The following is a 114,797-nucleotide window of genomic DNA, read 5'->3' on the forward strand; positions in this document are numbered from 1 at the left end:
AGTTCATTTGATGATGATGATGATGATTATATGAAATGTTTTTGGTCTCCAACAGTGTCGAAATCTGCAATCACAAGGTTCCACAGCTCAAGTGATGGTTGCTGCAAAGACAATAAATATTGCCATTATTTTTTGTTTTGTTTATTGAAGTAACTAAATTTCTCGCACTTCCTCCAACAATTTCTTTGACTTTTAGGCTGCGTCTGCATCAGCCACAGATGCCAAGGACTCAAACATAGCTGAAGAGCATTCAATGAGCAGCCAGTTATATAATATTACACACTACAGTAAGTGTCTTGTTTTTTGATCCATTTGATTCATCCAGCTTACTCCTTTGTAATGCAGCTTGACCGCAGCTTTCAGAGCCCCTTGGCCTTTTAAACAGCCTTGCAGAACTTGCAGTTGTAGCAAAAAAATTGTGAAGTACTCCTTATGTCAGGTACATTTAGTTGAATTAGGACTCCAAACCCTCCCTGACATTGTGCAGTATTTTATGTCAGATGGCAAAACAGCTCTGCATCTCTAATGCTGTGTTGACATAATGTCCGGATTTGCTGTGAGCATAAGAATGTGATGTGAAAGAATTTGCAAATATACCTGAGGAAGCGAAGCCACCACGATAAACACTGGGATAATAGCAAGCTAAATGGTGATCTCACATAGTCAGCTTCATGTAGGAAAGAAGTGACAAATCAGATTTATTTCATTATTGGTTGTTTTTTTTAATCATACTGTATGTAGACTTTTATACAATCTGGCAGGTAACCCTTTCTATTTTAAAATGCAGACATCACGTGAATGTGGCCTAAATTCAAAAGATCATGTGCACTTTAATATTTCAGCTACATTTGCAGTTTAAAAAAATGTTTTACAGTCAGAACTACAATTTAATTTGATGTCTTTTAATACACTTGTGTCATCTGTATATTGGAGACAGGCTCCAATATCCTGCATACAATAATGCTGCATTAGTGGTGGTGCACACTGTGCTTAGGACCAGTAAATTATAAATGAATGTTATATTTAGATATGATAATAAGAGTCAGAGGAAGCACCTGCATTGTTTTTTTTACCAGAGGCTAATTTTTTAAAACAGTTGTTGGTTTTTAGTTACATGTTTTTGTTAATAGTCCTAAAATGTTATTAAATCAGCTTGTCCAGGTCAAATAATTAAAAAGAACATTACAATAAAATCAATACACAGGATGCTTTCAGGTTATAGGAAAATCTCAAAGTGCAACCGAGATTTGTCATAAGAGCAACAAGTCTATGTTTTGGGGTTTCATGCAGTTGTCAGTTAATCAAGAATCACAACTCATCACTTTAATGCTGAATCTGGTAAAGACTGGCCTCGTTTTAATACACTCTGTATGAGCCAAAGGGAGTTTTCTCTGTGCTTCTTCTCCTTCCGTTCTTCTTCTGTAGTGACTGTGTTTTAAAGGGTTCGATACATTCAGAGGTGCGTACCGATGACGTCACATGACGGCTTTTGAAGTTGGCCTAACCAGTTGTCAAGGAAACAATATTTGTTTACAGCTATGGGACTAACGGACATACGTGGACATAGTGGAGTAAGAGCAACAAGGTAGTAGTGGATAGTTGAGTGTGTAGTTGTGGAAGTACAAGGTTTCTTACCGTGTATTGGTCCTTATCTCAACGTTTCTGTGGAAAAGCTTTATCTGCTCGATGTTGGAACGTGGAATTCCATAAATGTTCAAGTGTTTTGTCATACAACGACGTCCGGAGTGGATAATTGTTGGACCACCGGACTCGAGTAAACCTGCCTCTCCACAATGATGATCTTATAATGGGAGGCTAAGCCACAGCTTGTTGGTTTGTCACACTTGGTATTATTGATCCACTCCTGATAATTAACTGACAACATTCATCATATAAAAGTAGGGAACGACATTTTAGCGGAGTAAAAGTAGCTGTCCGAAAATACACACACTAAAAGGAAAGTCAATTACAACACTGTGGAAAATAAAATAAAATAATAAAAAATACTTCAGTACAGCACTTTAGTAGTTACCTTTTAATCACTGACAAGAGCAGTGCATTTTTCATCAAAATGTGCTTTCAATTAAAGCTGTCCAGTGATACGATGTATGTTTTACGGAAGCAACTAATTGATGCTGTTATTTTGCAAGTTATTTCCGGTTTCGGAATTGTAGTTTTTAGTAAATTTGACTTTGGTGAAAAGACAACGGCATAGTTTTATTTGTCGGAATGTTTCATGAAGATGCTCTTTATTTGGCTAACACAATATAACTAACCAGCCTTCAAACTGTTTGAATAACGCTTAATAACGGGAAGTTGCATCACTTACTACATTTCCCACAAATCCAGGCGATACGTATTCGAGATACGTTACGTACGTTCCCAGCTTCCGGTTGGAGTGTAAATGGATACATGACACAGTTGTTTAGGTGGAAAGCTAACCTAGCGTTTGGAAAACCCTTACCGTCCATAGAACTGTCGACGTGGTTTTGACACCCGTACGGCTGACAACGCCGTGTAGAGTCGGCCGTGATGGAAGCGGTCCCCCGGATGCCGATGATCTGGCTGGATCTGAAGGAGGCTGGGGACTTCCAGTTCACCCCGTCCGTCAGGCAGGTGAGCTGGGTGGGGAGACGAGCAACAGGGCTGAGGTTGAAAGTCAGTTTAACCGGGATTATGGACAACTGTCAACAAGCTAACCAACCGTCAGCTGTCACGGCCTGTCAGGGACAGGAGAATATTCCAGAACGTGTTGCTGGCCAGCTAGCTGACGGCTGATTCTGGCAATCCTCCCCCTGACCACCGCCTTGTGTTTGCTAACACTAGCTTCTAGTTAGCTAATAATACGCTAGAGGCTAAAGTTCATAATTAGCCCCGAGCTGGCGCTAAGTCAGTGGCTAACTTATAGAAATGAGCCAGAAGAGGCTCTGTGGTCGAATGAACGCTGCATATTTGTAAAAATTAATGAGCGTGGCTTTTCGGGGCCCAGACAGACTGCCGACATGACAAACGTAAAGGGTGAGCTCATTGTCACATGCACCTGAACGCAGCAGATTCTCCAGAAATGTAGGATGACTGCAGGAAAGAAGACTAGCTTGTTAGTCAAAGCCTGCAGCTAACTTAGGTAAAACATAAAGCATAGACATATTTTGCCTTCAAATCATATAATTATTCACATGAAAATGTAAAGAGCAAGTTACGCTGGTTACAATACTTTTACTTTCTGACCCGAATCAATAAATGCAAGTGGGAGACAGGTTTTCTGTTGGGCAGATAAAACCAAGCATACAAAATACAAACGGCAAAAATAACTTTTGAAATGCTAATCCATACACAGAAGACAAAAAGAGATGTATGTCTTGGGTGATGGACATTGTTCCCATGTAAAGTGTGAATAAATTTTATTTATGGGAGGAAAGTTATCAGTTTACTTGTTTATTGGCACTGCAATTTGGTGGCAGCAGACCCAAGATATACAAAGGGTGTGTCACACTTTTACTGTTAAGTTTCAGAATATGAATCCATCCTCAATTTTAAGGCGCTTCACTGATTTGAAGAACCTGTATCTGGCTGTGTTAATAAAGGCTGACGCTGAAAACCACCACCTGTTTCCAAATTCACATCTGCAAGTTGCACAAAGGAATGCTCATCTAATACTTCGTGCGTTTTACTCAGTCTCATCTTTATCATGTGACAGATTTGTTTTCTAGCAACTTCCTGGTACAAAGGACAGGTGTTCGCCCTGTTGTATTTGCAGTGCACTGCTCACATTAACACTTTCTGTACTGTGTGAAAAGATTCCTAGAACAGCATTAAAAAAAAAAAAAAAGTCCTCAAAAGAATTTATGTCGTTAACATATACCTAATTTTTCATATAGTTCTGATATACATTTTCATCTTAAATCCCAGAACAAGCAAATTACTGCTTTCCCTTTTTAGTAAACTACTGCTGTAGACCCATTTTTATTTAGCCACAGTTTTTGTGTGTTTACCTTGGACAAAAGGCAAAACTTAATTTTTGGCTTGTTGGAGTCAATGTAGGACAATGCCCCATCTTGTTGCTGTTTCCCTGGGAATCTGTTGAGTAGCCTTGTGACTGTTCTGGTTCCACAGTTTCATGAAAAAATGATACAGTGTGAAATGCACAATTATGTGTGGAGGTATTTTTTAACCTGGCATTACATAGTGTGCTGTTCATACCACTGATTCATGGGCCCAGGTAACGTTTTGGTAAAGTATTATGGGAGTACTCCGAAAACTTTGAGAAAGTCCAAACATGGCACTTGCTAAGGAGGCGAAATGTGGCATAAGGTCGAATTAGGCTCACTTTCAAGACATTGGGCATATTTAAAATCATTTTCTAATCAATTATCCTGAACTTTCTTTATTTTAAATGGCATGATTATGTTATGTTGCTAAACCAAAACCTTAAAAAAAAAACACGCAATTACAGTCAGTGTTTCTTGCACCACTATAGTGATTTAGAGACTCTACTTTTTACTTTATACATTCTATGTACGATGTTGTGTTATATTGTCTTTGTCTTTTTGTATTACTGTACTGCTGTGCAGAGAAAAAAAGTTCTGGACAATTAAGTTTTTTCTTCAACTAACCACAACAACTTTTAAGCATAAGAAGGGACTGAGCCAATTTCTAGGAACCACATTTACCCATTTACGATTGCTGTTTGTTTTCCTCTAGTTCATCTTGAAGAACTATGGAGAGAATCCAGATAACTACAATGAACAATTAAAGAAACTGGAGACTTTACGGCAGGTACGCCCTCAGTGACTGACCCCCAGCCAGATCTCTGTGGTTGTGATCAATTTTTCATTTTGTTGGCTCCCTTTAAAAACTGCTGATGAACATAGTGAGACTTATTTTTCTCTCTACCATTAACTCGTCTTTGATAAGATGTACTACTTCAATACAACAATCAAAAAAGGTGTTGCCTTGTTAGGAGCTCAATTTTGTGCGTTTAAAGAAAAGGACAATTTGACAGTTACTGCAACTTACAAATTGATGACCTGAAACTCTGACAGGATCATCCCAAACTCTTTAGTGGTGTGTTTATGACAAAAGTCTCCTACATTAACCATCATTGAGCACATGTAACAAACATTTAACTGTATTCAGTGTTTATTCGACTGGTTTATTCATTAAAAGTACATCATGCAGAAGAAGTCATGAGCCAATCGGAGAGTGAACGTGACTATATTGTAGAGTTAACATTCACGGATCGATTCCAGGAAACAGGACAGTGCTGTTTTCTGACGAGTGGATGTCACTAACCTGCAAAACTGGCATAGAAAAGCACGTGTAGCCATAGGCTTGATTTCAGACATTAGAAATGTCTTGTAAAATGTGTTCAGACACTAACACACTTGTGAGTACAAGTAAATTACTAGGCAGGTTATCTGCATTTTACTTAAGTATAAAGATAACTACTCACTATGACTGTACAAATATGTACAGTAGTCAAAATGAGGGTCAAAAGTAACTGTCGGTAAAGTTGGAGCTGATTTGAACCACTTTACATGTTGACAGGTGGTCAAACCTATAACGATGCATCAATATTTATAAGTTGACAATTTTTTATTTCTCAGAAATAACTGCGCGTTTTTGACTCATCCTCTACCTTCCATCCCATCTACATAAAAAAGAAACCATCCAGTCTATTACAGCTTCAGATTTATTGATGAGGATGTAAGAGTGTGCAGAGAGTTTGGTTGTTGTTTTTTGGACTTTTTAGTTCCTGGTAGACGTGTTATTGGCAAATTAGTAGAGATGAGTAATTATCTCGTTTGGGTGTCAAATGGTGTTTGATTATCGTGTTTTGAGCGATACATTGAGACATTTTAATCATTAAATTAATTTAAAGATAAAACTTTAATAGAAGGCTGAGTCAGGCCACAGTAACGAGTCACAGTCTGTCTGTTCCACAGAGTGCTGTGAATGTGACACGGGATTTTGAGGGCTGCAGCACATTGAGGAAGTACTTTGGCCAGCTGCATTATCTCCAGAGCCGTGTACCCATGGGAGTGAGCCAGGAAGCTTCAGTACCCATCTCATGGTACAGATACACACTGACTGCAGTCTGAACTATTGTGTAAATGTTTGTCTGTACCCCAGAGGTCTGAGGCCTATTTCAGAGTTTTGCTCCCTGCAGTAATTTTGTGGATAAAAAAAAATCTAACTGCCCTGAATTAGGACAAAATAACAGAACAGATTATTGAACAAACATAATCAAGTGAAGTATGAAATGATAGAGTTTATTTGGGTAAAGAGTTATTCCTGTCAATCATGTGGTTAGTTTTGAGCCTGTAATTTATTGTTTGTTGTAATATATTGGATTATGAGATTTCAGTCCTGTTGGTTTCCCCCTTATTGTACTTTTTTTGCTGAATTTAACAATTTATTTTATTTTTAATTTATCATCTTAACATTTACTTTCTTCCTCTTTGGCTGCAGAAGCATAAAAGTGTCTGAAGATGTATTATTTTTTATATTAAGCATCAAATTTGTGTGAGGTTTTTTTTTTTTTTTTTGGCTAAATAGCTAATAACTAATGTCTTTTTGTATCTGTTATTTCTGCAGTTAGTTAGTTTACAGAGTTATGTTAAATAAGGATGTATAGATCAACTGTCTGTATTATGTTTTGTTTCTATACTTTGTAAAATTACTTTTTTAATCCTTGTGGGCAGGACTGAAATTTTCTCGGGAAAAACAGTCACCCATGACGACATCAGCTATGAGCAAGCCTGCATCCTCTACAATCTTGGTAAGTAAAATCCTACAGAGCAGTTAATAGCTTTGTTTTGAGCTAGTTCAGGGGCTCTTCTTACATCCTGTAGAACTAAATGCTTTTGAAAAATACATATATAAGCCAACCGACTAATATGGATCAGCAATGCCACCAATTCTGTTGTGAGAGAAGAGGATGCAGAGGACAGGGTTAGATGGAGGCACATGATTTGCTGTGGAGACCCCTGAAAGGGAACAGCCCAAAGGAAAAGAAGAAGAATGCCATCGGTTCTGTTCCAGTGGAGACTTCATCGACATTTTGCATTATTAGCATCATAAACCATAGTTATTTTTGTGGTCAAATGCCCTTTAGTGCGTTTAGCCTGTAGAGTTTTTTTGTTTATCTGTAGCATAGATTGTGTTCTTCACATTGTCTCTTTTTTAATGTGAAACTCTTCAGTAGTTACGAGGCAAGGCGGCCTTATAAAACACTTCAAACAGAGAAAAGTGTTTTAAATGGGCAATAAAATCTTAGAACACGGAAAACGATAGGGAATAAATCCAAGAATAAAACCCATTAAGACAAAACAAAATGAGATAAAACACATTACATTAAAAAAACAATACAAATGGACAAAGATACAACACAGATTTCGAGTGCAGTAATGGTTATAAATGAATTGAACCTAATATAGCTGAGAAAGTACAAGTGCAGCAGAGAAAACAATCACAGACACTGCAGAGTTTTATTTATTTTGTTTCATTTGAAAGTGGGTAGAGTTGAAGCACGTTTAGCACCATCAGGAAGCCGGTGATCATCGGTCTGAAGCCTCGTGGGCAAAATCAGGGAGAGTTACGTCATGAATGGCATCTAGTGGCATCAACTGAGTCAGTTTAAAACACAGAGTTATCTAATTTGGGTTTTAGTCTTCGTAGCTTTGGAGTCGAGCTGGAAAACTTTCATTCTTCTGTTTGTTTGGTTTTTTTTTGTTTGTTTTTTTGCAAAATAGATTTCTGCTGAATTTGTCAGGCTCACAGATGATTCACTCAAATGTATCGTGACACAAAGCTGTGAAATCTTTTTACTGTACATGTCGGTTTGAAAATTAACGAACCCAATTTTAAAGCTGTCCTCTAACCTTTCGTACGCCAAATGTGATTTTTAAGGAAACTAAGAGCTTGAAAACTGCAGAGAAATGCAAATGATGGTCTGCCTGTGACGTGAACTAATCAGCTTTTTTTTTTTTTTCTGAACGTGAAAGTAAAACCTGCTAAGTCAAATCTGTATTGTGTTTAGGGGCCCTGCACTCCATGTTGGGAGCCATGGACAACAGGGTATCGGAGGAGGTAAGACACACACATTCACCTAAACATGTGCCCATGAATGGACACACAGTCCCACTGACTCTCTGCTCTGTCTCTAGGGGATGAAAGTGTCGTGCACACACTTCCAGTGCTCAGCAGGGGCCTTTTCCTACTTAAGAGACCATTTCAGCCACAACTTTAGTGTGGACATGAGCCACCAGATCCTTAACCTTAACATCAACCTTATGCTGGTAGGTGACACGTGTGAATGCAGATCTATAGAAACACACTCGCAGAAACGTGTCTCATCATCCTGTGTTTGCCGTCCAGGGACAGGCTCAGGAGTGTCTTTTGGAGAAATCTATGTTGGACAATAGGAAGAGTTTCCTGGTTGCCCGTATCAGCGCTCAGGTAAGTTGCATTAAATGATGAAGAAATTTAATATCATATCAATCAATAATTCAGTTATTAGGGGCTGACAAGTGGCTATGGTGCTGCAGGTAGTAGATTACTATAAAGAGGCCTGCAGGGCTTTGGAGAACTCAGAGACTGCCTCCATGCTGGGAAAGATCCAGAAGGACTGGAAGAAACTGGTTCAGATGAAGATCTACTATTTTGCTGCAATTGCACATGTGAGTCTAATAGGGAAAGATGATCAATCGGAGCAGGTATGATCGTGTTCATTACTCCGATACGAACACGCCTTTTCTCTGTTTTACATCAACAGCTTCATATGGGAAAACAAGCTGAGGAGCAACAGAAGTTTGGAGAGCGGGTAGGACCACAGTCTGTTTGCATTTACAAATCCTCCACTGTGAGCCTCATGTACAATCAGTGCGATAGTTGCTGACAGGAAGGAATTCTCCTTAGATAAAGTGAAGAATCCCTTCAAAACTCAATCCCTAAAATTTTTAATCTAGTTGTTCAATAAAATGGTTCAGTTCAGAACTATTTCTAACAGCCATTTGAAGAACCATTTCCAATCCGACCCGTCATGCTGCCCCATAAACATGACTATCCTGAGATCTCATTACCTGCTTTCACTATAATCAATAATCTGTATTTTCTCTGCAGTTTTGATTATTTATTATACTATTTTCTGTTTCCAACAGTTGGCATACCTGCAGAGCTCCTTGGACAAACTGAATGAAGCCATCAAGCTGGCTAAGGTACAATGGAAGTTACTTTCCAGCAACACAATTGAGTCAACACAAGGCTCTGTGTGTGTGTGTGTGTGTGTGTGTGTGTGTGTGTGTGTGTGTGTGTGTGTGTGTGTGCGCGTTCATATAACTCCCCTATCTTTCTTCTTGTCTTGATGCAATCAGGGTCAACCTGACAGCGTGCAAGACGCCTTGAGATTCACCATGGATGTTATCGGTGGAAAGTGAGCAAAGTCTTCAGTCGCAGTTTTGGTGGTGTTGGGTTGTTTTTTTGTTTTTTTTTTATGTAGTTTTACATTGATCAAAACCTAAAGATAAATGTGTCAAACTCTTTAAACTCTATCTACAGGTTTAATTCAGCCAAAAAGGACAATGACTTCATTTATCATGAGACAGTTCCCTCTTTGGAGAGTCTGGCCTCAGTTAAAGGTAACAGGAAACTTCAGTATGTTGTTTCTTACATTCAGTTTCCACTGTTATCACTGTGTACATGCAAAACACGAGTTGCAGGTACATGCATTCTGTCAAATCATATGCAGACCGATATAAATAGCTCGTTGTGTGTCTCCTACTGTTTAGCCTAGTTCATAGTGCCACTATTTACAAAGATATCCTGCATGTAATGTGACTGTGACTCAGCAGCTTTTGCCTTTTACGTGTATTTAGTGGTTACAGTCATTATGATACAGTTATGTTCATCAGGCCATATCTGCTTCTTACTCATATATGTAGTTGAAGCTAACATTAGCAGGTAAAGGTCACATTAGTGGGTTGCTGACATTGGTAGCAGATTTTAAAGTTTGTTTGTTATAGTCTATAATAGCAATTTTTCAGTGCCCATAACTTGATTTGTCTGACTGAGGACCCCTATTCAAATCGATATGAATTGTCTGGGTTCAAAAATTTTTCAACATACCAAAAAAATTACACAGGAATTAAAAAAGCGGAAAATAATTTTGCCAATTCTTCTGAAACATACTAAAGTAAGAGGCTGCAGTCGTTTCTCATGGTTTTCCCCATTCTTTTGATAAAAATCAAGCTTTTTTTTTTATTACCAGGCCACCAAACCCAATCTTCTCTGAACCCTTGTAGGTGCTCCACTGGTCAAGGCTCTACCAGTCAACCCCACTGATCCTAGTGTCACTGGACCAGACCTGTTTGCCAAACTGGTGCCCATGGCTGCCCACGAGGCATCTTCATTATACAGGTATGGGCACCTTCATTAGACTATGTTCAGTCAGCCTTTTATGCACAAACACAGTTTATTAATTTGGTTGGGGGTGTTTCCTTTTTTTTTCAGTGAGGAGAAGGCCAAGCTGCTGAGGGATGTCATGGGCAAGATTGACAGCAAGAATGAAACTCTAGAGTGAGTGCATGAGTGCTTCAGCTGGTTACAATACTGACCTTTCAAACACAGATGATCATATCACGTAATAAGTACAGCTGGGCGATGTGGCCTTTCAATAAAATCATAATATTTTAGGCTGTATCTCTATACAGCAGGATTACATTGATACACTGTATGGGCACTGCTTTAATCCTGTCCCATTGTGAAATACCACCAGAGGACTGCAGACCACTGGTTGAAAGCCACTTTTGCATCAGCCTGACTTTATCCCCCGTGTCTGTCTCCTCCTGCCATCTTTCACTGTCTGGAATATAAAAACTCCTCAGTTTTAAAAACCACTGCACGTTTGAGTGCATCAAGCTGCATTCAGATGTGGAAGCTCAGACGAAACACTGCCAGTCATTTTCCCGTTTACCTTCCAAACACAAGTCTCATCCCTTTGCTTCGCACACTCTTGAAAGCGAAACCCCAAACAGTCTCAGGCCGGCAGCTTAAACTATTAGGTTACGATTCATAATTGATTTTTTTTGATATACGCAGTCATTTAATACATCCCACGAAGAACCAGTTGTAAAAGTATTTTCGAGATTTCGCTCACTCTTAGTAATGTTGTACAGTAGTAACTTTGAGCAATGGACATGATGGTAAACATTTCAAAACAAATTTCAGAATTTCAAAGATCAACGACTTCCCCCACTGAGCCACCAGGTCTTCTTCAGACTTTAATAACACAAGGTTTTGTTAGGATTTGACTGGTCTTGTCTCCTCCTGTAGGCAGTTCATGGACTCTCTGGGCTTGGAGCCTGAGTCTGTGGACAATCTGGACATGTACAGTCACATCCCCCCTGTCTTAATGGAGAAGTGTGCTGCTCTCAGCGTCCGACCTGACACGGTCAAGAGCCTGATCCAATCAATGCAGGGTTAGTGACGTGTCTCAACTATTTCTGCCCAACATTGTTTGATATACACAGTACTTATTCAGAATCTTGGTTTTATTTGAACATATTTTAACCCGTGTGCCTGGTGAACTCCACATAATATCGCACTGTTGTCTGTGCAGTGCTCTCGGGTGTCTTCACCGATGTGGAGTCTTCACTTAAGGAGATCAGAGATGTCCTGGAGGCAGATGAGGCTGGTGAGCGAGCCCTTCAGGATGTTGGTGGCCCTACTGCGGGGGAGATTCACCCGGCATCACAGGGCCAAGCTTTGGCAGAGATTCGAAGGGACTTGGAAAAGTACATGGAAGCCCACGAGAAGGCGAGCTTCACCAACACAGAGCTCCACCGGGCCATGAACCTGCACATCAGCAATCTGCGCCTGCTGGGGGGGCCGCTGGAGAGTCTGAGAGATGCCCTGCCCCGGCCCCAGCTCAGTGAAGGTGAGGACAAGGGTTTGTGTATTTTAAAAGGTTCACTACATTAGTCTCAACCATGGTATGAATTGTAAATGAAACTTTGTGTCTACACATGCAGAGGAAGTGGCAGGGTTGCAGTGTATGAAGCGCATCCTGGGGAAGGTACAGGAGATGAGGGAACAGAGAAGTTCTTTGGAGAAACAGCTTCGTGATCTAATCCACCAAGACGACATCACCTCCACCCTCGTTACCACAGAACGGGCCGACATGAAGGTATGTGGCTGCATGTGGATCAGGGAGATCCAAGCACCATTGTGTTATGTATTACAATCCGAATTCCAAAGAAGTTGGGACGATATGTGAAAGGTAAATAAAAACAGAATGCAATGATTTGCAGATCTCATCAACCCATATTTAATTCACAATAAAACAAACATATCAGATGTTGAAACTGAGACATTTTAACATTTCATGGGAAATATTAGTTCATTGTGAATTTGATGGCAGCAACACATGTCAGTGAAGTTGGAAGAGGGTGATGTTTACCATTGTGTAGCATCCCCTCTTCTTTTAACAAACGTTGGAACTGTGGCGACAAGACTGGAAAAATAATTGCTGAAAACCAAAAACAATTGGAGGAGAATTCATTCATTCATTCATGATCTTCCGCTTATCCTGAGTCAGGTCATGGTGGCAGCAGGTTTAGCCAGGCTTTTCCAGACATCCTTCTCGCCAGCAACGATTTCCAGCTCCCCGGCGGGATTCCGAGGCGTTCCCAGGTCAGATGAGAGATATATAATCCCTCCAATGTGTTCTGGGTCTACCACAGGGTCTCCTACCATTTGGGTGTGCCTACAAGACCCCCAGCAGGAGGAGTCCACGAGACATTCTTATTTAATGCCCAAACCATCTCAACAGAGTCCTTTCAACGCAAAGCAGCAGCGACTCTACTCCAATCTCCCTTCGGATGTCAGATCTCCGCACCAATCTGCCTGTCAACCTCACAATCCATTTTACTCTCAATCGTGATCGAAACCCCAAGATACTTAAACTCCTTCACTTGTAGAAGCGACTCATTCCCAACCCGAAGGGGGCAATCCACCATTTTCTGGGAGTGAACCATGGCCTCAGACTCTGAGGTGAAGACCTGAATCTCAGCCACTTCGCACTCATACTGCAAACCGTGCTGCCGTCAAATTCAAACTGAGCTAATATTTTACGTTTCAACAGCTGATATGTTGTTTATGTTCTATTGTGAATAAAATGTGTGTCGATAAGATTTGCAGATAATTGCATTCTGTTTTTTTATTTACGCTTTACACATTTTCACAACCTTTTTGATTTGGGGTTGTATTTAGAATTTTTCTTTTTTTGCGTGTCAACATGAGCCAAAGCATTATGAATATATATAGGATATCAAATTTGTCTTTTTCAGCATGTATTTGAGGAGCAGCTGAAGAAATACGAGCAGGTGAAGGTTTACATCGACCAGAACCTGGCAGCTCAGGAAAACATCCTGAAGGCCTTGACAGAGGCTAATGTCCAGTATGCCTTAGTTCGCAAGAGTTTGAGCCAGACTGAGCAGCAGTGGAACAGCACCGTCCAGGGTCTGGTTGGCTCGTACGAAGCCTATGAGGATCTGATGAAGAAGTCACAAGAGGGGAAGGAGTTCTATGATGACCTGGAGGCGAAGGCATCGCGGCTACTGGAGAGAGCAAAGGCCCTTTGCCAGACGAGGGGAGAGGAGAGGAGGCCAGTCCTGGAAAAGTAAGAGGGGCATTGAAACGATCCATTTTTGGTTTTCTTAAGTCTTGTGCTAACCTACACTCGCTGGCCACAGTCTAATGCTAAGCTAATAGAGCAGCTCTGCCATGAATTACAATATATTTATTATATATTTTGGCCAACCCGTTTAAAATGAATGAGAGGAACCACCCCTTAATATAATGCCCTCCAGTACGACTCCACCACCCACTATGGCCTCATTAACAAACACAAAGTAGAATTATCACCTTTCTGACAGTTTCATCCTGAAACCCAGTACTGGATTGCATAAGTTTTTAAAGGTTATCGAAGGAAGTTGCCAGTGTGTGTTCATTTCTTTTTAACTTGCAGCTCGAATATTGTCTTCGTGCGCAACTCTCCATTTTACATGTGTCCTCTCCAAAGAAACGCTGTAGAAATAGTGGCTTCGTGAAAGAAACTCATTTGTTTTATTATTTTACCGCTGCTAACTATTTCAATAACTTTATTTAATTAACAACTATTTCTCCTCCTCAGAGAGACCCAGAAAAAGCCTCCAGCTCGACCTACAGCAGCTAAACCCTCCTTGAAGCCCAAGGCTTCAGACGCTGACTCTAGCTTGGAGGACCCAGAGTTGGCCCAACTAAGTGCAGCCATCTTAGCTTTGGGGGGTGACTTGCCTGAGGAGCTCCGCAGCCTCCCCCCTGACATTCCTTCTCTACCCAACACAGCAGCTCGGCTGCCTCATCCTGAAGCCTTCATTCCTCCCGGTGCTAATCTGGGTGGCAGCGGCTCTCTGCCTTGGCCTGGTGCACCAGCTGCTGGTCTTCCTCGCTTTCCTGCCAACCTGCCACCTCCAGAGCTCCTGGCACGGATAGCTCAGTTCCCTACATCAGGGCCTTTAGCTACACAGGGCCCACTGCCACGGGGGCCTCTCCCTCAGATGCCTCCCCAAATGCCAAACCAGGCCGCAGCATCAGCCTATCGGCCACCCCTTCCTCAAGCTCCCCAACCTGGCCCTGTTGTCCCTGTACCAGTTCAGCCCTCAACCACCACAGTGGACAGCATTCAGGCCCCTATCCCCACCTATGCACCTACACCACATCACCCTGTCCCACCTGTAGCCTCAACTGGCTACACCATACCACCACAGATGGGAGCTTATCCCCAGTTTATGCACCACCCCAGGATGCAAGTTCCAAGCCCAGGCCAAACTCCCTTACCCCAGCAGAAACATCCACAGCAATACCCTCAGCCCACAGGGCAAACACTGCCTCAGGGGTACCAGCCTGGACCAAGGGCTGTTCCTGGACCTCCGCCTACTCTCCAGACCCAGCAAGCCTACCCACATGGATTTATGCCCCATCAGCCTGGTGTTCCTCCACATTACCAGCAGGGCTTCCCAGGCCAGCTACAGCCACATCAACAAAACAGCTTTCAGCCCCAGCCCCAGATGCCCCAGGGCTACCAGACTCCACAGGGCTATGTACACCAGCAGCACCCTCAGATGATGCCAAGACCACCTCAAGCTCAGATGCCCTCACAAACTGCACATCCACAAATGCCCCCAACCTCTCAGTCAACACCTCCTACATCTCAGTCCTACTTGCCCGATCCCAACCAACAGGTGCCCCCCGGCGTTCCACACCAACACATATTGCAGCAACAGCAACAAATCTCAATGCCCCCTAATGCCCAGCAGCTTCCACGACAACCCCAAATGCAGATACCAGGTGGTCCCAGAGCACAGATGTCCCCCACAAGTCACCCAATGCCCCAGGTATCTCAAAACTTTATGCCTCCCACTAGCCAGCCCATTCACCCTACCATGCACCCACAGGTGCCTACTGCCTCCCAACCCCATATGATCCCTGGTCCTCACGTCCATATGCCAAGAGTCCCTGTGCCGCAAATGCTTCCTGGTACACTACCTCCCCAACATCACGGCCACCCTGGACAGCCGAATATGGCAAACATGCCACAGCAGCCGGTACGAATGCCCAGTCAACCCCAGGCTCAACCCCCTCATTCAGGGGGTATATGCTACCCTGGAGGGGCTCCAATGATGCCTCAGCAGCCTCTTGCCCCACAGCCTGCAGCTCCTCAGCAGCCTCAGGCTCCTCTTCCCATGACCCATCCTCAGCCTTCAACTATGTACCCTTCAGCTCCAGGACCCAAAATACCTCCAAGTGCCCCACAGCAACCCACTGCTTTGGGGCCACATAGTCCACATGTTCCGCCTGCTCAGCACATGATTCAGCCATCTTCTGGAGGTCCTTCAACGGTTCAGCCACACAGAATGATCCCTCCTTCCCCCTCGCCTTCCCCATCCCCGTCTCCGTCTCCAGGTCCTGCATCGCTTGGTCTGAACCCTCAGCAGAGACCCACACCAACGCTCACCCCCGGAAGCACAGCTCCACCCTCTCTTCCCCCTCCCGCAACTGCTTCTCCCTCAACATCACTGTCACTGTTTCAACTCCAGAACTCAAGCACAGATGACCTCCTCTCCTCGAGCCCAGAGAGCCAACCTGGGGGGACCAAGGCGCCCACCAATGTCCTGCAACCCACCAAAGCTGACCCCCAGGATAGGGAGCGTCGGAAAAAGAGTGCCCAGGGAGTTCTGCTGATTCAGGGTGACCCGTACCAGGCTCCAGAGCGTGTTGCTCATCTTCATAGTGAACTGGAACATTATAGGACCCAAGTGGAGTCCCTGGAGCACCCCTCAGAGACCGAGGGTGGATTGTCAGTGCTGGACGCCCGCTGGAAGGAGCTCCAAGATCAGCAAGAGAAGGACGCCCGCCAACTCTCCATCGCCATTGCCCGCTGCTACACCATGAAAAATCGTCACCAGGACGTCATGCCCTATGACCTCAATCGTGTAGTGCTCCAATCAGGGAAAGACGACTACATCAACGCCAGCTATGTGGAAGACTTGTCGCCATACTGCCCATGTCTTATAGCCACACAGGCTCCGCTCACTGGCACTGCTGCAGACTTCTGGTTGATGGTGTACGAGCAGAAGGTGTCACTGATAGTAATGTTGGTTTCCGAGCAGGAGCTGGAAAAGGTACAGAGTTCACTTTAGTTTGAATAGTGATTTAACGGGAGGAGGGGGATTAAAACAACGAATATTCAGCTGCAAATTATTTCTATTTTTTTAATCCCTTTTTTCATATGATTTTGACCATTTCTTGTTTACACGCCATCTCTAAAGGCATCAAATAATTGCTACAGAAACACTGTTTTTATGATGCAGCTTTATTTCAAAATTGATTATGTTCATTATTTTCCTCAAAGTTCGACAACCAATACTTCATCATGACTATGTGAACGAAGTTTGTTTGAAATCTTTGCAAATTTATTAAAAATAAGAAACGAAATAGATCACATGTACATAAGTATTTATCGATGGCTTTCGACAATCGGGATGGTGGAGTGCTGCAGAGATGGTTGTTCTTCTGGAAGGTTCTGTCTCCACAGAGAAACCCTGGAGCTCTTTCACAGTGACCATCGTGTTCTTGGTCACCTCCCTGACTAAGGCCCTTCTCTCTCGGTCGCTCAGTTTGGCCGACCCCCTCTAGTAAGAGTCCTGGTGGTTCCAAACTTCTTCCATTTACAGATGATGGAGGCCACTGTGCTCATTGGGACCTTCAGTGCTGCAGACATTTTTCTGTACCCTTCCCCAGATCTGTGCCTACAGACGTTTCCTTGGACCTCATGGTTTGGTTTGTGCTCTGACGTGCTCTGTTAACTGTGGGACCGTTTATAAACAGATGAGTGCTTTTCCAAATCATGTCCAATCAACTGAATGTCCCACAGTTAGACTCAAACTTCTTTCAAGTTGTCATTATGTTTGGAGAATTTTGAGGAAAATAATGAATTTGACAACATAACAAAATGTGGAAAATGCTTTCTGGAATCATAATGTAAATTCTCAGTGTTCTTACACTGTTTTCATCTGACTCCCTCCCAGGGAAGGGTTCTGCGCTACTTCCCGATGGAGCGCGGCCAGCAGCTCTCTCAGGGGCCAATCACTCTCAGCCTGACCACGCAGAAGACGACGTCATCGCACGTTGAGCGCATGATCAGCCTGCAGTACCGTGACCAAAGCCTGAAGCGCACTGTCGTCCATCTCCAGTTCACCTCCTGGCCAGAGCTGTAAGTCATTTTTCAACAGAATTATAAAGTACTTTTTGTGCGTATACTTAAACAAAAAAAAATAATAATTGTAATTTTGAAGTGATGTCTTGTTTGTCCCAGTCTCATCATTTGTTTCATATTTGTCATCAGGGGTCTTCCTGACAGCAAGAGCAACCTGCTGAGTTTCATCCAGGAAGTTCATGGTCACTACCTTCACCAGAGGCCCTTGCACCCACCTGTCGTGGTGCACTGCAGGTGAGTGTGCATGCGTTTAAACATTCAGGAAAGGAGAGAACAGTCCAGTCTGCGGGTGAATGATCTCGACCCTCAGACTGTGGCTGGTTGGCAGGTGCCAGGCATGATGTGTGTGCTTTTCGAAAATCATCTACTTCCCTACAAAATAACCCATTAACCTTTCAGTGGGCAACACACGTGTTGTAGTTGGGTTTTTTGATGCCACTAGTAGTTTTACATGGTCTTAATTTTTCTTTAAGCCACAAATATTCACAAAGCCAACGTGAAATTGAAAATTTCTAAAACCGAAATGACCAAGTCTTCCATCAAAATAGAAACACAAATGGACAATTTTAATGAAATGTTCTTTAAAAAAATCAGAAACAACCTAAATAGGGTCTAACACCGAAAAACATTACAGAATAAGACAAATACTTTGTGTACACAGAATAAAAGCTTGACCTTTTGTCGAAGAGAAGTTTTCATAAGAATCAGACCACAACAGACATCTGGGTTCTCACCACAAAAACTCCACGTTCTGTAGCTTTCAAGTTACATTATTTGATCACTGTCAAAACAAAAAAGTAATCTGTGGCTTTTGTTCCGTCTCAGCTCGGGAGTGGGACGTACAGGTGCCTTCTGCCTCCTGTACGCGGCTCTGCAGGAACTGGAGGCAGGAAACGGGATCCCAGACCTCCCACTGCTGGTGAAGAAGATGAGACAACAGAGGAAGAACATGCTGCAAGAGAAAGTGGGGTTTACATTACAGTTTAAATCCTTCTCATAGTGTTGACGATTTCTTAACCCAAAATCATTCAACGTGACGTCAAACTGCAGAATCTTGCATATGTTTGTTTCTTCTCTGTGGCTGATGGTGGATGAATTTTGCACTTTGTATGAACTAAAAAATGTGCTTGTTTGTTTTTTCTTTACTGATTCGCACTTGATCAGAGTAGAATAGGAATAATTATCCTGCAGTGTCTACTGGAGCTTCACTTTGCTATTTGTGCTGATAATACAGCAGCTTTAAAACCGGTTCCCCTCGATATCTCAGGGCCCTTTTTTCTTCTGTAGTTGTCGAAGGTAACATACATATAAAACGTGTGTTACAAATATAGAAATACATACAGTAACAGGAGACGAGCTGTGATCAGGGTACAACGATTTTCAGCTATCTAATAAAAACTGTGTCAGCTGATTGCATCTAATTAAATGTGATAGAGGCTTGATGTTGCCACTCTGCTGTGTCTCCAGCTCCACCTGAAGTTCTGCTACGAAGCAGTGTTGAAGCATGCGGAGCAGGTCCTTCAGCGTCATGGCATCACTACTGCTACCTACAACAAGACCACCAACCCTGCAGCCACAAAGGTTTGAACATTTAACTCCAGTGTGATTCATTTGTCAGATAAACAATTAAAGGAAGCTTGTACATAATATTTAGTGGTGACTGCAGGCGGAAAATCCACAGCTTTCGAAGCGCGTCATTACTCGCGGCAGAGGAAAGTGAACTTTCCCGGCACGTGTCCGTCCCAGAACGCGACATCATTGACGAAATGACGCTTCAGGAAGTTGGCAGGATGCTTGAGATATAAGGGGCAGCAGTGGGATTGTAGTACTACAGCTTTGCACTGATTCATAGGGTTTTCTGAATGGAAAACCCTCAACACTGACCAGATTGTTTTAAACCTTTGACACATGAAGCCTTTTCTGGTTCACGTGGCTGGAATGTTCCTTTCCATCACTGTTTATACCTATGAACTTTTCTATTGTAAAAATTCAGGAGTAAAAATGACCCTGTGAAAACTGTGTCCGTAACCTTTATGATCAACAGCACATGACTATACGTGTTGGTGTTGTTGTTGTTGATTATCACTTTCAATACCGTTAAATTCCAGATAAAACTATATCATGGTTTGACAAACAAATCTTCACTCTGTATCCTCTTAACTTTTTGTACTTTATGTAAAGTGACTCACTGTAAATGTAAGAAAGGCATCTACTCCTTGCTGACAATAACACATGAAAATGAGTCTCATCCCTTCGTAGCTTCAGTCTGAATTGTCGGATTTTCTCCTTTTGCACGTCTGTCATTGCACAGGAAATCTGCGAGTTCTGGTCACAGCCTCCATGGAGTCACAAAAATATGAATAATTTGAATGTTTTTTTCTTCTTCTTTACATCTTTGTGTTTTGTGAACACTCTCTGCAGATTTACTCGAGACAGGAATCCCAGCAGGACATTGTCCTTGGCGGTGACATGCCCATCAGCTCCATCCAAGCCACCATCGCAAAGCTCAGCATCCGGCCTCCAAGTGCAACAGATCCATTCATGGAGGCCTCGTGTGGCCTGGAGGAGCACGTCAGCACCATCTTTCCCGACCTCGACATCCAGACTTTACCAGACCACTGTCCCATGGATTTTCAGCCCCCCTCCTCCTTCAGCCCACCCTTGACCTCCCCTACTCAGTCGCCGCCGCCGCCACCACCACCACCCAATGGTTTGGATGCTGTCGCCACCTCCAGTCTACCAGCAGCCAACCACCAGCCAGTCTCAGAGGCCCCTCTCAGCATCAGCCCACCTACTGCTTCCCCTGCTCCAGTTCCATCATCTCTGGAGCTGCTGGCCTCGCTGACCGCCGAGGCTTTCTCCATGGATGGAGGGGGTCGGGGAAAGCAGCGAGTGACCAAGCAGAGCTTCCTGCAACCGGCCGAGGGTCAGGGTCTCCATGGGACTCGAGCAGACCAAGGAGACGACCCGCTCAGTAGCTTGGATCCACTCTGGAGCCTCAACAAACACTAAGACGAGTCCACAGATCTCTGCCTTTGTCTCACTCTACCACCAGGTGTCAGCAGAGGGATGTCACTCTTTGTAATCCTGCTGATAAGACTGAGAAAAAGCACTGAATCCTGGGAGAACTGGAGACATTTTAAGTGTTGCATACCAAGATGTGCCTGGTGGCAGACGGTAGGGGTTCAGTTTTTGAAGTTGTTTTAGGGGTAATATACCTGAAACCTTTGGCTTTTCCTTCCATCACTGGTGGCTTCTGGGACCAGATCACTATGCACTTGTGTCTGTTCATTCCTTCTGTTGCTCTTTGCCACTTTTTCTTTCTTTTTTTCTTTCCCTGTTTTTGATAAGTCTGAGATGGATGGAACCAGTTCTGCACTTCCACCACCAGATCTGGGCCCAAATAAATCCCAGCACACACACACACACACACACACTCCATTATCATATCCTTGTCAAGGGGACACAAGGGTGTGGCGATGGTTAGCGACTCTCTTCTGTGCTGGCCTGTGATGGTTTTAGTCACTGGAACAATGGATGCATGGACTTGCAAGCAGGCTGGAGCAGTTGGTCAGAGCTGTTTCTAATCCGCACGTCTTAACACGTTGACTTTTCTTCATCTGTAACACTGTAGATATCTTGAAGACATTAGACTAAAAGTATTCTGGAAAGAAAAAAATCATTAACCATTGTGAAAGGAAAAAAAAATCCAATAAATCCAGTAGACAGAAATAATGTGGTATCAAAGCCTCTTTATTTAAAAATTAGTACAAAGTCCTGCACTTCTCCATGTTACAAATAAGTTACCTCCACTACTACAGCCTGTATAAATTGTAGCCAACCAAAGAAGGGAGGTGGGTGGAGGGGGAAAGTTGCAGATTCTTGTTTTCCCTTGGTTTAGACAGCTGTCAGGAAATGACACAGCTGGTGGAAAATCAGCTGGACGCCACAAGAACTTGAATGTGTGTCCTCTGCAGTGATTGCGAGGATGCAGCCACAGGAAGTGTTTCTAGAACAAAATGATGTCTAGGCTGCATGCACAGACTTTTGATATGGTCCACTGACACCTCTGTGATGAAAAGGCACCAATCCTACCTCCCTCCTTCAAAGAAAAAGTTCCAACAATTTTGGGAAGCGTTCTTGGTGTCACCTAGCTGAGCAGGATGATACCAGGTAACAGTCTGTTATAGTGATGTCACAGTTGCTGCTTCATTCTGGCTTTGACGTTTTTAGAAGGAAAAAAAAAAAAGGCCAAGCCAATAGTTAAAAGCTGAATAAGTGACCTTTTTATTAATTTAGTTTGAGTCAATTACTGTGATTCATTCTCAAGCATCAAAGTGCATGTAAACCATCAGGATAAGTCCAAATTTCTGCCAATCAGATGTTGTGTGAACAAAAATATGTAAATGTGGTTAAAAGCTGTGAGCAGGTGTCTAATGCAAAGTTGTAGTACAACTGGCATCAGAAACTTTATGTTGTTGAAAATGTAACGAGTTGCTGGTGAGAAAATATTCCAACAAGTACAGAAAAGGACAAGATTGTTGGTACCTTTCCACAAAAAGCTGACAAATGTTAATTTGACAGCTTTTGAGTTCTTATTCAACTGCAAGTGAGACTTGTGATTTGAGAAAATGCAGGATTCTTATTTCGTGAAGGGCACCAACATTTTCATCCACCTCTGTAAACTCTTGCTAAACGTAACTATTTTCCACTTTTTGTAAAGGCCAACGTGACACAAACTAAACCTAAAGTGTTGGAATAATCTGTGAGCAGCCTTTGTGTTATGCTACGCTAACCAGGTTCTAGCTGTTGCCCCATTACACAGTGAGAAACCTCTCATGTAACCAACACCAGCAGAAAGCAAAACAAAGTTTCCAAAATTGTTGAAGTTTTATCTTTAGGTCTAATTCACATTGCTACAAAAACATTTTAAAATAATCCAAAAACTAAACATTTTCCCACTTCTGAAGCTACTGTTACAACAGGAAACACAAAGCTAATAAATTAGGTTCCGCTGCCTCGGAGGCCACGAAGGCTGGTGTCTGTGGGATGCAGGCATCACACCTACGTCTATAGGCTCAAGTACAAATGTGAATACTGAAGGGCAAAAGTAGACAGACCCCCGACTTGGTCTCTGCATCCCAGTGAAACCAGACCTGCAGCCTGGACACGTGTGCAGCGTCTAATAAAGCTGCAGCTGTGAACTCGCTTCACCAGTGACGTTCGCAAAGTGCCTAGTACGTGTGAGCAGAGAGGGTTAGTGCATTAAAGAAGGAAAAAAAAAAAAAAATCTTGCAATTTGATACTGTAAAGGATTTAGTCTCTTAATGGATTTGTTCGTCGAACCTTCCACAGCACTACATTCAGCAGATGCAGCAGATTTAAAGAAAAATACATTCTGGGTGTTGTTGTCGTGTAACCTGGAGGATTACAGTCTCTCAGCAGGTATCCAGAGTGAAGTGGTGAAGTTCAGGCACTGACTAAAACGCTTCAGATACTTTGAGCTGCATAAATGTTCTTTAAACAAAAGGTTAAGTAGTTATAGAAAATAAATCATTTGATTAATGTTAATTAACAGTTAGCACATTAACACTAAAACAGCGGTGGTTGACCACCTGTCGAAATCCATAATCCATATTTCCACCCTCTCTTTTGAAGTACCGCTTCAAGCCTCGAAGAAATATCGAACGTAGAACTGGATGAGGGTTTAACCCCTCAAACGCAGTCCAACATTACACACAAAGTGGGAAGATCTAACATGATATTACTGTGAGATGATGTGATATATTTTAAATAAATAGTTTGCTGTAAAAATATAAATATTCACATTTTGGAACCTGAACTGAAATTAAACAAATGTTTGTCATTTATGCTTCGCATACACTTGGCAGTTAGTGGGCCGAGCACTGACAGCTCTACTAGGACCCATTGCTTAATTTAGCGATGCAACGTCTCATTCAGCTTGTGGACTGCACAAAGTTTTTCTGTTTGAAAAAGAGCGATGGTGGTTTGTTTTTTTTTTGTTTTCACATCTTCACCGAGTGGCTGCAGAAAGAGGCCGACGGGTTTTCAGACAAAGTCCGCTTAAGTTTGCGTCAAACACAGCGATGACCGAAAGAACGTACTGCCAGGCCCCCGTCAGACACACTACAGTAACATGTGTCAGTGTTTGTGGCCGAAACGGAAACTTTAAATTGGACCAGTTGCAGTTCAGTGATTCAAAAATAAATCTCTAAAAGGGCACAATTTTCTAAAGAAATACAGAAACCAATGTAAAGATATGTCGGCCAGCGCAGTTTGGAAACCGGAGGTAGCCTGATGAAGGTGTAGCTCACAGCATCAGTAACACCACAACCAGAGGCAGAACGTGGAACAAAAGGAAGAAGCTCTTCCCCCAACAAACAAACACACTCAGTGTTTCCAGTTCAATCGCACAAATAATCCTACAACAAACTCCCCAAACCTGCCAAACCAACCGTAATCATCTCACCTTATTCCCACATAATATTCTTGTTTATAAGTAAGGATTAACCATTCATAAACAAAATTATTTAAAAAAATGTATCGCTAATAAATAGATTTACACATATAAAAACAGCCCCCCCCCCCTCGGGAGGTTTACAATATACAGTAATTATCAATTCTCCCTCACACACATTTCACTCATAACTTATTCCGTTTTTTGTTCTCAGCAGTGTTTTTGCCACAAAAAGGGCCACATTCAGTCCCCCCACCCACACCCCCCACCCCCCCACACCCCCCACCCCCCCACACTCACACAGACACATTTATTTACATATAACTGCTTGGCTGATCACATCGTGAATCACGCAAGAGCTTGCTGAAGCTGCGAACAAGGCAGCAGGAATATTAAAAAAGGAGACAGATTCATCTTCCTCTCAGGGCAGGTGGGGGTCATGGCCCCACCCGCATCAGCAGCATAGAGGGCAGAGCCTCAAAACACACACGCCCACAAGAAAAAAAAAAGAAAAGCACAATCTGCTGCCTACTGGTTCCTCTAAGAGAGAAACAAACCTCATGACCTTTAGGCAGGCGACTGATAAAATGCAGCAGGTTGCACAATCATTCTCACAATCGGCTTTTTCCTCCTCATTCAATCCAGGCTGCACTTAAAAACCGCTGGCTGCTATAACAGAGTCTTGCAGGGACCTAGAAACAGGTCTCGTACAGGTGCCAGTAACGTTAAAGAAAAGCAAAGAAAAAAAATGTCAGGAACCTCAAAAGGAAGAGGAAAAAAATGTCCGAACCAAGTGCATCTTCAGGATCAATCAACAGTGTCACCTGCTGCCATCCATCGCTCCTCAGTCTAGTTTCTCCAGGACTGAGGGTACGTAAACCAGGCTGAGCTCACTGCCAAAGTCACAAACGATGGCGGCGTTGTCGAGCACCAGCAGCTGTCGGACACCCTGACCGTCGCTGCTCTGGCCCAGGTAGACCGTCTGCAGCAGGTCGCCAAAGTTCAGGTCCCAGAAGGAGACGCAGCCCTGCCCCCCGGTCACCAGGAGAGACTCTGAGATCACTCCCAGACTGGCCCCACAACCCACCTCCTGTTAAGGAGAAGAAAGTAAGGTTATCTAACCAGGGACAAACTTAGATCACGTTTAAAGGCTCTGACAGAGGGACTCAAACATGCCTGGGTCCAGTCTTTTCACAGAATATCACTGAGCCTAACTTTACAAAACTGTTCCACGGTCGTTAAACTGTTATGAGATGAGAGGTGGGATTATCTGAGCACCTGCTGTATCGAGTAGAGCTTGATGCCAGTGCTGCGGTCCCAGATGCAGATGAGGTCGTCCAGGCCCGAGCTGATGACACAAGAGTTGGTGCAGACGAGCGAGGTGACGTCGCCTCGGTGACCATAAACTAGGCTGACCCGGCTCCCTGTTAGGACATCCCACAAGCAGATGGCGCCGTCCTGCCCCCCGCTCGCAAGAACCATCGTCTGAGAGGAGCGAGACGGAAAAAGATGTTTCACTGGACACAAATTAAATCAAACTAATAGATTTACAGTGTTTTCATACTAGAAAGTGTACATTTACTCAAGAGCTGTAGCAATTTGAGGTGGTTCTACGTCACTTGAATATTTATTTCTTTACTCTCTTTTTTATTACATGTAAATTCTGACTCCTCAGCAACCCGGTTATATCCTCCAGAGTAGGCCTTTGTTCCACCCGGGCCTGAGGAAGCTGCTTGGATAAGTAGCGAAACGTTTCACAGCAAAAAAGAAAGAAAGTCCATTCAGTCAATCACTGAGTACAGTGGCCAAACTCGGACTGCACTGCTGCATTCACTGCCCCGCTGCATTCACTGCCCCGCTCTATTCACTGCCCCGCTGCATTCACTGCCCCGTGACGTTCTGCTTGGACAAGTAGTGCTCTCTCTCCATGGTCACAGCATTGGAGAAGCACCGCGTTGGGGGGCGTGTTTTGAGATCAACGATCTCAAAGATTAGATTTGGAAACGGGACGACTGTGGCGCAGGAAGGTAGAGCGGTTGTCCACCAATCTCACAGTTGTTGGTTCAATCCCCGGCTCCTCCGGTCATATGTCGAAGTGTCCTTGAGCAAGACACTGAACCCCAACTTAGCTGCTCCCGGTGAGTGTTGGCCAGCTGCATAGCAGCTCCCCCATCAGTGTATGAATGTGTGTGTGATTGTGAGTGTGAATGGGTGAATAAGAAGCAGTGTAAAGCGCTTTGAGTGTCAATAGGTAGAAAAGCGCTATATAAGTGCAGAACATTTACCAGACCATTTACTCTACAAATGAGAGCAGCTTTTTCTTCATTTGACATGACTCACTTGGTCTATATAGATGGCTGTGATCCCTCCGGAGTGACCCTGCAGGGTGAAGAGGCAGCAGGAGTCCTCCAGGCGATACACCTGGAAAAATAGAACAGAGAGAGGACTTGAGTGACTTTATACCGTCTATAAAACACACACACACAAATAAAGTCAATTAGTCAGGTCTGATGTGTGACCACCTTACTGAGCGGCAGACTTGGTTTTCTACATTACCCGGACAGTGTGGTCTTGGCTGCCGGTGACGACCCTCCCGGCGGCCGCCCGCAGCACCGTGATTGGCTTCTGATGAGCGCACTGTACAGAGCGCGTGAGCTGGCAGCTGATCACATCCTCGCTGCTGTAACATGGCGAAGGAGGCAGGCTACCTCGTCCAGGCCCACCTGCAGGAGGAGGTGCAGGAGCACGAAAAGGATTAGAAAAAGCTCTGCTACAATTTTCTTGACTGAGCGTAGTTACATGTGTGTTTTAGATTTTAATCTTTAGTTTGCAAGTGCAATTGCAAATACAACAAAGCATTTTTTCCTGAATATGTAGACATTATGGGATATGCTGAATGTTTCAACTAATTCTACCAACCTACCATTAATTCTGTGTGTCATGGCAATTTGTAACATCCAAAAACAAAAAAAAACAAAAAAACACAAGAAAAAGTAAAATGTCTTTTTGTTTGGACTGGCTTTGTTGAGGGTGGTTAGTTCATCTGAACAACTTATCAATGTAGGAGCAGCTGAAACGATATATAGGAAAATTCGCACAAACAAAAACCCAACAACTTCTTTGCAGCAAACGTCACACACAGCATCACATTAATGCATCAGAGCCAAGCGGTTAAGCTTCACCTGTAAACTGCAGCAAACCCAGAGGCTTGTTTATCTCGACAGTGAAGAAATCTAAAGACCCATTCAGCCGAGCTGCTACGATCCTGACGAGCAAGAGGAGAAACATAGAAGATTATGAAGTAGAGTGATGTCAGTCTTACAGCAAAGTTACACATGTGAGACATGTGGTTCTGGTTTGGGTAGAACATGTACATAAATTTAAGTAATGTAGCCCCAAATTCGCTATATTGAAATCTCTCTTCTTCTAGCTGTAAAATGGAGACGTCACTGCAGATGACATCACCAGGAAGAAGCTTCAGTTCAGATTATGGCGTCTTGTACTACTAGGAGTTTGTAACATGGTCAAACTGCTTTTCCAGGGCTCCTCCAGATGACATCAACGGAACTCTTAACGATGAAAAACTCCTCCCGGTGATGTCATGTGGAGGACTTTTTCAGCTAGAAGCAGAGAAATTGTTTAATATAGGGAAGTTTAAAAGCATTAATAAGTTGAAAATTGGTGCAGTTTAAGAAAAATATAATGGAATTTTACTATATAGAAATATAAGAATACAAAAAAACATTAGTACTCTACTGTGTTCATTGGATTTTACCCACAGTAACAAAATGCCTAAGCTCAAAGGCAAATGATCCAAAAGCCACTTAAAATAGACCTGGAACAAATAAGAATGAACGTAGCAAATGTGAGCCAGGTGTGTTTGTGTGGTTAACCTGTTGTTGAGGAAGGCTAGAGCTGTGATCCCAGAGACACCGTCCTCATTACTGCAGCGCAACAACCCTTCCACTGCATCCCACAGCTGTAACCACACGTCAGTGTAAGGTGAGCATTCATTTTACATGTGTGTGTGTGTGTGTGCGTGTGTAGCACTGGATTCGTTTGAGTTGACTGAGTTATTGCGCCTCACAGACGAACAGGTCGTTCGATCTCTCTCCAAAACGTCTTGATGTTCTTGCCACTAAGAAGCTACTCCTCCTTTTGCCTTTCACAACATTTGAGTGACTATGACTTTAGAAGCGTAGACTAAGCACGAAAAGGTAAGAAAAATCTCCTAATGGCTGCCACATTCCCCTAACAGCATGTAATAATTAGTGAGCTATTTCATTAAAAGATGCTTTAATAGTTTACACCAAACTATTAAATGAGGTCATTTTAACCAAAAAAAAGTGCATTTTTACATTTCTATTTGTAAAAACAGATTCATGCATGTGAATACAGAAGAGAAGTACTACCTGTGAGGTAGATCACAGGTAGCACTGTACACACCTCCAGTTTACCGCTGCTCCTCCCGGCAGCTATCAGATTTCCTCTGAGCTCCATGGCCCAGACAGAGCTTTCCCAGTCTGCCGTCGCCTGCGTCCCTACTGCGTAGGGCCTCTCATGTGTTAAGGGGGAGACGGCGTCCCCTAAGCTGAGTGTTCTCTGGAGCGGAGCTCCTGAGGGGGGTGAGGAGGAGGCTGAAGAAGGAGAGGGATAGGCAGAAGGGGAAGGGGGCTCGTGCTCCATGTAGGCACGCTCCACCAGACCTCCAAAGTAAAACCCCCCTCTGGGTGGCGTGGAGAGATGAGAGGGGGGTTGGGAGATGAAGTTTGTATCAATGAGTGGGGTGAGATCGGGCTGGTCCGTGAATAGAGTTGGCCGGGCGGGTGCTGCGCGGCGTCTGAGCGGGTAGCTTTCATCCTCTGATAGGCCGTCACCACTGCCCGAGCCGTCATGACCGTCACAGCCCAAACCCTCCGTCTCCGTAGCTCCGCTCATACTGTCCCAACCATCGCGCTGCTCCCAGCAGCCGCTACTGCTGCTGCTCCGTCTCAGCCTAATATAGACAGAGTACTTATTTAGGACAGTCTGAAATTTTTGCAAATACACCGTCAACAATATGTCAGACAATTAGTTGAAATGCACTTCATAGTGCTGAGCATGTTTAAACTAATTAAAGAGCAGCATCAGCATCACACAGGTTAGGTGGATTCTAGTTAAATGAATATTTTCTCTGATGAACCCTTGACTTTTTTTATGTTATTGGTTCATGTAAGAGAACAAACAGGTCATTATAATACTGAAGAGATCTTACTGTCAAACCAACTATTGCTAAAATGCTTATTGTGAAAGTCTCACCCATGGTTTGGGATGACGGTCAGACAGTCCCCTGTCTGCGCGTCCCAAACCCGGATCTGGCCGGCCAGACAGCAGCTTGCCAGTAGCATCCCATCACTGGCTAAGCACTCGATGTCCTGGAAAACAGAGACGGAACATAAACAATCTTCACCTAAACCGGTGTAAAAACTCCAATCTCTACATTTTCTACTACCGGTTTAACTTTGAAATTAAAAATGTAAAACTGTGTAGTTATTTGAACCACTGTGTTCAGAGAACCATGTCCCCGATGTGCATTATCTGAATGTACTCTCACCATACTGTGGCCCCGCAGCAGCAGCGGCGAGATCTCGCTGACAGGAGGGGAGTAACCATAGTCGTCACACGGCAGATCCCCTCGGCGCCGGCGACCGTGAGCGATGCCGTTCTGGCCGTAGTTGCGTGGGCAGAGAACGCGGTAGAGACAGAAGAGCAACAGAACCAACAACACACCTGCAGCCAGGCCTAAAGCTGCAACCCTGGAGAGAAAGGAGACAAAGGAAGAGTCCGACAAGTTTTTCTTCTATTCAGCTGAGCCCCCTTGTTCTCTGAGTGATCTGAAAAACTGACAAACACAAACCAACCTTCGAGTGCTTACATTAAGTTTATGAAATAACTTTCACTGTAATACAATGGCTTTAACATTCAGTAACAACAGGCACCACTGTTGGACTTCTCCATTCAGGCAGTTGGAGGTACAACAGGACCCCTTTGTAAGCCAACCCATGTCGTCCCATCAAGACGCCATTATAAAGCCCCTTAATAAGCCCGACTCCAATTAATAAAACCAAAGCTTGAGCTGAGCTTTCCAACATTTGCACATGGCTGCGCTCGCATTTCATGTGCAGCCCAGATCCACAATGGATGAGAAACGTATTAGGATTTATGATACATAATCTGGACCAACATGACATAAGCCCCACATTCACACTTGTGTAACCTCGTTACAGCAACAAGCAATGTACATGCAGGAGATGTAGATCCTCATGTATATTCTTCATGTCTATGAACAGGTTTTAAATTGCTGTATGTCTGACTAAACTAAAGTGACATGAGAGAGAACCAAAGAATGTTCTTCTCACTGTCAAAACTAAAACTATTTAAAATTAGGCGGAAAGCAACGCCAAGTTAACTTCTACAGAGCACTGGGTTTAACAGGACTTTGTGTTACAATCTGTCTTTCATGCACCAATTCAGCAACTGTCGTCATACACACACACGCACTCGTCTGAAAAGCAGATTAGAGAAACATATACACACGGATGAGACTCTGGCACTCTAGTAGAAAAACTCCTAACTCCCTAGTTTGATTGGACACTTTCGTGCATGTAAATCGCAGTGAATTTAATCATTTCATCATGGCAGCAATAACAACTGGGAGCTGGGAGCATGACATAGCAAATCTGGCTGCTGTCTGCTTTCTGCTGAGGAATGTGGCATAGCTGTGATGATAAAACCTCCCAGAGGAGCGTGAATTCCTCTGCCCAGCAACAGGTCTTCACATCCCTGCTGCTCAGTTTTTTTTACTGAAGGGGGAGGGAGGGAGGGAGAAGGGAGGTGCGGTTGCATTTATGCCAAATAATATTTATTGAGATGATAAGATTCTCTCCATTACGGCTTGTGTTTATTTGACTCCAGAATGTATCAAATATCTGCTGTTTCAGAGTTGTAACCATATCGAGCTGCGTTGTGCCATTTCCTGTTCACAAAGAACAAGAATCTTTATTGTCATCATTGAGATCATATACTGTATGTTACATTGGAATTATTTCTCTCCCCTTGGTGGGGGGGGGAAGCAATGGGCAGCAGCAGGGGGCGCCCGGGGAGCTAGCTCACGGACAGACCTGGTGGCTGTGATTTGGTCCTGCAGACCTCTGCATCCACTCCTGCTGCTCTACGCATTGAGCTACCAGGCTGCAAAGTGACTTTAAGACATTGCCAGGAAATATTCTGCACTCAATGCATGTGTGTTCTGCTTCAAGTACCTGAATATCACCATCTGTTAGAAACAATATTCTTGGTAGAGATTACACAAAGTATACAGTGTCACTAAACCTAAAAAGATAAGCGGGAAAGTGATCACTAGCTCTTGAAGCCTTAAGGCTGTGTGCTTTGTAGGATTACACAGGTCTATGATGTGCAACCAAGAACACCTAAAGTTGTGGCTGCAAGGAAATTCAATCTGCCCCCTACTATTCTGAAGACTCTTCTGAGTGAAGTTTGACATGGCATTAACATAAGCATAAAAACCAAAGCAAATCTTTCCTTGAAAAGTGGCAGTAAAGTAAATGTGCTTATGGCACATAATTGCAAATCTCCTGCTTCAAGTACGGCTGAAGACCTTTGCTGCTTGTCATAATTCTTTTCTTTTCCCATGTTAACAGTCATCTCTCTATGAAGAGACCCCTCTTTCATCGTAGATCTGAAGCTAGAAATTCGATCGCTGAGCTCACGATTCTCCCGGCAGGACGTCTTACTAAATATGAACACAAACACCGGAACAAATCCAAATGTTGGTACATCACATGAATGAGAGGATGATAATAAACTGGTTGCAACACAGGCAATAATGATGCATTGCTGAGTATTATTTGAGGTAGACACACTGTGCAATACCGAATATTACAGACGGCCTACAGTGCTAGTCATTAGATGAAGGTGGAACGTTGTACTCAAATCCTACACCAAGAGAAAAGATCTCACTGTGTTGTAACCTGCTCTACAGCCAACATAACAACAACTCACTATCATCTAAACAAGCTCTGAAGCTGCCATTTCACTTTGCTGTGACGGTTGTGACCTTGACCCAAACCTCCCTGATAACCTACATACAGTATCTGCTGTTCAAGGACAAAAATCAAGAACCTTCAACCTGTCTGTGTTACACAACAGAGTGCTAGAACCAAGTGTATAGTGATAAAGCAGCCCTGATAAACTGTTATAATGCTAATAAAAAGCCAACAGTCATTTTTGTGACAAGTTAATTTCGCTCAGAGATAAAAAGGATAAAATGCTCTTTCAAATGCAATAATATCTCATCGCACAAATGTTTGAGATTTTAGCAACAATATCAAATGTATATACTAAAATGAAGAATCTCCATGACTGTATTAAATGTGCAGTGATGCCATAGCCACGACTGGGGTCAATAGTTCAGATGTTGATTGTGACATAGTGACACAACACACTATGATTTTTTTGAAAGCTGAAACAACTGTGAGCACAATCACTGGCAAATGCACTGTATGGTGAAATCTTAGCTTAAACCTTTGTCCCACTCCTAAATGACTCATCTGCAGAAAAGAAAACAAAACGAATAGATGCTGCTAACGTTGACATATATACAGATTGAACAGCTAAGATGTACATGGAAATCTATAGTTAATTCACATTTAATAAGAAATATAAATAAGAAAACAGCAAAGGTGAAGAAGAAACCTCCACCACGGCATCTTTACAGTCACTGGTATATTTAAAGCAACAGGTTAACCAGGCTGGTCCAGTCTGTCTGGCACCCTCCCTTTTCTTTGTCTCAGTTTATACCTTAGATCAGGTCGTCAGTTCATTCACAGTTGACACAGAGCAAAAGTCTCTACACTTTTCTCCATAAACAACCCCCCAAAAAAGAGGCTATAACACATTTTTACTCTTTAAATTCTCTGACTTGTTGAACCATTTCGTCGAGAAAGAAAACTGTAATTTGCCCTTACACTCAGATCAGACATAATCTTTAATCAGTGCAAGTAAAAAATGTGAGAGCTCCACATGACCTTGGCCCCAGATCACCAGGGACGCTTTCTACCCCATTGGATCCAGACCAAGGACTTTAAAAGGATGTAGTCCCTGCATGATTGCACACTGGAATTAGGATTATAAATTATGCAAGGTGACCATTTCCATCTTACACCAAATTTGTCAATTGTCAATTTGTGACTCAATGAAGTGACTGCATGCAAATCAAACCGTTCACTGGAGCCTTTGAAACTCAACTGAAGTGTTTTATTTGGGGAATTTAAAACCTGTTAAATTCTAATGCTGTGATCAAATTGTGTGTATTTATGTGCCTGTACTAACTTGTAGAGTGTGAGGTCTGTCTGTAAATCTGCAGAGACTTTGGGGATCGGTGGCGGAGGGTGTCTTGTGTCCTGGGGGTGACGAGTCTCAATTGCCTTCTGGGGGCTCAGGTGAAGGGTGACAGGTATGACTGGTAAAATGCTGATGTACCTGAATGAAGAGACACAACAGCAGAAATGTAACAAAACCCGACAGGAGCCTTTCATGCAAAATCTAAAACTGGCTAAAGCACATTTACAAGTGCATCCTCTTAGCTTTAATTATTGTTGAGATGTGTCTAGAATCTGAGTGAAGTCCACTCGTGGCAAAATGAAATTGTGCAGCATAATTTACAAAAGCAAACACATGTATATTAAGTCCCACAGTTCACACTACATATCAGAAAAAAAGCCATGAAGTTCAAGAGCCTCTAGAGCTCTGTGATGAAATGATATGCAGTTAAAACCTACACTACTTTCTGAAGCTACTGTAAAAATGGTGCAAACCACTAGAAAATGCTACCGTGTCATATTGTTGTCAAATCTAGTAAAAGCGTTGAGCTGGTGTGAAAGGTCTAAAATAATGCAGAAGACATCAGTCACAAAAATGAATATTTTCTACACGCATCAGTAATAACTTGCAAATGAGCTTATGAAATTAATTATTATCCAGTTATAACATCTGCTCAATCATTTGGAAATGGTTTGTAAACCTAAATTCTAACTCACTGAGATAACTCAGTTGTTTGACAGATGGATAAATCTCCTCCAACACTCACCTCTTGGCTAAAGTAATGTTGTAGTAGCTGAACAAAGACGGCCAATGCCTGAATGAGAGCCTCCTCCAGCCTTCCTCATCCTCTGCGCCCCAGGTGATCTGAGGCACAGCATGCGAGGCCTGTGGCAGGGTTCTTGCTCTGCCCGAGCCGTGGTGGCCTTGCGATTGGTTCTCGGGTAAGGGAGTTGGATCTGGCGCAGGATGGATATTGAAGGTGCGTGTAGGATCTCCACTACGGAAGACAGGAGCCACACCTAGGTGAGGTGGCAGGCCGCCTCCTCCAGGGTCCCCTAGAGGGCTTTGCTCAGACACCTGAGCAGCCAGGTAGGTGCGAATCCCAGCTGGGTCAGTATAGACGAGGATGCCGATCCAAATCACTGTGCCAGCCTGAAAATGGAGCAAATAAATAATAATCAGGAAAGTAGTTGAGGTGTGTTACCTGAGATTTCTACTCGAGTTATTTTGAGTTTTGCTCTCCTTGAAAGGATGTGATATATCATATCCCACCGTGAGCATCTTTGGATTCCTGGATTCATACTTGATGCAAGGAGTTAATGGGAGTCTTGCCAAGTGGGCTGACATAATTTCATTGACTTTGTTTACGGTAAAGTTTTCACAGTATTGGGCAGAGATGGTGAGTAAATAACTACATTTAATCAAGTACTGCACTTAAGTACTGTGCAAGTCGGAGGTGCTTCTGCTTTTTTATGTCACGCTTTCTCCACCAGAATTTAAAGGGAAATGTACTTTTTACTCAACTATTTCACAGCTTTAGTTAACTGCTACTTTTTGCAGATGTAGATTCTTAATAAAAATATAATCAATTAATTATTATATAATAAATGATTGGACTTGTGAATGAATTAGTCGAAAAATTAACTTTTAAGTCAAATTTTCACTTTTAAAACGTTCTTGAACAAATCTGGATCAGACCCACTAATTTCTGTTATAAACAGCATCATGATGTAAAAAATATAGTGTTTTTGTAGTGGAGTAACAGGAAAATCTGGAGAATGGACTTAAGTACAGAATGTGAAGTTTGACTTCTAATAAAGTTTTTTTACTTGAGTGTGTGTATTTCCCCACTTCTAAAATTGGAAAGTACGCTGTCAAAGTCCTGACTGAAAAAGGCTAAAAATGTGCGGTGGACATGGTTTTTGCTAGACGTGATTTCCTGACAGCGGTTTAAATACAGAGCCTTGCTTCAAATTCTATGAGGTTGTTTTAACTGTAAATCTGTCAAAAGCTGCTCGTGCTGAACAATTACATTGTATGAATTCTTCACATGGCATTTCTGACATGTAGTTACATGTTGAGAAAATGCACTATGCTCCTCTGGCTATGTGCAGATTGTGTTACTGAAGTACAACCAGCTTTATCTGGCATTTCTTGTTACCCAAAGTGGATGGTTTCCAGTGTGGATGAATCTCTAGCACAGCCACTCATTCTGGACACAAGACATAATCAGATGTAAACTCTTTTTTTCCCTCCTAGTTTATGTGGATGAGCTCCATAATAATGTGGTTTCAACTGAAAAGGGATCTTATCTACTTTAAAGTAATGTTACAAAGTCAAACTGAGGCCTCTGCCACACTGGTGTCTCTCTGGAGCCATAAATATTAGACAGACAATGCTCCCATCAGTCTCTGTAACATCAGTATAATACAAAAAACAATGTAAAAAAAGCACAAGGCCAAGAAACAGTGCATCACAATAATGTAGGACAAATGACATTTGTGCACCATTTGATCTGTTCTCTCACCATGATGATGCGCTGAGCCAGGCGTGTGCGGGCCAAGAAGTACACGACACGCAGCCGCTTCGGAAGCCTGAGGTTCCTGAAAGCCGGGGCCTGCAGGGTGATTGTGTGGGGCGAGGGTCGTGGGGGTGGGGGGACCTCACGTGGACGGAGCACACCCGGTTTGGGTGGAGGAAGCCCTGCTTCGGCTGGCAGACGGCGGTTCAAGTCCGCCAGCTAGAGGTGGGGTGAGCTGGTTTAAACATGGTTTAAAACTCCCAAACATTCACTCCCGTAACTAACACCTGTCATAATTTAAGTCACATATCCAGCAAAAACAATCAATAATCCGTGTTTGCTCATTTCCAGTGTTTTATACCTTTGTACACTAAAATCAGAAAATAAACAGCAGGATCCTTAGTGTTTAGTTAAAAAATACGTCAGCTTTCAAAGTTTATGATCATCTCTGAAATAAAATTACCTAAGAGTGACAAATGCTAAGGGCAGTGTGTGTGTGTGAGAATGAGAATTCTCACCTCCATGCGGCGGATGTCTATAGACAGCACTGTGGTGAAGAAGAACATCTGGAGGAAGAAGTCCGACACCAGCCCCACAACAGCAAACAGACAGAACTCCTACACGGTACAGAAACCATTGGGGACATTAGACAGTGCACAGGGTAAGAACACGTGAGCTTTGGTCAGTTTAAGAAACCTGTAGTAAAAATAACAAGAAGCCTTCGCACAGAAAGACACATTGCTCACGTTTAAAACGCCTGCAATACAACAGCTTGCTTTATTATTCTCTATTGTCTTCATGCAGACCGCAAACTTCAATCATATAATATTTTTCTGCTCATCTTTAGAATTTAGCCACAGTTGTGTTACCTGAATTGCCGGCACCAGAGTGAAATATCCAATGAGGATGATACACAGTTCAGTCGCCATGTTCTTCATGATAGACCAGCTCTCATTACTAAGGCCTGGAGAAAGCCAAAATTTAAGAAACAAACAACATATTAATAATCCAACAGAAGGACCATTTGAAAGCTAATCAGTTTACTGGCCATTTGTTAAAGAAATAAACTTAATAATTTGTCGACTAGCACCATCTACACTCGTCCATAAACACACTGTCCTCACCCTGAGCAATGCGCAGTTTGACCTCGAGGTCTACGGGGGTGGACACCACCGACTTTGTAAGGACCAGGACATTTTCCAGACCGATTACCACCACCAGATAAGGAAAAATCTCTCTGCAAAGAAAACAGAAGCACAACTTCAACCTTAGACCTAAACTAGCAAAAACAGGGCTGACTGTTTGGCAGAAATTCATTTTAAGGTACATTTTCTTTGCTATGTTAGCAACAGCCCCCATAGCGATGAGGAGCTGGAGCCTATTCCATTTATCATTGGGGGGGGGGGGACATCATGAACAGGTTCCCAGTCACAGGGCCACATACAAAGACAGACAACCATTCACATTCAAAAGTGTAATTCAGAGTCTCCAATTAACATAAGTGCTTGTTACTGGATTCCCTGTGAAAACCCGAACAAGTACACGCAGAACATGAACATTCCTCAGAGAAAGGCCACAGCCAGCAGGTGGCCAGCAGCACTAAATGTTATTAAAAACAGCCTTCTTTAATAGCATACAGGGGCACATTTTGCAGGTAATGGCATTTTTCTAGTATATATATTTATTATGTATAAATTATGAAGGAAGCACACATTAGCTAAGCATTACAGATCTTGCAGAAATGCAGGAAATTCATGTTACCAATGTGACAAAGTAATGTGCTAGAATGCATGTATGCAATGACATCAGGTTGTGCTGCATAACAATCTGAACCAGATTCACCTTTCGTTAAACCTAACAAATAAATGAGCAGGGCAAAATTTCTTCGTACACTGCCACAGTCAAATCCAGTCTAAGTGTGTAACTCGGTCACAGAGGAACCAACAGCTCTGCATGTTCCATCGGCTGTACTGAATAAACATACATTCAGAGCCTGTGAAAAAGAAGAAGGTGATGTCAGCATAGCTTGGTTGTGTTGATCCTGATGTGCAGTTACACAAACACATGTAAATCGCAGGCACAGCCCACAGAAAAGCTGCGTGGATCTTGGTCAATGGTTGGACAACAGTGTGCCGTTGTCACGCCATGACGTCCGCTGTGTAGTAGTCCTTAAATGATTGGACAACCACTAAATGTCAATATAACTACAACCCTGCACCACCGTGTAGTTCCACCCCTCCATCTTTACTCACACTGACCCACTGACTTTTCACCAGCATGCAGTAAACATTAACATGAAAAGTCAGTGCAGAGGAAATGGGAAGACAATAAGCCATCTGTGTGTATGTGTGTGGTTGTGCATGTGTGTGCACTTGTCCTTGTCTTTCTGTGAACAAGATAAGAGATAATGATGAAACGATAAAAGCCTGTTGGTTCAGTACATATTAACGGGATACATTTGCACGCGAGTAATAGAGAAGTTAATGACGACAAGATAGTAGTTCCAATCATAAGGATTTATTCTCTGAAGGCCATCAACCAAATTTCCTAATCATCTGCTACAGTATTTGGCAAAACAAAAGCCATCAACCTTGTGCTGGCTAGAGGAAAGGTCAGGGAATCAACATTGCAAGAACGGGCCCTTCCGTCTATTTAGCGACTCCACTAACAAAGCAACTCAAAATGATTCAAAATGCTAACAAGTTCCCTGACAAAGTCAATTCTAGGAGCAGTGAGTATTACGCTTGTGGATGGCGTTTAAATGTGTCCTGACATCCTGACTTCTGGTTTCTGAATCATTTGGCTCCATAGTTAAGACTAAAAACTATTTGTTATCTGCTTACAGAATTAAAATCTCACAAATTAATTCTTATCCAAACTTTATCTGTCAAAGGTTTTTGAAGTATACTGCAACGGGCCTGGACACAAATAATATTGTTGATAATCTTCCAGAATGACAAAGGTTAATAAAACATTTTGATCCCTACCCTCCATTGAGTGTGGGTGTGAGTCCAAAGAGTGTACACAGTCCCACAGACATGAGCAGTGAGCTGAGGACAGTGACCACAGCAGCCAGTGCCAGGCCCCACTTGGACTTCACCATGTCAATCTTACCTGCAGGGAGAAAGGAATGATTTGAATGTCCATACGGTCATAATAACTACTGTAGGTGTTCAAAGGTCACACAAGGGTGAAAGCAAGACAGGACGAGAGGGCTGGACTCACGTGTGGAGAAGTAGATGTAGGCAAAGAGGATGATGTATGTGGTGACGAGGGGGATGAGCTCCGCGATGCCAATCTCCTCCTTGAAGTGGACATGAACCATGTGGTCGTTTCTCAGGCTGCAGTTGGCTGATGGATGGAGCTGTGTCAGATGTGCCTGCAGGCTGCTCAGAAACCTGGACACGCACAGATTTCACAAGATCATATCAGCACTGCTAATTACACCAAACCAACCGATTATTTGTATACAATTAACGCCTGAGGGCAGTGGGCTCTGTATGCTAGTTTTTCTCAGAGCTCATTAAGTCCTACCAAAAACTGACAGCAGTTTCTATCTTAAGGGAAGCTGAGTCAAGCAAAGAGGGAATTTTACTCTATTCTACCTGTGTGTTCGATGTCTGAAATCCAGTTTGCAGAGGCTAAAAATCTCAGTTGTTTTAGTAACACCTTATGGTGGTAAAGGCTACAGCAGTTCTAGTAAGTCTACGTCCATAAAAAATAAAGCCTGCAACTCTGCATTAAAACATCAAGAGAAATAAATCAATCAATCAATGGAGGGAGGGAAGACTTTTATTTCTTTTTTTGTTTTGTGAGTATAACTCACTTTGCATCATAGCTGGACAGCACTATAGTGATTGTGTACGTCACCACTCTCTTCCTGTTGTAGTGGCTGACCCCCGTGTACTTCCCAGGGACGCCAAACAGCAGGTCTGAAACACACACACACACATTTGCAAGGTTGCTAACTCTAACATCTGATTTGGTTATTAAATGCTCCAACATTCAACAACACTAAATTTATCAGAGAAAACTCAGAAATGATTACAATTATCATGCATGTTAAACTGATCAGCCCACAGTAACCCAAGCTACTTTCCTCATTAAATGGGGTTGTGGCGTAACAGAACAATGTATTTCTTTACAACCTCAAAATACAGTCAATTGCATGTATCCAAGTAACAGATAGAGTACAAAAAAATTCATACCAGGTACCATGTAGAGATGGGGCCCTGTAGCTGGCCTTCCATCAGCTCAATGTCAACAGGAATATCTGTCTGATTGCATCTGGCTGACAAAATGTCCCGGACTCTAGTTCAAGAATAAGCTTCCCACCTCTAAATCACTTGAGCTGGGAGGTGAGGCAGAATGCTGAGCTGGCTTTGTGCTGCCAGGGAGGGTGATTTGGTTCACTATGTCATTGGGGAAACTTTTTAAGAGAATTCAAGTTCCCAGGAATGAAACAACTTGTTCCCTGGCAATATGAAATCCTCTTAGTTTACTAATTTCATTAATCCCCTGTTTACTACATCCCTACACTGACTCCTGTTAAATGACGGCAGACTTCTTCCAACAAAGCAATGAGAGTATAAAGGATTAGTGTACAAGCTTCACACCGCATTTAAGTAACCCTTACTTTAATAAAGACACTCTTTTAATTTGTGTAAAATTATGTTTGACACTGGCGGCCTCTGCCAGACTTTAAAATACAAATATGTAAACTGGGTTTGAGGGCACAAATCAGAGCCTGAAACAGACAATGGGTTTTAATAAGATCCGAATTTCAGGCGCAAAATAAATGCAGTCTAACATCAAACAAATTATACTCGAGTTAAAACGCACCAGTTTTTCCAATTCTATATCTTACCACAGGAGCAACAAAGCATTGGTGCATCTACTCCTCTATGGGAGTCTACCTGAATCCTACCTCGCAGCGTGGCCGACGTGTGCAGGCCTTTAGGTTCATGTTTCTGAATAGTCTTGAGGAGGTCAGGGTCCGAGTCGAACAGTTCCCGCTGGTTCTGCCAGTAGTTGCCAGGAGAGACGAGCAGGCAGCCGTGCTCTGGCAGCACGGACTGCATCCGCCGTAACCCTGGAAACAGGCCTGTCACCTGGAGACACAACGTCTCCAGACTGCGAGCCCCAGAGCTGTCAGAGCAGTGACAGTGAAGAAACGGGAGGTAAGGAACAGAAGAGTGTAGGTGAGAGGAAAGAGGAGCAACGACGAGGACCTGATATTAACACAGGCAACCATCACGTAACCATCACAGAACATGACACATCAATTACTTACCAATTTAATGTATGTATTTAATGTATGATACTACCATATCATTAATTTGCCTCTTGGGAAATTTGAACACTTTCCCTGGATAAGCTGCACTGTAAGCTTAGCAAAAATATACAGATGCTTGGTAGTTTCACAACCATCCCACGAACAAGTGACAGATCTTTTATTATTTTATTTGTGGTTTTCATCAAACACAATTAAATGTATTTGTACTGTGAGACCCGCAGGACAAACTCCAGGTAATGTCCAGCCATTCTGACTTGGACATTTTTGTTCGCACAAGAAAAATTATCCAAAGACTAATTGGTAAGTGTTTTATCACTAAGTTGTAGCACATAGTATAGGGGTGTTGATGGATTTTAACATCCTTTAACATCACACATCTGTGCATGTGCACACACATGCAGGCACGAGCTCACCTGTCAGAGTGGACATGGTTGTGAATTTCCTCTAGCAGGCTAAAGACTTGGCCCAGTGGTGACCTAAAAACATCCACCGGCACCAGACTGCTGTCCCAAGGTGACACTGCAGCCTTCACCAACACCTGCTGGATGTAGGCAACTGGAGGACCCCGGTACTAGAGGGTACAGACACACAAATATGTTGATGAGATAATAAGAAACACAGAAATGTTACAGTCTCGTCCAGCCACATATGAATGTCCCCTTCCAGGTAAAGAACTTCCTCTTGTCTGTCCTCAAATGCTTCTACTAAATTACAACCACTGCTTACTGGCTCTGTGTTCATATTCTGCTTTAATTATTTATTTGCCCTGACAAGGTCTGAAAGTCAGAGTGAGAAAGATTTTTCTTACAAGGTGGATTTATGGTGTGTCAGGCTTCAAGGTTAAAGGCTTAATAGAGTCACAGCAATAGGGGAAAAAAATGACGCTGGAAATTATGGGATGTTCGTAAATCTGTTTCTGCATTCTCTTCTTCTCCTACCCAGTCGGGACGTTCACCGAGGTCTCCCTGAGGCTCATGGGAAGGGATGGTGTAGTCGCGCACCCCTGTGGTGAACTCCACAGGACCTGTTCCAGGCAGGGGAAGCCTCAATAATGGATAACTGGGGGGGAGAGAGCAAGAGAGCGAGAGCGAGACAGTGAGAGAGAGAGAGAGAGAGAGAGAGAGAGAGAGAGAGAGAGAGAGAGAGAGAGAGAGAGAGAGAGAGAGAGAATGAAGGGGGGTGTGTGGAGGAGGGTTTATAGCAAAAATATTGAATGTGCCAGAGTGTACATATGTGCTCTGTTTAACATGTTTCAACTGTCTTTTATGGACATTTACTCCAACTTATATTTAAGGCAATTAATAAATAAGCAAGTAAATTATTATAATTATCAGTGCAGACAAAACAATTTAGATCTATTTTTACTAATCAAAGTGTTGTGTGTAGCAATTTAATCAGCAAAATGTATGAAATATATAAACAAGCTAAGTAAGCATTTGTGAAAGGGCAGCAGCTTATAAGCAGCAGACACAGACATAACCAAATATACTTATTTATACAGAGCAGTCACAAGCAGCGTATTGTCTGTCCAACAAATAACATTCTGCTCAACACATTAATAACAATTTCTCGCAAATATAAATTTATTCTTTATCTATCTATGTACAAAAATATTGACAAAAGTTGACAGCTACATGGAATGCATACCCTGATGATGCAATCACGTTTAAAGGGAGTGTTTCTGAACTGAAACCAGAGCCTCTTGCTTTTGTTGCCAGATCAAGTGATAACCTGGAGAGACTTGCTCCTCATTTCTCCAAGAAATGGGTGGGTCCTTAAAAAGCAAGTTCTCTCTGAGCACCAAAACCGCTAATTTCCTGTGTGTAAGTGCGTGTGCAAGTTTGTTTTGAGTAGTGTTGGGCAACCCGGAACTATTGCGCAGCCTTTACTGTTGGCACGCGAGATAGCTGGATAATAGAGATTTACACGGATACTGAACACATATCCCCACATCACAGTAGTGAAAACACCACGGCTCATTCCAGTCTTTCTAAAACCACAATGGTGTGAGAGAAATCTTAGCAGTCAAGCATTACTAAGCACAGCTGTAAGAAAGAATCGAAAAAGCTAGCCACAGGGCTTCCATCCAGACCGGGACTAGTCAACGCCAGAGGACAGTTAATTGTTCGGTGCCAATACAGGGTGGCTTCGCAAACAGTCCGGCGTTCACTACCAAGAAAGCCAAACCTGACCCGGGTTTCTGCTGCAACACATTGTCTCGTGTGGTAGGGTGCTGTGTTGGACAATTCCGAAGTGGAAGTGGACGTTTCTGGTATATTACCTTTACAAGACTGCAACGTTACAAACCATCAGGACCGATTTGTAATAACGAGTTTAAACGTGTTGACGGGCTAAACACTTCATGGCGTGTGTTCCTTACTTGTAGGTAGTTTTGGGTAGAAGTGCCCTGCGAGTTTCCTAGAAAGTGGTTGGCTGATTGTGTATTTGCCGACTCAATGTCCATGTTGCTGTGGGGTTGTTTTGCGTTCTTGTACAAATACTTATTCTATTTCAAATTTGCTAATCAGTTGGAAAGAACCCCCCCCCCCAGTCTCCCCTCCTCTCCAAGGTCACTGTACCACCACAAAGGCCTCTTTTGTGTTGCTACAACCCCCTCCTGACAGACAGATGGAGGAACAGGCCTTCCATTCTCACAGGGCCATTTTCTCACAGCCTCTGCTCTAGTTCTGCCTTTAACATCCCCGCTGTCAAATTCTTTTATTTTCTTTCACATCACCTCAGGGGGCGGTCGGTTGTCCTGCTGTAAGGTGCTGCAGCGACAGCATGCAGCAGGTGCATGTGTGTTTTTCATATTCCTGAGATTGTTTTTCACCGGCAAAGCCAGTCCAACTTCCTGACCTATGTTCTCTCTTTTGAGCAGTGATTTAGCAACTGTAGATATGTGCATGTGTTAAGAGAATGTTTGTGTCATGTTATCAGCAGGAGGCTGTTATGCATTTGTGCAGATGGCCAGTACAAATAAGTTGAGCCTGTTGCCTCCCTTGTCGAATCATTTTCTCTATGCTTCAGTTTTTCTGAAGCTAGATGACAAAGTTGCTTTTCCCCCTCAATTTCTCAAGGAGTTGCATAAGAAAGTAAGCACTAATAAGAGATAGGAGCAAGGTTGTGCTAGAAAATGACTAATTTGACCATGTTGGAAGGAAAAGCTGAAAAGCTGGCTTTAAAGATGGGCAGTGGTCCAGTTTTTCATACACACTGCACATCACTCAATCCCAACTCAAATGATTCGGTACCAAATTGCATTACACTGTTGGCTACTGGAAGCGCTGTGGAGCATCGTTCACTGATTGAAGGCAGCCTATAGATAATCCTATGCTTCTTACTCATATAAACTTTTACATTTTGTAACAAAATTAATCACGCACAACTTACTATTTTTAACAGGGCAAATAACTATAGCACACAGCAATTTGCGACATAAATACACACACCAAATGTCATGCTGGGTAGCTGCTCACTAGCTTCCTGGCTAGCATGGCAGCCTAATAACCATAAGGAGAGGCCTGATACAATGCTACGGTGGATTAAAAACAGAAAACACACGAAGGATGAAGAAAGTAAAATTTAGAGAGGCATCCGAGGAACTTTTGCCAACAGAGGAGTCTGCAGTTTGGAAGTTTTGGAGGCAGATCAAAGACTAACAGCCACTTTTAGCTGCTGCCGGTAAAACTAGCGAAAAGCTACTTCATCAGACAAACACGTTTACCAATACCAGCCCAGCATTGCTGTAAGACAGCAGACTTTCCTGGGGCAGCGACTGTATGTGACAAGACCAGCAAGCAGACACAACAAACTTACAGCACAGATATGGTCCAGCTACATTTAGTCAAAAAGAGGATTCAGACACTGTGTTAGAAATACTCTTAGTCCTAACGTGAGCTGTTGTAGACATTTTTACATAGCTGACATTACAATTAGAAAGCTGACTTTAGAAGAAGCCATTGAAAGCCTTCCGAATAAAGACAATCCTAGTTTTCTTTCAAGCAGTTGTCTCTTTTGTCTAATGGTATAGATGCGTTGCTAATTTTAAAAGACAAAACAAATGTGAAATGAGAGACTGCTGTCAGTTACTGAAGCTAGTGGCAAAGAGGCCAGGCCAGATGTAATGTCACCACTTTGGCTCTCAACCGTCATGTACTGTAAGGAGGGGAGGGGACGGAACTTGGAAAGTTAAGTCTCTGCTCACCTTCAGACTGTCAGTTTTGTTACGGCTACCCACACTGTCTGATGCAAGTTTTCCGATTTCAGCATGAGGAAGCTGTGGGAGGGAGGTGGTTTCCGAATGTGCAACAAGGAGCTCTGAGGGGTGTATACAGATTCCTTAAAGGCAACCCAAAGTTAGGCATAACTATCCCAGAGGCTCTGCTAGAGGCTGCACAGTTGGCAGTGACTGAATCAACACGTTTTTTTATTGGAGTATTCCTTTGAATTAACTACAAACATAAGCCATAAAATGACCAGAGTTACGTCAACACCTTTCCTATACAACCTCAGGACAAATTCATCAGACCACTACCTACCAGCAGGTCAGGATGCTGGCGGAGGTGAAGAGGATGATCGGGACTGGGTAGGATGCACAAAGCAGCCCGTGACGGTAGAAAGCTGCCGAGATCCTCTCTCTCAGCCGCTCACGCAGCGTCATCCTGGTAGGCGTGGTCAACTCCCGGCCATTGGAAAGTATGGGCCGGCTAATGATGGTGCGCCTCGGAGCATCCAGGGACCTGGAGGAGGGAGTGAGACCACAGTCATTTAACCCAACACTGGGTATCAGGGTTGGATCATATGGAAATATAAGTTGGTAATATTCTGTTTTTACACTAAACCATTTATATTAAATCGTAACGTCTCTCTCTACTGTGTAGGATGAAACAATATGGCCTTCCCAGTTCAACGGCTATTTCTAATCCATCACGTGCAAGAGAAACGTCAAAATGTCCATCAGTGACGTGACGGTTTAAAGCGAAGCAACAGTTAAAGAAATACCATCAATATTTTCTAGAAAAGCCGAATTTGGTAAGGTGGTTTGCCGGAGACAAACAGATACTCAGCTCTTATAAGGGTCCTCTGTCTTGAACATGGAATTAGTGAAAAAAAGAGTTTCCCGCAGAGGGGTCACAAGCTAGACAGCACTAACACACAGCTCATTCAGCAGCCAAAAAGGTGTGGACACATTCCTCATAGTGGAAAACACACAGTACAACTCTGCCTCAGCAGCTACACTTACGCAAACAGAGGTGTCTTACTGATCACACGTGGATTAAACAGCCACCAGGTAATGTAGGACAGCGGAACACTTACTTCCAAACAAGGTGCTAACACACAGAACAATATGCTGGCTATGGAAGAGGACAGTCATTTATTTGACAATATAATAACAATAAATAAAATGAACAATAATACAAAAAAAAACCTTATTACAAGGAACTTATTAAAAGGAAAAAATTACTGAAAGGTTATCCGAGTGTCAAAATAACTGATTATTTCTTGATCGACTTGTGTGACTTACTGTTTCAGCTTCAGTGTCATAATGCTGCATATTATTCTGGTTTTGACTACAGAATACAATACGGCTAATTTATACCAAAAAAAAAAAAAAAAAAAAAAAAAAAAAACGTCACCAAATCTTATGTTTGACCATGAAGTTTCTGGAGACTGAGCACTGGTTTCATGTGAAAACGATCGGACGCAATGCGTAAAATCTTTGCCTTTTGGGAGGTTTACCTAACCTCAGACAGAACCGGCTCTGTCAGTTTCCCATTATCTCCCTAATCTCCTGTTGACTTCTCTGCCCAATCTCAGTTCACGTTTCTCTGTTTACTCAGCAGGAAAGATCAGCAATGCCTTGTTGTGCTTGCAGTTACAAACTGTCATATTACAAATGTTTAACTGGCTGCACTGCATCTCACATGCACTGGATTTGTACAGAATCCTCTCGCTTCACGTACATGTGAACCATGCCAAAACACAATAACAAAGCTCTGTCAAACTGTCCATTACCAAGCTGCATCCACCATACAAGCCTCACGCACTTCTGAGAACCTACCTGCTAATGGGAGACCAGGTTCTCTCTCGGGCTTGTGGCCTTCTACCTCCCCTGAAAGCAGCAGCTCTGGGTTTTTTTAGTTTAAGTGGGGACTTGTGGTTAACGAAGCGCTCCCTTCTCGACTCGGGCAGAGTTTGTGACTGCTTGGGTTGTCCCCCCAGGACCAACGGAAACATTCCCTGGGAGGAATTTGCCTCAGGAGTCTCCTGCTCTGATGTTATAAATACACTACACGGTAAACACAGCGGCGGCCCAGCAAATGTGCACAATGGATTTTGCACAGGTCAGAAGAATGCTTTGAAGTAAAGCCTCTCTGCTCTCCATTTCGAAGGAAAGCCGACTCTCAGCCATGTTCTGGTTCGGCTCAGCATCTCGCACGGGCAAATTGTGTATGAACGCCTCCATCTCTCAGCTGTCTGTCCAGTTCACTGCATGCTGTAGCGTTAGGTGGGTATGATAGCGAGGCCTGATTTGGCCAAGGCTCAGCAGCAACTCCGTCAGTGAACTAATCTGGGATTGAGCTGATCGGAAACTAAACAAGTAGGGCTCAGGGCCTACGGCCACCCCCACTGCTTCCCTCCTCCTCTGTTCACGCTCTACCCTGCACATTGCTGCACACAAACACAGATACATCTCAGGAATATGAGGGTTTAAAAAACAAACTATACAACCAGCACAACCCACAGGCTGAGTGCTGCCTGGCTGCTGGCTCGTGAGTTTGTGTTCTTATCAGTCGTGTTGGCAGGTGACAGGCGATTGTTTGAAAATCCTATTCTGGCTGACCGGATGGTATTGTTATATCCTAAATACTATGGCTGAGAGCATAAAAATAACATTTCTCCCTAACCCCAGCAAACCACATAATCCCTACATGCCACAACAGAATAAATGTCTCCATAAAAAAGAAAAACGTTTGCACATGCTTTTGCGTATACGTGCTGGACAACCAATAATCCAACAAAGAACCATCTATATGCCTCCCACGTGAGATGCCAGCACACTTGCTTGCAAGCAAAAACCGAGCTGCAAACAGGGCGCAGTGTTTCACATTCTAAGAACAAATTCACTTTGGCAAATCATTGTGCTTCTCAGCAGCTTAATTAGATGACTTGCAGATTATGCTTACATTACTGTGAGTAAAACTGCACTAAGTTTAGGAGAAAAACTGCATTAAAAGCCACTTCAAAACTAAGACGGTACACTTAGAAATAACCTATCCTGGTAACAAAACAGCTTACCTCTTTTCAATGCTTCCTAAAATGCCCAGCTTGAAGGCATCTCCAGGATTTGTAGAATCTAGTGGCATAACAAGCATCATAAACCGAATCATGCAGTGCATTTACACACTTTGCAAGCCAAAAAAAAAAAAAAACAGCTTCGAGCTGTGTTCATGCTCTGTACCATGGATCCATCAACATTCAGTGCCATAGTTGCATAATGTGAAAAGCATGGCCCTCTGAGCAGCACAGCCCATCAGTACTGTAGATACAGACACAAGCTCGACGTGAAGGAGCAGACTGCTGCAACACCAGCCTTTTACAACCACAGCTGATGACAACATCCTGTCAATAAGTAACTAAATTATAATATGCAATGCATACCAGGCAGTCTATTTCTGCCCAGCCATTTCCTTTTTCTAATGATTCTCTAGAGGAAGAAGGCGAAAATTACATTAAAACTCATTCTTTTTTTTTTTTACTAATAATTAAAAGGGGCAAGTTATTGTGCGCACATTTTTAAACGAATGGCACTAAGGTTGGGTTTTTTTTTCCACTAAGTATTCCTTCCAGCACGTTCTTCCCTCGACAATTACGAGCACTTTGAACTTGCAGAACCTGGGAATTAGCCATCTTACAAATACATGCTGGGAACGTGGTGGGGCTGATGCAACTCTGTCGCAACATCACCTGCCAAGAGCGAGCTAGAACAGCGGCTCTTAAACAGGGCCCAGGGATGCCCAAGGGTCCCAAACAAGGCTCCCGAGCAATCCTCAAATAAATAAGTTTCATATGTCTGAATGTTCTATTTGTAAAGTAGCAATGCAGAGCAGAAGCACTTACATCCACTGACATTAATTCCATTATTGACATTGTCAGGTTAGTGCATCTATTGTGCAACACCCACCAAAAGCAGTTCATGGACTTTTTAAAGGCAATTCTGTAGTTTGGACAGGTGCACAAACACGGAGCTACATTCTCAAACTATTCACATCTCCAGGAAAAATACACAAAACCACACACACAAAGAGCAGGTTTGTCCTCGGGTGAGAGAATTCACCTTTATAACCGTGTTTCAGGAACCTGTTCTCAGGTGTCAGCCGGCTAATGTTGGCCAACGCTAACTTATTCAAAGTAACACTAACGTGACTGCATTATTATTATTATTATTATTATTATGGTGTCCAAAAGTTAATTCTTTGTAATCTTCATCTAAAATATGACGTTTATTAACAAATATGAACTGAGGTTTGAATAAAAACGGCACTATTGTTGTCCACAAACACATTTCCAGGCTCGCTGTCACTAGCAAGCGAGCAGCTACGTTAGCTGCACGATGAACGCAAGGAGCCGGCGTCGCGACAAAATGTCTTTTAACGAATGAACCCGTTTTAAATAACCCCCCCCCCCCCCCCCCCCCCAAAAAAATGGCTCGCACGCGACTCGCGGGCCAAGGTCGACAGTGCGCGTTAAACGCGACTATCGTTGTGAAGCCATGAGCCCAGTTTGTGGCTAACAACACAGTCAAGCTAAAGTTAGCACGGTGATGTTTGGCAACTCGCACGCCCGGATTTCAGCTTCTAATTCCACCACACGCCGCCGGTGCCGGTGAACTCAGCACCAACATCCCTGCTACGAGGATCCTAACATCGCTCTACAGCCTACAATATGTAGTAACTGGGCTACTGACCATGAACGCTGCCATGCTATTCACCAGCACAAAGCTAACTTTCGCTAGTTAATGCTAGCGGATATTAGCTAAACTATTTCCACTCTTACCTGAATAAACTTGAGAGATTCCCAAACGTGGGTATCGTTGAACTGCTCCTGGGTAAAGCGGCGAGCGGCCGTTCAGTTAGCCCTTGTTTTGTAGCTCTTGCTAAAGGAGAACTTGCACGCCTCCCATCTGACACTGGCGTTTCAAACCCACTGGTTGTCAAATCCCAGGCAAGAGACTTCTCCACTTCGACCTCTCAACCGCTCCTGCGGCGCGGACCGCGGGGACGGAGCGACCTCTGGTGTGCGCGAACACGGTGTTTGCGCTGCGGTGCAAAGCCAGTCATCGCACAGTCAACGAAGGGGAAAAGACAAAAACACCACAAAAGGATTCACACAATCTTCCTGAAGGTCTTTAAGTGTTTTCTTGGGTTTTTATTTCATCACTGTCATCACAGCTCTATTCAGTGGTAAGATGATTCCATCACTTACGCCCAAATATTTCCTTGGAAAAAAAGTGGACATTGTAAAACGTCAACTGGTAAATACAAACACTGGCATCCAAACACCCTTGTCAACATAAAAAAAAAGCGGATTCATGCAGGTGAAATATGGACAATAATATGAGTTTTTATTTGAGCAGACAAACATCTGAGGAGAACTCCAGGATCCCGGCTTTCAACCGTCACTGCCCTTCCTTCAGACCGTCTAGTGTCCAGGGTGGGTTGCTGACATTTCCAGCCAGCCAAATGTTCAGCTTGACTATGGCTAGTAAATTAGTCAACTTCAGCACCCACTGTGGAAGGTGGGACTACAGAACCGCGCTCGACGTCCCACGGGCAAAGAAAGAGGCTCCTTTATCGTGCACCTTGTACTGAAAGACTTTCTTCTGTGTGTGTGGTCCATCACCTTGTCTCCTCCTCCAACACACTTCCACCTAAAAACCAACAACATTGTATGTTTCATTACGTTTTATTGAAAATGTTCCGGTTTTGCTCAATATGCTATTTACATAACCTTTTTCTCGTTCCATGTGTGCTGACTATACAGTGTTCCATACCCGTATTACTGTAGTGTATCAATATGTAATATTTCATCTGGTACAGCTTAATATGAGTTAATTATTTCAAGCAGTATTTTAAGCAAATTCATTGGGTCTTGCTTGCCATTGGAAATATTTGCTGTTTTTGTAGTCTTTTATAATATGATAGTTAGTAGGTATTATATCAAATTAAATAAGCATTATGAATATGTTAGCTTGGGAACATTTTAGATCAAAAGATTAATACAGAAAATAACATGACTGTTATTCATGATCTGATCAACTACCTGATGATGAATGATATTCATGCACCAAAATTCTAGACTGTGTTTTTATAGGACTTTGGACTAAGTTAAAATCAAAAATTGTACAAAACACACACACACACACACCTGCCCGTGTATGTCCCTACAGTAGCCAGTTGGAAGACCCTTCACATGAAGACCGAGGGTACACTGATGGGTCAAGCCTTTTAAGAGCCTCTCTGAGCCTTCATCTCCGTCATCTTCCTCTTCTTCCCCATCACAACGTACCAGCATCACCATACTCCCCTGTTGTCACAATCAAAATGATTTTGATGAGTGCCAACATTGTTTTTATGAAAACTGTTCACTAAAACTCATCCTAATCCACTGAATGAATATACTGCAAGGCAAATACGTGTTATGTAGAAATGCAACTTTTACCGTCAGTTAAAAACAAGTCCCACCTGTAACTGAGAGCAGACCATAGCTTGGCAGTAGTGGCTGAAGTCCAGCACGTCTCCAACGCTCACCCCCAGACTCAGCAGTACACTGAGGTCATCTACCAGCAGCACAGGGGATCCCCACTCCTCGGCCTCATCTTTTACTTTTTCACCATCACTAGAGCTGCTTAAACTGGACTGGACAAATTCATACAATCTACGCAGGCCGACGGTGGGATCCCTGACAATGGAAACACAACGGAGATGGACATGATTAGACACAGGCCACTAAGTGTTAGACTGAAAAAGAAGTTATACGTTATTATTTACAGGGTCTCTACACAGGCAAAAAACATTCAAAACCTTAGAAGAAAATTTCACAAACACTTAGGTAGCTCAATAACTTAGCAATATATTATTGCTGGATTGCTGATATAGATACTAAAGTCAAGTGATAATTAAATGACAAGTATATGCAAATGAAACTACAACCAATAGGCTGATAAAACAATATGACAAGATCTACATACATCATGTGATAAATATTGTAGTTAAATCGTTTTACCTGAGGAAGTCAATGGCCTGACTTGTTATGTTGGCTTCTTGAGGAATCAAAACAGACAGCGACTCCTTCAGTCCCTCAAAGAATATCAGCTGACCTTTCTCCTTTGCCTGTGCCAGACTTACACCCTAATAAAAACAAATATTATTTTAAAGCCATAACCGTGTCTGTACAGTACATATCCAAGATATGACATAATGTAACACATAGCTCTTGAGATTTAAATTAGAGCAAGGTAACATAATAATCAGTCATATTGCCAAACTAATTTTAGAGCTTTTGTGTTCTACTCATCTGGACCTCAACTGAAACTGATACCTTTGACTGAAAATGGCATGATACATACAGTAGGTCGTGATAAGAAATGCAAAGTATCAAAAAAAGATTTTTAATAGTCACAATCTTTCACCTGCTGCAAAGGAAACTGACTTTCAAAATCAGCAGAAATTAACTAGGCTGATATCTGCAAAACTTACCAATCTCTGGCTGACTGCACTGTAGTGACTGAAGGACTGCACCAGGCCCAGAAAACACACTTTGCAGCGCGCTGAAACAGAAAACATACATCAATTGTCGTGCAGACCTCAATGGAATTAAATGTCTGTCTTATTTTCACAGCACACTTGCAGGTGTTACTGCTCACCTCGCAGGTAAAAGGTGAGGAAGTGATGAATGAGAAAAGAGGCATCGCTGTGTTTGTCTGACACCAAGATGAATTCACCCTGCAGTTTAACACCATGTTACAAACGTGACAATAGCATTCGACAGTAAGAAAACTGCGGGGATGCTCTACTTGCTGCTGCTACACACACACACACACACACACAATAGAAACTCTGACAAAGTGTCCATACGGATTAAAAGACGATGAGTGACATCGCAGCTGTACTGGAATAAAAAGGGAAAATCGTTACCTGTGTGAAGCTGTCAGGAGTAGTGTTCAGGATACTGTTGAGTTCTGTATACATCGCTAATCTTACTGGCCAACGCAAACCGTTAAATAATTAGCCGTTACGGTATAGGAGTTGTTAGCAACACTGGCAAGACTCGTCCTATGGAGTCATCGGATAAAATTAATGTCAGAGATTCTTCTTCAAATGAAAGCTCCAAAGTCTGTGCTAGCTGCCGTGCTAACGTCACGTAGCATGAAAGTCGTGCACTCTGTACCCAATTTCTAGTAGCGCAAAAAAAATCCGACTTCAGAAAAACCTTTAGCGACGGCTCACTGGCGTACACAGCCTTGTAGTACAGAATAGTGTTTTGCGTTTTTTATCTATTACATATGGACATACAAACAGAATTCTTAAGTGTGAGGACACGATGAGCCTGTTTACATGCGGCCATCTTTCACAGCGCGTGAACGACTTCTTCGTTGTGTTCCAAGTCACGGTGCGGGTCTGACAGCGCCTCCTGCTGGCGGGTTTGCGTTAATGACAGAAAGTAGTGGCACTAAAGACACTATTGAATTGATAGAACCCGAATCGCAATCACGTTATTGGCCACGGCGTCAAATTATGTATCAGAGACGCTGGTGACTATTCCACACTACTTTAGATTCCTCTTTAAATGCATCAATTGAACACATGACTGAAGAGACCTCTGACATATCAAGATATATTTTTACCTCAATGTGAGCGTTAGATGAATGGATACAAACTGAGATTATGTTTCATCCTTGGTTAATCACTAACATGTTTTTACACATTATTTTGTGTAACTTATTGATATAATTTTATAATCGCATGTAGGATTACTTGCTAATCTGCCGGATGAGAGTTCACACAGGGTCACCTGCTAATGTTGTTAATGATGCAAACCCTGAATTCACACATCTTTTCTTTGTCACAGGTATTAATTGATTATTACACATACTCAGGCAATTGAGATAAAAAGAAGAGAAAATGGTAAGAAATAGATAAAAAACGTGAAAAGCATTAATCCTCCATACTTGCATTTGAAAAAGGAATGTGATTGCCTTTTTAATTAACAATTTAAAATCATAATCAACAGAAATCTGTGGGTCAAGGAAGTTTCTGCAGGACATTTTAATTTCAGTGGCAATAACACGTGTATGTCCATATTAGTGATTGTCAGTAAGTTGGGGAGGTTTGCGTCAGGAAGGGCATCTGGCGTAAAAACTGTGCCAAATCAACATGGGGACAATGATCCGCTCTGAACTCACTGGATGAGCCGAAAGGACAGAAAAATAAAATTAGACAAAAAAGCGATTGCCAGGAAGTTCAAGTGTACCTTGAAGATATTTCAGAATCTTATGATTAAGGTTGTGGTTCTAGCACGCTGGCGTCATAACACGTGTTGTGTTATGAGAACGTGAGAATTTTTATTCCAAGTGGATTTGGCATCAACCCATTGATAAATACATGTAATAAAAGATGTAATTTATGAAGAGGCATTTTTCAAAATATGTATAATAAACACATTTTTTAATGGTCTGTTCTGTAAGTGCTGAACGCTGAATTACCTGTTGTAAATATTTTGTCTGTCTAGATGATGATCGTTGCAACAAAAAGTGCATTTCTGCATTAGAACAAAAAGCAGAAATTGTGCGTACAACTTTTATGATCTACATCTTAATTGTGATCAAATTCAGTTCGGTTCATGTAACTCATCCATCTTATTGCACAGTCATGGTTCATGCAGAGCAGTTGGATGAAATGCTTACATGTAAAATGACAGATTACAAATTTGCATCTGATCCTTTCTTTGGATCAGCAGATGGCAGTATGTACTTGTCAAACCGTATCATATCAGAGTCATCAAGACTGTAAATGCAACAAATCTGCTGTTGAACATGTTTTATTATGTCAATAACAATGCACTTTTAAGTCTCAGAAAGAGGAGACAATTTAGCAGTGATAATATGCAAATGTGTCACATTCAAAGCTGTTAGACAATGTGGATGCTTAAATGTGCATTTCAGTCATATAACTTTTCATTCATTTTTAATATTATAATCCAAAATGAGACATCAAAGCTGCACTCATTCATTTGTGACCGACATAAAAGCATAGCAATATATTATTACCTTTCCAAGTTTTTATGGCAAAAGTGCAAACACATACACATCCAGCCGACATCGTTTAAAGTCATAATTGTATCCACCTGATGATTGTAAGTTACAGTACAAACTTTATTATAAACTTTCAATACCTCCATACAACCTCCAACATTCCTGGTCCATGGAAACTTTCCTAAACATAAGGTGCTGATAATCACTGACAAAATGCAACACATACATTCAGACTGACAGCCAGGACATTGAGCTTTAAGAGGAGCAGTTCACTGGGGGGTGTACTGGTTGACAATCCATGGTCTGGACCACTGAAGCTCGTTGCCCGATAGCGAGCGAGTACTGATGGGGCGGCAGACATTAGCACAAGAACACGTAGGAGAGGGAGGATACGTGTCATCCTCCCACTGCAGCACTCGACCCTTGGCTCTGCTGGCGGTGTTAAGAGCTGGGCTGCCACGGGGCCTGTCGGGGATTTTGGGTTTGGTTTCGGGCACCCTGCAGAGGTAGACGTCGTAGTAGGCAAGAGGCCCGTTTGAATGCTTGGACTTTGTCCTCTTTGCGAAGTGGAGCTCCAAGTCAATGGTAACCTTACAGTGGGGGAATGGACTGGTTACTGACAGCAAAAGGCACAAGTAAATTCAGAGAGACTTACATAACACACTCACAAATTCACAAATCAGTGCTGACCCCTGTAAATGATTGTAAAAACACGCTATTTGCCAGATGCCCTTCCTGACACAACCCTCCCCAATTTCCACTGGGCTTTGGACTGGCACTGCAAGGCTAGGGACGAGGAAGGGTGGTTGGGGGTTCAGTGTCTTGCCCAGGGACTCTTAGACATGTGGTTAAGGAGGGCGGGGTGTGAGCCCTCCGACCATATGCCTGGTGGGCGGTCACACTACCAACTGAGACATTGCTGCCCACCCCCCACTGCCGCCCAACTGTTTGTCAAAAGTGGGCTGTTGGGACACATACTGAGTTGAGTTAGGTTTTGTAATTTCATTAAACACTAATTGAATCGAGAACATGCACCGTAATCACGATATTGACTTTAGAAATCACTTTTAAACTTGGCTCAATTGTGTCTCCTCAAGGAAACAGTGCCTCAAGACTGGGAAGGTGAAACAGGACCCAAAATTTGCAAAACAAGGAAAACGATTAGTGAAATTACAGCAAACCAACACACACAGAACATTTACCACTTTTAGGGATCAGGACTGTGAGTTTCTGGAGTCTTGGAACAGTTGGACACGACCTAGTTGGTGATCCAGTCTGATTGACTGGCAGATCCCTGACAAAGAATGCCTCAAGAGTTAAACAGTCTCAATTAGACAGTGAGCAGACCCTTCGAGCCAAAGCAGTTTACAAGTAAGTAGCAGACATTAGGGACAATTTCTTGGTTCGGTGTCTTGTTCAAGGACACTTCAACATGTAGCCAGGAGGATCGGGAGTAGAACCACTGACCCTGTGGCTCTTGGACTACTGCTCTACCAACTGAGCTAAAGCCGCCGTAAACATGCACTAAAGCAGTGGGCAAAATATAAAATACTGCTTTGAATAGTCAGTAGCAGAAAAGATGTACAGCCAGCTCTGAAAAAAGTGAGGGTATCACCAAAGTCCCTCACTCAAAGTCAAAATTACAACGATACATCTATTAATATCTAAACACGATCCCATGGTTGCGGAACCATATGAGTCTGACCCAAAGCAGTGAACCAGCAGTTCCACAGCATCAGTAGTGAGAGTCGTCCATGTCCATTCCCATTTTCTTTTCTATTGATGCAGTGATTTCTGATGAGCAGGGGAGAAATGTAACGCACCCAATGATGGAGCCCAAACAGAGAACACTACATCACTGACCACCACCACAAGGTGAATATACCAAGAATTGATTTAGTCATCATCATCAGACTGTGGTTTCAGCTGTAGCACATAGGTGGATCGCATCACTCGTCAGCTCCCGGAAGTCACACTGCCAAACTAGTCTGTCACTCACATGTTGCAGGCTTGTAACATATCAGTGGTTTCCATGAGAAGCGTTATGATCAGCAACATTCCTCAGAGCCTCATTAGTAAACGAGACAGTGCCAGGGCCATTCATTTCAACTTTACCCACCCTTCCCTCTCCCCTCCTCCCTTTTGGTTTCAGTCCCTTCTTTTCAGGCGGCTTAGTAAAAACCCACCTTGTGCTCGTGTGCGTTCATGCATGTAATTGTAACCTAAGCGCACTTGTGATTTTTGATTACAAATGTGTCAGTATGTGGGGTATGTGGGAATTTGTTTCGTGTGCATGCACTCGAATCCAAATGTGCACATTTTGGGTTCATCCGAGCAGTTTTCCTCTGTGGTTTCGCAGACAGACATACATACATGCATGACTTTGTGTGTTCGCATGACTCCGTCATGCGCTCACACCTGCATCAACCAATCACAACAGCTCGGTCAGGATCCCAACGCCATCATTCCACCACATCATCAGCCAATCACAGGCTGCTGATAAATCCCAAGTCCCAGCAGGTTTGACTCGGAACATCAGAAAAAAATAAAAAAAAAAGACAGAGAAAATGTTGACATGCCTTCACCATGTTCTCTGCTTTCCCCACCCTCTTATGCTAGAACTACATTCAACCTCATCCTGAGCTGCAAAGAAAAAAGCTGTATTTTATTACATTAAAATGAGCAATTAATATAATTTGGAAATTGTGTTTTGAAATACAAAACATAATAGTGTTGGTGACTTCAAGACCCCTACAAGCGGTCACATGATGTGAGAGGTCATGAGTTCGCGTTAAACACGTAAATGTAGCTCACAAATAAAGTGTCATTCAGTTTAATTTGCCTGACACTATGCATGTGCTGCTTATGTGTAAATGCATTATTAATAATAAAGTAAAGCACATATGAAGAATGAGCAATTAGACACAATTAGTAATTTAGTTCTGCTATGTTAATATATTTTGCAGCTTATGCTCCTTTAGATAAACCTGTGAGAAATGACTAATTGGAAACACACAATGGAAACAAGCTGGAAACTTATGTTTTATGTTGACGTGATGACACTATTAATAATAGTTGATTGATTATTAACACATGTGTAAATAATAGATTATTTACACATTCAGCCACAAATCTACATTAACATTCAGTCTGAGTCATATCTCTTGCTACCTGTGTTATGTAAGTAAGAATTACGATGAATGGTCATTACATTATTACGCCGGGACATCTGTCCTATTTATGAGTCATTTTACTGCACTCAGAATTCTTTTTTTTCCCCAAGTTTGCCACAAACATGTATCATCTGCACTACTGACAACTGACACCGTATATCAAAAGAAAATGTTTTTGCTGTTAAGTGACAGCTGGAGTGCTGTGTGGGAAAGGATTAGAGCCTTCTGAAGAGCTCACGGGCTATAACGCTGAACCTAAAGTGAAATCGAGAACAGTTTTAATGCTCCAGCAGTCTACAGATTGTTAGTAGCTGACAGCAAATCTGCATGAAAGTCACTTAATCTGCCTCGTCCATCTAATCCATCTGTATGTGTGTTTGTGTGTCTGCAAGCCGATGAACCCAGAGGTTACTGAGTTTGAATCTCTTCTTCTGTAGCATCTGAATTAGTTTCCATGGCAATGAGGCCCTCACCGTCTGAAAATGCATGAAATCGCCATCAGCAGCAGATAAATGAGAGAGAAGGTTAGTGGCTTTGAAAAACACACATACACACACTTTAACACACTCTCCTCTTACTGCTGTCATAAATATAAAATTACAACCATTTTCTGTCTTTACTTGCCTGAAACTAAAAGTCCACTTATTGAATTAGTTTTGTAATTAGTATTTGACCCTCGTGTTCTCATTGTCTAATTCCTAGAAAGCACGAGCCCACACAACACAGCATAATGTCGGGTAAAAATATGAAACGGCCTTAGATATTGTGGTAGAACACAAGCTGATCATTCACTTTATGGGATTTAGGCTGTTCCTGATATTTTTCATTTTAGAAACGTAGAAGAATACAGAATACAGCTTTATCCTTTATCCACTTCTTGTAGCAGACTTTGGAGTCTTGAGTTTACAGTCTTACTATTTGACATTAAGCACGATTTTTCATTTCAAACACGTGTCTGTCCAAGGTAAAACGGCAAGCGTCCGATTTGACCTTGGTTTCTGAAGAACTCCTGCTCCTTTAAGTTTAAGTGATCCTCTCCAGAGTCTGTTCAGGCAGCTTGCTATTTATTCCTGCACAACCACTTCACCTTACAGGACAGTCAGGTGTCCACATGATCATGGAAACGAGATTGTCTTAATGCACTAGCATGAAACCTCACCTGAGGGTCAGAAAATAAGTTTGCACACAACAGGGACTGTGGGATTTGGCTTGCTTTCAGGATAATCCACTTTGTTCAGGCAAACTGCATTTTAGATTATATTCTAAAAAAAAAAACAATCTGGGGAGGAGGATGAATGTTGAATGGCAAATGTTTACAGGAAGAGGAGATGGTGCCCACCCACAACGCTTCACTAGCTGCTTTTTCCTGAAAAGAAGATATTTAGCCCCGAAGATAGAGAGTTAAAAAGAAGTATCCCCTTAGGTTAATAGCCAAGTATTAATAAAACTGCCTTTACTCTTGGAAACAGGCACACAAGTGTTACAGTGTGTTTACCTCCCCCTCCCTGAATCCTGCTTCACTTCTCTTTGTATTGCCCACTTGTTGCCATGGTGTCTGCTGGTTCCTCTGGCTTCACTCGTTCTAATTCAGACGACCCTCCTTTAATGTGTGTGTGTTTGAAGATGTGCTCATGCGCTCCTGCATGTGCCAACTATCAGAAGTGTGTATGTGTGTGTGTGTGTGTGTGTGTGTGGCAGGCTGACAGAGTCCATATTCACTGTCGCTGCCATTCTTCTTTCAGCTTGCCTGCTGCTCTTTCCTATCCTGAATATAAACTCTTTTCCGCTACCTTCTAGGGGCTGAACTTCTCTCTTACCCCCACTTTATTTATTTATAGAAAGAAAAGGGCACCCAGACCTTCCCACAAGGCCATCCGCACCCTCCTCTCTGGGAAGTATTCCCCACAGTGCATCTGTTTAGCCCACTACTTTCTTAGTGGTTCAGAGGAGAAACCCGACAAAGGGCTGGCAGTGCTGCGACTTCATTTCAGACCCCCTCAGGCATCATCACGTGACTTAAAGTGTGTGTTGTTGTTCTTGTATTTCCATCACTGTGGGAACCAATCAGGGTTTCACACTTTTAGACGGAAGACATTTTATTTCACCTGCCCTTAGACAACTGGCTTAAGACTTGGCTGTAGATTTGACACACAAAATGAGGACTGGAGATTTGACACAGGCTTGAATGCGGGACTAAAGAAACTTTCAGACATGGACTGGAATCCATCTCCTGCGAGTGCCGCAAAACCGGGCAAATACAAACACCCGAAGCTGAAGAACCCATTCATTCATACGAACACAACGACAATGTAGGAATAGAAGGAAAACGAAATTTGTGAATTTCTGTCTGTAGGAGCGGACCTGGAAAACAGCACGAGACTCTGTGGTGTATAACCAGATTACAAAGCAAAGCACTGTCGCTTCCGCAGGTTTGTTTTTGGAATTGTGAGAACGCATCTCACACGGACCATCTCCCGATGTTGGCTACATGTCTGAAAGGGAAACTCCTGACAAAGTCAGGACTTGATCCTCCTGACATACTCTAGAGTTCATGTCTGAAACAAGCTTAACTCAAGACCTGATTCAAAATGTTCAGGCGTTAAAGTAATCCTGGTTTAAAGATACTGTATGTATATATATATACATACAGTATATACATATATATGTAAATATATATATAACAATAATAGACGACTTGTATTCAATGACTAGAGGATTGTCTCAGATGACTTGACACTCCAATAACTTAAGACTTAATACTGGTGCTTTGCTAAATGCACTACTACCCTAAATTTCTCTAGACTTCCGCATGTGAGTCGGATGGTCTGGACTTTACCCGGACTTTATCCTGTAAGATCCTTAAAATCTAGATAATATGAATTAATTTGTCCCTGTGTAAGAACACCTCAGTCTCGGGCAATCTTCAGTGCGTTGTTACAAGTTTGGGCAATGTCCAGACCTGACTCTCCAGACATTATCAAGAATTCATGTGTTAAAAGATTAGAAGTCTTCTTGGGTCCAAAAGTTTGAAGCTGACATGAAACAAACGTGTGAAAATAAAGTAATTCTGCAGTTAGGTTGGTTTTGGACTTGTCTTCCATTACATAACACTTGTTGGACCCACTGGAGTCATCTCAAAAGATCTGACATATAAACTTGCCTGAAATGCCTGAACACTCGACTTGAGTCATTGAATTTGACAGATTCAAGACTAGACTTGGGCCTCACCAAGTCATGAGACTGGTCTTGAATTGTCTTGAATTACCTGAGATTTTACTCAAACTTGTCTAAATGACTTGGCAACAGCACTTGGAACATGACTTAAACTCAACTCAAGTTTCACGTGAGACTTTTATTAATAAATTAGTTTAAAGTTTAAGTTTAAACTTTAAACGTATCTCGTGACTCGTGACCCAGCTTTCGACTCGTTTTCGAATGACGTGTGGCTTGACTTGGGTTTAAGGAGTTTCCAAATGACTGGACTTGTTTCAAACTCTTGAAGCACATGAGACTGTATCACACTGGTTTGGGAATTAAGATTAATGTTTAATAAATGCATTAAAAGCAGTCAGTTGGTTCATGTCTTTAAATGGTGTGTGTGTGTGTGTGTGTGAGAGAGAGAAAGACAGAGAAAAGGGGGTGGGACTGACCATGGGAAGCTGACAGATGCTTTGTGAACTTCTGAATGTAAGTGTGTGTGTGTGTGTGTGTGTGTGTGTGTGTGTGTGTGCTGCATTGTGCCAGTTCAACACCCTGAATAGAACAAAAAGTTCTACAGAGCAGAGCTGAGATGTGTGTGGGAGGGTGTGTGGCTGTGTGTAGAAAAACACATATTGAAATGGTTAATTCTGTGTCTCTTCGTAAATTACATCTGCAATGAACCCAACTCCCGCATTAAGATGGCAAATTGGCCTTAAAATGTGATGTTACAAGAATAATGGAAAAAAAAGGATGCGGTTTAACTATTTAAAGTGTGTCTGCATGTGGTTCAAACTCTTAATTAGAACCTATAAAACCTTGATAAGATATTTCTATAGCTTATAATTAAGAGCAGACATGTCAATTTTAAACTGTCCGTGATAGAATTTGCACTGAACGTTAACTATCGAGCTCCACTAGCTTAGGACAGAATGGCTTTCTTGTATTATTCTTGCCTATATTGAATTCATGATTCCATGATTCATGATTCCAGCGATTACAAAGCTGCCCAGCGAATTGTGTTTGGCTATATTTTAACTTTTAATTCATTTTGATTAAGGTCAGATATCACTTTTTATAACCAATTAACGCAGAGAACAGGTATTTCCCAAAGGGTTCACATACTTTATCTTGTCTGTCTAGAGCAGGTGTGTTTTTTCATCTCAATCTGTTCACATTACTGGGATGTACTTGCATTTGTGAGCACGTGTATATGTGTGACCAGCTGGAAACAGGAAAGCATCTCTGGAGGAAGGAAACATGCCGAAGCAGCAAACTGGTTCCTGGTAGTTGCTTTTATGATTTATGGGTTACGAACAGTGTTTTTCTAAGAGTCGACAGACTGTTGTCTCAGGAGATGGTGAGGCTCAAACTCAACTCTCTGACTTCGTATGGCTGCGGACTTTACCCAGTGTGTAAACTATTCTTCAACTCAAAGAACATTTGAGTTTTAGGAAGAAGGTCAATAGTGTGTAAATATATATGGTGTTGGGAAAAAGGTTGGTTGCTTAGTAGCAACTAAGTTGGGGTTCAGTGTGTTGCTCAAGGACACTTCGACATACATCAAACCAACAACTGTGGGATTGGTGGATGAGCGCTCCACCGTCCTGCGCCACAGTCGCCCCTGACTTTAATTGCTGTGTGTGTACAGCACAACACATTTATGACAAAGGATCCACAGTATGAAGCAGCGTTCAAAGCCATGCAAAGACGGTTGGTCAGGGGGCAGAACGGGACGAGGAGGCGACACTGAGGAAAACACAGGATCCGTAGAGGTCATGTTAAAAAGGTTTATTTCAACAACGGTCTGAATCTTATTTGTTTATTCTCTGTTCAAAGTCCCAAAAAAGTACAAAAAAAAAAAAAAACAAGTACATCAAAGGATTAGAAATCACATCATTGAAAATCAAGACACATAGTGTTGCTTCTTTTAAATCAATCCAAGCATTTTTTTCCAATATTTATACATACTCACTGGATTAGTCAGACAAACATCGAAACCTCTCAGTAGCTTTATCTTAACTTTTTTTTTTTTTTTTACAATTACGTTTTACGTACGTTTTAAATTTCTGTATGATTTCTTTCTTTTTACAAAATACACCAATGCAGGCAGGGGAAGGTGAATATGTGTGTACACATATATGCATGTTTATGTTTTCATCTTTTCACTGTTTGTGTGTGTGTGTATGTGCAGGTTAGCGAGATTAAGGAGAGTAGAGTGACAGCAACAAGGGGGAAGGGGCTGCAAAACAGGGATGTGAACGGATGTAAGAGGAAGGAGTCGCAAGGCAGCGGCAGGGTGAGGCTGGTAGGGGGCAGGTTTACTCTCAGCTGGGGCTGTGACGGCAGTGGTGGTGGTGGTGTAAGGTTTTGCAGCGGCCCAAGCCGCTTGGTGGCAGTGTTGCCGTGTCGGAGACGGTTGCAGACTGTGTTGATTAGCTGGTACGTTGTTAGGCTGGTTGGTTGGTTGGCTGGTTGACCGGTTAGGTGCGTTCGGCAGCGGACGGATGAACAGCAGGAAGGGGTTGGGGGGTCCCGTTGCCGGCGCACCTTGACGTTTTCTGTGTCGTGTTGTCAGGTTGCTGGGGTTTTTTGTTTTTGTGTTTTGTTTTTACATCATGTTGTTCTGCAGTGAATTTACCTCCGAGGAGTTCTCTTCGCCCAGGACCTTATGGTTCTCGTGTTTGGGGGTCAGAGAGTTGTGGATGTTGAGGGAGTCATCCTCTTTGGGCGGGGCCTTGACCGGGTCCTCCAGCTTGTTCTGGGAATTAGGATCATCCTACCCAAAGAAAGGTGGAGGTGGAAGGATGGGGGGTAGAGAGGACAGTTAGAACCATGACAATAAGGCTGCAGACTGGTGGAAAATAAATTCTGATTAAACCACCACAATCAGATTTCATTAAAAGACCTCAGCTTTGCTAAACTTCAAAGAAAACCTGTCCTCAATCCTAAGGACCTCTGCCCAGATTGGATGATTCTGCATCTTATAATTTAGTACCAGTGCCAACATCCAGTTGGAAACAGTCTGTCCTTTACGTAGTGAAGAGGAAGAAATGTGCAGTTTAAGACAGCAAAGCTCATAGCTGTGCGATTGCTTTGTCTTTTTACTAAATTCTACATCTCTCTAGCCTTAAACAAGCACATGGATTCTGTCTCTTTAATCTTACTTTACTTCCATGTGCACATATCGTAGAAGGTGAGAGTTTGAAAACACAAGCGAAACTGCTGCTCATAACTCTGCTTTAGCAGGATTAAAATTAACATCTGCAACTGCTTTGCTTTCAAAGATTCCCACAGTTCAAAATTGAGTAGCAGGTTCTCATCCCCAAGGCGCCAAATTGTGCACTTCTTTTACCGGTTTACGCCACGGGAACGACTTTATGCACACACTGCGTTAAGGTCACGCACAGCTTCACAGTAAGGTTACGTTGATCGACAACATGGGTTGCGATTAGGCTCAAAAACGTCCGGATGTGGTAAAGTTACAAGATAAACGATATAAAACCAAAAAGCTACAAACAGTGGCGTCACACACCTATTTCGTCATGATCATCATTAAAACGCACGACATCTCGCACTAGAGTCAAACCGTGGTCTTACTGTATGTTGTTGTACCATCCCCCACTCCGAAGCATCCACTGAAGTACAACGGTTTTCATAGTACTTCACTTATGTCTGCGTTGATCACCGACGCAAACTGATACTGTAGACATCAGCTATTAAGGCACAAGGACTGGATAGAATCGCTTTTTGACCCCTTGGGAATGAGAACAGACTAACCTGCTTGCTTTACAGTTTCCAAGTAGCTATTGTCTTCCGTTCATTTCACACTTAAATGCTACCAGAAACCCCCAGTGAAGGAAAATCAAAATCATAAAGTCTTGGATCGAAGGCTACACAGTTCGACAATCAACATGCCAGCTTGGCACACTGTGCACGGTTGAGGAGGCAGTGAGGTGAACTGCATGAGAGACATCCCCCCCGCCCCTTTTAGCCAAACCACGATGCACATGCACATCTACATGCAGGAGACCCCCCCCCCTCCACGGCAATCGCTCATGCAGAATACCCCACATCCTCCTGCTTCGCCCGCTTCATCCATTTTAATTTCCCCAAATAAATCATATACCAACTATCTCTGGGTACCACCATCATACATACCCAAACAGTCAGTGGAGGGGAAAAAAACCAAAACATATTTAGATGTTTTAATCAAATTAGTTGGAATTTAATTGGGAATTGGGAAGAAGTCAATTTTCGGTCTGCTTTTTCAGCCTCTTATACTCATTAATAATGCATCTCATCGTCGACCCTGCTGTGCTGAGGCGTCCCGGGGCATCCAAAACACACTCACACACACACACACACACACACTGTGGGACACCCATCCACACAGACACCCAAGCTGAGTACTGTGAGATAGATGCGCTCGTTCATACATGCACACACATACACGCTCATCCAAATCTAGACCCTGGGGTCTTGTGCAGTCACACCATAGACGATTGTGTGTATTTGAGTATCAGTGGCACTTTTTCAAAGTAAGAGCAGTGAGAGCATTTACCCGCTGGCCGTTGGCCTAGATAGTAACTTCAGGCAGGACGTGTGGATATGTCACTTCCATGGTTACGGGATAGGAGCCCTCTGTCCTCCCGTCAGCGTGAAACTGGAAAATGTTTTGTTTGTTGGATTTTAATGTTGTTGTGCATAGGTGGAGGAGGGGCAGGCAAGCACAGAGTCACAAGGACTTTAAAGTGGGTGTCATTTTAGGAGAGTGGGAACAGAGATAAACAGGGTTGTGATGATGATGAAGATGGAGGCACATGGACATGGTTCCTAATGTCCTTTTTATCGTGTAGTGGGTGGGTAAAGGTCATCGGGAAGGTCATTTTTTTATGATAACTCTAAGATACTGGTAGTAACAATGTTAGTAGAGATCTCAGTGCTGAGTAGTTTTACTCAAAGATGCAGTTGTTGTGTTTAGAGGCACAAGAGAAGCTTTTGGTTTTTTGTAGCAGATCCTACTTGCCGGGCTTCGAAAAGCCGCTACATGTTTTATGTGATTTTAAATCTTTGTGAGCTATTGAATTCGTGTGTAGAAACTCGGCCCCGATTGAAATCATGTATTTGTGTCCGTGATGCACAGAAGATGACCTTTCGTCTTCTGCCACCATGAGACAGCTATTAATGTCAACTCTGAGATGCGTGGTCATGTGCTGGGATGAATATTAACGTCTGCAATTTTTTTAATGAACGGATTCCTTAACTTTTATTCTAATTGCCCAAAAGAAAATGTTTGCATAGGGTGAGGAAGTGAGTGGAAAATGTGGTCGTAAATAAGTGGTGGGTGGTGGTTTTTATTAATTGTTTTAATGTTTGTATCTGGAAAACGTAGTTTTGTTCAGCACCGTCCCTGCAGCTAATTAAATGTGTTTTGCATTTATGACATTTGAGCATCAATACACTTCTGTGGGTGTTAGTTTATTAGCAATTCCCATTTAAATATTTGTGTTTGCTACAGTAGGGGTGTGTGTGTGTGTGTGTGTGTGTGTGTGTGTTCAGTACATATGCGTATGCAGAGTACTTTTTTGTGAATTGGTTTCATTTACTGACAGCTTTATTTTCTCAGTGTGCATGTGTGTCTATTTTAGGCTTGCGCTTGCATTCAAGAGTGTGTTTGTATGCACACGGTGTTGTGGTGAGGGAAGCAGAAGAGAAACAAGAAAGTCGTAAAGCTGCAGAGCTGGAACGCTTTTTAAACTAGTTTGGACTTGTTGCTGTGTTACGAGCGCAGAGTGGGAGAGCAGGGTCCTCAGCTTGGGCCTTGAGCCGGCAGCTCATACACAATCATTGTATTTTCAGACAATAACTGAGCATAATTATCGCGAGGATCCGAAAAGTTTTAAGCTAACTAACAGATTTCCATGCAAACACTGCATTTTACCATTTCAGTATTTATGTTGCAAAAGTCTTCCTTTGGTATTTTGGTGCTAACAACCGGACGTTCGGAAGCAGGGACATCTAGATGGTCCTGGCATTTTCTTTCTCAATGCATCAAGGACCATTTTTTGAATGTACGGTTTGACTGCATACCAGCAGCACCACTCAAAGGAAAATGAAATACTCTTATACTCATTTTCTGTGTTGAATTTATTTAGTATTGACCAAAACACAATTCCATTTCACCTTTTGCTGCAGAGGAAACTGTGTGGCAGAATGAATTACTGCGGAGAGAAGATTGAGGACAAGTACGTTTAATCTACCACCACAATGAATGAATCACAAAGGCTCCTATTACCACAGGGAAACATAAGTGCTTTCTGTGTTACTGTGCAGAAGTGCCCGCACTGTGTGTATGTGTGTGTGTGTGTGTGTGTTGGCTGTATGTAGAATGTTTGTGAGTGGGTTTTTGTGTGTGTGTTTCTCTGTGAATTCAGCCTTTTTCAAAGGAATTTCTCAATTAAAATTGTGTCAGAGTCTGTGTGTGTGTGTGTCTGGACACATGACAAGGTCCTCACCAAATTAACAGTTTCCTGCTGCAGTTTGTAATGTCGGTTTACGATTGGTTTTGGAGTTGGACTCCAGGCTTTGCAGCTTGCGTGGGCTTGCACCTAATCCTTTCGGGTGACGGGTTGCATTGCAAAGAGTTAACTAATTAACGTCCTGGCTCCAATTTTGAAATAGAGCAGATATGTACAGAGTGTTAACAAAAAAATGTGGAAAAGAGTATTTTATCATACATGGATTAATTTTGTCATTTGCTCCTCGTTCAGCAGTTAATAAACTTTACACCTGATCCTTAATTCCGTGTCAGGATTAGTCTGGTTTCAGCTTTACTTGTACTTTACAAGAGCTGTCATATTATAAGGTTTATCAGAAATACTTGTGAGCACGGTGGTACAATAAAAGCCTATGATATAAATCAGCAATAAATTATAGAAAATGTCTATTTTTGAGAATTGGAATGTGTAGTTTGTTGGGGTTACAGTACTTTTTTGGGGGGGGCAAGGCTCGGCTTGATCCACTCAGACTTGAGAAAGGGTGATCGACAGAGCCACAGTAACAATGAGAGAGCTTGTTTGGGAAGGTGAGAAAGGAGGGGGCGAGACTATCTGACATTTGGGATTCGGTCTTACCTCACAGTCGGACTCCTCTTTGGTCTTACACTCCCAGGTGTATCTGCTCATGGTTTTCTGAGGGGAGGTGGATGGGGCAAAGGGTTATATTCCTCAAAAACCATACAAGGCATTGTTAGAGAATGAGAGACTGACACAGAATGATGGAGGAGGAGGAGAGATTGATCGAAAGTGGACAGAAAGACAGGAGATGAGCGGCAGAGAGGTTAGGTAGCAGGACAGACGGAGAGAGAAAGAGGAGGCAGACAGATACAATAGATAGAGAGCGATCGAGTGTTGGAGACAGAGACCAGTGCTAGGAGATTCCCTTTCAGACATCAGCTGATATTCCCAGTGGGCTACAGTATCTTTGGGGTAGATGCTGACTTTGTTCAAAGTCTCTGCTGCTGCCTGGCCGTTCTCCTCTATCACCACAGAAAACACAGGCTTTGGTTATTTCTGGTGGACTTCTAGACCAAAGTGACATAGACACTGGACCGTTAGTTGAGACAGGGGATTTATTAGTGAGTGTATTTAACATTTATCTGTGGTGGGGGGTGGGGGGACTGGTTGTCATGGTGGTTTGGTTTGGGGAATTAGCCAAGTTGGATTTTGTCGGTTTGGAAAACGTGTTAGGAAAATAAATCTGTATTAATTAGTAGTTAGACATATTTCTGTTGAGCCTGTTTTAGTCTGAATGGATGCACAGAGGGACAGGGAACATGTCAGTCCATTGAAAACACCTTCTTCACGGTTTGGAAATCCAAACCTGGAAAGTCCAGACTGGTTCAAGCCTCATGTTTACCATACAGACCAAAAAAAGCAGCGTTGGTCTTTAGACAAACATCTCGCATATGTGGAGCTGCTCCTTTATTCAGGAAAAAAGTTTGCGAGACACTTGTAGCTACAGTCTAAACTAAAAGAAACAAAGTCTCTTTTTAATACTACTTTTTTATAGCCTTCCAACCAGCTCACAATCAGTGTCACGGCACAAACTGTCAGCGGGAGTAAAGTATGTGGCGTCATGTCCCCGTGTGCATCCTTGTGTTCTTGGTGGGCAAAAACTACATTTTCAAAAAAGTTAATCGGGAACTTTAGGGGTGGTGATGTGCAGATGCCGTTGAGTTAGATGCTGTTAGAAGGTGATGATGGATCCTTTTCTAATACTATGATTATGGGCTTTGGTGTGTGTCAGGGCAGTGATAATGGTATTTGGCTGTGGTTATATTAAAGCACTTGACTTAAGATGAACTGTTGACTCAGACTGAAAGAAACTAGGAATTATGCAGAAACAACCGGTTACTGTAGCATTGAACGTGAACAAAATTACTGATGGAGTTGTTAGAGGGTGGTACCACATCCTAGAAATACAGAAAATGTAAATATAAAGTAAAGAAAAACAAGACAGGCTCTGCCTTAGTTGTAGCAATACAACTACCCATGCTGCTACAACATTAGCATTGCTGCTAACAGCTACCCATGCTTCAGTTAGTGAGGCACCTGTTGGCTCTCTGCTGCAAACTGAAGGAAGCAGCAAGGCGTTGCATCTCAGATGTTTATCCTAATAACCCCGGGCCGTTCCACAAAGATCCCCCAAACCGCTTTCTTACCTGGTTGTGGCCTTCAATCCATCCCCTCGGAAAACGTAACCATTTTTTTTTTTTTTTAACAAACGGAACAGTCCCTCCCGCTTCCCCACCCGCTTTCAGGATAAACAAGAAAAGCAGACTTTTTGTTATAAGGCTGAAATACAGACAGCAAAGCAGAGCCGCAGCAGTGCGTGGCCACCAGGTGGACATGCCATGACACACCGATGCAAGAGGTGATCAGAAGATAGAGCAGTTTAGAAAGGGATGGGGTTAGGAGGGGGTGGCAGCAAAGGACTGTGGGAGTTTTCTCTTCTAAGGGATCATTTTAAAGCCACAGCGGGGTGCAATAGCTGCACTGTGAGGACAGTCCATAAATGTTTAGACAGCATTGGTTCAGGGGGGTTAACCTCTAACCCCAGCTGTGTCAAGTGAGCTGATTTATGCAGCATCTTCTCTGTGTTGCTGCTTCAGTCACTGTTTAGTCATAAAATCTAGTGCTACACACATCCCAAAGTTTAAAACCTGATTTAAAAAAAAAAAAATATTTTGAGTTTTTCAACAGCAGCTTCAGAGGAAACTACTTGTTTTTGTCTTCTTCATCGCATGAGTTGCCATAGTAACGAGCGGCTCTGTCAGACCTTATTTCTAGAAGTGGTTGCAGTGTACTGAGCTTAACCTGCTGCCAATTGCTGAAGGAGTTCAGAAAGGGCACCGAGACTTGACTTTTCAAATTTTATGCTTCAGTGTTTATTTGCTTTCATGTTCCATCTCTGTTTTTGTTTTGTTTTTTCTCTTCGTGCTTAAATTATGATCAGAAACATATTAAAAATAAAAGATTTGTAGCCATACTAATTAACCATTACTAACCTTTAGTACCAACTATACTAACCATTGAAACTCAAGTCGCAATGCCTCCAAAAAAGTGTGCAAATGTTACGTTTTAAACATTTGTGCTGGCGACGTGTTTTAGAATTTTTAAAATGCTAAAAACATTTTTAATTCTTCGGTCAAATTTTACACTTCAACCAGTTTCTGTAGCACTGAAGAACAAGTTGCACACTCTTGAAACACTTATGAAAACTGGGATTCTCCCAATGAGAAAACTCCTGCCATCCTTGCTTGCACTTTGACCATCCCCATATTTTTTAGCGTTTCACACCTCAGAGTATCGGAGAATAGTCATGCCCATGCATTAGGGGGGCAGTCAGGGAGCCCGGGCAGGGTTTTGGTGGGAGGGAGGTGCAGAAAAAGGGGTGAGAGAGAGGCGAGAACCACGTTACCTGACAGATAATGTTATCATAGTAAGCCAATGCACGGGCATGAGGGACGTTAGGAGGGGTGTCGCACAGTTTCCTTACATTTGGGTGGGAGCCCTCAGCGATGGTGGACAGGGAGAAATTATCATTGTGCTGCTCCGATGAAGGCCGGTACTTACTGCTGGTTGTTGGGTGAAAGGGGGATGGAGAGGGAGGACGGGGGAGGAGGATGAGAAAGATGAGAAAGATACACGTGATGTGAGGAGGAAGCAGAAGGGACCAAACGTTCGGACAAGAGAGACGAAGGGGATGAGGTGGAAGAAGAATTGAGCAGATAAAAAGGAAACGTTGAAGGAGTATTTCAGATATTTATGAGACATGGAGAAACATCAAAGGTAAGACAGAGAGAAACGACAGATGAACAAATCCAAAAGGAGAAAACACAGAAACGGAAAAATAAAAGAGACACAGTGGGACAAGAAGAGAAAATAGAGGGGACAGGAAAAGATCACACAGAAAGAGGGGATTGTCGGAGAAAAGGGACGGGGAGAAAAAAAAGCAAGAAAGCAGCATTAGTTAGACGGCAAGTTTACGACTTCTGTTTGTGAATTGGCAAACAGAAAAAAATGAATTGAAATATTTAATCTGTGATGCAACAAGCAGAGAAGAAACCATTTCACTTTAGACGTAGCTTTGCTGCTCGAGGCCCCAAAGAGAATAAACTTTCACTCAAACTCTCTGTTGGTACTAACCGGCGTTCAAATCCTCTTTGTCTTCGTGAGGTCGGATACCGAGACACGGTTTGTCCTACAAACCCCACGTTATCCCCACGAGTTTTTTTCAAATAATAAAACACTGCTCAACACACTGATGCTCAGGGGGACACGTGGATGATTTCAGCCTCTGGCTTTTGTCATTCCCCATCTACTCTGATCAGAGGGACAGTCTCCCGAAAATGTGCCGCGCTACTTTAAAACAGATGCAGATAAACACAGACTTTTCTTTTATCTCATCAAGGAAGCAGCAAATGTTGGGATTTCCCTTCTGACTGAGCCAGACTTTTTTTTCCCTCCTCTTTCTTCTTTGTCTCCAACTTCTCAAAGAGGAAAGAGATGATTGTCTCAGGGACTGAATTTGACAGGAGTCACATATTTGTCTCTTGCCACTTGCCCATGTAAATCTCACCGTACAAGACACACACACACACACACACACACACAAAAGACGAATCTTGTTGTGATCCTCCATCTCATCGCTTCGCTCCCCAGTCAAAGAGGCCGTGATCCACTCCCCCTCCCATCCCTGTGCCAGTTTCCATGTTCATGTCGCATGAACACTGTGACAGGACAATCAGAGACGAAGTAACGACGAGACCGAGGAATCTGTGCCACCAGACAGCAGCTTTGAATCTCTGCGCCAGCACCTCATAGCTGTGACACTGCAGACGAGCTACAGCTAGTTACTGTAGCAACACCAGCTACACACTCTCCACCCTTGCTCATGCTAATTATAGTTAATAGTTAATGTCTCTTTTAAAAAAGTCTAAAGATTTTTTTCATACCTGTACTGAATATTTCTACTTTCAAGGACTCGACGTGGACTTTTACAGTACACTGCAGGGAATACCAGCAGATACAGACTGCGAATTGTCCTACGCTTCCGTCTTTATTTGTTCCATTTCTCTGTCTTTGATGGGAATGTTGGGTCTGATCTCGATTTGCAGCGGAGAAACACTGCGACTGCAATTACGCAAAGCAGATGGGGACGTGTTGGAGTCGCACGCACACACGCGTCTTTCAGTAGTTCTGAGGACAGTCGTTCGCATCCCCCAGCAACCGAACGCTGACTCTATCTCCTGAACCCTAAAACCAAGTGTCTCCCGTCCTTCAGCCCTTTGAAGGAGAGAGGAGCAGCCGACATGTCCTCACAATGATGCCATCAAAGCATGTATACACACACACACACACTCTTCTGCCTGTGTCATGCTGAGTGCTTCTCTCTGCAGACGCCCTTTCTTCTCTCTGCCTCCTTCTCCCCCTCAGTTACCTCCCCCCCCCTTTTCTCTTGTGCTGCTTTTTTCTTTTTTTTTTACTGCTCACATCCTCCTCCCTCTTCCTCTCCTCTTCGATTTCTTTTGGCTGACCACTTGATGAGGTTGTGTTTTCTCTTTCATGCTGCACTATGGCTACACACACACACACACACACACACACACCCCTCAGGTCGCACAGCTGTATGTAGGTCAGCCCAGCCTCCCCCTCTGTTTCTCCCTCCCTCTCCCCTCTCCTGTTCAGACTGCCCTACTTTCAGCTGGATTCTCAGTACCAATGACATCACCCTTTCTCCTTTTTTTTAAAAAAAAAAAGACTCTGCTAGCTAGTGTTACAGCTGTGACTGAATGCACCACTTTTCTTCCTCGCCATCATCTTCATCATCACCCATAATCCTCCGCAACCACTAACTTAACAATCGTCGAGCTAAAAATAGAAGCGCGAGATCTCAGTGGCGAGGATTTTGGTCCTTCGGCCCACATTTGCGTCCGCGGCGCTCGATAGCCGGGAGGCTGCTCATCCACAACAGCGCTGTTGCTAGGGAGATCGCTGCTAAAACGCCAGCACTGCCAAAGCAATGCCCAAACAGCCCCCTCCTCCCCCTCCAACCCTTCAGTCTGTCTATCACTCTTGTTCTCTCCTTCAGTGTATATTCACTTCCCTCTGATCTCTCCATATATTTCACACAGAAATAAGGGTTCGTCATCGTTTCTATGGTTACAGTTCTAATCTAACATGTTGACTCTTAGAAAACATTTGATGATATCAGAATATTTTTCTGTGCTGTTCACAAAGTATTCAACCTTTTTCATGGTCCATATGTGATGCAAGTTGTTACACAAGGCTTGTGTACAGTTCACAAGAAAACAGACATGCTAATAATTTTACAGAACAGCCGTGTTGTTTCTTTTTAATCCTTGAGGCCGCATTTGCCCTGTAGTTAAGCAGCAGAAACAACATTGTTATTAATGATCCCCATAAGTCAAGTCCCACATTCACATTTTCATAGTTTTTTATTGGCCTCCACTAAACTTCGAAAGGAAATGTCTGACTCCTTAGCTGCTTAATGCTGCACTCTGTTCACCATTTGTGTCCATCTGCTGTTTGGTGCTGGGTAGGAAAATGCTCAGTGGGTTTATCAGAGCTGAAACGTTTGCTGCCTGTTGCACCGGGAAAAGTCAGTAAGAGAAACTGATGCAAAACTGTAGATTTGTGAATTTCAAAAAACCAAAATAATGAGCTGAACGTGAGATGAAGGCAGCCGCCTTCACATCACACAAATATTAGTTCCTCAACTTTTTCTTAGTCCAGCATTCAGATAGGTAACTAGAGTTGAATGGGAGCTAATAACGTACTGATATTAACTTACATTTCTGCTGGATTAGTAACTTTTGCAGCACACTTATTGATTGGAACCTGATGATACTTTAAGAGCTGTGCAGAGTGTAGCAGACTGTAGAACACAGCAGAGGAGGGAGCAGGAGGGCTGGGCAGAGCCAAAGAGTCTCAGCATTATATGTCATTTTAAATACGGTGGTCAAAACATTAGAACCACTTCTTGTAATGCAAAACTGAGAACTTGTCTTAATATTTCCGGCACACAATCATTTTGCATCCTTTTGAAAATCTTGAATTGTGAATATGACTAATTTACTGACAGCTGCAGAAATGAGAGTGAAAACAACTTTAGTGTATTTTTTTATAATGTCTTAAAACTATTATTGACACAGTTCTCAGTCAGCCCATCAAATATATACATATATATGTATATTCATTTATTCTTTTTCTAAAGAATTCTTTTACTTTTTAACACATTTTTGGCAGTATTTCATGTGACTCCACGACGAGTCCTTTACAGTAAAGAAAGTGTTTGCTAAATGTATAAGAAGTTACAGATTTCTGTGTTTTAATTATCCTTTTTTTTTTTATAAAAAAAAGACTTTAACAGTTTGAGCTTAATGGTGTGGAAATGTAATATATATTAAAAAATGTTAACTAGTGGAGGCCAACTACTTATAATTTGTGAGAGCATTTTACACTATACAAAACAAAACACTTTAAAATTCATTCATATGCAGGTTATTATGAGACCCCCCCCCCCCCCCCCCCAAAAAAAAAAAAATCAGTCTGTAGAATCATTTAGAAAACTACTCTTCCTTTATCCAGTCGAGCTTATGTGAAACACTAAAGTGACCCTACGCTCCCTGTTCGTTTAGTTTCATTTTTTTTTGCAAAGCAGTCTTTTGTTCTTCTTCCCTCATCTATCTTGTCATCTGGTTTCCGCCCCTCCCTTATCTTCTTCCTCCCTTTTCTTCATCTCATCCAGCATTCCTTCATTGTCTTCTTCACTTGCTCACTACAAAACTGCTTCCAGTTTTAGCAGCTCTCACCACCCCCACCCTCCATCAGACTGTCCCTGTCTCTATGTTATTTCTTTGCCACCCTTCCCCCTTCTCCTCCACTACTGTCTTAGACCCCCCCCCCTCCTTAACCCCCTCCTCCACTGGCTCCTTCACCCACTCTCTCATTTTCTTACCTTCATATCCTTCCACAGATGTTGGATTCTGATTAGCTCTTTAGCTCATTACTGCATCTGGTTGATGCCAATTCCTGCCCATAAAATCATTCAAAAATACTTGGCATTGTGCTGATTGTCTGAAATATATATTAATACATTGCTTTCTTTAAATCAGAGTTTCAGCTGCCATCTATGTTTGATTAAAGGAAAAAGAGACAAAGCATAACAAACGTGTTAGAAATCTCTATTATCATGCAGCAGAAAGATGTTGTCATCCATTTATTTTTTGCAAATCAAATTTGGATTAGTACTTTCATGTAATGGTAATAAATGAGAGGCCCAAACTGGGTCCAGATTTTGAAATAATGGGATTTAACATCACCTTTACAACTTTCTTCTTTGTCATGTGTAATGTGTGCGTTTATTGTTACACTTACATCAAACAGCAGACGACACCAGTTATCACTGGTAAAAGTAAATTCAAAGAACACGACTAAAAAACATGAATGTAAATTCAGTTTTTCCCCCCAGAATTTTTACTTATGTAAGAGCAATAGAAGTAGGACAGAAATAAGCTGTGAGTCTGTAGGTGCTGCAGTCACAGTATGTCCTTGAGCGCCGCACTTCTCTTCTCATCTCTTACTCTTCTGTCCTACATCTTTGACATTTTACTAACGGTATTCAAGGCTCAAGTCATTTCTGTCAGGTCGTCTGCGTCAACATCCATTTAGCCTCTTAAAACAGATTTAAATAGAGGTTCACTTTTAATTAAAATCCGGATTAAATTAAATAATAGATTCAATGGATACATTGCAAAAGTGATGCAGATTAGTGATTCTCAACCTTCGTGTCACATACAGTTGAAAACTCCTTATCTAACCAATATGTGGACCTTTGTGTAAAAAGTATTTTAAATAATTCCATCTTTAACACTTTTTTTTCTAGAAAGCTCTGACATATTGTTTAAATACAGGCCTTCTCCGTTTAGACTTTGATTGGATTTCTCTGCGTCTCCTATTTTCTTGACCGGTGTGTTGCTGTCATTCACCAAACCTCCCGCTAAACACAAGTCAGGGGGCGTCAGTTTATCCTAGAGGCAGCCTCCACCACAGAAACAAAGGGTTTGCTATTTCCTCATCAGACACTTGCTGCAGTGTGAGGAAATTATATTATTTCATTTTCTCTAAAGGTCTTTACACATTACGATACGCTAATTTTTGAGGCAAATATTCACATCAAATATGACAGTCGGTTCTAAAACAAAAAAATTTTGAAAATATGACAAAGATCATCCAATCAACATATATAACCACATATCCTTTTCAGGGTCATGTGGGACTGGAGCTTATCCCAGCTGTCATTTGACAAGAGGCGGGGTCCAACCCTGACAGGTTCAACAGAAAGACAAACACAGACAGACAACCATTCACACTCAGGTTCACACCTAGAGGGAATTTAGAGTTACCAGTTAACCCAACATGCTTGTCTTGCAGGAACCGAAGGGAAACCAGCCGGCTGGGGATTCAAACCCATGACCTACTAGCTTATTCGCCTTTAGTGTGTAAAGACCTTAATCCCTTGTTATTATTTTTGAAAATAAAGCTAATTTGTCACAGGTATAGGCCAGAAAGCACGACCACAGACTTTTCTTCAAAACTGAGATAGAAAAGATTGTTTTTCACTTCTCCGGGCTCTGGTGAAGCCTTACCTGCGTTTGCGCAGCTTCTTGTTCTCTGTCTTTAGCACGTGGAGCTTCTTGGCAAAGCAGACGACGATCATGAAGAGCAGCAGGACCACCAGAGCCGAGGCACCCACGGCCAGACACATCACCTGGAACTCAGTCACCACCGACTCGCAGCGAGCACCCTTGTGCCAGATGTAATCCTGGACGTTACATCTGAGAGAAAGAGGAAGATAGAGATAAGGTGGAAAGAGAAAAATGGGCGTTTGAGAAAAGAAACAGAGCGGAAGCAAAATGGTGGATGACGGGAACAGACAAGTTTTGAAATGTGGAGAAGTGGTGGAGAGGAAGGAGGCAGGAGGAAGAGGTGGGAAAAACGTGGCGGGGAGACAGAAAGAAAACAGACAAACCAGAGAGAAAAAGGTTTCCGTGTTAAACCCACATCTTAGAAGTTTCTTTGTGATGTTTGAGATCAGTGAATTGTGCATAAGTGAGACATTGTTTGCATTTATAGCGAAAATAGGATCATTTCTCAGCAATGCTTTGAAAACCTGCCCACTTTAAAGTAGCCTGAGAACATTTAGGTTTTCTCCTTTGCTACTGATTATCTTTACCGTCACTACTGTTTAATGTGAAAATGCTCTTCGTACAGTATGTGGCCCCTAAATGTTTCACAACAAACTGCACGTGACATAAATCTACCACTTTATTAAAAAAAGATTGCTATCGTTTTTCGTGTTTGTGTCTGCGAAAATGAAACGTCAACCAAAATCAAAAGAGCCTGGGGCAATTTTTACACACAAACAGACACACACACACACACACACAAACAGTCATAAAGGCAGTTGTGCACATAAGATATAATGCACTGCATGCAAACAATCCATATGTTGATGTACATTATGGGCCGTGCGCACACACACACACACACACACACACACACACACACACACATAAAGATGCCATCTGAGTCCCAGACTGTGGTATGGTGACCGCCCGGGGACATAAACAACAGAGGCAGATGGCTCTGTCTACAGACTGTTAGGCGTGTTAAATGGTAAATCTATTTCACGGCTTAACGAGACTATAATGCTGCTGAGTGATGCTGGCTCGCACAGGACTAATTTTTATTTATGGTCCTCAATATAAAGCAGAATAAGGCTGTTTATGACAAGCTTTGGATGAGGGACAAGCAGCCAGTGATGGATCCAGACCACTGGGGGCAGTACTGAGTTTGTAAAAGTTCAGGTAGAGGCAGTGACTTTAGTTGGCAAAGGCCTCTGGGCCCCTAGAACTGCCTCTGTAGCTCGTCTGGACAAATATTGAAAAAAGCAATGTGTGACTAGAGTCAGGAAGTAGGTAATATTTTTGGGACCATAAATATCTGAAGCCTTCTGAAAGGTTTACATGGTCACAAGAGGCCACAAGGCCCCCCTCCAGAATAAGATGCATTGTGATACATAATGTAGATTTAAGGTAAGTTATGGAACCTATTTGTAAAAAAAACAAAAAACTTAATCATAGCATCTTTAATTTTACCTATTATCCTTTAACAGCTTTTTGAAGTTGTGTTAAACGTTAACCTAAATTATAACAATATGAACTGTAAGCACACACAGCAGCAGACTCCTTTCGCGACAGGCTTCCCGTTATTTGGCCAGCTGAAGAAAAAATGCCAGCAACAACCCAGGAGTCATTTTGAATATATCCGAGACAGAGTGAGTGCGATCAAGTCGTTCTATCACATTTTCAATGAGGCGTCCATGTACTCAACCTCTAAGCGTTTCTGCGTTCATACAAAGAAGAGGCTTATGTAAGTCGGAGTCGAACGGAGGGAGGAGGGTGAGGGACGAGGGACACAAATGGAGAGCGAGAGACCGACGGGGGAGATGCATAAAGGAAAGAGGAGAGCGCGTAAGGATGTGATGGTTGTCATGGCAACCCATCTGAGCGGCAAACGCAGCAGATGCGCCGGTGACATGTCGTTCCATCGCACGCACGCATCCCCACTCAGCCTTCCAGAGGGGACACAGTTTGACTTTTAGCAGCTAGTGTCCATTTCTTTTCCTTCTTCCTCTCCATGACTTCACCCTTGCTGCTTGTCTCTTTAAAAAACAAAAAACAAAAAAACTTCACTGGCTCTTTACCTCGCCATCTTTCCTCCCTCCTGCCAATCTCTCCCTCTCCCTCCTCCTGCTCTTTGCCGAGCGCCCGCAGCTGAATCATCTCTCGTTTTTTATCAGTTCCTTTTCTGACATTTGGAGGAAAACACGGCAGCCTGAGCAAAATGTTCTGGTCCAATTGTAAAGAGATGAGACGACTGAAACAATTTACAATTTATACTTCATTAAAATACATCTAAGCTTGATCTTGTTATTCTGTCACTGAGCTCCGCTGTTGTCCAGTAAAAACTCGAATACCAGCTGCTCTGTGAGGCTGTACTAGTGCTTACAATGACAGCACCCATGTGCTAACATGATGCAGGTGTAACATTTGCTTGTAACATTTTCTAATTAACAGCTAAGGCTTGTGGAAATATTGTTACATTTTCCCAACTGGACAAATTGAGATGTTGGCTTGAGACTTTTTTTTAATCACATTAAAATAGTTTTAGCTCAACACAAAATTTAGCGCAACAGTTTGCATTAAACTTTTCGAGTCATGACAAATTACGAGATTATTATAAATTATGAGAAATTAAGTGGAAGCAACAATCTAAATTGCACAGAGGGAATTAACACTTCTGATAGAAGTAAATGCATTTTTATTTACCATCTACCATAAACCATAAAGTGTTTTTAAGGTGACAACACATGGCCCTGAGAGCTCCGTCTTTGTCACTCCCAATGAAAATCGCAGCATCTTCACCTCTGCCACCTCCAGCTCCACATCTTGTCTTTTTGTCAGTGCCACCATCTCCAGGCCGTCCAACAAGGCTGGTCTTTATTTTTGCAGATCTCCTTCTATCACAGATTAGTCCTGACACTCCATCCGCTCCACCCTGACTGCACTCGCTTCTTCACCTCTCTGCCTCTTTCCCCATTACTTTGAACAGTTGTAGGTAGGTGTTTAAAGTCACCCACCTTCACCACCTCTGTCCCTTCATTTTGAAAAATTTGAGATTGTTAAATATGGGCAGGTCAGAAAGTTTTAATAAGACACTGATGGTTGTGATACTTTGTCTCATCCGTTAAGACATTTGGAAAACAGTTTAACAAGCTGACACAAGAGGAAGGAGTTATTGGCTGAGTTAAATAAACAAGATTGAATTTTCTTCTGCATAAGTCTCATGTCCAGGGCAGCTGCACAGAGCTGAAATGAATCGGGGCATGAGTCCTCCTCAGGGACAAAACTCATACACTGTCAAACCAAGTTTTAACATTAAAAGCATGACTCCTCTATGAATGGATCAACCCGCCTCACTCATTCGTCTTATAAAAACCTCCCACACGTCCCACAGGTCCGACCAAAGCAGAGTTTTACCCTCCCCAACCCGTCATTATCTCCATCGCCTTGGCTCACCGCATCCACATTAAAAAAGTAGCCGTAGCCCGGCAGGAACGCAGAGGAATTAGCGTCAGGGAGGCCTTTGCCACAGTACAAGGAGCTAACAAGTCCTCTCAATATTTACCTGATTAGTCTGGCTTGCTGGGACAAGAGAGGGACTAGCAGACACACAGACAAAGGAGAGAGAGAGACTTTATTTAACTTGCAGAGGGTGACAATGGTGCAGATGGGGCGGCGGGTTCCTAATAAGAAGCCCTGCTGGTTTTGATGAGGAGTAATGGAGGGTGAAAAGAGCAGGGAGAGGGGAAAAGTGCAAGGCCAATTCAAGACGGGAAAGACGGCTTAGGTCTAAAGGTCACGAGGAAAGACAGGGCAGCCAGAATCAACACCCTGCTTAAAGACTAAGTCCAGTTTATTACAACTTGGGTTTTATTTTTATATATTTTTGGCTATTTCTCCTATTACTTATGCTGATTTTCTTTTACCAAAGATCTGAAAATGTGCTGTCAGTCAATCAGACATGATCCATGTTTTCCAAGTCCTCGTGGATGGGATGCATGTTCCATAATGCGTGCAACATGTTGTCCACAACTGTGCCCTTTACAGGTAAAAGGTGGAGGGACTGGGGTCCGAGGGTCTTAGGAAAGCTTTTAATAAGACACTGTTGCTTTTGGTCTTTTGTTGAGTTTTGTCATTTGTAAATCGCAGCTTTATTCATTAGGACTTTTGGAAAACAGTTTAATAAGCCGGTTAGTGGAATTAAAAAAACAACAACAACACATGTTGTTGTATCTACTTCTCCAAAGGTTTTACGCTCACAGTTACAGCTAAAGGCCTGTTGGGTTGGTGAATGGGTGCAGAAGGCCAGAGTCACCAACCAATACAGACCATCTGTTGACATCTTAACCGTAATCGTGATCTTTTCAGAAACCTGACTGTAGAAAACAAACATTTAAAAAAAAACTTTACCACTGGACTTTGAAGAAAATGGCTTTTTATTTAACAATAAGACAATGCTCCCGTCAGGTGAACAGTTTGGTTTATGTGACGCTGAAGCTAAAACTCTGACAGGTGGACGTCCATTGATCCATTACCGCGGTCCAGAGTCCAAAGCCCTAAAACTGATCAATGATTAATGAGCGATAATCCCTGAATGAAGTGGAAAATTATGAGTCCACACAGAGTTACAGCTGGTTTGAGAAGGTGAAGTTGCTCTGTGAACTGTGATGGATGTAACAAATGAGGTTTGTTTACAACCTCTCTGATCACCTGACCGCTCCTGGTAAGCAATAAATCCTCAACGATCAAGCTGGTGAGAAAAAGATGTTGTATGTTTTAAGGATTTTTTTTTTTTTTACCTCTGCCAGAGAGGTTAATTCAAGGATCAAGGGATCAGTGAGCTCAATCAAGAGTAGGTCCAAACAGTGACTAATTGTTTATTTTTAAAGATGTAAAAATTTAAATCCAAAATACACGTATAAGAAAAGCGAATCTTATTCGATGTTCAATACGAAAATAAAGATGATTTTCCTTCGGAGACAGAACAAACCAAGAGGAGAAATGCATTTTAACAACACGGTCTTTGGAAGGGCAGAGGGAGAAGAACCACACAGAAGGCTATGAGGTCCAACAGACCTGCATCTGGGCTGACAGCAAAGGGCACAGCAGAGAGTTTGCTGCATATTTTAGCATAAATTCTACGCTTGCATTAAAACAACACTAAGGATTCTTCGTTGAAGCAAACGTATTTTCTCATGCAATAACTCAACAGAGACAGAGGATGAAGGAAAAAGTCAAATCTGCAGGACCCGCACAGAGGTGGATCTAATGCCGTCAGACCAGCAGAGGACGGTTCTTACTCAAAAGTAATAACTCTGGACTCATTTGTGGGTTTGTTGAATTAAAGGAAACTTTGTTGTTATGCTGAGGGCTTTGGGAGAGGAAGGCCAACCACAGGGCAGGCCGAGGCCTGGATTAAAAACTGGATTTGATTTAAAAAATAACAGAGAGAGAGACATTTCCCATAATCTAAAAACATTATTAGAAACTTTATGACTTAGAATAAAGGAGAGTTTGGCTTAGTCAGTGATGGACTGGCGATACTTCAAGTTTTTGATTAGGAGCAAATGTTAAAAGAAGGAGGATTTTTGTAAAATGTGTTACTCAAATTTAAAGTTCAAATACACTGAATACACACTAACATTGTGACAAGGTTTTAATTTCTCAATTTTGCATTATAAGAAGAGGTGGTTGTAATGTTTTGGCCACCATGTTGAAAATGAATGAGGCGGCCAAAACGTTAGAATCAGCCCTTTCTTCTTAAAATGGACTCCAGTACGACTCCACGACCTGTAAACCCATTAAAAAGAAAGCCTAAAAACTGAGAAATGAAAACATAATTTCAAATAAAAACAAACAAGTAGAATTCATGGCAGAGCTGCTGTACTGGAGTCATAAAGTTATGTCTGATCGGTGATGTATAAAAAAATACAAAAGTGGTTTCCACTCCCTCATCATCGTTTGTGTAGCTGTCTGTGAAAGGTTTTTAATCCTAAACCCAACAAGTACCAACCACCTTGTGACTGAGCCACAGGCTGCACCTGTCTGTGCTTTACATTATTAATACGTTCAATAAACCATAGTGTAAATGTGTGTAATGCAGCCTGTTGAAAAGAGGAGGGGGTAGTTATTGCTTGATTTTCTGTGTGGTTTGTGCGATCAGGAACGTTTCTACTTCTCAGATTTGTCTTGGTGAAGGTATGTGGATCTTTAAACGTAGTTTAAAACGATGACAGGGACAGAGAGCTCCGATTTCAAACCTCGTAAACCGTGTCATATAACATTTCTTTCACTTTCTGGCTCTAAAGCTAAATACCTTGTCTTTAATATATGAACTTTTCTGGTTGGATTTTCCCAGTGAGCTGAGCTGATTGCCGTCTGCCTTTCTCCATCACTGGGAATGTCTGGCTTTTCTGCTGGTCAGAAGCACTTGACACTCGTTCCTCAGATGGAAGGTATGAAAAATAAAACGGCGGATTATGACTGTTTTGCAGCGGGTTCTGGACGTGTGAGAGATTCAACAATTCTGCAGGAGAGTTTAGAAACAATAACAAGACAGATGCATGAACGCTGGTACAGGCCAGGCCCCCTCCATCTGAAACACACATGGAATATTACTTAAGGTCAAATTCTTTCTCTTTCGTCTGACATCCTTTTTAGATTTCGCCAAGGCATCTCTGCAGCACATTAAGAAAACAAACCAGCTCAAGTCAAATATCAGTCCAGCTGCTTCCATTATGCTGATTGAACCATTACAACCTGATTAGTGGCCACGGATTTGGGGGAACACTGTTCCATTCAGTCAGCGAGCGATGCTAAATCCCTCGACTTGAAAAGGGATTGGGAAAAAAAACAGCGACATAATTGGGGTTCTCCGGTTGGCAGCACAAGAACGCGACCGGTTCAAACCAAGGTAATAATGTGTCGATGCTCCAGGACATTTTGTCGGATGCTGCGGATCCTTTTCCAGTATCCAGTGATGTTTGTGTGAAAAGACTGCACACTGAGATGAGATGCTAACGTCATGCTAATATATATTAAGAGAGACTGGCTAACAATGCAAATGACGTTAACCAAACCCCATTTAACTAAACCTCGGGCCCCCTGAGGAGCCCTCACAGCACCGTAAACAGCAAACCAATAACCGAGACAGATGTGTCCCATGCTCACAATTACTGCACCTTTCTCCTTCGATGGACTGCTCTCAATTTAAGCCAGTCAACTTCTGACTCTGACAGAAATAGGCAGCACAGTGAGCTCAAAACATTCTCGTGTCATGGAGGCCGACACATGGATTCAACCTGAAGCACTAAAATGTTCCATGAAAAAAGTCAGTATTGGTTGTGTCAGTTAGTTTGCTAGTGTATAAAAAGCGATCAGCTTGGTCCAATATTAAATGTCAGCTGTTTGCAACAAACAGAAGACAGAATTGGCTTATTTATCCGAGTCCTTATTCTTTCATTGATTAGGAGACAAGTCCAAAATGAACTATGACTATGAAGCTGCGGGAACCATTTATAGGAGTTTGCAGCGGGTTTGAAGTACTGTAGGTGCAGAATACAGTTTTGTTAAAAGTCAGTACACAATTGCTTGGTAAATGGTCTGATACCCGTCAAGAAATGGTTGAAAAAAAGAAATCAGAGCAGCTGTCCGATCACTGCACGATACGACATTGTCCTATTCTTCCATCACCAGAACACATCTATCAAAAAAACTAAGAAAAAACAAGTAGTAGCTCGGTCTTATAAGAAAAATGACCTGGCACCACTGTCGCTCATGATGCACGAGAGCAAAACTCACCACTAAGGTGCGAAACTTTTCTGCTGTTTTCTGATGATACTGGACTTATTGAGGTTCATTATCCAAACATTATGTGGAAGAGCTGCCCACCACCTTAATTTATCATCGTTTGCGTTGGACGATTCTCTGGCACTTGTGGTGTCTTGTGATTACACGACATCGTCCCTTAAGACATTCACGTCCTTGGATGGTTTTTCCAGGTACAGACACATTTTTATATAGTAACTTTGCAGCCATATCACTTTGATAAATCTCAGTTATTTTGAGATTTGCAAAATAAGAACGTAAACATTTGGAGGAATCTGAGGTAAACAAAGAGACAAAGACGGAATCAGGCTGTTAGCGATTAGCTCCACCTCCATAAAGATCAGTAGACGCCTGAAAGTTGTGTGCTATGTGCAGAAAAACTTTGTTACCCTGTACCATGACAACTATTACTAAAAACAAATGTGCGTGTGAGGGTGTGTGTGTGCACGTATGTGTGTGTGCTCAACAACTGAATACGTCAGGCCCGGTTACATTTGGCAAAAACAAACTAACTGTCTGTGTGTGTGTGTGTGTGTGTCTTTTGTCCCAGCCTCCTTGGCAGCTGTAAATCTCCAGTGTGTTTGACCTCTTGCCTGATTCCACAGGCCCACGCTCTTTGACTTGGAATTGATCCCTAATACACCCAAAATGCCTGTGTGTGTGTGTGTGTTTGTGTGTGTGTGTGTGTGTGTCGTGGGGGGGTTTGTTGGGAGGGTGTTCTTTGTGTGTGAAGCATCTAAATGTGTGTTTGGATGTGTTTTCCATGATGTGTTCTTGAAACCTAAAATGGATACAAACTGTTGTTGTTGCTCAAAGCTTTGCTTAATTACATCAAGCTGCAGAACACACACACACACACACACACACGATCAAATTCAACCTGGCTCGCCTGACTCCTTTCCATACTGGCAGCAGTTCTAAGAGTCTGACTCATTCTCTGCACTAAGTTTCTCTTCTGCCTCGTCTATTTTTCTGCGTCCACCTCTCACACTTTTCTTGTTCCATCTATCGCTCTTTGACTTCCTGTTGAAAGCTTCTTGCTTGCTTCCCCTCTTCATCCCTCTTTCTTCTTCCTTCAGCGTGCACACGCTCCTTTCATAAACAGTCAGCCTATAAACACTGGCTCTGTTGTCCTTTCTTTTTGTTCCCCTGACACACACTTGTTCTTGTTCTCTCCCTCAATTTTCTCATCTCTTTCCCCAAATATGGTCCGCAGTCGTGCAGCTCCAGAGGAGGAGGCGATTTACGATGTCAGATCCCATCGGTCAGGGGGACAGGAGATGCCACAGATAACTTGAAGAACAGAGAGACTGCACTGCTCAGTGTTTGTACAGACTGACTGATGGTTCAGGGTTCAAATCTCACTATACTGGTGCAGGACTAAAGGGGTTTGTCTCAGTGTCTCGGTACATTTGAGGGAATTTGGCTGCTGGACTGTTTTTGCATTTCAGTGCGTTGCGCCAAGCCAGAATGAAAGTGACAGCACAGCAACGTGTTGTGGATTAACCAGCAACGGCACCACTGTTCTGAAACTTCCCTGTAGCTCCACTCGGCGCTTTCATTTCCCTTCCTCCAGTTTCTCATCTCGTTCAACCTTTAAAATTCAGGACCATAGTTTATAGGACAGACTTACTGCTGCAAACCTTTTGATACTTGATATATTTGTGCTGTGTTTGATGCAAATAAGGGTTAAAAATGTCAACGTTTAACATTGTAAGTTCAAAGGCAAATGTGAACAGTCAGTGTGGCTGAATGTTCTGTGTAGGAGACGCCATGTTGGCAATTTCAGCAGAGCTTTGATGCAATTGATTTTTTTATTTTTTTTTTTGATTGGCATATTGGACCATTTTTAGATAAAAAGCTCTGTAATTTTTACATCTTAGTGAATTGATTTTTGATTAAAAAGTTGAGGGGCCAAGCGTAGTACAAAAAACATTTTGTCTACAGTTACTGAGAATCTTTGTAGTTAGGTGGAAAATAATTAGCTGCCATTAGCAATCACAAAACACACATTCATCACAACAATGTTCATCTTGCTCTTTATGGCCTTAGTTTAGGGTGTAAATGTACATTAATGCTTTTAAACTGACCTCTGGCTTCCTTATATTAAAAGATTTCTTTGCTTCCCTCTAAGAAATTCATCCAAATGACATCACCCAGAGGAGTTTTCATCATTGGGAGTTCAGATGATGTCATCTGGGGAAGTTCTGTAAACAGGAGATCCTTTCGCCCAGTGGCCATTAAACTCATAGACACAAATTATTATTTACTTTACTTTATCTATTTCTAATTATTTCATTGTCTATGTGCTTCCTCGTTGGTTTGGTAAAGGTGCCTTTTGTTTCTTTCCTGCTTCTCCCCCCAGAGACCAGCTCTAACAAGGCAATGTAATTTCCCCAGGGGATCAATAAAGTTATTTTGTGCACTCACGATGAGTTTGGGTAACGTTTAATTGAGCATTGCTATTCTTTTTAAAACCGCTTTAGAACACGTGTGGGGAAGTCATAGCTATAAGCGCAGGCATCAGTAACCTCTGATCGGTAGCTTCCCAGCAGGTGTGTATTTTCTGTCTGTGGGCAAGTGATACGACAGGTCGGTCTGCGGTCAGCAAGCGCATTTCAAACGGCTGTGGTTTTACTGCAGCGGGCTAAAGGTCCAAACATTCATCCCACTGTAATTGAAACGGCGTGACGGACGATGCAGCTACACACACACACACTCTCAGAGGAACATATCGGTCCTCATCTGTGCCAGAGCTCCATTGACCCATATTGCGCTTTTGCCCAGCAGTCAGATGTCTCTGGACCTCATCTGACTTACTCTCAGGAGGTTCATCTCTGCTGCTATCTGCTGACTGAAGCCCAAAATCTGCCCTAAATATCTGAATTACGCTTAATAAGAATTTTCCAACATCTCTACGTGAGCGTTGCTCCATTGCTCACCCAGTCAATAACCCTATAATCGGTTGATTTGATACTTTATCTTCTGCCTATGGTGTCTGCTCAAAAAGGTTAGCAGCTTTTCTTTGTAAATTACTTTTTTAATGAGGTCTCACAAATATTTACGCAGGTTTTGTATGCTGGGTGCCCTTCCTGACACAACCATAACCAAACTGCCAAACTTATGGTAAATGGTCACTTATATATAGGTCACTTTACAATGTTGATTGCCATTCGCACACACAATGCAAGTATGGCCCCCTGTCCATATTTGCATTGGCAGTTTAGTTGCATAGGTAATGATAACAGTGCTATTTGAATTTACCTGCTCTGGTTAAGGTGAGAGAACTGTTTCTACCTCCTTTTTGTGCTACTGAGTAAATTTTGCTGTAAAGTAACACAAACATCAAATCACTGATATGTCTGCAATTATCTAACTTGTTGGTGCTAATTATCCTTACGGCCCATAGTGGGCAGGGTGAGTCATGCTAATATTTTCTCCATCAGCTGCAAGTCAGGAGTCTGGTCGCCACTGTGCATACATTTGCATTTCAATCTGCGCAGATGTTCACTAATTGGGAGTTTTTGCTCACTGATTGGTTGGTTTATTTCATAATTATGAAGAAATGCATGCGAAACCTCTGACGTTCGGAAATAGGAAGCCAACGTTTATGCGAGTGATAGCACAAACACACACTATGAGGAACAAATCAGCCTCAGGTCTGCCAATGGAGGAGCTTGTGTGTGTGCGTGTGTGTGTGTGTATTCACTATGATCCAGCTGTTTTTTGTCACAAGGTTGCTCAATAACAATGTGCAGCCATTTCCCGTAAGCCAAGGCTACCGTGGCTGTTTGAATTGTTTTCTATGCCTCTCAGATGGTGGATTTCGTACTGAATGGATGTTGACCACCGGTACAAAATGGCTGCTGTAAAACAAGTCCACCGGACTGTTGCCTACACCCAGTGTTTGAACTGATTGCAATGCCTCGAGGTGATATCATGTGCATCTAACACGTTAAATGGATCTAAAAGCAAACGCACAACACTGCGGCACCTTTAATCCCGAAGCCCGTGCGCCCATGTGGTGTTTTAATAACGAGAGTGTAGCTGCTGTCATCACAGATGCACCGTGATTGTTGACTTTCTCACGCACTGGCTGAGCGCCCACACTGAGCTGAAACTACTCCGTGGCTTACACCATATTATCATAAATGATTCCCTTAATCCGGTTGACCTTTGACCTCCACCTAGATTCATCACCGCCGCAACCCAGTGAATCAAATATTGAGGAAAGTCGCGAGTGGAGTTTGCATCGGAAGCCTGGACGGCAGGCAGTGTTCACGGACGTGGAATATTCTTAGGCGGAACAGTGAGTGCATGTGGAGTTTCTGCTTTTGCGGTTTGCATGAGTTCACGTTTTTCTCATATTATCATACGTGCGCTCGTGTGGGCCCGTGCACAGAACAACCAAATGTCAGACGAAGGGGACTTTTCCTCATAAACGTCCCTTGTTAAAAGAGCTTTTTCTGATGTTCCTACAAACTAAATCAATATGTTTCAGAAAAGCCTCAGTCAGTGCATCAGGTGACAGAACTTGTGTTTGATGTCCCTGCAGAGCCATCACAATGCATTTAGAATCGATTATACATGTAAATGAGCTCCGTTGCTTTGGTTTTCTTTGCCTTTAGTTACATTACAGCTGCTGCTAATGACATCACTCATGGCTGTTTTGCCCTACTGGGACAATGTAGCTGAGAAATGTTAAACACTGTGAATTAAGTCGATATGATTTCTTGAGGAATGTATGAACTTTTATTGTGTTCCACCAGCTGTGGTTGCAGCACTATGTGTGTTACATTTGTGTTATTTGCTTTGACTAAGTTGTGACCTTGGCAGCCTCTGAAATGATGAATAGGTGTGTGGCAGGTGTGATACAGGTACAGTCATGTGTTAGCGGCAGAGGGCAGCATGTGTATGTTGTGTCACACCTGCAGAAAACGCCCATTCCCTCCAGCAGGTAACACTGTCCCCCATTGAAGCAGTAGTTGGGCAGCATGTCGCAGGGCGAACGGCAACTTCCATTCACCATCTGGTAGCCCTCACGGCATCCACCAACCCCATCCGACCCGTCCACTGGTAAGGCTCCCTCCACAGGGTTGTTTGGTACCGGCGCTCCAACACCAGGACGGCCTGCTCCAGGGACAAAGAAGCCAGGTTGTGGGACCTGTGGCTTGGAGCGAGCTGGAAACCCAGCAGACAGCCTGGGGTCTTCGTAGGTGTCAGTGGTGGTGCTGTAGGTATACTCATCAGCGGTGGGAGACATGCCGTCCTCATAAGGGGTGAGGTAGTCGTAGCTGTCCGGCATCGCCCACGATGTCGGGTCACCACCCTGCAGCTCGTGGGCCAGTGATGAAGGAGAGGCTGGGGCTAGGTCCAGGCTGCGTCCACGAGACGAGAGATCAAAGAAGTCCACATGGAGAATGTCAGGGTTGAAGGGGTTAGTTGCGATCGAGGGTGGAGCAGTGGTGGTGACAAGGTCATCAAGGTCTAACATGGCCGTGTCCTTAGCGTGGATCCAAGGTGGGTCAGTGTGGGGCAGCTGCTCATCGTCCTGCTCTTCCTCCCCACCCCCCACAACATCGTCTCTTTGTGGGCTAGTGGGCAGCAGGTGCTCCTTCTCAGCCGAATCGGGGCTGAGCTGAGGTGTAGTGGCCACGCTGACTTCCTCCACCACAGGGGCCACCGTTTCAACAAACATGCCGCTGCTCTGCTCCTCCTCTTCGCCAGTGTGGGGGCTGTGGGTCGCCCTCGGGGTCACGGGATCCAACGTGTCGGGACTGACTGAGGTGCTCATCTCAGCGGCTGCAGCGGTGACCTCGTTGACCTTGACAGGTCCCTCCTCATCGCTAAACAGGGAGGTATTGGTCATGCTGTCCAGGTCAGTGACATTGAATGGCACCACATTTCCTGCAAACACACACACAAAATCGGATATTTAGCATAAATAGAACATGTGAGGAAGTGGGAAGCGTTTGGTTACATTCATGAAATAAATACGATCAATAAAAAACCTAAAAGAAAAAATAAATAATAAAAACGAACAATCAATAAAACTACAAATACAAACAAAACAAACACAGAATCCACAAAAATCTCAGTCAAAATGGAGCAAAAGTGTGAAAACAAAACACAGCAGTCACTAACACCACAGGACATTTAGCTTTTTTCCAGCTGGGATCTGAAAATAAAATGCTGACCTCATATAAACCATAGTGACTTCACAAAAAGCAGCATCCATTACTATTAAAAATTCAGTAAAATGTCTGGGGCAGCACAGAGCTTCTCTCACAGACATTCGCACTAATCTCAGTGGAACAAAACAAGTGTTTCTGTGCTAACATTTAGGCAAAGTTCAGGCTAAAAACATAATTTCCACTTAAGCCTGAACCTCATCAGCTGAAATATGAACAAACATTAGTTAAGAACAAGAGGAACGAATGGATGCAACATCTGCCGTCGTTTGTATCCACATCACCACCTGGTTCAGGGCAGTTTTTTCATCACAAACCAAAAGCCGTTTCACAATGTGGACAAAGGACTTCAGCCTCGAATCCTGTGGATGAAACAAATTAAAACGAGATGTGATTGGCTGTATACTTATCCTCTGGTCGATGACTTCGGCCGGCTCGCCTTGGATTAAAGGAATAATTTGCTAATGTACTTGAATGGTTAGGAAGTGGGATTAGGGATTAAGTGCTCGGAGGGATTTGGGAGACTTTGAGGAGCCCAGTTCAATAGGTGGGGAAGCAATGATATCGCAGACAACTGTAAGAAAGCTGTAAATATGTGAAGGGTCTGGGCTCGAGTATTGCCGACGATAAAACTAGCAACGCTTTTATCTACTCTGAAGGAAATAAAACTGAACTCTTTGCTGTGATTTATCTTTTTTATTACCATCAGCAATTTCTCTCGGTGGTGCAGCCGCAGCCTGAGGTGGCTGCTTCCGGACGGATCTAGCAGTGGCAACATTTCGCTGTTTCACCGCCACAGGGTTAAGAAACACACTTAACTGGAGTGAGAGAGTATCATAAAGTAGCAGGCATGATGTTAAATTTCCTCCTCATCATCCTCCTCATCATCATCAGCCTCTCATGGCTCTTAAGTATTTGTCAGAAACGGAACCTTTTCACATTGGATTCAGCCACGTGTTTATTAGCCCACAGTATCAACTACGATGCTGGTACATGTACTATTTTAATATTTAATTAATAACAAATATAAAAATGTAGTAATTGTACTAAGTATGGGAAAGACAATGATGGATGCCAAGTACTTTTGTCGGTTTGTCCTCCATCTCTGTTTCGAAGAAGCTGATGACCTGATATTTACCACAACAACACCAGCCTCAAAACATCCTGCACAAATGATCCTTCGGCACAGACCACGTCTGCCCAGGAGATATTGGCTTAGCTCCTTTGTCCACAGAGAATTCTTAATTAACATCACATCCCGCTGCTGCTGCACCTGGTACTGTGAAAGTGTGCGTTGAGCGACAACATTTCACCAGCAGTGCTCGACACTAATCTGCACATCAGCAACAAGGGTCATAGGTTTGTGAGCGTGGGAACAGGACGTCACGTGCCTGCAAAGAAAACCTTCCTTGAATTAACAGGAACCGGCATCTTATGGGTCGTAACGTGTGGGTCGACGCTTTACGGCGTGAGGCTGTTGGTTAAACCACGAGGCGTTCGACAGGTGGGAGGCCTCAGTTTGTCGCTGAAGCAGCAGCAGCAGCAGCTGGGGGTTGTTCTGGGACTGATCCTTCCAGCAGTCCCACATTCCACTGCTGTTCAACACATCAAATAAGCAGCCGGAGATAATATACCAGAACCATGCTCACACACACACACACACACACACACACACACACACACACACACACACAAATAGATTTTACTATAACTAGGCTACACACTAAATGCTTCAACTCAGCAAGAAATCAGGATTTAACAATGCAAATGTCCACATGTACAAACAATCATGATCAGCTTTGTTTGTTAGATTTACACACACACACACACACACACACACACACACACACACACACACACACACACACACCTGACAGCAATGCACTCGTTAGCGACGGTTTGTACAGCTGAGGGCTGCGTCTCTTGAGAAAACCAGTCAGCCTTCAAAGCAATTAACTCCTCCTCCTCCTTCTGCTGCAGCCAGCTCTATGAATACAAACAGTAAAGTCTAGAAAGCTAACTGAGTGGAGTGGCAGGGCGATGAAGAGGGACAGAGAGAAGAGAAAGTTAAAGTTAAAAATGGAGAGCTGCATGCCTCTCGCCCTGGTTTGTGCACACAGACTGTGCTGTGATCTGCAGATGTGGTAAATAAACGCGCAGAGAAGGTTTTCTTGCTTTGGCGAACTGATTTCTGTTTGAGTGCTAAAGTTGGAATATTCTCAGTTTATCCAGAACTGATGAATCAAAGCTTCTTGAAAGGTCACAGCATCATGTTGTGACACCTCTGTTAGTAATAGGAGGCTGCAGAGCAAAGTACTGAACTGATTAACAAAAAGGATGGTGTGAACTTGAAAGGTTCTGCAAAAAAAAAAAAAAATGACTGACATAAAAAAAAAAATTAGAAATAGTATCATTTAGAATTTAATACAACTTCTCCAAACGGTCTTCAAACATGAACATAAGTGTGGAAATCAAAAAGTATGACCAAGCCTTTAAAGGTTGCCACCTCATTTCCATTTCCATCAGTGTAAAATTAGCCCTTTCATGATGTTGCCATAGCAACAATTACCACAAATTAAACCAATCACCGTGAATTCTCCGCAACTTTGCAATTTTTTCCATTAACTACAACTTTTCTGCAAAGCAGCTTTCATGAGTTTGTCAGGCCACGTTGGCTTGAGACATACATCCCAAAATCAACTTCCCTGTTTCGGATTGTGAAGTTGCAGACGCACAAACATCTCAACAGTTTGGCCTCACTGTGCATTTCTGGACTGAGCTCCAATTAAGCAAAGTCGTTTCCCTTTCACTGCCTCATTAGCCTAATTGGATTAAGGAGGGGGACGTTTTGACGGACAGCTGGTTTAGGAGCAGTGTAGCAGCTGCACATCAGCTCCAAAACTCAAAAGTTGTGCATCACACCAGCTTCAGTGAAGCACTGACACACGTTTGCATATTTATCAAAGGTGCCACAACTCAAGCAAAATAAAGACAACATGAGACACGTTCTTGTGGCTTCTAAAATGAAAGAAATGTGCAACAAAGTCGCAGTAGTAGGTTCCTCAATAAACTTATTTAAAGACGAGGAAAAGGGGGGGATTCAAGTTTCAATCAGTTTGATGTAATAAACAGAAAAGACGACTTATGCTGCACTAATTATGTGCAGCATGGTTTCAAATAAATTGAAGCCTTAGCCACCACAAGTACTTAAAAAGGTTTGTTTCCGTGACATTACCACGGATACAAGATGAAATGAGTGTAAAGCACAGGTTTTTGTCAGCACCGTGCAGCTTTTTGTACGCGTGTGGGTCGTGAAACTGGTAATAACTCATATAAAGATTTCTGTCATTCAGGGATGATTTTTCAAATCACATTTTGTAGGAATGAAACATTTTTGATGAAGTTCGACAAATTTGAATGTTTAACCTGTGGTTGTTTTGCCACATTTTTGGAGCTGAAGGTTTCATTTGAAGGACTGGGACGGGGTCTGGACAGGCCTTGATGGGCAGCAGAAATAACTAGCAGACAAAAGGGTCCATTTACTGTAGTAGCTATCACTGGAGTTTGATGAACTCAGTTTTTGTAAATGCTCACATTTTACTTTTCGTGCACTTGTTAAGTTTTAAGGTTTAAAACTAAAGGTTCGAAATTGATTCTTGACCAAAAGATCATCTATGTGGACAACACGTCCTGACAGAGCTAAGATGAAATGCACATTTGTGAATCTAAAATTCAATGAGCACTTAGCAAAAATCTTACTGCTGCTGAAGATTTTCCGAATGAACTTTGCGTCCTGTGTTTTATGGCACATTTGTCATCATGCAGAATCCGAAACCTACTGACAGCATCTTCGAAGTTGCCAATTTATGACACAAAAACTAAAATTATTTGGTAAACATGACTAAACTAAGACTGACCAGCATCTTTTATCCAATTAAAAGTACAGATGCGGGGGTGGGATGGGGGGGAGGGGGGGGTGTCTGGAGCTGTCGGGACAGACCGACCGAGGTCCAGAAGAGACAAAACTCTCAGAATAAAAGAGTCTTTGTTTGTTTCCCTCCCACTTTAGATGAGATAATCAAACTGCATTACATGAACAGACTCCTCACACTGCATGTGTGTGTGTGTGTGTGTATGTGTGTGTCTGTGTTGTCTCTCTGCCAGTATAACCTATTACTAAGTAGAGTAGCTTCCAAGCTCCTCTGGTGAAGGGTGTGAATGGTCTTAATAAGAGCAGTTTGGCTTGTCTGCATGTGTGTGTGTGTGTGTGTGTGTGTGTGTGTGTGTGTGTGTCTGTCTGTCTGTGTGTGTGTGTGTGTCAGAATGATTGTTGGGAGGTGATGGCGGCTCAGGGCCAAGTGCTGTTAGGCTGTGCTGGCCAGGCGCCGACCCTCAGGCTGCTTTTGTTTAACCCAGATCAGTTTGGAGAGGGGAAGCCACTGAACCACCCATTCACACGGGGGGCTGCGATTGGCTGCGACAGACTGTTAAGTGGAACCTAATTGGTTCGGACAGTTAGGGCCCGGCAGCTAGTTTGCTGACCCAGACGGGATGGAGGAGGGGAAAGTTTGGACAGTGGATGGCAAACAAACAGAAGCCTTCAGACTCCTGTTGACACAACGGTGACCCCGAGAGCTCAGGGCACTGAAAATAGACAAAACACAAGCAAAATTAAAAAAAAACCTACTTCATCAATTTGACAATACAGGCGCATCATTAAGAAGCACACTGCAAAAGCCACAACACAACCAAATGATTTCACCTTTTAGCGTCCCCTCAGAATCATTGCAGACAACTGTCACGTTTCCAGGGGAGACTAAAAAGTGGACATGTAAATGTAGTTTTTGTTGCTCCCGGAGAAATTTCCGTAGTGTTGTCGTTTTGCAGCACATTTCTTAATTTGGATGTGTTGTGACTTTGTGCTATCTCGACTTGCAGCGCCGGGAGTTCTCAGGGCCACCGTAAGAAACCACGAAGGTTTTGAGGATTTAACATTTGCATTTAGCAAGTAATGTAAGTGCAAGGTGCAACATTTCCCTGCAGAGGGAAAGTGCTACGCTGCCTTTCAGGTCGACAACATGCACAGATATAAGGAGGCTACAGAGGTGTCCAACCACAAACAGTCATGGGAGGTTTGATGCCTAATACGCACCTGCGTCAAATGTCATCACATCATTACCTGTGGCACAACATCTCTGGCCCACCAGGACCCAGCTCCACATGCTAGTGGGCTCAGTAGGTTATAATCATGGGATATTATGCTTGGCAGAAAACAATACCTTCAGAAATAGGCTGTAAATTATTAAACACAGAAACCATCCATCTCCCGCTGCTTGGCCAAAGTGCGGTTGTAGAGGACGCGGACTCGGTTACGTAGCCCGGACCTCCCTTTTCCGAGCAATGCTCTTCAGCTCCTCCTCTGGGATCCCGAGCATTCCCAGGCCTGATGAGATATATAATCTTTCCAAAGGGTTCTGGGTCTGCCCTGGGGGCTTCCCCCCACCTGGGCCTGCCATGAAAACCTCCAGGAGAAAGCGCCCAGGGAAAGGGAACGGAGTAAGAAGGAACACTGGTGTCTCTCACCCTCCCCACAAAGACTTTTGCAGCCCATAAACTGTGTGGCCAAACGCAACTCTGGCACCGGTCATATTTACTACAACCACTAGAGGTCACCAATGATCCAGTAGGTAGTAGGTGACCTGTCCAACCATAACTATGGCTGTAATGGTTGTGTGTGGGCTTTAAACACGAGGGAAGAGAACATTTATTTTTATTAAAAAAAGAAAACCGAGTGAGTGAGAACCTCTAACTCTAAATAGATTTTACCTTCAAATACCTGAACATCAAGAAGACACAGACTTTTCTCATTTCCACACTAAATCACCCTAATGAGTCAGACATGAGGCTTTTTTATCTTTACTCAAACTGCTCATTAATATCAATAAAGAGGAGACGCACACTAACTGAAACCTCAGCATCAATTTTCCACAGTCTCTCTTCCTTTCACTCATCTTTTTTCTCTCTCATTCCATCTCCTCTCATCCTCCTCTCAATCAAATTAATCCGTTCACATTTTATTATTTCTTCGGTCCCGTCTCTTCTTCCCTCTACCTCCATTTCTTACAAGCATTTCGATCTCCGTTTCTCCTCTGTGGCTCCTTTTTTTTTTTTTTTTTTCTCCCCTTCTTCCATCACATAAATCCTTTCATTTAAGACTCCACAGGTGGTGGGATGAAGAAAGGATGTGTTGCCATGGAGACGGTCTCGGCCTTGCTAGGGTTGATGCGGCGCTGCAAACTCGACGCGATCTGCATCCGAGCACATTGAACACACTCACTGAGCACAAAGGGACACAGGCGTCTAATAATAATGTGTTTATCTTTGTACAACTGTGATTTTATGAGACTGAAAAATGTGTGTGTGTGTGTGTGTGTGTGTACCACTCCTAAAGGCAGGTTTTAAAACCTGTCTATAAGTGGTTGATATGATGGAAATGATATGAAATTGTTAATAGCATAATTGGATCATTCTTTTGTGCACACAGTGTTTTAAAATATATTTCCACTAATATATATTTGCCTGTTTTTAATTTTGACTACAGCCGTCAGCACCATCTTGCAGCAGAGTACTAACAGTTTGCGGACAGAGTTTAATATCCTTGAAACTACGTTACTATTGGAGCATTCTGGACCTGATTTATGTCCAGTGCTGGTGTAGACAGTCGTATATGCTTTAAATAGCAAGAAGGGAAATAAGGGTGTGGTACACGCCTGTAAACATGTTTGTAGCACGTTGTATTTGCATTGATTCCCACTGTAGTTGTTATGTTCCAGACATAATTACTGCACTGAATACGTTGTGGTCCAATCATTAGTTACTGTAGTTGAGGCACCGTTCTAGTGGAATCTATTTTCGGTGGAGGTCTGTAAAACTGAAAGCTATATAACAACACTTTTGCCTGATTGCAGCTGCAGAGAGCAGCTGACGCTGAGCTCAAACTGTCCACCTAATTATTTTACTGCTCAGCACCCATGAAGCTTTTTACTGGAAGTGGCTGCTTGTGAAGCGCTTTACAACGTTGCAACATTGCCATGCAAGGTGCCCGAGACACGTTTCAGGGTTCGGGGATCGAACCACTGACCCTGTGGTCCGTGGACGACGGCCTTACCAACCTCAGGTACTACTGTCTGCACGTTTCTGAATAACTGTTGCTGCTGATGCGATGGACCATTGTGTCCACACCACTTGTCCCTGTGACGCCCCTTATTTAGTTCCTAAGTTGGACTCACGCCTGGCCCACTGCACCTGCCCTTTAATCATTGGGCTCCCGGGAAACTCCAAGCACGAGTGTTTGAACATCGTGCCTTAAAAAGAAACGTTCGGTTTTTCCCTCGACTGACGCCAGCTGTGTTTCATATCAGCGTGACACAGACGCGTTTCGTGCTGCGATGGACAATGACGTTTATTCTGTTCTGCTCATGATACAAACCTGATGAATCCAGCCGTCCAATAAGCATCTGTCTTTCTGCAGTGTGTGTCTTCACACGGGGGATGTAACGGGCGGACTGAATGCTAATATGACAGGCTCGCCGCGGTAGAGGAGACGTGCACGCTCACCCAGGGCGACGTGCACACCTCCGGCACGAGCATGAACCCAATGACTTGCTACAGAAAGGACACAGTGACACACAGTCTCGCACCTACAGCGCACTAACAAGCACACAGGTTTTGTGGCATATAAGACAGTGGAACAGAGAGATGTGGTCTCGCTTCATCTTCCATCTCTCTGTGTTTTTACCCCTCGTCTCTCTGTCATACACACCACCTACATGAACACACACATACGTAAATGACTGTTCAAGGGCACAGAGAGTTTGAGAACACAGCTAACTCAGCAATGCGAAAAAAACAAGGGAGCTCACACTGCATCCTAATTAATGTGTCTTTGTGTGGGAAGGAGAGAAGCAGCTCGGTTCTGTCAAGCTGTTCGTGAAACTTTTCCTGAGCCTCTACACCGGCAGTAAAAACGTCTGGACGATCACCGCCAAGGGCGGCGACAATGACACTCCACCCAAACGAGGGTCACGCCTGCGAGTCAGAGCTGCAGCAAAAAAAAAAAAGAAAGAAAGAAAGAAAAAGAAAATGACTGGGACAGGAGGCACAGAGCACGAACGGACACTCGGGAAGGCAGGTTTTGTTAAGGATGGACAGTTTTATTCGTGCTTGTGTTGAAAAGCTTCATAAAACGCTTTCTGCACTTTCTGCTCGTGTTAGCGTTTGGCTGCTGGGGTCAGTGCACATTATCTTGGTTTAAGCCGAGTTTGTAGGACGTCTCGAGTGTGAGCTTGCATTTCAGAAAGGTCGACCCTAATAAACCACAACCACCTGGATTAACCAGAATGTTTGCAAGCTTTTATCACAGAAAACATGCTGCTAATGAAGGTGTACATTGATGCTCTGAGGTTTACTTCTATTATTATTTATTTGCACCAGACAAGATGCCGAGTTTAATTGTTCATGTCACGTGTTCAATGACAATAAAGGTATTGTGATTCTGGTAAAATGGACGATATTCGTTGGACACTAAAATGTTCATGTGACATTTGGGAGGGTTGGATTGTTTTAGGCCGTAGCAGCGGTTTAAAAATTACTCACTGGCAGAGAAATTTCAAGAAGGAAAAAAAGAGTCACATTTTAGTCCCCGTTTTCTGTCGTCTGAAAGGATCCTGTGGTGGAAATATTGTGGAAACTGGAGATTGGGATCAAACCTGCTTCGATGAAACAATGGTTTTTCTTTAGTCTAAATATTAATTTAAACGGTTTTACTCCTTTTTAACGTCATTTCATGTTCTTTCCTTCTTGTAACTGGGCAAAACCCAGTGAAATCGGATTTTCTGCACAAAATCTTAGTCGCACGAAAACATTTGCACCTCAAAGGAGGCTAAATGGCAAACTGTGCGCACACACACACACACACACACACACACACAGTGGCACAAAGAGAAGTCAGCAGCTGGTCGAGCAAAACCTGCCGCCACCTCCGTACACTAATGTCGGCCCGCAGACTCATCCAAGTGGGAGGATATTAAAAATGAGACTGAGATCACTTCATATCCCAACAGCAGATTTAGCTCAGATTAGCCAAAAAAAAAACTGATCCCAGTTTAGTGCAGTAAGAAAATTTTCTGTGGCTCCTCGTTTCCCGCAGAGAAAAGCGTCTTTATCGTTCATGCTGCAACCAAATATTATTTTTATTATCGATTGCTTGATCGATACGTTGTTCCATCTACTGTATGAAATGAAAAATTTAATCACAAACTGCTTGTTTTGTCAGATTAAAACCCCTAAACATGATAAAAAAAAAAAACAGAAAAAAAAGCTGAAAATGCAAATTTTAGGGTTATATGGGAGGATATTACTAAGTAAACATGCATAATCATGATTAGGTCAGTCTGCATTTACCTGCTGGAAATAGTTTTTCCTTCATTAGTCTAAATTTCTGCTTTACTCTTTCTTAATGTCCACTCAGTAATTTATTGTTCTACTAACTAATACGTGATTTTTTTCTACAATGGGACTTCGGAAAGGGAACCAGGGTCACTGGCTTGATGGTCCTGTGCATTGTACACCCACCTTTCCCTTAATGAAAGTACTGTTGATTCAAATAAAATGTTCCCTACGAAGACTTCATCGCATTTGCAGCTTAGTTGTATACGAACGTAATTATTAAGGAGACAGGGTTTGGTGTTTGCCACCTCTACCTTCACCTTACGCTGTATCTCCCTGTGCTCCTGTCTACTCTCTTCAGTCCTCTCAGTGTCCCTCTTCTTCTTAGCTAACCTCTTTCTCTGTATACACTCCTGAACTTCCTCGTTCCACCACCAAGTCTCCTTGTCCGCTTTCCTCTTTCCAGATGACACACTGAGTACCGTCCTACCTGTCTCCCTGATCACATTAGCTGTAGTGATCCAGTCATCTGGAAGCACCTCCAAACCACCCAGAGTCTGTCTCAGCTCCTCCCTGAAAACTACACAACATTCTTCCTTTTTCAACTTCCACCACTTCATCCTCTGCTCTGCCTTCATCCTCTTCATCTTCCTCATGACCAGAGTCATTTTACACACCACCATCCTGTGTTGTCTGGCTACTTGCATTAGTAAGGAGCAGGACACAGTTAATAAATCTCATGGAGCAGTGGCAAAATATATGGTTTAGGTTGATCATTAATTGTATTTTCTATCATTTATTGTCTTGGTTGCCTGGTAACTGGTCCATAAATCACAATTGAAACGACCAATTACTCAAATATTGTAATTAGAAGAAGCTTGAATATTTAAAGTGAAAGCTTTGGTGAGAGATTGAAAAGGAGTTGGATTAGATTAAGTGGATTAGGAATTACACTAAGATTTGATGAAACGCGCTCACACTTCATCCATAGGTATAATGCTGGGCAGAGTTAGAGAACGGTTGTGGTTTGCCACCAAGGGCGACCATGGTGCCTGAGCACGAATAACCCCTGATGTTTGCTGAGCCAACACTAAAATATTCACATCTGCTCACACTATGAAATCATTATGCATATGTAATAATGATATCATCCACAAATTAGAGCTGTAATGACGGACTACACCCATTGCCAGTGGCTTTAGAGGCACCAACACACAAACACTCACTCACTCACACACACACACACACAGTCTGTGGGCGTTGAGCAAACCCGACGTGCCAAGAAATTTCCAAGGGTGCCAAAATTCAACCAACATTTTGAGAATTCAACGCGTGAACTCATTATGGCGGCGACGTGATCACGCGGTTCTGCCAGGCAGTGTCACTGGATGTGTGTGGTTTCCATGGCGACAGGGAAGATGCAGAAATGAATATGCAAATCACCAGTAAACAGGACAAAATTACAACTTTGTTTTTCTTCTCCCTATTTATTTTTTATTTTTTTTGTCTTCCCGGCTTATCCTGTGAGTTCAGAGTCGCCACAGCGGATCACTGGTCCACATGCATGGCTGAGGATGAGGACGTGTCAAAGTGTCTTGCCCAGGGACACTTCGACATGTGGTCCAAGTGCACCGCGATAAAAAAGGCTGGACTGGGTTAGTGAAGTCATGGAGGGAGGATTTGGCTCAAAGATCAAAGATAATCTGTCAGTGAGTAGATATGTGTCAGCAGGGCAGCAGAGGAGAACAAGATGAAGGAAGAGCCAAAAAAGATGGGAGTCCATCCTGTCCAACCACGAGTTTTAATGCAGAAATGTGGGACCAGTACTCCGTCAAAAGCCCCTCACCATTCGTGGGGGGAGGCAATGCAAATGGCTTCTGAAGACAAATCAGACGGGAAATAAAGATCAAAAAGTTCACGGGTCGTCGCTGAGGAACGTGTTCCGCACGCTGACTTGCCATGAGTTTATTTTATTTTTTATTTTACACTGGATGCCCTTTGCTGACGAAACCCTCCCCTTTTTACCCGGCTCGGAGCTGGGGCCAGGTGGCCCTCGGTGTTTGGGCGGGGCCACACCTGGCCGGATGCGATATGAAACCACGACCTTCTGCATCCCAACCTACCACTGAGCCACAAGCCCGACAAACGAGACAGGAAAAGATCTACAGTATTCTGGCCAGATGTAGTCAGTTTAGGGCAGTAGTGGGGCAAACTCCACACTTCAGCACGGAGGTGTGAAGAGTCATTTAGTTAATATCTGCTTAGGTCCAACATCACAGCAGCTACAATATCTGTTGAGTTACTTTGTGTTTCCTTTCTGAAGGCAGCGTCATCAGAACCTTTCTGATCATCCCTGCATTTCTTTGTATGGTTGTAGCTCTAATGCAGTATTTGTTTGCATCTTTGTATAAGTCAGCTGCTGCATAAGTGCAAGGAAACTACATGGAAATCGCAAGAAAGTGTAACAGTGCCTCAATTCCCAATTAAATCACAGGTTGATGCTTTAACAGTTTGGCTTTTGTTAAGATGAATCACAGAAGATGGGACGTTGCTTATTGCTGGTTATCATGCCAACCTGGCCGCATGCTGCTTTTTGATTTTGGCATTGATGCTCTGATCTAACTCACAAGAAATCAAAAAATGACTATTTCTGCAGGGGCCTTTAAACATTGCTTATATGCTCTAATATCACACGCGCTTGGAGAAAAGCCTGATCCGTGTGTAAAACGCTGCTCCCCCACCGTTGTAAGGTTTTTTCTTTTCTTCTTCTTTGGTAAAGCTTGGTGTTTTGGGTATTTCTCCAAAGAAAACGCGCGCAATAAACACATTTGTGCATGTTGACCTTTCACAACCCAGTACATTTCAGCCGTTGCCGTGAAAGGATCGGAGCAGATTACATTAGATTATAAAGACAGACTGATTTTATCTCGTGCACGCCCCTGCATTATTAATCTGACAGTAACACGGGCCGCCGTGCGCAATGAATCTCAGCCAGAGACACAGTGAAGACGAAAAGAAAGTGTCGGTTGTTATATTTACTCGGTGTTTCCCCCCTGTGTGTGTGTGTGTGTGTGTGTGTGAATGCCCATGCAGATCCCTTCATGAATTATTCAGCAGGCCCCTAATCCTCGCCTTTGTGTCGCTGTAGAGCCAGTGCGCCTCCAGGGATCCGGTTTACTGCATCGACTGGACCCAGTCACACTCACAAATCTGTGTAATTTCTTCTGGCCGTAAATTCCTACAGTGGTGGTTTATAGTGGATCTACAAAGCTCCGAATGTAGATTTAGTGGCCTTCGTTTTGCCACGGTTGTCAGGTCCTACACCTGCATTTCTTCAGTGTCTGGACTGCCCCCCCCCCCGTGTCTTACAACGGTGGCGATATAAGCACCGAGATGACAGCGGCATCACTGCAAGATGATTACGACCCATGGAAGATCATCGTGTAACATTTGAACTAAAATGATTGACTTGCTGTGTCAGGTTCACGCTGACCCCATTCTTACCTCTGCGTGTCTGCCTGTGTCTTCATTCTGACCTCATTTTGGGTTGGAGCATTCGGAATAATTGGGCATGTGTGTCTCCTAAGATTCCATCACGCGTGGAAATCGATGTAAATCTTACTATTCGCATTTTGAGGCCAAACGTGCTAAACAAAAATATCAAGACCACGTCAAATGTCACCAAAATGTAGCAACCTAAAGCCCAAAAGTAGCAGATGAGTGTGAAGTGCTTCCTAAGCTCCAATCCGAGCCTCACTGACCTCCTTTCTGGCTCCCCTGTGGGACTGTGTTTAGGTGCCCTGAATCCACAGAGAAGACGCGCTGCTGCAGCAGGAGAAGGACATACAGGCAGCAATGCATGTGGGCATTTGTGCGGCGGGAAGGGCCGTTTCTTACCGCTGACAGACGGTGGGATCAAGTGCAGAGCCAGGACGCACGACAGCAGTCTCCAGGATCCCGTGCAAAAGCTCGCCTCCTTCCCCTGCATCCTCGCCGTGCGGTGACAGCCTCAGATGATCGGACAAAAAGCAGAAAGAGAAAAGCCCGCCTCGAATAATGGTGATAGAGTTGGGGGAAAAAAGTAATCCGGACGAGCTGATGTTGGTGCAGTCTAGACTCCAGCCTCTCTGCGCTTCTCCTCCATAGCCGCTCGCTCTCCGCTCGTCTCCTCGTCTCCGTTTAAACACGCCGAGGCTGCTTACGGCTCCATCGCCACACAACAGCGGACGTAGATGGTGAAGGCGAGGGTGGGGTGATGGTGGTCGTGGTTGGAGGCGGGAGGGAGGGGAGGTGTGCGTTCTGGGGGGCGCAGACGCACGCCGTGCCTCGGCTCGGCTTGGTTTGGCTCGGAAAGGATCGGCACTTCGGGGCCGAGAGGGAAACACGCACGGACGAATGCCGCGCTCTCATCATCTGGGGAGGGCGCGCGCTCACACACACACACACACACACACGTCCTCCCCCTCACATTTTCCCAAGACGTTTCTCTCCCCCTCCTCTTCCTCCTCCTCTTGCTCCATCCTTCCCTTCCCTAAAACTTTTCCTAGTTTTTCCAGATTTTCACGTCTTCCTCCCCCTCTGACCTTTTTCCTCCTTTGACAGAAAGATATCTCCTCCTCTTCATCCTCACTTGTTTTTCACATTTTAGAACTTTTAAAAACTTCGTTTCAATTTTCTGGCAGAAATCATTTTGGCCACTTCCCTGCACATTTTTCCAAGATGCTGGGAAATTTCCTCCTTTAGCTCTTCCTCATTCCCAAAGTCACGTTTCCTCTTTTTCTCTTCTCCTCCATCATATTTTTTCTTCTCTCCACCTTCGTCTTGTCATTTCTTTCCTCAAAAGCCTCTTGACAACTTCCTTTCCCGGATCTATTCCTTGTTTCAACCTCCTATTTCTTTTTCTCCATCTTTTCCATTGGCGTAAACATTTCTTTTTACTTGTTTGTTCTTCAGATACTTCCTTCCCTACTATCCTCTTCCTCCTTTTCCCTTCACATTTTCTTCATCTTGCAACTTCATTTCAAGTATATTCATTAAAACCTGCATCTGGCACAGAGCCTGTAACTCACTAGGAGCCGCACAGTAAATAATCATCTGGAAACAGATGAACATCCAGTGTCTTGCCTATTTAAGCAGAGGTCCTTTATGGAAAATGAAAAACAACAAAGGTTCTAGTACAGAACCCTGAGGCACCCGAATTGTAATTATGAGGGAAGATGGTTCGAGGCCCTCAGTTTGCCCTCACTTCCTTGTTTATCTAACAAGTTATTTTCAAACCAATCGACTCTCTATTCCTGCTCTACCTCGTCGTATTTCCTCCCCTCCTACATTTCCTAGCAGTTTTCCCATCTCTTCCGCCATCTCCTCCTCATCCTCCCTCCTTCTTTCCCAAAGCTTTCAGTCATTTACTATTCATCAGAAAGTGTTGGATCTCAGAAGGGGTGCACTTACTCTGCACTTACTTCTCCCCTCGAAGGAAGATCGGTCTGAAACTTAACTTCCCTTCACTATGTGCATGTGTGTGACAGAGAGCAGGAGGCAGTTTGAGGTGATGTAAAATAAAATTAATAACAACAATAATACGTAGGTGCCCTTAAAACAACCAACATCGTTTAATGATGTGACACAGAGAAGGAAACAAAAGGGGGAAAGGGAATATGGGGAAGCGTGGGGGTGTGCTGGTGAAAGGGGCGTGCGGAGGGGTAAATTTGGGGGGGGCTACACACGGTGATGAATGCCCAAGGGCCCTAGGGGTAATGATGGTGGAGGGGGTTGTGGGCATTCTTCCACACACAAAAAGCATAAAGGGAGAGAGAAAGTCTGGGCAACAGGAGATGTGTGTGTGTGTGTGTGTGTGTGTGTGTGTGTGTGTGCAACTGGTTGTTTATGTGCCTGTGTGCATGTGGAAGCAGCAACAAAATGCAATATTTAAAAAAAGAAATAAATGCAAAATGTTTAGTGGAGGAGAAAACGTGTTCAGTGAGTTGTGAAAAGTAGGTCAACAGGACGTTTTTGGTTGCTTCCATTTAAATAATATAAAATCTGCTGCCTTCGAGAAACGTTATGAAACTCTGTATGAAGTCTGTGCATCCTGCCTTCACCTTTCTGCCTTCAGCACAGTTCCACAAAACCCCCAGTTTATTCATTACAACCATAATAATATTGCTTTTGTTTCCCACAGACCTTCACTGGACGACTGGTTGTGCTGCGCGCTGCCAATATGAGCTGCAGCGACACGGCGCAAAAATTTCATTTCGGTTGAGCGTCAGTCATGTTTGTTGGAAAAGTGGCATCTCCCAAGTCTAATAAACTGGGATTTGAAATTTTCTTTGTCGCGATAATCAGTCATATGACTCAGGTGAAGCACCAGAGCTAATTGAACTCTCCAAATCAAGGCTTATTAAAGGCTCCTCGCATCCACAAGGGTCCGTGTGATTGGACCTGTCTACAACACACACACACACACACACATCAACAACATCATTCTCCAGTACTGCAGATTAACGCCTCTTACTGCTCTCATGTCTGATTCGGGGTCACGTGCTGCCGTTGTGATGGCCTCGACCAAAAGCTTCACTCGTGTCAAACAGGGGACAGCGCTCGTCAACACAAGGATTAGGGCCGTTAAATCCCTCGTTTTTCACCTCCCCAAAATATATAGAGCCCCATCGACCCCCCCCCACCGCTCTGCTTCTCTGAGGGAATAATAAATGATATTGCAGCAGCGCGACCGACCACAACAATCACTTGTTTTCACACTGGAAGCAACAACAGAAAAATCCATCTCCAACAAAGATGAACAAACTGTGAAGCCCCCGTTTGGCTACAGTCATAACCAATGACCTATCAATGTAAGGTCATCGTTCTTCCACAAGGAACAATAAAGTTACTGATTCTTGAATTGTCTTTGTGAGCAAAACAGACAAAAAGAATGAATGGATGGACGAATTTAATGGCTTGTTGTTTTTTATTATTCAAATTGATATTAGGTCATTATATATTTTTTTTGTTTGCCCAGTTTTACAGTATTATCAGTGAGTGTAATTAGAAGCTCACACACTGTCTGAATAAAGTGACCCAGAAATCCGCTTGCAGGCCGAGGTGAATTCCAACGCCATCGCTCACAGTCGTACGCACTGGAGCCTCCTTCAACCAACAGTCTAGTGTGTTCAGTGCGCCACAGCAGACCGGGGGTCGTTTTTTTGACCTAAATCTCTACACATGCAGATTAAATTGCATCAAGCCTTATTAGCTTCCTCCGTATGAAACAGGAGATGGTGAGAACAGAACGGGACGTCTGAGCTTGTTTCACAAAGACACGGTCTGCTGCACACGTGGAAATAAGATTGTGTGTCCTGGTTTATTGTTGCAGGAAATACTGTCGTGTCCATATGAACGTTGATACAGTGTCGCCGTGACCAACCCTCTATACTGGCAGGAAAACAGTCTCTTCCTAATGTTCAGTTCATCAGGCGACATATGGGAACGCGTCCAGCATCTCTTTCCACCCTCGACGGCGTAACGTGATGCTAAAATCACGCAGGTTGGGTAAAAGCATTTTTTTGGTTTATTTATTTGCTTCGTCTCTTCTTATTTCACTTTCTGTTCCTGGGCTTTGCCTGCTGTGTTTGCTAACCGGGGCAGAAATAAACAGTCTGTCCCCGGATTTCATAACCAACCCTTCCCCGCTCCTGTCTCCCCGAATTATTACCCCACATTCCCTCAACACACACACACGCACACTAGTCCTTGTTTTTCCATTGGCACTAGATGCTTCTGCTAAAATGCACAATAAATTACCACAACTGCTCCAAAAGGCCAAAAAAACTGCAAATCCAAATGTACATGCAAATCCAGTCTTAAATGTTTTTAAAAGTCCGACTTGAGCTTGAATTGATAACAGGGCTACAATCCTGAACAGTTCTGGACTTTACTGCACAGTCTCCATATGCTGCCCAGGCAGCACCACACGGTTTGTAACTACAATAGCTGAATCACGCCGCAGTGATTATAGCTGTGATGCAGTGGTGCCTCTGTGTCCATCAGCTTGTTAAAATGTTTTTCAAACTTCAAGCAACCAAAAGTTAATGAATGCGGTTCGGGATCCTGTTACAGGATTACTGACCCCAATATTGGAAATGACTACTCTTTCAATGTTACTGTGTCCTTCATTATCCCAACAATTCAATTCAATTCAATTCAACTTTATTTATATAGCGCCAATTCACAACAAAGTCATCTCAGGGCACTTTACAGAATAAAGTCAAGATTATAAAGATATATAGAGAGAACCCAACAATTCCCCCTGGAGCAAGACATAGGCAACAGTGGAGAGGAAAAACTCCCTTTAACGGAAGAAACCTCCAGCAGAACCAGGCTCAGGGTGGACGGCCATCTGCCTCGACCGGTTGGGGTGAGTGGAAAGGGGAGAGAGAAAAGAACAGAGCAACAAAAGCAACAACAAAACATCTGGCAGATTGGTAGGATCAGTAGCTTCACGTTGGAAGACAATGAACCTGAGATGCATGTGTTTGGACTGTGGGAGGAAACCCACACAAGCACAGGGAGAACATGCAAACTCCACACAGACGGCAGGCGGATTCAACCACTGCACCAAGTCAAAATAACTAACAATATAATTATGTTGTCAAACAGCTTCCTCGCAGACAGGAGACATTGTACAAGTGTTAAAATGACGGAGTCCCCGTTTAAAAAGATGCAGGAAGTCAGTTCGACTGGATACAGCATTAGTGAAAGTGTGCAATTAAACTGCAGCTTCTGCGAAATTCACAGCTAACACTGTTCTGCTTGAAGGTTCTTTCAGGGGAACCACTTTCAAAGCAGGTGATCCTGACTGTTCGTACGCCCTCATCCCAGCTCACCTTGGCTGTCATCCTCTGTAAGCAGCTTCTGCCAGGATTTATTTAAGCACACTTCACCAAAACACCTGCCTGTTGCTGTTCTCCACCTCTCAGCCTGAGACAGCGGGGTTCTTTCCTCACTGCAGCCCGGCGGCAGCTGATGGACGAAGACAGAGAGTTACTGAGCGTCTTATGTCACAGAGTTCATTTGGAATAAACTGATATTTTCATCCATCCCTCCTTCATCTTCACCTGTGTCGGTAGCTGCTATGATGGGAACCTTCAAAGAGAACACAACATCATCATCATCATCACGTCGTCTTTTTTTCACTATGTTTGGCTTCTTTGACTGTAGACTTTGTCACACTTGCCTGTAATAAAGTGATTAAAGACACAAGCCCCTCTGTGGCAGTAAAACACGACGGATCAGGCCACAGTGGGCGATTGTAATCTTAGTGCAGGTTCTCCATGGTCCACCATCTTGAGATTTGTGTGTAAAAGCCCACGGCTTCCCAGGAGACACAGTGCATCTGAACGTATTAATAAATTATACTAGTTGGCCAGCAACGCTACATTAGACGAGGAATTTTGAAAAGCTTCATGAGCTTTGCTGCTTTTGAACCAATTTCGGGCTCAGATGTGAAATCTCCAAGCTCAGTATCACTTCAGGGCAAATGACTTATTTACAGTCAGTAGAACAGAAATAGCACCACCTCACACTTTAATGCAGCGATACATGTTTTTGCTCCTCCACAGCCTAAAACTCACAGGAAATCCCGACAGTGATGCACAAGGACACTAAGACTCCACAGAAATCCCTAAATCTCAACAACTGAACCCATTTCCCCAACAGCAAGTGAACAATCACTGCAAACACAACCGTAAGTCTGCGCGTAACTTTTCCTGCTGTGCATGAGAAAGATCTAAAGAGCATTTCAAAAACTAAACTACTGCATTTACACATAAAGCTGCACATAAACTTACATTTCAGTTGGAGGTTTCCCTACACAAATTCAATTATTTTAGTGGGGTTAGGTGTTGTAGCTTTTCAGGAGATTTTGTTGGCTCCCTTATGAATTAGGATTTTCATGAAATCTATTTAAACTTATTTTTCATATTATTGCGAGTCATTGTTTGTCTTAGGGAGCAAAGGCACATTTCACGAGGTCCGTGCTAGATCCCAATACTGGGGAGTATGTTCAAGGCCAAGTAAAGTTACAGAGGATCTGAGTTTTGACTCACCTTCACTCTAAATCTAGATTTATGCTACTGCAATGACAAAAGAGATGTTTTCTCTAATTTAATCTATAAACTTGGAAAATAAAGGATTTGACATCTTTCACGGTCTAAGGCTTTGTCTGACTTTGATTGGTTCCCTTTGCTGAACAATAAGCTGCCAGTTTTCACTTTCAACCTCATCTGTGCCACGTAACAGGTGCAGCAACAAAAGCAGGACAAAAAGCAGGACTTGGTAAACGGTTTGTATCTTACTCATGTCCCTGTGCAATGTCTCCACATTCTGTTGACTTTTCCATAAACCACAAGTGTTAGTGGAGTTCGGTGGATTTCTTTTCGAGACTAAACGCAGCAAATCCACGAGAAGGTCAAACCCAGAACAAACACACTCTCTGAAACTGAAACTGCATTGTTTTAAACCCACAACTTTGCACGTCCAACTTTAACACAGCATGAAGTACTTTTAAAGTTTTGCGCAATTCAACCGTTGATACACGTCACTTCTTCGTCTTGCTAAGCAACAATTTGTGGCACGTGTGTAGAAGGACATGGTCTACGGAGAAGAGAGGGAGTAAGAGGAATGTAGACAGGTGAGCAGACAAGGTAAAGAGAGACAGGAGGTGTTGAGACAAGAGGACAGGAGAGGATGGAAGAGTTTTCCCTCAACACGTTCAAAGGTTCAAGAACCGAGGGTGTTGTACAGACTGTGAAGCCGCCTCGAGGCTAATTTGTGATAATGTGCTATATAAATAACATTTGACTCAGCTTGAGGACAAAGACAAAGAACAAGGATGAGAGAGAGGGAGGGGAGGTGTCTTTGTGTGGCTCCCTTCACCCCACACACCCGTCATGCTGTGAACCGCTGGCCTACTTTAGCTTTCTCCATTTTTTATGACACACACACACACACACTCCGTGCCACATAAAAGTTCGAAAGACTACACGCACACATACACACAAAGTGTATCATCACAGTGTACTGTGGACTCTGAGACAGTGTTGTACGCTATGCGCACGCACACACACACTTATGGCAGCATAAGTGCAGCAGTGAAATGTCAACTATGAAAACTTGCATGACCACACAACCTGAAATAGGAGATCGGGTTGTACTGTGTGTGCACGTGTACTATGAGTTAAAGGTTATACGTGTATAAGATCCATCAACCTTTCTGATCTCTTTTGTGACTGTGTGTGTGTGTGTGTGTGTGTGTGTGTGGGGGGGGGGGGGGCTGGCGTTTGTTTCGTTTGTCTATTAGTTGATTATTTATCCATGTAAAGCATCTTTAAAAGTGCTTCACACATTAAAAAAATATTATTAAATATTTATTATAAAATTTGTTATAAAATTGTTGGAAGCAGGATTAAAGCCGGATTCCTGTTTGAAATGGGTCCAGTTTTTTACCCTCTTGTACACTTTCATAATTCCCCGGCTGACACCAAGGCAACACAATTGTCAGGTTGCTGGGTGTACGACTGTGAAGATTCTACAATCACCATTAAGCCTGAGCACTGGGTACCACTGGCCCGGCAACAGTAACTATGGAGCTGTCTCTATGGCAACAGGCATCCAGCTGCTGCAGGACTCACAACTGGATGCATTCATTTAAAAGAAAACACACTCAGTCGCTGAAACCTGCACATAAACACGTAGCACCTGTATCAGCTTAGACCGAAACGACATTTTTAGCCTTTTAGCATTTACGTGTTTCCGCAGCTGCACGTTTGCAAACTGACTAACTGTCCAGTGAGGTAAGAAAATGAACGAATAAATGTCAGACGGCATCAGAGATCGTTCCCTATGCCCGATATTTTTCACCTTATTTCGGCTGCACCATTTTCCAAAATAAAAGAAAGTAGCAGCAGCAGCATCTGTGGCATAGTACTATGTGCTACAAATACTACAAATCTTTATTGATTTCAAATCTATAAATGCACTGTAATAATGGAGAATGCGGTTGTGTATAAATATAAATGTAAAATTCTGAAATTACTGCTTCACACCTGCTACAGATTGATACAGTTCTCACCAGCATTTATCTTTGTCACCTGTCATGAAATGAAGTGATGGATTACTGTAAATTAAAATGTATTTTGAGACTGATCAGCTATCATCATCATCATCAGTGCTGTGTGAGGAAGATGAGATTAAACTCCTCTGCTTTACCTAATCAGTCATTAGTGAAGTGTCCATCAAGCTTTAACTCTCATACGGTCTAATCTGTAAACTTTGCAACATGGAAAGAGAAACAAATGTTTCTTTAAAGAATGAAAAGAGAATTCAAGAGGGTGAAAGGTGCTTGTCCAATGAAAAATATGGGATAAGTCTTATTTCAGAAGTATTGATCCATGTGGAATTCAGGTTGGGGCTTCACAGATGTAGCCGGTGGGTCTAAATGGAGTCAGTGGATCGTCACAAGCCTCTTTCAGACAGAAACACATTTCCATCCCAAGATCTGCTAGTGTGTGTGTAAAAAGAGGAACTGAAGGGTGAAATCTGGAATCAGCTCTATAAAAGTCTCGTGCTTTGTTCATTTATTTACAATGATGACCAGCAGGGGAAGCTGTGTGAAGAAGAAATTAAAAGGACAGATGCAATTAAAAGGAACTCACAGCCACCGACACATAGAAGCCAAAGGAAATTAAGGACCGACTGGTTGGTTACCGTCAGACAGTGCTGGCATTGTTTAGTTTTGTACATTAAAACCTCAATCTCCATTTCAATTGAAATTCAAAATCAATTTGTCAAGTCCACATTATAATAGATTAAACACAACATT

General features: G+C 43.0%; 4 protein-coding genes across 28 annotated transcripts; 1 reads left to right on the forward strand and 3 right to left on the reverse strand.

Moving 5' to 3' along the window:
* Positions 1–2,377: 2,377 nt before the first annotated feature.
* On the forward strand, positions 2,378–21,550 carry ptpn23a (protein tyrosine phosphatase, non-receptor type 23, a). Its single transcript, XM_067509334.1, has 24 exons — positions 2,378–2,616; positions 4,702–4,776; positions 5,946–6,073; positions 6,705–6,781; positions 8,042–8,091; positions 8,169–8,300; positions 8,380–8,460; positions 8,550–8,681; positions 8,777–8,824; positions 9,162–9,218; positions 9,375–9,433; positions 9,559–9,638; positions 10,302–10,416; positions 10,510–10,575; positions 11,332–11,477; positions 11,618–11,935; positions 12,030–12,184; positions 13,347–13,678; positions 14,192–16,721; positions 17,628–17,812; positions 17,945–18,049; positions 18,641–18,779; positions 19,283–19,396; positions 20,237–21,550. The coding sequence occupies exons 1-24, from the start codon at positions 2,533–2,535 to the stop codon at positions 20,825–20,827; spliced, it is 5,799 nt and encodes a 1,932-aa protein (XP_067365435.1). The 5' UTR covers positions 2,378–2,532; the 3' UTR covers positions 20,828–21,550.
* A 2,087-nt stretch (positions 21,551–23,637) lies between these two features.
* Positions 23,638–50,753, reverse strand: scap (SREBF chaperone). 13 transcript variants are annotated; one of them, XM_067509342.1, is made up of 24 exons: positions 50,552–50,753; positions 46,033–46,233; positions 42,430–42,550; positions 41,905–42,062; positions 41,123–41,343; positions 40,022–40,127; positions 39,421–39,593; positions 39,183–39,309; positions 37,320–37,432; positions 37,065–37,159; positions 36,714–36,812; positions 36,202–36,414; positions 34,441–34,826; positions 33,684–33,833; positions 29,887–30,088; positions 29,592–29,707; positions 28,740–29,289; positions 28,187–28,272; positions 27,476–27,558; positions 27,217–27,363; positions 26,850–27,016; positions 26,634–26,714; positions 25,572–25,778; positions 23,638–25,383 (listed from the first exon to the last, which is right to left on the reverse strand). In XM_067509342.1, exons 2-24 carry the CDS (start codon positions 46,152–46,154, stop codon positions 25,138–25,140), a joined length of 3,969 nt encoding a protein of 1,322 aa, XP_067365443.1. In that variant the 5' UTR covers positions 46,155–46,233; positions 50,552–50,753; the 3' UTR covers positions 23,638–25,137. The 13 variants fall into 13 exon arrangements, with proteins under 13 accessions (XP_067365443.1, XP_067365437.1, XP_067365436.1 ...); XM_067509336.1 differs by lacking the exon at positions 50,552–50,753 and adding an exon at positions 48,794–49,042; XM_067509335.1 differs by lacking the exon at positions 50,552–50,753 and adding an exon at positions 47,556–48,082.
* A 141-nt stretch (positions 50,754–50,894) lies between these two features.
* elp6 (elongator acetyltransferase complex subunit 6) lies at positions 50,895–54,150 on the reverse strand. Its single transcript, XM_067509356.1, has 7 exons — positions 53,692–54,150; positions 53,421–53,499; positions 53,254–53,324; positions 52,781–52,905; positions 52,240–52,456; positions 51,923–52,081; positions 50,895–51,425 (listed from the first exon to the last, which is right to left on the reverse strand). Exons 1-7 carry the CDS (start codon positions 53,743–53,745, stop codon positions 51,300–51,302), a joined length of 831 nt encoding a protein of 276 aa, XP_067365457.1. The 5' UTR covers positions 53,746–54,150; the 3' UTR covers positions 50,895–51,299.
* Positions 54,151–63,955: 9,805 nt separating this feature from the next.
* cspg5a (chondroitin sulfate proteoglycan 5a) lies at positions 63,956–106,334 on the reverse strand. Of its 13 annotated transcripts, none has more exons than XM_067510403.1 (7): positions 105,818–106,331; positions 100,396–100,574; positions 91,211–92,189; positions 78,417–78,605; positions 72,164–72,320; positions 69,316–69,372; positions 63,956–64,958 (listed from the first exon to the last, which is right to left on the reverse strand). In XM_067510403.1, the coding sequence occupies exons 3-7, from the start codon at positions 92,149–92,151 to the stop codon at positions 64,791–64,793; spliced, it is 1,512 nt and encodes a 503-aa protein (XP_067366504.1). In that variant the 5' UTR covers positions 92,152–92,189; positions 100,396–100,574; positions 105,818–106,331; the 3' UTR covers positions 63,956–64,790. The 13 variants fall into 13 exon arrangements, 12 of the variants coding, with proteins under 12 accessions (XP_067366504.1, XP_067366497.1, XP_067366503.1 ...); XM_067510406.1 differs by lacking the exon at positions 100,396–100,574 and adding an exon at positions 66,744–66,845 and having other exon boundaries at positions 64,905–64,958; positions 72,242–72,320; positions 105,818–106,334; XM_067510401.1 differs by lacking the exon at positions 100,396–100,574 and adding an exon at positions 66,744–66,845 and having other exon boundaries at positions 64,905–64,958; positions 105,818–106,334.
* Between the last annotated feature and the right edge of the window lie 8,463 nt (positions 106,335–114,797).

This window comes from Channa argus, chromosome 7 (assembly GCF_033026475.1).
Source record: "Channa argus isolate prfri chromosome 7, Channa argus male v1.0, whole genome shotgun sequence".
In the NCBI taxonomy this organism is placed as follows: Eukaryota; Metazoa; Chordata; class Actinopteri; order Anabantiformes; family Channidae; genus Channa; species Channa argus.

Bases quoted from the DNA above. Each gene is read 5' to 3' on its own strand.
- ptpn23a (XM_067509334.1), top strand. From the start codon at position 2,533: ATGGAAGCGGTCCCCCGGATGCCGATGATCTGGCTGGATCTGAAGGAG. The intron at 12,185-13,346 runs GTATGTGGCTGC...TGTCTTTTTCAG, and splicing joins CAGAACGGGCCGACATGAAG to CATGTATTTGAGGAGCAGCT. The intron at 13,679-14,191 runs GTAAGAGGGGCA...TCTCCTCCTCAG, and splicing joins AGGAGGCCAGTCCTGGAAAA to AGAGACCCAGAAAAAGCCTC.
- scap (XM_067509335.1), bottom strand. From the start codon at position 47,731: ATGTTTCCGTTGGTCCTGGGGGGACAACCCAAGCAGTCACAAACTCTG. The intron at 36,415-36,713 runs GTGAGAATTCTC...CCCCACCTCTAG, and splicing joins TAGACATCCGCCGCATGGAG to CTGGCGGACTTGAACCGCCG. The intron at 27,559-28,186 runs GTTAACCACACA...CTTGCTCGTCAG, and splicing joins CTAGCCTTCCTCAACAACAG to GATCGTAGCAGCTCGGCTGA.
- elp6 (XM_067509356.1), bottom strand. From the start codon at position 53,745: ATGTATACAGAACTCAACAGTATCCTGAACACTACTCCTGACAGCTTC. The intron at 52,457-52,780 runs GTAAAACGATTT...TTCCATTGTCAG, and splicing joins CAGGCCATTGACTTCCTCAG to GGATCCCACCGTCGGCCTGC. The intron at 52,082-52,239 runs GTGGGACTTGTT...TTGTGACAACAG, and splicing joins TGGTCTGCTCTCAGTTACAG to GGGAGTATGGTGATGCTGGT.
- cspg5a (XM_067510395.1), bottom strand. From the start codon at position 105,908: ATGCAGGGGAAGGAGGCGAGCTTTTGCACGGGATCCTGGAGACTGCTG. The intron at 92,190-105,817 runs GTAAGAAACGGC...GTGTGTTTGCAG, and splicing joins GATCCCACCGTCTGTCAGCG to GAAATGTGGTGCCATTCAAT. The intron at 69,373-72,163 runs GTAACGTGGTTC...ACCTCCCCTCAG, and splicing joins ATGATAACATTATCTGTCAG to AAAACCATGAGCAGATACAC.